This window comes from Salvia miltiorrhiza, chromosome 1 (assembly GCF_028751815.1).
Source record: "Salvia miltiorrhiza cultivar Shanhuang (shh) chromosome 1, IMPLAD_Smil_shh, whole genome shotgun sequence".
NCBI classification, from domain to species: domain Eukaryota; kingdom Viridiplantae; phylum Streptophyta; class Magnoliopsida; order Lamiales; family Lamiaceae; genus Salvia; species Salvia miltiorrhiza.
Window position 1 is genome coordinate 73,311,952 of NC_080387.1, and position 118,724 is coordinate 73,430,675.

The 118,724-nt window shown below is 34.9% G+C and overlaps 20 protein-coding genes and 1 long non-coding RNA gene across 26 annotated transcripts; 12 read left to right on the forward strand and 9 right to left on the reverse strand.

Annotated features, from left to right (window-relative positions):
- The first annotated feature begins 3,586 nt into the window (after nucleotides 1-3,586).
- Nucleotides 3,587-4,327, forward strand: LOC131006036 (uncharacterized). Its single transcript, XM_057933196.1, has 2 exons — nucleotides 3,587-3,918; nucleotides 4,010-4,327. The coding sequence occupies exons 1-2, from the start codon at nucleotides 3,826-3,828 to the stop codon at nucleotides 4,106-4,108; spliced, it is 192 nt and encodes a 63-aa protein (XP_057789179.1). The 5' UTR covers nucleotides 3,587-3,825; the 3' UTR covers nucleotides 4,109-4,327.
- Nucleotides 4,328-10,760: 6,433 nt separating this feature from the next.
- On the forward strand, nucleotides 10,761-11,580 carry LOC131006008 (zinc finger protein ZAT12-like). The gene has a single exon (XM_057933160.1). The coding sequence runs from the start codon at nucleotides 10,892-10,894 to the stop codon at nucleotides 11,381-11,383; it is 492 nt and encodes a 163-aa protein (XP_057789143.1). The 5' UTR covers nucleotides 10,761-10,891; the 3' UTR covers nucleotides 11,384-11,580.
- A 1,847-nt stretch (nucleotides 11,581-13,427) lies between these two features.
- On the forward strand, nucleotides 13,428-17,487 carry LOC131005953 (succinate--CoA ligase [ADP-forming] subunit alpha-2, mitochondrial). The gene is made up of 7 exons (XM_057933078.1): nucleotides 13,428-13,824; nucleotides 14,593-14,802; nucleotides 15,026-15,196; nucleotides 15,426-15,549; nucleotides 16,176-16,237; nucleotides 16,549-16,630; nucleotides 17,082-17,487. Exons 1-7 carry the CDS (start codon nucleotides 13,618-13,620, stop codon nucleotides 17,216-17,218), a joined length of 993 nt encoding a protein of 330 aa, XP_057789061.1. The 5' UTR covers nucleotides 13,428-13,617; the 3' UTR covers nucleotides 17,219-17,487.
- Nucleotides 17,488-19,626: 2,139 nt separating this feature from the next.
- On the forward strand, nucleotides 19,627-22,585 carry LOC131005880 (heat shock cognate 70 kDa protein 2-like). Its single transcript, XM_057932990.1, has 2 exons — nucleotides 19,627-20,155; nucleotides 20,739-22,585. Exons 1-2 carry the CDS (start codon nucleotides 19,942-19,944, stop codon nucleotides 22,478-22,480), a joined length of 1,956 nt encoding a protein of 651 aa, XP_057788973.1. The 5' UTR covers nucleotides 19,627-19,941; the 3' UTR covers nucleotides 22,481-22,585.
- Nucleotides 22,586-25,548: 2,963 nt separating this feature from the next.
- On the forward strand, nucleotides 25,549-26,905 carry LOC131005981 (uncharacterized). The gene has a single exon (XM_057933122.1). The coding sequence runs from the start codon at nucleotides 25,849-25,851 to the stop codon at nucleotides 26,638-26,640; it is 792 nt and encodes a 263-aa protein (XP_057789105.1). The 5' UTR covers nucleotides 25,549-25,848; the 3' UTR covers nucleotides 26,641-26,905.
- Nucleotides 26,906-29,699: 2,794 nt separating this feature from the next.
- Nucleotides 29,700-33,609, reverse strand: LOC131005940 (geranylgeranyl transferase type-1 subunit beta). 2 transcript variants are annotated; one of them, XM_057933063.1, is made up of 11 exons: nucleotides 33,210-33,609; nucleotides 32,244-32,319; nucleotides 32,099-32,157; nucleotides 31,851-31,990; nucleotides 31,479-31,534; nucleotides 31,320-31,396; nucleotides 31,191-31,236; nucleotides 30,887-31,011; nucleotides 30,598-30,668; nucleotides 30,420-30,507; nucleotides 29,700-30,101 (listed from the first exon to the last, which is right to left on the reverse strand). In XM_057933063.1, the coding sequence occupies exons 1-11, from the start codon at nucleotides 33,393-33,395 to the stop codon at nucleotides 29,952-29,954; spliced, it is 1,074 nt and encodes a 357-aa protein (XP_057789046.1). In that variant the 5' UTR covers nucleotides 33,396-33,609; the 3' UTR covers nucleotides 29,700-29,951. The 2 variants fall into 2 exon arrangements, with proteins under 2 accessions (XP_057789046.1, XP_057789047.1); XM_057933064.1 differs by having other exon boundaries at nucleotides 31,320-31,393; nucleotides 33,210-33,513.
- Nucleotides 33,610-34,730: 1,121 nt separating this feature from the next.
- LOC131005961 (uncharacterized) lies at nucleotides 34,731-39,144 on the reverse strand. Its single transcript, XM_057933091.1, has 9 exons — nucleotides 38,948-39,144; nucleotides 38,798-38,859; nucleotides 38,592-38,682; nucleotides 37,489-37,575; nucleotides 36,782-36,835; nucleotides 36,235-36,419; nucleotides 35,912-35,994; nucleotides 35,656-35,756; nucleotides 34,731-35,229 (listed from the first exon to the last, which is right to left on the reverse strand). The coding sequence occupies exons 1-9, from the start codon at nucleotides 38,996-38,998 to the stop codon at nucleotides 35,017-35,019; spliced, it is 927 nt and encodes a 308-aa protein (XP_057789074.1). The 5' UTR covers nucleotides 38,999-39,144; the 3' UTR covers nucleotides 34,731-35,016.
- A 4,950-nt stretch (nucleotides 39,145-44,094) lies between these two features.
- On the reverse strand, nucleotides 44,095-47,246 carry LOC131006001 (probable ubiquitin-like-specific protease 2B). The gene is made up of 10 exons (XM_057933153.1): nucleotides 46,826-47,246; nucleotides 46,634-46,724; nucleotides 46,486-46,555; nucleotides 45,059-45,244; nucleotides 44,893-44,948; nucleotides 44,725-44,824; nucleotides 44,524-44,623; nucleotides 44,336-44,431; nucleotides 44,228-44,250; nucleotides 44,095-44,153 (listed from the first exon to the last, which is right to left on the reverse strand). The coding sequence occupies exons 4-10, from the start codon at nucleotides 45,196-45,198 to the stop codon at nucleotides 44,129-44,131; spliced, it is 540 nt and encodes a 179-aa protein (XP_057789136.1). The 5' UTR covers nucleotides 45,199-45,244; nucleotides 46,486-46,555; nucleotides 46,634-46,724; nucleotides 46,826-47,246; the 3' UTR covers nucleotides 44,095-44,128.
- Nucleotides 47,247-54,266: 7,020 nt separating this feature from the next.
- On the forward strand, nucleotides 54,267-56,137 carry LOC131006006 (CASP-like protein PIMP1). Its single transcript, XM_057933158.1, has 3 exons — nucleotides 54,267-54,581; nucleotides 55,007-55,139; nucleotides 55,844-56,137. The coding sequence occupies exons 1-3, from the start codon at nucleotides 54,424-54,426 to the stop codon at nucleotides 56,039-56,041; spliced, it is 489 nt and encodes a 162-aa protein (XP_057789141.1). The 5' UTR covers nucleotides 54,267-54,423; the 3' UTR covers nucleotides 56,042-56,137.
- A 395-nt stretch (nucleotides 56,138-56,532) lies between these two features.
- LOC131006043 (uncharacterized) lies at nucleotides 56,533-57,503 on the reverse strand. Its single transcript, XR_009095396.1, has 2 exons — nucleotides 57,299-57,503; nucleotides 56,533-57,139 (listed from the first exon to the last, which is right to left on the reverse strand). It is a non-coding gene; the product is annotated as an uncharacterized LOC131006043 (long non-coding RNA).
- Nucleotides 57,504-62,398: 4,895 nt separating this feature from the next.
- Nucleotides 62,399-64,371, forward strand: LOC131006003 (CASP-like protein PIMP1). Its single transcript, XM_057933155.1, has 3 exons — nucleotides 62,399-62,699; nucleotides 63,231-63,363; nucleotides 63,974-64,371. The coding sequence occupies exons 1-3, from the start codon at nucleotides 62,530-62,532 to the stop codon at nucleotides 64,169-64,171; spliced, it is 501 nt and encodes a 166-aa protein (XP_057789138.1). The 5' UTR covers nucleotides 62,399-62,529; the 3' UTR covers nucleotides 64,172-64,371.
- A 1,313-nt stretch (nucleotides 64,372-65,684) lies between these two features.
- On the forward strand, nucleotides 65,685-69,502 carry LOC131005962 (very-long-chain enoyl-CoA reductase). 2 transcript variants are annotated; one of them, XM_057933093.1, is made up of 5 exons: nucleotides 65,685-65,810; nucleotides 65,935-66,042; nucleotides 66,394-66,433; nucleotides 67,837-68,582; nucleotides 69,034-69,502. In XM_057933093.1, exons 2-5 carry the CDS (start codon nucleotides 65,974-65,976, stop codon nucleotides 69,100-69,102), a joined length of 924 nt encoding a protein of 307 aa, XP_057789076.1. In that variant the 5' UTR covers nucleotides 65,685-65,810; nucleotides 65,935-65,973; the 3' UTR covers nucleotides 69,103-69,502. The 2 variants fall into 2 exon arrangements, with proteins under 2 accessions (XP_057789076.1, XP_057789075.1); XM_057933092.1 differs by having other exon boundaries at nucleotides 65,714-66,042.
- A 1,377-nt stretch (nucleotides 69,503-70,879) lies between these two features.
- Nucleotides 70,880-73,618, forward strand: LOC131005937 (actin-like). 2 transcript variants are annotated; one of them, XM_057933058.1, is made up of 5 exons: nucleotides 70,880-70,952; nucleotides 71,927-72,004; nucleotides 72,102-72,495; nucleotides 72,602-73,215; nucleotides 73,300-73,618. In XM_057933058.1, exons 2-5 carry the CDS (start codon nucleotides 71,945-71,947, stop codon nucleotides 73,363-73,365), a joined length of 1,134 nt encoding a protein of 377 aa, XP_057789041.1. In that variant the 5' UTR covers nucleotides 70,880-70,952; nucleotides 71,927-71,944; the 3' UTR covers nucleotides 73,366-73,618. The 2 variants fall into 2 exon arrangements, with proteins under 2 accessions (XP_057789041.1, XP_057789042.1); XM_057933059.1 differs by having other exon boundaries at nucleotides 70,889-70,952; nucleotides 71,933-72,004.
- A 2,923-nt stretch (nucleotides 73,619-76,541) lies between these two features.
- LOC131012892 (dirigent protein 11-like) lies at nucleotides 76,542-77,150 on the forward strand. The gene has a single exon (XM_057940876.1). The coding sequence runs from the start codon at nucleotides 76,542-76,544 to the stop codon at nucleotides 77,148-77,150; it is 609 nt and encodes a 202-aa protein (XP_057796859.1).
- Nucleotides 77,151-78,017: 867 nt separating this feature from the next.
- LOC131005978 (ENTH domain-containing protein C794.11c-like) lies at nucleotides 78,018-80,874 on the reverse strand. Its single transcript, XM_057933119.1, has 4 exons — nucleotides 80,550-80,874; nucleotides 80,332-80,454; nucleotides 79,393-79,554; nucleotides 78,018-78,592 (listed from the first exon to the last, which is right to left on the reverse strand). The coding sequence occupies exons 1-4, from the start codon at nucleotides 80,651-80,653 to the stop codon at nucleotides 78,187-78,189; spliced, it is 795 nt and encodes a 264-aa protein (XP_057789102.1). The 5' UTR covers nucleotides 80,654-80,874; the 3' UTR covers nucleotides 78,018-78,186.
- A 1,049-nt stretch (nucleotides 80,875-81,923) lies between these two features.
- Nucleotides 81,924-85,891, reverse strand: LOC131005950 (uncharacterized). Of its 2 annotated transcripts, XR_009095369.1 has the most exons (11): nucleotides 85,436-85,891; nucleotides 85,305-85,356; nucleotides 84,981-85,087; nucleotides 84,318-84,363; nucleotides 83,899-84,033; nucleotides 83,699-83,788; nucleotides 83,285-83,416; nucleotides 83,104-83,187; nucleotides 82,712-82,776; nucleotides 82,089-82,433; nucleotides 81,924-82,039 (listed from the first exon to the last, which is right to left on the reverse strand). XR_009095369.1 is itself a non-coding variant. In XM_057933075.1 (10 exons), exons 1-10 carry the CDS (start codon nucleotides 85,546-85,548, stop codon nucleotides 82,247-82,249), a joined length of 1,011 nt encoding a protein of 336 aa, XP_057789058.1. In that variant the 5' UTR covers nucleotides 85,549-85,891; the 3' UTR covers nucleotides 81,924-82,246. The 2 variants fall into 2 exon arrangements, 1 of the variants encoding a protein (XP_057789058.1); XM_057933075.1 differs by having other exon boundaries at nucleotides 81,924-82,433.
- A 913-nt stretch (nucleotides 85,892-86,804) lies between these two features.
- Nucleotides 86,805-87,116, reverse strand: LOC131012903 (glycine-rich protein DOT1-like). The gene has a single exon (XM_057940883.1). The coding sequence runs from the start codon at nucleotides 87,114-87,116 to the stop codon at nucleotides 86,805-86,807; it is 312 nt and encodes a 103-aa protein (XP_057796866.1).
- Nucleotides 87,117-91,826: 4,710 nt separating this feature from the next.
- Nucleotides 91,827-94,898, forward strand: LOC131006002 (ubiquitin-conjugating enzyme E2 7). The gene is made up of 6 exons (XM_057933154.1): nucleotides 91,827-92,107; nucleotides 92,230-92,332; nucleotides 93,024-93,121; nucleotides 93,216-93,316; nucleotides 94,309-94,386; nucleotides 94,509-94,898. The coding sequence occupies exons 1-6, from the start codon at nucleotides 92,059-92,061 to the stop codon at nucleotides 94,584-94,586; spliced, it is 507 nt and encodes a 168-aa protein (XP_057789137.1). The 5' UTR covers nucleotides 91,827-92,058; the 3' UTR covers nucleotides 94,587-94,898.
- Nucleotides 94,899-97,171: 2,273 nt separating this feature from the next.
- On the forward strand, nucleotides 97,172-97,752 carry LOC131006031 (uncharacterized). Its single transcript, XM_057933190.1, has one exon. It carries the CDS (start codon nucleotides 97,271-97,273, stop codon nucleotides 97,583-97,585), a length of 315 nt encoding a protein of 104 aa, XP_057789173.1. The 5' UTR covers nucleotides 97,172-97,270; the 3' UTR covers nucleotides 97,586-97,752.
- A 3,547-nt stretch (nucleotides 97,753-101,299) lies between these two features.
- On the reverse strand, nucleotides 101,300-104,971 carry LOC131005886 (ankyrin repeat-containing protein ITN1). 2 transcript variants are annotated; one of them, XM_057932997.1, is made up of 4 exons: nucleotides 104,716-104,971; nucleotides 103,588-104,085; nucleotides 102,899-103,308; nucleotides 101,300-102,564 (listed from the first exon to the last, which is right to left on the reverse strand). In XM_057932997.1, the coding sequence occupies exons 1-4, from the start codon at nucleotides 104,735-104,737 to the stop codon at nucleotides 101,737-101,739; spliced, it is 1,758 nt and encodes a 585-aa protein (XP_057788980.1). In that variant the 5' UTR covers nucleotides 104,738-104,971; the 3' UTR covers nucleotides 101,300-101,736. The 2 variants fall into 2 exon arrangements, with proteins under 2 accessions (XP_057788980.1, XP_057788981.1); XM_057932998.1 differs by lacking the exon at nucleotides 104,716-104,971 and adding an exon at nucleotides 104,435-104,659.
- Nucleotides 104,972-107,735: 2,764 nt separating this feature from the next.
- Nucleotides 107,736-110,084, reverse strand: LOC131005883 (exocyst complex component EXO70H1-like). Its single transcript, XM_057932994.1, has one exon. The coding sequence runs from the start codon at nucleotides 109,787-109,789 to the stop codon at nucleotides 107,906-107,908; it is 1,884 nt and encodes a 627-aa protein (XP_057788977.1). The 5' UTR covers nucleotides 109,790-110,084; the 3' UTR covers nucleotides 107,736-107,905.
- Nucleotides 110,085-118,724: the final 8,640 nt, after the last annotated feature.

Genomic DNA, 118,724 nt, shown 5'->3' on the forward strand with positions numbered 1-118,724 from the left:
TTCAGTTCAGTTCGATTCATTTACACTTTGTATCAATATAAAAAAATTAAAGAATGTATGTGTTGACTTAGTAGTAGAGTGATAAACATTAAGGTCGAAAATTTCAAGTTCGAGCCCACCGTCATACAGTCTTACAAAAAATTATATATCCAACAAAAAATAAAATAAAATAAATAAAAGAAGGGGCAAGAGAGAGTGGGTGGGCTCAAGAGAAATGAATGATTAAAACCCTAAAAAGAGTAGTGGATGCAATAATGGTGTGTGATGGAGTTGCAAAAGCTGTAATTGAAAGGGGCCTTGCATTGGAGTTTATTTATGGTCTACAATCTTTCAATCTTGTACCAAATTTTGAAAAAAGTAGAAAACAGAAGATGAAGCTTATGACTTTTTTCGCCTTTATTTGTTTCGCTGCATTGGATTGAATCATGATATTGTGCCCACTTTTGTCTCCCAAACACATGAATCCTCCCACACCTCTTTATGCCACCTTTTATAAAAGGAAAATAATAATAATAAATAAAATCAACAAATCATGGAATTTATAAAATTTATAATGAGCTCTCCACCACCATATGCTCATGAAAAAATAAGCTCTTCTTGTGGTGATAGAGTGATTAATATATACAAAGAAAATTGTTAATGAAGCCTAATTCAAGCGGTAAAGTTGAGGCGCCTAAACACTCTTATTTGTGAGAGGTCTTGGGTCCAATTCCGCCTGCGTACGGTATAGTTTTCCCACCTTTGTATTGGTAGGTTCGAGTAGTTTCCTTTGTGAGAGGGCGGTGCATGCACTTTTCTCGCCTTTGTGTGAATAGTTTCGGGTAGTTTTTTTTTGTGAGAGGTATTGAGTTCAATCTTGTCCACCTTTATGTGGATAGTTTCGGATAATTCCCCATTTTTGTTAGTGATTCCGCCTACGTGAAGAAAATTAAATTCAAATTAATTGTATCATTCAATCTTTAAAATTTATCTTATAAAAAATGATAGTTCAACAATTGCTATTAATTAAAGTGACAGCTCTTGTGAGTATACCTTAGACACTTCATTGATTGAATGCAACAGATTTTCCATTAAACTATACTCTCTCAAACCTGCACTCTCATTTGAAATATCTCAAAATTATAGTATTAAGATATTTCAAATGGGACGGAGGAAGTATTTCTTAATATGTCAATTTATCATGTACGACGAGAGAGAGAATTTATTTAGTTTTGAGAAAATAACAATAGTTAATTATATTTAATATATTAATCATTTTTTTAATAAATTATACAAATAAATATCATTGAGTTGTAATACAGTGGCAAAGTCGACTCGGGGGTTCAACTTTTTTTTTTTCAATAAAATTATTAATTAAATTAAAAATAAACAATAATCATTAACACAATTATAATATCAATTAAATTATAAAAAGTAGCATTCAAACTGACTTTCAAGTTAATACAAAACAACTTCGAAAAATTAAGACGGGTAAAACTTTGCAAGACGAAATAACTTTCAATATCAAATTCAAAAAATATTGAATCCCTACTATGCAACCATGACATATTGACATACATAAATTAATTGTGTGTTCAATTCATCAAAACGTCGATTCAATTCTAAAACATGCATGTCAATCACAGTATAAAATAGCTCGACTTATATATTCGTAAAATTACAAAAATACCCTTCCTTTTTTTGAAAATTTTAGGGAAGTCTAGTGACCCCCCTCAGTCCACCCTAGCTCACCCACTATATATTTATATATATTATATCGATTGGGCCATAAAGTATAATTGAAGATGCCCTGTATAAGGAATTTTTATTTTTATGGAAATGTATAAGGAATATTTTTAAGCTTTAACTGTATCATGTACTGAAATTCAGCAAGCATAGCACGTTGAGGAATAGTTGATGGTGCAGACGAGGAATTCCCAATAAGTGATAATATGCTTTTATTTTTTGAGAATTGGAAGTTACAAAATTTTGTATATATTTTGTTTAAGCCAAAACATTGTGCCAATTATTACGTAACAGCATCCACAACAAATCTCTCAAAATTTTACTCGTAAAAATACTCTTAAAGTCTTCCCTACACACAGCAGCTCTCCTATTTTTCATTATATATTTTATAAATTTAGGATTAGTTTTAAGGGGGTGTAAATTTTTTTGTGGGTCCAATTTAATATAGGTGATCTGCTGAATGATCATTTTATCTCACTTTTTATTATTTTAGCTCAAATTTAAAGTTATGATTATTTTTGAGAAATCTACTGTGGATGCTCTAAGCTGCTAATAACTAGTGTTAATGTTCACATGGAAAGGAGTTTACATGAGATCTCTTGTTTTTAATTTGAAATGAAAGCTTAGAAGCATAATATAAAATTAACATAATCAAAGGTATGGGAAGCAATCTTTCAATGGCTCGGTGTTAGCATGGCGCAGCCATATGACGTGCCCTCGCACTTCCAGTTCTTTACTAGTTTGAGTGGCCGGAAAAGAAATAAGAAGCTCTTGATGGTTCTTTGGTGTTGTACTACTTGGCTTATTTGGAAAATGCGGAATGCGAGTAGATTTGAGAACAAAAGATGGGAGAGTGCAAACTTGTTTGGAGAAATCAAAGCTAGAGTGTGGAGTTGGGGTAGAATTTTTGGTTTTGTTAATGATGGAGTTGGGTTTCATAGGTGGATGTCGAATGATGAATCCCCGATGATTTTGTAATCTTCTTGGTACTACTGGTGCCTTTTCGTTCTATAATATTTACTTTCCTTATCAAAAAAAAAACATAATCGATTGTGAGCACGAGTCAATGTGTCCGTTGCTGATTTAACAGTGCCACATGAGCAGAAGAACCTACTATTCAATCACTAGATATGTGTACAACTCAAATTATTATTGATACATACTAATTTTTAAAAAATAACACACGATCGCAGAAACAAAAAGAATATATAATAATTAATTATTTAATTGAGGTTTTGTCAAATAAAATCACGAATTATTTTAAAAATGTAATTTTAACGTGACTTTTAAAGTTTGGCGAATTAAATCACCGCCTTGTGAATTTTTGCAATTCTGTCCCCTCTAATTTTTTTTCCGCTCGTCGGAATGCTGAATTGAAGGTTATGTGGATTAGTAAAGACGAGATCATTTTTGTGAGTCCTAAACAACGCCGTTTCGTACAATTTCAATTAATTTTTTTTCTCAAATTATAAAGGGATTGTATCCTGTATCTGCATCCTGATCTTCAATATTTAACAATTTTATTGCAAACAATATTGTAACATGAATATAATGTGGCAAATCAATCCACGTAAATTCCAACTCAATAATTCAATTATCGAACAAATTAGGGAGACGTAATTACAAAAATTATAAAAGAGATGATTTAATTCGTTACATTTCAAAAATCATGTTGTTAAAATTATAATTTTGAAATAGTCGAAATTTTATTTTCTTGATTTGGGGGAGTTGGGGAGGCGGAGCAGTGAAGTTTCAACTCGAAACTTCACTGTTCACGTACAGGAGGTCGCACCGTTTGGTGTCCCCTTGGGGGAGAATAGTCCAAATTTTATTAAAATCATACTATTGACAATTGTAATGCAATTTGCCTTTTAATTACACCTTTTTAAGTAATGGTTGTTTTAGGCCTTTAGGATTTTGAAGGGACCCAAGCCCAAAAATTCCCCCATTTTACGAATATGAGGAAATCCCTAATTTTATTTGGGCTTCATTATCCATATCAATTTACGCATCATTTCCTTCAAATCGATTATGGCAGCTAGCAGTAGTAGCACCAGCTGATTCAGCCGATTCCCGGCGAAGAATTAAAGGAATTTGACGATGGAAACGAGAAAATTCGAAGCTCGGAAGCTGCTCAAGGACAGGAGGTTCTGGGTCGCCTCTTTCATCATTGCGTGGGCCGCTGCTCTCCAGGTTCTCCACCGCAGCAAATTCGGAAGAAAATGCGTGCAAAATGCTCCGATTATTCGATTTGATTTGTAATTTGTGCATATTTATTTCGCAGGGGCACATGATGTGGCTGCAGCGGCAAGATTCGTTCAAGCAGAAGTTTGGGGACCTCAATCCGGAATCTGATAACGAGAAGGCCGCCGATAAACAGTAATTTAATTTTTCCGTGAGTTCTTCGACTAATTGGACTGCGGTTGAGTTCGATTAGCTCGATCGTTGTGATTATTTTATATGTTTCGAATGCTAATTTGGAAGTTAATGATGATGATGTAGGAAATTTCTAGTTTGATTTTGGGTCGACTTGCTGAAACTATCTAGGCACAGTTGCAGATTTTGGAATAATTGTTGGAAATAATAATGATTTTAGCACGAAGTTATGCTTTTCATTATACCTTAGTTTAGTGAAGATTTCAATTAATATTGTGTATTAGTTATCTGAGTGAGTGATGCCTTTTGGTGGGATAGGGGTAGTTCAGCATAGGCCATTTTCATAATCACAAGGAATATAATACAATTGTGTTATAGAAGTTTGAGGTTTAGTTGCAGTTTTTAGTGATTTGATCAAGTTCATGGATGGAAGGATTTAGCTGGAGGATATTGCTCTACTTAGGAAATGTGAGAGTTCTTGTTCGTCTCATTCTGGAAAAATATTGTAAATGAGCAATGGAACCTAGGTATTGGAACAAGAAATTCTTCGGAATTCAGTCTCGGGTTAACTTTTGTTGATTATCCAAGTATAGTTTGGATGTCGAACTTGAGCTTTCCTATTCAAGGACAGCCATACCATTTCCTTTTAATTTCAGATTGAACACTACTCTTCTGAAGTATTTTGCAGCCCTGTAGTGAGTCAAGTATAGAAATCTAAAGTGTGTCATAAAACTCTGCAACCAACACTTAAGGCTTACCAGTTTTTAAACACATTTTCAGGGCACAAATGTCGAACTAAAAGTGGAAAAAACAATCTGAAATTGTTAGGTCCTTGTTAAAATATTTATGATCTATTCTCTTAGATTTGATTTTGGATGATGCACCCTGGAACTTTTGGTTTTTGTGATTAGCTTGATAAACTTATAAGACAATCTATCTTGATAAAAGTTCTTTTAAAACTCTAATTCTATGCATGGATGTTATTGGATTTCGATTCAAACAGGAATTAGCTTGTCAATAGATGAGCTGAGGGAATGTGGATGAGTGGTCATGTAGATGCTATATAGTACTCCCTTCGTCCACCAATTTACGACCCCTTTTTTTATTCGTCCAAAACTTGACCCGGTTCTATTTTTGGTAAGTACTCTTTATTTACCAATATTGTCATTCTTGACCCACCACTCAGTCAAATTAATTAATTCAAAACTACAATAAAGGTGGGACCTTTATTCTACTCGCAAGTCATAACACACTCAACTAATTTCTTAAAACTTGTTCTATTATGAAATGAGTCGAGAATTGGTGGACGGAGGAAGTATATACCTGATGCATTAGATATGTTTTCCATCACCTATCTCAATATGACTGTGGAAATATGAATCAAAGAAGTTGTAGTTAGATATGAAGGGAAACCTATGATAAGTAATGGTATTTGTACACAATTTATACTTCATATCTCCTTTCCTTCCATATTTGTTTGTACAGCCTAAAGGTATGTGTGTACAAACTTGTGGGATTGTCCTCCTTCTAACCCCCACCCTCTCTCAAAACATTTTAATATTTTTCTCTTAATAAAAAACTTTATAAATTTCCAAGTGTTGCTTCCTTTCATAGCACTTTGAATGAATGCTTGAATGATGATCTGATCGTTTTTCAGCCGAGTCAGGAATGCCAATATAATGTATAAAGCCATTTTGTTTCTCCAGGTGATCAAAACATGATTTGTGAGGTATGACCTTCTCAGTAGCTAGTCCGAGAGGATGATCAGTCCCATTGGAAAAATTTCCACAAGTGGTTAGTCTATGATAGAGACTTAAGTATTGAGTTGTAGCTTAGGTTCTATCAGTTGAATATATAATATAAAAAAATTATTAGACTTTTTTTATAGATTTTTTATCTACACATAAGCTCCCAAACATCACCGTTTCATCTAATAGTTTAGATTTTAATCTGATGTAAAATCTAACGTTTGAGAGCCGATGTGGAAATAAAGAAAATGATGTACTCCCGTCCGTATTCCTTTTTAGACCGTCCAACGAAAGTTGTTATGTTTCCTTATACGGCAAAAGTTTTTTTCTTTATTTACTTTTTCACTTTTTCACATGCCACATTTAATACACCACACTTAATACACTATAAATACTACTTTCTTAAATTTCGTGCCCAAAAAAAATTACTCATGTTTCACGGAATCACGGGACGAAGGGAGTAATTTTTTTAATTAGTCAGCTTCCTGCGAGCCACGCCACCCTTCAGTTGGCAGGAATTTCGACTTGGGATATAAACTGAACAAGATAGATAAGTTCATACTGTATTTGTAATTTTTGAAAATTTGAGCTAAAAAATTAAACATGAGATCAAACTTTGGACTATTTTTTTAATAATAACTCTAAATCCATTTGGAAAATTATCTATGTGGCAAGTAAAATAGTGAAGTTGCCATTGTAGCTTACACGCACCGAGTGACGACAACACACACACGAAGGCTTACTAGTCAAATGGAGTTCAAGAAAAACAGCTAAGTAATGTGTGTGTGTGTGTGTGTGTTTGTGTTGTGTATATGTATAAGCTTCTGTTTTTTTACTCGGTCACATTCTTGTGTTCATACCATACAAAAATTTTGGTCAATTTTCCATAAAAGCAAAGCCATGATTTCCGTGTGAACGTGAGCCCAATTTGAAACTTTGTTTTGGTTCTAGACTCTTATTTTTGACAAAATTTAATGATTAAAAAGTAGTAAAACTGATTGTTTCTGTATTACTAGGAAGCCTCTGCTTCAAATAAATAGATTCCTTGCAGAATTGAATATTAATATACTCCTATTTAGTGATCTTAGAAGTTAAAATTGGTTCGGTTTAGATGAATATTTGAGAATATATATTAATGATATGCTGCTTATCTTACGTGAGCATCGTTTACGTTTAATCTATGTTAGCATTATCCTTTTTTCTTCGATATGTTTATTTTACACCATTAATTTTCATGCAATTTGTAAATTTTTATGATAAACTTAATTGGGATAACGTGGTGAAACATAGTCAAAACGATCTCGTGAAACATCTTATCCACTTTACCAATAATCTTATCAAAGTTAGTTGCAAAATAATTTGAAAGCAAGTTTTGTTTAAAGAAGATTGCAATTAAAAAGTCTTGTTATAACTACAAAATATATCAAGATCCAAACTTTCTAGGCAATTGAACATTAAATATAAATATATAATCCCATTTAGTGATCTTAGAAATTAAAATTGGTTCCGTTTAATTGAATATTTGAGAATATATATAATGATATGCTTATTATTTTCCGTGAGCACCTTTTAAGAACATCGTTCACGTTTAATCTATGTTAGCATTAGGGGTGGAAAATCGGGTAGCGGGTATCGGGTATACCCTCACCCGTCCCGATACCCGCGCGGGTATCGGGTACCCGATACCCGCAAAATTCGGGTGGAGGGTCGGGTGCGGGTATCGGATCCTCAAAAATCGCGGGTAGAGGGTACCCGCGGGTATACCCGCGGGTACCCGCATACCCGCAATAAATATTTAAAAAATAAAATTAAATAATTTTATTTAAATATTAGGAATTAAACCAATAAATATTAGAAATTAAACCAATAATATTATGAATTAAACCAATAAATATTAGGAATTTTATTTAATAATATTAGGAATTAAACCAATTAGGAATTAAACCAATAAATATTATGAATTAAACCAATAATATTAGGAATTAAACCAATAATATTAGGAATTTTATTTAATAATATTAGGAATTAAACCAATAAATATTAGGAATTAAACCAATTTTATTTAATAATATTAGGAATTAAACCAATTTACCAAAATTTAAAAATAAAATTAAAAATAGAAAGGATATATATATATTTTTTTTTTTGAAATGCGGGACAAAATACCCTCTCGCGGGACGAAATACCCTATCGCGGGACGAAATACCCTCCAGCGGGACAAAAAACCCGCAAAATTACAATTAAAAAAAAAATTGCGGGACTGTGAGGGTACCCTCATACCCGCAGCGGGTATCCGCTGCGGGTATTCGGGTACCCGCATCGGGGAAGAGGGTCGGGTGAGGGTGTCGTTTTCGGTAGTTTTCGTCCCGCGGGTACCCGCATTTTGCGGGTAGGGTACCCGCGGATACCCGATTTTCCACCCCTAGTTAGCATTATTCTTTTTTGTTTGATACTTTTATTTGATTCTAATATCTTATAAATTGTTGTTTACACCATTAATTTTTACCAATTACATTAAATCAAAGCTCGACTTTTTTCCCCCTTTAACTTCAAAAAAATAAATAAAAATAATTGATCGAGCTTTGATTTTCATGCAATTTATAATTTTTTTTGTTCAACTTCAAGCCCGGGATAACGTGGTGAACATAGTCAAAACCAGGGACGGATCCAGGGGGGGCTAGAGCCCCCTCCCAAATTTTGAGTTTTTTTTTTTTAATATATATAGATATATGTTTATACCTATTATAAAATAATTTTGTTTTATAAAAGAGTATTTGGTTATTATATTCTCTCATATATATACTTAATTTAAGGATAATTCCGTTATTTAAAACTATATAATCTATGAAATATTGTTTGTTATTATTACTATTATACTTGTCTTTTAATAAAAAATGCCTAATATGTATGAAATGCTAAAAAAAAATTATAATGTATTGAAACTAATTTATAATATATAGAAAATATATAATCTATGAACATGTTGTTTGTTATTATTATTATTATGCTTGTCTTTTAATAAAAAATGTCTTAAATATACGGAATGTCCAAAAAAAGTTTTGTGATATATTGAAATTATATAATATATGAAAATATTGTTCGTTATTATTAGTATTATGCTCGTATTTTAATAAAAAAAAATACCTTAAATATACAAAATGCCCAAAAAAAAATTCCCGGGGGCTACCGCCCCCGAACCCCCGTACAGTTTCAACCCCCCGAAATTAATTCCTGGCTCCGTCCCTGGTCAAAACGATGCCGTGAAACATCTTAGCCACTTCACCAATAATCTTATCAAAGTTAGTTATAACAAAATTTTAAAAAACAACTTTTGTTTTTTAAAAAACTGCAATTAAAAAGTCTTGTTATAACTATAAAATATATCAAGACCCACACTTTCTAGGCAATTGCCCCTTTTTCATTTGCATCTAGTAGTTTTGCAATACTTGCATTTGAAGTTTATCTGCTTTGACTTTGGTTATTATAGTTGTGTGAACAAAAAGATTAATGCTTCTAGATGAAACGTGTAGACGTAGGTTTCTTGCTCTTCTACTAATCAAGTATGCAGTTTCCTCCGTTGACAAAATCTAAAATATATTATTATTCTCTAATATAAAATCAATATTCAACTACATGTAATTATACAATCGGGTAGCTCACACATTTAATTATCAATTGGAAAATTCTAGAAATATTGAAGAATCATAGTATTGTTATTATTAGTAGTATTATTTAATCACAACTCACAACGACTTCAATACTACTAGTCCGATTAGCTAACTCATGCTTGCGTGCTCAATGACGTTTCATCCGTACGCATTTACACTGCACAAATAATTATTTGTTTTTTAAAACTATTTTTTATGCAAAAAATTATATATATACTTCCTGCGTCTCGTCTCATTCTAATAGACTAACTTCTTTAGGCACAGAAATTAAGAAACTAGTCCATACTAACTAAATACATTTTTTTACTCAAAATGGAAAACGAGTATAATCTAATAGGACATCCCAAAAAGGAAAACGAGTCTATTAGAGTGAAATGGATGCAGTATATTTTATCAATATAACATTATTTGTATATTAGAATTAGAGTGGAGATGAGAGAACATGGTAGTGTTTATATCAAAACAATAGCACTTAAATTCCTATTTTGAACAAAATAATAATAATAATAATAATAATAATAATAATAATAATAATAATAATAATAATAATAATAATAATAATAATAATAAATCTGAGTTAACTAAAAATAAATTTGGAACATTAATGATTTTTTTATAATTTGCTGTTGTCATAAAACAAATATTATTAATGCAGTGTATATATATAAACATGAGCATAAAAACAGCACTAATGTAAATATGAATACCGGAAGAACATCGCGAGAAAGAAACAATCTCACCCTCTACATTTTAACTCTCAATTCGACTCCCATAAAATATATAAATAAAAACTCCTATATTAAGTAAAACCCTAAACATCTAAAAGAAAACAAAATAACTTGACCAACGAGACAAATCAATAATTAAAGATATACTTAATATATTATACGATTCTATTTTCATCAAAATTGGTCGAAGGAGTACATTTATTTTTTTCAAAGAAAATGAAAGTATTATTTTAGTAGTAAGAATTATTATAGCGAGTCCATGCTCAATATATGTATAATAATATACTATAACTAATATCATGTCTGTGACTAAGAAAAATTAAGTAAAAATAATTAAACTATAGTCCGGAGTGACGGAAAATTAAATTTGAGGTACGGCACATTTATTTGACTTACTTTTCCATCAAGAAAAAATTTCGTTGATTTCTTCCATGCGAAATGTCAATATCTATATCTAAGTCTTACTCTACAACTAACAAAGAAAACTATTAATTATTCTTATATATACACACACATCAAAATAATTTCATCATATTATTCATTCAACTCTCATTCTCAACATTACTCTCGAATCCAAAATCCTCTCCCAAGTCCCATCATTTAATTAATTAATTTTTCCACAAGTTATAATTATTATCGTGGAATTATGATGAAGAGGAGTCGAGACGGCGAGGCCGACGACATCTCCGTCATGGCCAACTGCTTGATGCTTTTATCCACTGCCGTCGCTGGCACTGGTGCCAGCGACGGCAGAGGAGATTCGTCGCGAATCTTCACATGCAAGACGTGCAACAGGCAGTTCCCGTCGTTCCAAGCGCTCGGGGGCCACCGCGCCAGCCACAAGAAGCCGCGACTGGGCGGCGGCGGAGAGCCGCCGTCGCCGTCGCCGCCGAAGCCGAAGACCCACGAGTGCTCCATTTGCGGGCAGGAGTTCCCGTTGGGTCAAGCCCTCGGAGGCCACATGAGGAGGCACAGAACGGCCATGGTTGATCAGAGCCACCGCGCGCCGCCGCCGTCGCCGCCGTTGTCCCTTTTTCCGGTGGTGAAGAAGCCGAACAACAGGAGGGTCTTCTCCCTCGATCTCAACTTGACTCCGTTAGAGAATCAGTATTTTTTTATTGCTTCTTCGTATGTATAATTACATCTTTCATTTAATTTTTTTGGTCATCTTTTTTTTATTAATTAGATCTTGGATTTGATTTTTTTTTGGTAATCTTTTTTTATTTTACGGAGATAGAACTAGAACACCTTCATTCTTTCCACTTTGATGGTTCATTTCTTATTAGTGATGTATAGGATTTTATTTGAAATTCATCAAATATTGTTTCTATTTAACTTCTGATTGTTTCTCTTTTTTTAAGAGCTGGTTTGAAATATGCATGATGAAAATTAAATTGCGATGTTATTATTATTATTATTATTATTATTATTATTATTATTGAAGTTCATGTCAAAAATAAAAATGGCAAATTTGCATATTCAGAAGGATTTGATTTACACATATTGAATGTAGACCAATTACTTTTTGTTTGACCAAAGCTATGCAAGTGGTTATTTTTGCTATTTATCTCCATAAACTAAATTAACAATTGACTTATATATTTAGAAAGAGAGTTTTCTCTCAACAAGTAATATTCATACGTAGGTTTGACAAAATAAGCATGGATTAATAGTGACAGATAATAAATTGGGTTCCCATATTCAAATATCTATATGACTATATATCCAACGTGAAAGTCAAAGAATGCATAATTGGGATGTACGAATGAATGCTTCCTCTAAGTAAAATTTTAACTTTTTTCACCCCAATCAGTGACGGATCTAAGAATTTAATTATGATCGAACGAAATTTTATTGAAATTTATGACCGGATGAATTTATGTATATATATTTTTTAAAATAACATAAATATATATGTAATTGAAAAAAATTGACAGGGCGGCGGCGAGGATGCATGGCCTCTAGAAACGTACAAATTATGTAAATTCTTTTTTGAAACGTACAAATTATGTTCAAATAAATGAATACAAAATTAATTATGCGTAAATACACAAAATATATTAAATTTTTGATTTTTAATAAAATATATTTTTTTTGATGAACTAATACATAAATTTAAAATTTTTAAAATTCGGTTGACTTAAAATTTCGATCATTTGACATTTTTATGCAAGTTGGCTATGATGAAAAAGAAGAAAAAAAAAGTGAAAATGTTTAACATTCATGTAATAAAAATTTGGCGTCCAAATATGATTAAATATAATCATAATTTTAGTTCAGGTCAAATTTTAAAAAAATAAAATTGATGTATTAATTTTTAAAATGATTAATTGCCTATAAATACACGGATTTTAATTTTTAACTGGATCTAATTTTTTGTCGAAAAATATATAAATTTTTATTTTTTTTGAATTTTGGCCTAACTCCAAAAGTTTGTTGATCAATAACTTGATTGTCTAAAATCTGATGTCAATTCAAAGGTACCGTTGGAAACATCTTGACAACATCTCTATAATGATACCCATATTGTTAGGTTTTAGTCAAGGAAAATGATCGAAAAAGGAGAAAATATTGAGTTTCATGGCATCAACTTTTACGCCATAATTTGACCATTTACGGTGATCAAAACCCAACAATATAAGTATAAATAGGAAGATAACGTAAAGAACTTTTCAACCGTACCTTCAAATTGCCCATCGAAATTTAACAATCAAGTTAGCAGCCAATGAACTTAATTTGAGCTCGAGTTAATTTTCAAAAAAATAAAAGTTCATATATACTCCATCGTCCGTCCACAAAAAAAATAGTCCTAAAAATGAACGTCACCAATTTTAATAAAAACAGTTGAGTGTATTGTGGATGAATAAGAGGTCCAACTTAAAAATTAGTATTAATAATGATAATTAATTGTATTATACGTTGAGAAAGAGATCCACCATGTGATAACAAGTTTTTAAAAATAAAAATGGACTAATTTTTATAGACGTTCCAAAATAATAACAATGAACTATTTTTATGAACGAAGAAAATATATTTATTGACTAAAAAAATAAATTTAAATATAATTCGTGTATTTATAGATACTTCATCTTTTTTAAAAGGAAATACTAATCCAATAAATAAAATCAAAATTTATTAATCAACTTATTTGTTGCTACTTTGATAATCGGTAGCTTTGTCACATTATTAGCTCTCTCACTCTAAAATATCAAAAATACCCCTTCAATAAATAAAAAAATAAAAAAACCAAGAAAAAGAGAAGCCATTTGTGAAGGAAGAGAGCGTATATTATTTCTCCCTCCATCGCCAACTTTTCTTCCATTTCTGCAAAAACCTAAAATCGCATCTGCGCAAACGCAGTCAACCAAATCCATGGCGCGTCAAGCCACCAGGCTGATTGCCAGCTTGCAATCGCGGCTGCTCCGCCCTAATCAGCTCCACCAGCTCCGCAATTTCGGATCGCCGCCGCCGCCGCCCGCCGTCTTCGTCGATAAGAACACCCGCGTCATTTGCCAGGGCATCACCGGGAAGAATGGCACTTTCCACACCGAGCAGGCCATTGAATACGGCACCAAGATGGTATAATTTCAGCTCTCCGTTCGCTCTTGAGTTTATGTACTGCTTATTAGTTATTGAGTGAAATTGATTTTATAGCTTTTTTCGCGCTTTCATTTAATGCTTTCGGATTGTTGGATCATTGGATTTGCTCTGTTTCGGAAGGGGGAATGTGATTTCGGTGGGGTTTAGGTTTTATGAGAAATGCATAATGTTTGACTTTGAAATACTGTGATGCATTTGGGAGCTTAGGTTACTTTTTATCCCAAGCAAGTGTTATTTTCTATATAGACAGTAGAGGTGAAATTGAGTATGTTTGAAGTGCTTAGTATTCTGGAATTCTGTTTTTCATTTGAGAAGATTTTTTTTTTTTGTGCAGTATAAGGCGCAGAATACGACTATTGCGAACTTCAAGTTATGAAATGGTGTTTGCTTGATCCGTGTGGAAAATATACTTTATTCGGGGTCACATATTGATTAGATTTGTACAATTACGACTTTCGCTGAATGAAGGACTAGGGAGCATTTTTTAAGTTCGTCATCTGCTGAAGAACATTAGTTTACTTGTTAGTCCTTTTCTTATTCAAATAACAAGGTCAAGGTTATTGCCCTAGTATATTAGTGTTTAGAATGCAAATGTTTGACTTAGACTTTGCCCTAGTATGATGAGTTGTTGGCTTTGCTTGCTGATTTGATGTGTGTGGAAAATTTTGTGAACTCTGCGTGTGTGTGTGTGTGAGTGTTTTAATTATAACATATATCATTATTTATCAATTATGTCTGCATGAATAGGTTGGAGGAGTTACCCCTAAAAAAGGTGGAACTGAGCACTTAGGACTCCCTGTCTTTAACAGTGTAGCAGAAGCAAAAGCTGAAACAAAGGCTAATGCATCTGTTATATATGTTCCTCCTCCATTTGCTGCAAAAGCCATCATGGAGGCAATGGAGGCTGAGCTAGATTTGGTTGTATGTATCACAGAGGGAATACCCCAACATGACATGGTACTACGTTTATTTAGCTTCATCTGTAAATTGAGCGATCAACCTCTCCCAATTGATGCAGTTTCCTTGTTCGGATCTTTTAAGACATTGCACAAGTTAAATAAATACTTTAGGTTTCATATATTTCATGATTAAGTCTTAGTATATATGATCATAGACCTTCACATCTGCTTAAAGTTTTATTAATATTCTCGTTCTTCAAGATTTCTGTTTCAAATTGCAGGTTCGTGTGAAAGCTGCTCTTAATCAGCAGTCACGAACTCGGCTCATTGGTCCAAATTGTCCTGGCATTATTAAGCCTGGGGAGTGCAAAATTGGAATTATGCCTGGATACATCCACAAACCAGGACGCATTGGAATTGTCTCTCGATCTGGCACATTGACTTATGAAGCGGTAAGAGTCAATTTTCATTAGACTTCATCTTGTTGAGATTAAAAGCATCCCATCTAATTATCATTTACTAGCTCTGTTTCATGTTTACCTTAAAATCTTATGCTGTAGATTTAGCTGATAGGTTTCTCCACTGAATAAGATGATAATTTATTAGATTATTATAGTTTGCCAGTTATACGAATATCCCTATTATCTGTGGATGACTTTGTCACATGTGTGTGTATTTTAGGTCTTCCAAACATCTGCAGTTGGTCTTGGGCAGTCAACATGTGTGGGAATTGGTGGAGATCCTTTCAATGGGACAAATTTTGTTGATTGCATGGAAAAGTTTCTTGTGGATCCACAGACAGAAGGTAAAATTTGTCAAACAGTGTTATTCTTATTTTCTACCTCAGTCTCTTAGGATGAAGATATATTTTCTTAATTCATTTTACTGATTCAAGGGGGGTTTTATTAAACCAAAATTACTTGTATTACATATTCAGCTTCTAGTAGTAGTAGTACACTAGTACTAGGATCTCTGTATCTTCCCCTTATCTTGATGGAGTTGGAACTTGGAATGAAGATGCACAGAGGATGTTTATTTATCATATACATTGCTGTGATATGGAATAACTTCCACTTTCCATTAACCATTTGATTGTGATATGTGCTCAGGAGAGACCAGAATCAATATGGGAGCTTTAAACTGTGGATGTTTTGAGACTTCATTAATTGAATCAACTTAGCAGGAGTTATTGTATAATAACCAAAACAATTATTATAATCTGCAAAGACTCATAACCAAATGAGGATTGGGGGAGTAAACTCCTTTTATTTGCAGGGGTTAACAGCTTTAGATTAAATTGCATAGGTGTTATTGAAATATTTGTAACTATTGAAGTAAAATCTTAAATAGATTGGAGATTGAGTTTAAATTTCTATTTGTCTGTACATGCTTAAAGGAGGTTTCTTAATACATTTTCTTTTCGCATTTTAGGTATCGTTCTTATTGGTGAGATAGGTGGCACAGCAGAGGAGGATGCAGCAGCTCTTATAAAGGTAAATACCATCCTTAAGAGTTTCAAGACTCATGAACCTTGACTGGATGTTTTCTCTAAATAATGGATCAATTTCTTATGCAATATGACAAGTGGCTTGATCAAAATCTGGGATCCTCATCCACCTCCGTTGATTCATAGTCCATGAATATAGTCCTGTACTGCGTTACTAACATGCTTTATGATCGTACTTGAAATGAATGTTGAGGGAGTTCATGACTATTTTTTCACTTGTTTCCTTTTCTTCATGTACTTGGACCTTTCTATTTGCATGACTTGAAATATCTAATCTTTTCTGTTTTAATGTGACAGGCGAGTGGGACTCAGAAGCCAATTGTTGCTTTTATTGCCGGCCTCACTGCTCCACCTGGGCGAAGAATGGGCCACGCAGGAGGTACTTTTCTCTGTAAATTCCAATGGTTATATTATTGTTCCATGTCTTCTGTAGTTATCTCATCTTGTTCCAAACTGATTCAGCAGACGTCAATAGAATCTTCTTGGACTATTCCTACAAGTTAAGTGTAGAACGGCTTGAGTATTGAGCTTTAATCCGATCCTCCACACTTGGACCTCGATATCTTTCTGGCCAACAAATACTCATGATATTTCTTCTAGTTTTCCCCAACCATTTTTATAAGCATACACATAGCAATCTGACCTAGTAAGTCAAGGAGCCTTGGAAGAATCGTTGTACGAGCTCAGTTTCAGATCTATCTAGCAATAGCCGAATCCTTTTGTTTTGAATCCCACCATAAGTTTCACCATAATCCTTGCACGATCCAGTTCTTATATTTGTCTCAGTTGTCTTTCACCACGTGTCATTGACGGAGTTGTTGAATTTGCAGCTATCGTATCAGGCGGGAAGGGTACGGCACAGGACAAAATTAAGACCCTACGGGAAGCTGGGGTCACTGTGGTCGAGTCGCCTGCAAAGATAGGCACTGCAATGCTCGAGGTCTTCAAACAGAGGGGTCTCGTCTGAGAGCCCGATGAGGAATTTTTGTCGCGTTTTTTCCTCTTGCTGAGCTCGAGCATTAGCATTTTCTTCTGCTGCTTAAGCCTTCGCCATACCTTGTAATAACGAACACATTGGATTTCTGCAGTGGGATTGTAAAGACCCAAGCTGCTGAAAAGAGTATATGGGCTGACACTGTTCATACAACTGCTTATTATAAAAGGGAGGTTTGAAATTTTTTCACTGACCTTGAATCTTGGAATGATAATAGCTTTAATTTATTCTGGGTTTTATCATTGTTTTTTTTTATGTTCACGTTCTTAATTTCGTCAATAATTAAGGTGTACTTGTGACTCTCGTTCAAAGATCAGATTATTTTTTGTAATATTTTGAAGGTTGGATTATTTTTGCAACTCGATTCAAAGGTTGTGCTATAAATTATAATCAATTCATTTAAGGAGGCGTTATGGTTTGGTGGATGAGATAGATAAAATTGATCAGATTAAAAGAGTGATTAAATAATCACCTTACTTTAGGATGATAAACAATCACTTATTTGGGTGATTTTAGATGCGAGTCGAGCCCTATCGTACATATCAAATATTTAATTTATATGAATTATTTTATGAATCATATCTAATTATTTAAATCAAACACCTCCTACAAAATTATAAGTCAAGTTGAAGAGAAAAAAAGAATGTAATACCGTGGGAAAGCCGGGGCCGAACACGACTTTTTAAATAACATGACAAGATTATTTAACAATCTTACCTTATACAGTGTGCCAAACACACTAGCAAAAAAAAAAAAAATAGCCTTCTTTACTACAGAGTGTGAAATAATACTATATTTAATTGGGATTCTTATTAACTTATTAAATATAAATATCATACTCCATCGTATTTGATAAAATATATTAAAAAAGAATTGAAATATGTAATTTATTAATTAATTGGATATATAATCCATCGTTTAGTTAAGAAAAAGTTAGTAATATACTAATATTTGTCATCTTAATCTGTGTGTTACGTATGAGAATGGTACCAAATTAAATAAAAAAGGGTTAAGTACCAAATCCAACCCCAACGTTGGGGCCCTTATCGCAAATAGAACCCTATACTCAGGGTAAGCGCTGTTTACTACCTCAACGTGGCTAATTTTAAACAAATCCACCCCCGCGTTTTGACGGCCCCAAACGCCGTCTGTGAATTTTTATTTTTTTTTATTTTAATGCAGGTGGGCCCCATTTCAACGGTTTAGGCCGTCACCATCGTCGTCGCCTCCCCCCCGCCGCCGCCGGTGGTTGACGAGAGGCTGTCGCTGCTCCGGGAGGAGGCTCTGCGGCCCTTCCGCGGCCGCGATTGGTGGGAAAGATCGGATGTGATTGCGTATCGCAGAAATCCTCTCAAGAAATCTTCTTCTTCTTCTTCTTCTCCGGCGACCTCCGATTCCGGATTCAAAATCTCAGACGCCACCGACCGGAATCCGTCGAAGAAAGATTACGACGTCTACCGCAGAAATCCGTTGAAGAAATCTGCATTCGCCGCCGCTTCTCCGCCGAGCTTCTTCGATTCAGGTGAGGGACAAACATCAGCTGCACACCATAGAAACCCTCATCTCTTGGAGAAATCTGCATTTGCTTCTGCCAAAAAATCATCAAACCCTACCAAAAAATCATCAAACCCTACCGGCGGCGGCGGCGGCGCTGCTAAATCTGCAGGCGGCGGCGACAAGAACGAGAAGGAAAAGGAAAAGGAAAAAGAAAAGGAAAAAGAAAAAGAAAAAGAAAAAAAAAATTCACAGACGGCGTTTGGGGCCGTCAAAACGCGGGGGTGGATTTGTTCAAAATTAGCCACGTTGAGGTAGTAAACAGCGCTTACCCTGAGTATAGGGTTCTATTTGCGATAAGGGCCCCAACGTTGGGGTTGGATTTGGTACTTAACCCAATAAAAAATATGAATAACAAATAATGAACTAGTATTAATTTATAAATGACTTTAATTTGTAAAACAAATACTCCCTCCGTCCACTAATTCAAGGCATTCTTTCCTTTTTGGGACGTCCACCAACTCAAGATCTATCCATTTTTAGTAAGTTTTTATTTATATTTAATTGGTGGGTCCCAAAACAATACACTTTTTCTCCACTCAACTAATAAACAATATATTAATTGTGGGTCCCTTTCTCCACTCAACTAATAAAAATACACTTTTTCTTAAAACCCGTGTTTTGCTACTTAGGTCCTGAATTAGTGGACGGAGGGAGTACTATTTATAATTTATATACTCTATCCAATACATATACACAAAAATAATCATTCAAACACATTTAAAATAAATATACTATAAAACTTAAATTCATATCAAAATTTTATCTAATCATCCAATAAATCAAAATTTAAAATTCGAACAAACTTTTATCGAGCCAACGTGACAAATAAAAGGGTCTAGAAGAGCAAAGGCTTATAGGAGAAGTTTTGAGAGAGAAAAGAAATCGCTGGAACTAACCAGAACACAACATACGTCGCCCAGCTTCTCTGTATATGCATACACGCGCCAACATACAAGAACTCTCTAGACTACTTTCATCTGCACTATTTATACACCCTTCCTCCTACACTACCACCATAATTCAATCCGTGAAGTTTCACAGAGCTTAAAATTCATCTACATCAAACAAATTTCAAATTCGAGATAGAGAGAGTTTCTGTTTGTCGATTGACTAGCTGCTGCAGCTGCTGCTGTTAGAATATGGCTGGAAAAGGCGAAGGACCGGCGATCGGAATCGATTTAGGAACGACCTACTCGTGCGTGGGGGTGTGGCAGCACGACCGCGTCGAGATCATCGCCAATGATCAGGGGAACCGCACCACGCCGTCGTACGTGGCTTTCACCGACACCGAGCGCCTCATCGGCGATGCAGCGAAGAATCAGGTCGCCATGAACCCTACCAACACTGTTTTCGGTGAGTTTTTTTTTTATGTATTTCTGTTTTTGCGTGTGTGTGTGATGATTTTGCTATGCTAGCATGTGTTTTTGGTTGGTGTTTTACTTGGATTTTGGAATTTGAATTTAGCGATTCGTAGTTGTTTGCATCTTACATTTGGGGAGGATTTTTGTAGCAATTAGTTAGTAAGGAGATGGAAACTGCTAATATTTCAGCTAATTTAGTCATTGCTAGCATGCTGTTTTGCTTCGATAATTTGGATTTTAAAATTTCAATTTAGCGATTCGTAGCTGTTTGCATCTTCGTTGTAGAAGGAATTTTTAGTAATTACTTCGGAAGAAGATTGAAAGTGCTATGATTTTGGCTAATTTAGTCAGTGAAAACTTGAATTGGCTGTTCTGTTTGGTGCTAATTCCCTTCCACCTAGCTAGTAAGGTCTCAAATGAACTCTAGCATCAAATTCTGAAACACAGCGTGTTGAAATAATTTTATGATTTATACAATTTGGGGAAAACAGTAGTTCTTCGATGTATGATGTATCTATGATTTTATTATGGCGCGAAACAAATTTTTGCTCAAATAAATTTCCCCTGCGATGCAGATGCGAAACGGTTGATCGGTAGAAGATTCAGCGATCCTTCCGTCCAGAGCGACATGAAGCTATGGCCGTTCAAGGTCATTCCCGGCCCGGCCGACAAGCCGATGATCATCGTCAACTACAAGGGCGAAGAGAAGCAGTTCGCCGCCGAGGAGATCTCCTCCATGGTCCTCATCAAGATGAGGGAGATAGCGGAGGCGTACCTCGGCGCCTCCATCAAGAACGCCGTCGTGACGGTGCCTGCCTACTTCAACGACTCCCAGCGCCAAGCCACCAAGGACGCCGGCGTCATTGCCGGCCTCAACGTCATGCGCATCATCAACGAGCCGACCGCGGCCGCCATCGCCTACGGGCTCGACAAGAAGGCGAGCTCCGCAGGGGAGAAGAACGTGCTCATTTTCGACCTTGGCGGCGGCACCTTCGACGTCTCCCTCCTCACGATCGAGGAGGGCATCTTCGAGGTCAAGGCGACTGCCGGCGACACCCATCTCGGCGGCGAGGATTTCGATAACAGGATGGTGAATCACTTCGTGCAGGAGTTCAAGAGGAAGCACAAGAAGGATATTGGTAACAATCCGAGGGCTCTGAGGAGGCTGCGCACCGCCTGCGAGCGGGCGAAGAGGACGCTGTCGTCGACGGCGCAGACGACGATCGAGATCGATTCGCTTTACGAGGGCGTCGATTTCTACTCCACCATAACTCGAGCTAGGTTCGAGGAGCTATGCATGGACATGTTTAGGAAGTGTATGGAGCCGGTGGAGAAGTGCTTGAGGGATGCTAAGATGGATAAGAGCAGCGTCGACGACGTCGTCTTAGTCGGCGGCTCGACGAGGATTCCGAAGGTGCAGCAGCTGCTGCAGGATTTCTTCAACGGGAAGGAGCTCTGCAAGAGCATCAACCCCGACGAGGCCGTGGCGTATGGCGCCGCGGTGCAGGCGGCGATCCTGAGCGGGGAAGGGAACCAGAAGGTGCAGGACCTTCTCCTCCTCGACGTGACGCCGCTCTCGTTGGGGCTCGAGACGGCCGGAGGCGTGATGACGGTCCTCATTCCGAGGAACACGACGATCCCGACGAAGAAGGAGCAGATTTTCTCGACATACTCGGACAACCAGCCCGGCGTCCTGATTCAAGTATACGAGGGAGAACGAACCAGAACAAGAGACAACAACTTGCTCGGGAAATTCGAGCTCTCCGGGATCCCCCCGGCGCCCCGGGGCGTGCCTCAGATCAGCGTTTGCTTCGACATCGACGCAAACGGGATCTTGAACGTGTCGGCCGAGGACAAGACGACGGGGCAGAAGAACAAGATCACGATCACGAACGACAAGGGGCGGCTGTCGAAGGAGGAGATCGAGAAGATGGTGGAGGAGGCGGAGCGGTACAAGGCGGAGGACGAGGAGCACAAGAGGAAGGTGGAGGCGAAGAACGCGCTCGAGAACTACGCGTACAACATGAGGAACACGATCAAGGATGAGAAGATCGCGGCGAAGCTGGCGGCGGAGGACAAGAAGAAGATAGAGGAGGCCATCGAAGCCGCTATTCAATGGCTGGAGGGGAACCAGCTCGCGGAGACGGATGAGTTTGAGGATAAGATGAAGGAGCTGGAGAACCTCTGCAACCCCATCATCGCCAAGATGTACGGCGCCGGCGGCGCTGCCGATGGCATGGATCAAGATGCGCCGGCTGCTGGCGGTGGCGGTGGCAGCAGCGGCGGTGCTGGCCCCAAGATTGAGGAAGTGGATTAAGCTTTTGACCATGCGTGTGTTGGTGTTTTTGTGGAGTGTTGGTAGCGACATCGAAACTTTCGAAACTAAGTAGTAGTATTTCTAGTATTTCTATTTTCCTGTTTACATTTTTCTGTTTTTGTATGTTATAATAATGTAATATTTCACCTCCGAAAAAAATGAATACTTTTATTTTCCGGTTATATGTTTTCTAGAATTCAGTTTTCTGAAGCAGGGTCTGTCGTTGCTTTGCTATCAAAGGAGAATAGATGGAAGAATAATTTTGTTGATTTATAAAAAATAAAGAAGTTCAATTTTAGTTTTATAATTAAAATGAAACAAGCACTCAAATCTGAGAGACACTAACCTGAAAAATACAGACTTTTTCAGACGCACTGTACACACATAAAGGGCTTTCAGTAATGGACTCAAAGCCCTAAGAAAAATGAAGTATTTTGTGGCCCATATATATCAATAGTATAACAATAAATTTTAGGCCTGCTGGGTGCTCTCACTTAATACTCTTTCTATACTTTAGCCTTATAAAAAATGAATAATTAAATTTAGATATTGTGTTAGACGAGGACTTTTTTTTTTTTTTTTGAAGGAAACAGAACTTTCATAAAGATAGATCAGAGTTTACAATCTTAAGAAGCCACGGAGGGTAATCCGACTTCCAACAAACAAAGCTTTTAACCTCTAAAGCAAAGGCTGCGAGCGCATGCGCAGCTCTATTAGCGCTCCTACGAGCATGACAAAAGTCACACCATAATTGCGAGCGTGTTGAAAAACCTCCCACAGATCATCGCACAAAGAATCAGCCCCCGACCCAGATTCTTGTAGGACATGAATAGCAAGGATCGAGTCCGAGAACACCACCACCGGGCCATAGTCGTTTTCCAAACAGAAACCAATAGCCACCATCATTGCATGTAGTTCTCCCATCAACACCGTGGCTGTAAAGCCTAGGGGACTGCATACAGCTGCCACGGGCCGGCCCTCGTCGTCCCTCAGAATAAACCCAGCCCCAATAGCTCGCCCATCGTCGTGGAAGGCAACGTCCACATCGAGGCGGAAGAGACCTCTGCGTAGGACGCTTGAATTCGAAATCTTTGGATCAAGGCATTAACTATTCTATGCTCACTTTTAACATATTTATTGGCCCAAATTCAATAACTGTAGGAGGAGAAATATTACACATCACCGTTACTTATGTGCCATAATTGTTCAAAATAACTCCTTTTCTCTATTCAAAATTTCAAACAAGAAAATAGCTCGTACATCATATACTGGTATCAGACTATCTTCACCAGTGATATTTTTCTCTATTAGTGACATTCACATAACTTAACATTCATCTTATTTCTAATCCCATTAATATATATATATATATATATATATATATATATATATATATAGGGGTGGGCTACTGTGAGAACACATCTTAAAATAAGAAATAAAAGCAATTTTTAATGTATGAATTTTATGTAGAACATGTATGAATTCGCTGTATAAAGGTATGAATTTTGAAAAATAAATTTTTGCTACCTTTGAAATTCGAACTCAGGACCATAAATCCATCCAACAGGATTACGAATCAACCGTAGATCTTGATGATCTATGGGCTGAAAATTATTCTTATTTTATATCTTAAGAAATGCTCTTATTTTAGCTCTTTCATATATATATATATATATATATATATATATATATATATATTAAGTGCCCCCTAATGAAAGGGTGCAACATGATCATGCCTTTCTCTTTTCTTTTTTTGATAAATTAACAATATTAAATAAATAAATTAAAGTGCCACGCCACAGGGGACTCGAACCCAAGACGGGCCATAGGCATTAACCTCTTACCGCTTGGCCAACACACGCACACAATCATGCCCCTCTCTCTCTCTTTTTATAATATTAAATAAAAAAAATTAAATGACCGCATTATAGGGGACTCAAACCCAAGACCTTTGACCTTAAACATTAATCCCTTACCGCTTGGTCAACACGCACACACAATCATGCCCTTCTCTTGACATTGAGGCTGCTAGCCAACCAATGTCATCATTTATATGGCTTTTATGTTTATTTTTTAATTTACAAGTTTTGTCTTATATGGGTGACACTCATACGAGTGTTACTAATGGGAATAGTCTCATATCACTATATATAATGACGTAATCACACGCACTATGTATATTAGTCTCAAATAAACCACAACACTATCCAAGATTCCTCGAAAATATTTGGGTATATCAACTTTATTATTTGAGCTATATCTCACATTACATGTATTAGTTAGTTAGCAATAATTAAAAATAACCCCGTGTCTAGGCACGCCTTCAAGATTTCATAATTATTGGGCTTATTACACATTAATCATCACTATTTAAGATTCTCTATTGTAAATTTATGTGATATTATTACGGCCTAAATTAGTCAACAGTAAAAAAAATCGACACTACCAAGAAAAGTGAAAAAGGGTAAAAAGAGCAAACAAGTGAGTTGAAAGAAATATTTGTTGTTGATTGCTAGCATGCATGTGAGCATCTCTCGAACTCTGCGAACTATTCCAACCATAACCATTACACCAAATCCACTTGCGTTTTTCAACATTTCACTATTTATTTCACACTTTTGTTATGGTGTTTCTTTTTTTTTTTTTTGTCCTTTCTTTTATAAATATGTTTAGCTTCGGACAAATATAATGCACGAGTTTTGCATTGAACAAATCATGTATCCTTCCGTGCACTAAAAAAAATATTGAGGATGAACACAAACTTTAATAAAATTATTATAGATAGAATAAAAATACGATTTGTATGAATAATGTTAGTACAAAAAAATGGAATAAAAATATATTACTTAGTTAAAATATAGAATAAAAGTATAATTTATCGTTAAATATAGGAAAATATAAAACTCATGATCTAATAAATGTCTTATTTTAGAATTCTATATAAATATGACGTCAAACTCTCATTAATCATTAAATTCTTGTCTCTTGCATAAGCTCTTTACTTACTCGATTTTCCTTATAACAATTAAAGGTTAAAATAACAAATTTATCCACTTTTTTAATATTCAATTTATAATCGAACACTTATTTGAAAACAAAGGAAATCTCATGCATGAGATAATCCGCATTTCACATACATCATCAATGAATCTCGACTTCCTTTTCCCATCATTTTACAGGCTATCATAATCTCCAAAACACAAAAACAAACTTTTCTTCTTCCCATTTTGCCCCTCAAAACTTCACTCTAAAAAAAAACAACAAAAAAAACCATTTCCTTCCCTAGTAAACAACAAATGAAAGCATTCAATCCCACATGACATAGCCATCTCCAAACACAACAATCAATTCAACAAAAAAAAAAAAAAATGAAATCCATAAGCGGATTAGGCCTTGGATTATGCGTCGTCTTCGGCAGCCTCCTCCTAGCCCTAATTGCAGAGCTCTACTACCTCCTATGGTGGAAGAAGAAGAAGATCATCACCACCACCGCCGCCGCCACCACCATCAACGAAGCTCAAATCCAAATCCCACGAAAAAGATCGAATTTTTCATACATTCTCCACTTCTGCCAAAGACCCTCTTCCTCCTCGCTGAGATCCGCCGCTCACGAGCTCTGCAACTCCCCAACTCTAGTCCACGAGCCCCAATCCTCAAATTCGAGCAGCAAAGATCTCTGGCTGCGGAAGCCATTTGCAGAAGAAAACATGGGAAATTTCCCGAGATTCCTCTTCACGATCACGGAGGAAACGAGGGAGGATTTGGAATCCGAAGATGGGGTTTTCAAGAAGGCGAGCAGAAGCAATTTGAGCGATTTGCTGCAGATTTTGGAGACGCCGTTTCTGACGCCGATGGCGTCGCCGCCGTACTTCACGCCGCCGCTGACGCCGTCGTTTTGCGAGGGGGAGAGCCCCTTCTGGGAGTGCGCGGAGTTCCGGCGGCGGGCCAGCCCGCCGCCGGCGTTCAAGTTCTTGAGGGACGCGGAGGAGAAGATGGCGATGAGAGAGAGAGGTGATGAGAGGGAAAGTGAGGGAAATGGGCAGTTTATTACATTGGTGATTGATGAGAAGGATGAAGGGAGAGATGGGATTGGGATCAAGAATTGTAGTTTGGAAGAAGATGAGTGTTTTTCTTCATCAAGATTTTCATCACAGAGGTAGTGGTTTTTTTTTTTTTTTTTGAATGTAAAATTATTTAATTTTTTTTTAATCAATTTTTTTGTTTCTCACTTCCCACCTCCTTGGCTTGAGTTCTTGCCTGTTTTGGTTATGAATGTTGAATAGAGATTAATCTTTTTTTTTTTTTAATGTAATGTTGGTGTGCTAATTTTTGGTTCTACTTCTTTTGGGAAACATGTGGAACTTAGATGGATTTTTGAAGAATATTGTAATGTACATTTATGTTAATAATTTTGCAGTTAGTTCACTTTGGTGTCTTGTACGGCGTTTTTGTTCGACCTATAAATCGAGCGTTCGAGTTATTAGGGGTTAATGCATGAATATATTTTTATAATAATATTTTTTAAAGTATATAAATATAGTTATCTAATTTCTATAAATTAGAACTTAAGAGTATATATATTGTAGAATAAAACACGAAAGGTATGATAAATTATTCTAAGTGAGAGGATAGGATATTAATAAGATAGATAAGTAAAAGAAAGTTACCTTTGATCTTACATTAGTAAAAAATAGCCCTCGTTAATTCTTATGGGTTTTAATGTCAAAAATCGATTCGAAATCATAGCATTTCTTGGGCCCATATTAGTAAATTGTGAGTAAAGACATCATAAAAATCGATACAAGTTGCTTGCACTTTATTTATTAAAGAGTTACATTTTTAGGGTGTGTTTGATATAAAAATGAGATAAAGGGTGATAAATAAAACTTAGATAAATAATACCTAGATAAATAATACCAGGGGGAGGAGATATTAAATTTCTTAGTGAAACAGTAGATTTGTTGTTATTTGTTGCGGGCCTTCTCACAATTGCGGGCTTCTCTTGTAATTGAAATATTGCATCAAACATAATATTAGGTGAGTTAAATAAGTAATATAGGGCTTATGGCCCCTATCAAACATGCCCTTTATAGTTTTAAATTCAAATCACATAGTGGACATAGTTTTTCCATACATGAATTACAATTTCTTTATAAATTAAATATATATTTGATAAGCCTTGTAAACCTAAATAGTTAAACAATTTAGAATTATCTATACGTTTAATACTCCAAATTATTGATTAAGAGGGCTCGAGATAGAATCAAGGCTCTATCTTATTTCACTATTTAAAAAAAAAAAAAAAAGCAATTTCACCTCGTTCCTAAAATAATTAAACTTAACGATAAAGTAACTATTTATTAACTATTCATCGTATTACTTATCTTATTTTTGTTACATTAATATCAAACAAGTACTAGGTATAAAGTTCATAGTTTTATCTAAAATCATGTTTTCATTGTAACCCAACCTTTATCAAAGTAATCTTGAAGATTTTAGTTTAAAATAATGGCATTAAATTATTAAAGTTATAGTGGGAGAGAGAGAAGTAGTGATATGTTTGGCCTTTTCAAAAAGAACAAAACGCAAACTTTATCCCGTGAAACACAGTCTCGTGCGTGCTAACCAAAAGTAAAGTGCCTAACCTCAATAATCATTTCTTCACCTTTTTTTCCACATTTCCTTCCATTTTTTTCATTTAAAACATTATGTCCCATCATTAATTTTTATGTCAAATGTTTGGTTTTATAAAGTTAAATCTCACCTATATAAAAATCTCAATCAAGTGTGTTGGTATTCTTATCGGTTGTTTTAATTCGTTATTGTGCATATATCTAATACTTCCTCCGTCCCACGAATTTTGACACATTTGAATTCGATACGGGAATTAAGAAATTGTAGATTAGTGTTTTAAGTGTGTAGTTAATAAAATATAAAAATGATAAAGTAAGAGAAAGAGTAATAAAAGTGATAAAGTAGGAGAGAGAATGTAATAATTATTACCCAAAATGGAAACATGTCAAGATTCGTGGGACGACCTAAAAAGGAAAACGTGTCAAGATTCGTGGGACGGATGGAGTATTCACTATGTTCATCTTTTCTTGTTTATCAAATCCATATTATTTGGACACATTTTAATTTGTTTGGCACTAATATAAACATGATGTCGATATGATAAAAACATGATACTGAGTACTCGAAATGTGTTGAATTTACAAAACTTGATTAAAAAAAAAATACTTTATCCGTCCACAAAAAATAGTCAATTTTTGTTATTTTGGAACATTCACATAAATTAATCCAGTTCTATTTTTAAAAACTTTCTATCATATGATGTGTCATACTACTTTTAAGTGAAATCCTTTCTTCACCCACAATACGCTAATTATTTTTATTAAAATTTCTCTTTATAGGACTATTTTTTGTGGACAGACAGAGTATATTGTGAGAACTGTGAAAATTCTTGCAGTGGACAATAAAGTAACTAAACTAAACTCTACACTCAATAAATATAAAAAATTACTTATAAATTCAATGCAATTTATAAGTTTAGTGCAAAGGTTATTATAATTCTAACAATAAAAAGTTTTTATTTGGACCCTTTCATATGTATATATATTGGATTGGAGAAAAGTGGAGTTGGAACTTTTATCATCAACTTGTTATATGCAACTCCTTTGAGAATTGAGATGCAATAGTTACATACAAGTCAAAGGAATATCCAAATAAAAATGAAATTTTAATGATTGATATAGTATAAATAAGACAATCGCTTTCGAAAGAATAATTTATTTGAAGAAATATATATATATATATATATATATATATATGCCTTTACTTTTACAGGCATGCAAGAAAAGAATCAACCAGGTGTGATGAAATATACCTCAGCTGTCTACACTCTAGAAAAGGTCAATATTGCCTTCACAAAGATAATCAGTATATAAAAAAGAAGAAAAAAAAACAAGAATTATGTATCTTATACTTTGCTTCAATTGAAACATAGTAATAATATCACAACCTTTTACTCCCTCCGTCCCACTGTAAGTGAGACTCTTTCTATTTTGGGTGTCCCACCATAAGTGAGACTCTTTCCCTTTTTGGTAAAAGTTTTACTCTTTAAACACCTTTTCACTTTTTCACCTACACACAAAATACACTTTTCTTAATTTCCGTGCCCAAAAAAAAGGTCTCACTTACCTTGGGACGGAGGGAGTAATTTATAATAAAATTAACACCCCAATTTTTCTGGGCATCACAAATTTGAGATGCCGAGCGTAATACCTTTTTGGCTAAGCTTATAAGTTACTTAAAACAACAACGCGTGAGCGTATAAACCAAACAAAGGAAAAAGAAACACGAGACCTGGGTAATTTTCTTGCAGAAAGACGTAGTTGTGGTGTTGTTGGTGCTGGTCGCGATATTCTTCTTGACCCGGTCTGATCTTGTGCCACAGCAGCCGGTGTAGCACTCAAAGTCCGAGTGCAGCAATAACCGTTACACCCAGTTCAACGCATATAGGGTTGAGACCGGGTTCTTTCAACATGCTAAATGCGCAAAATCCATAATAGGAGTGGTAGAGATCTGGCAACAAACGCGGGAATTTACTGAAACCACCATACTGGCACAAGAGAGGATCCATGGTCAAGATATTACTTCCGGATATAAATAATATTTTTCATACAAATGAGAAACTACATGAAGAAAAAAACCAGAGAACCCGAGAGGAGATCAATATTCAAGAAATAAACATGTTTGATCAATATACTATTTTTGCATGTAGTTATCTATTTGGAGTTTCTTGGTTTTGAAAAATATGAAAGCCGAGTTATGGGAAACAGTGGAAATAGAGGTCATGCATTTCAAATTTTCAATGTTAATTAAATCTTACTTAACATAATATTTAACTATGAGACACCAAAGGAGAGGAGAAAAGCACCTTAGATTGACAAGTCAACAAAAATCCACGCAACGCTTCCTCGTTTATGAATTTATCAGCTTGTAGAATCCTTAGAACTCCTCCAACCCTAAAGAATTAGATGCTACTTGGGTTACAAATATAAGAAATGAAAAGGAATTAAAGGAAAAACACACACACAAGGATTTTTCAAACGCACCAAAAGGCATAACACGTATCAGTTGGCTTGTTCGCTCTTCCTCGGAAGCCACCATCTTCTAGTGCCTGCTTCTGTAAAAAAAAGAAAAAAACATTCTTCAAGTTCAGTTTTTTCTATTGCTTCTTTGAACAGGACAACTACTCTAGGATTAGGTTTTTCATCTTCAAAGACTATAAATACAAAAACACCCAATAAGCAACTAGTTATGACTTAATCGGAACTCAATACAGGACCATAATTCCAGGTACTTCATTGATTAATGTTTTCTAGAATTAAATAGAACATAAACCTGCAAACTCCAATCCAGAAGTAACGGCACATTGATGACATTAGATGATGCTTTTTTAGATAGCAAGTCTTCTTCTATGAACCCCATCAGTTTAAGAGATGCAACAGCACAGTAAGTGGCACCACCTGTGACACTAAATCAATTCAAATCCATAAGTGTAATAAATATCTGCAAGAAGCGACCAACCATGAACTAATGCAAACAACGCTTGAAGACTTGGTAGGTTCATCGAGTTAATAATCTCTGAAAGCAACCAACCCATAGAAAACAAACTAGGAGATTGAAGACTTTCATATCCACTCACCATGAGATTCTGCACCTGGAATCAATCCAAACCCTCCGTCATATGACTGCAGGAGAAGTCAATAGACAAGTTCTTGAATATAATATTGATGATATCAGATGAACCAAGTTAAGAAGTAAGGCAGACTACCTGACAATTTCTAATAAATTCCTTAGCCTTTTCACAATCCATGCCGGTCCAGTTCTTCAACATTGAACAAATGGCCGCTGAAGACATCAAAAACTACATAGTTGAATCATCATTCAGAAGAAAATGAAACTCGGGTATTCTTTGAAAGAATTTTCTTACCTGCGCAGAACACAAAGCGGAGATCTGTTTCTCCTCCAGTATGAATGGGCATAAAACTGGGATGTATGAAACATGATATATTACGTATTGGATTCAGCACCTTAACAGGTTAAACTAATATACAATACATAAACGCTAAGCAATGACTAGAAAAGAAAATGATGAAATAACTCATTTAATTGCTCAGGCCAGTGAGTGCCAAAAATGGTTCAACAATTAAGTGTAACTTTCTCGCTTTAACAAAACTAGAAAAAGGCACCTTTTTTTCTTTTCTTTCCCAATCATGCCAAGCAAAGGTATGATATAACAAATAAAATGAGACACTAATTGCAATAGAGTTATAACAAGGGCAAAGGATGAAGTAAATAGTACCATCCATTAGGCTGTTGAAGAGTTCTCATTGATTTCAATAACAATTCAGAGTTTATAAGACATAAATCATAGCCAACGGTCTTTAGTATCGCCAGCGCACAATATGTGCTTGCTAGGTGACTGCCGTTCAGTTGTGCAGCCTGCAAAGACGTATTTAAACAAACAAATCAAATTCTGCAACAAGAAATAAGATAAAAACACGACCTTTAGCTTTTCTTGCCTAAATATGGGATAGACAATTTCCATACCCCATTATTATTTGATTGAAACTGGGAGCTTCTGGAACCATGGAATCCATAAAACTGGCCTGTGAAGATACAGATTTTCATGTAAATATATCACTGTTGTAGCATTAATTGTGTTCTAAAATGAAGATTTCAGTGAATACCTTACCATTTTCAAATGTTTTGTCATTCTTTGGATGAGCTTGAAGCGATAAAACCCAATTAACTACTGCATCTTTGTCAATCTAACAGAAATATAGAAGAAACTGTCAAAAAAATATATCTTCTCAGAATGGTAACTGTCAACTACAACCACAAGCAGAAACTGATGCATCCACATGAACCGACACTCACGGGAACAATGTTGAAGGCTGAAACTTTTTATTATGCTATCGAAACCCCATGAATCGCACTCTATCCTACAGATGTTTGTATTTTAATAATGAAAGGGTAATCATACTATAACTAATAGCAAAACTGAATGACAATTACAATCCAAAATTGAGCTTCCAGCCAAAAACATGTATCTAAAACCTCAGCTTGGCTGATCGAAAACCCGCTCAAAACCCTGTCTATCCATTTATAAAACCTCAACAGCCTTGAATGCAACAATAAATGTATCAATGCGTGGCTGAGGGATAAAAAAACTTCAGGACTTTTTTATCCGAAGTTCAAATCAATTTGAGCTTAATTTTTTTATGGTAGATAACACATACAAAAACACCATATCACTAAGAACGTAGATTTTCAAATTTTACACATGCCATGTTTTATCTAATTTTTACCTGAGGAATGCCTGTTTATCCACAATTACTAATAACAATTTATGTAACTAAGTGTAACAGAACATCCAAAATATCTAATGCTATTTCCCAAAACAGCAAAAGAGAGTATCTACACCCACCAATTCAATCAGAGATCCGCAATCAAGTTAATTCAACAACAAAAAAAACTAAACTTGAGCTGAATTAAGTAAACAACACAACAAGTCCACAAAATCAATCCCTGCATCTACGAACATGAACCACTTCACGGCACACATGACAACACTGATTCGAGCATTCTCGTCAAATAAAAACTTCCTATTCCACAAAAGACTAGGCGGAATTAGAGGAATTGGGGAAAGAGGAGATACCCGATCGAGAGCGCCGAAGATGTCGAGGCCGGAGATGATGAAGTAGGCGAGTGTGAGGCGGTTGATCTCTTGCCCTTGATAGGGCGCAGGCAGCAGCTGATACATCATCTCCAAATAGAGTATATGCCGATCCTTCTCGAAGATCAACGATTCTGAATCGGAATCCCAGAATTCTGGATCCTCCATAGTTGAATTCTCGATGTTTCCGCCGCAAATCTGCAAGTTTTATGAGAATTCGGAATTCGGAAGAGCTAAAGAAACAAATTCGGAAGAGTTGGAGTGTGAATTTTGAGCGAAGAATATAAGTTTATTGTTGAGAATATTTACATTCTGCGAAGAATCTCTCAAAGAATCTATGGAGAAAGAAAAAAGTAAAGTACTGATTTGAGGAATACAGTCCTATTATATGGGGACAATTATATTTATATGTTATCCAAAAATCTTGGGTTTTTTTTGTAATTAAAGCTATTTTTGTCACCTTAATTTTATACTATTAAGAAAAAGAAATGTGAAATAATTTATCTCCTTTTCGATTGAGAAATCTGTAATTATTTTATTTATTTAAATTTATTTAAATTGGTAGAGAAATCTTTAATTCTTTCATTTTTCGTTCATTTTTGTTACCGTAAATAGTAAAACCACGAGGTATAATTAGATTAAAAACCAATTTTATGGATTCTATGTCATATTCAACATATAAACTCCATGTGAAGATAGAAAAAAATACTCCATCCGTCCCACTTCAATTGGCACACTTGTCTTTTTTGTTTGTCCCACTTCAATTGGCACTTTCCAAAAATAGCATGTGGTCCCTACCTTCTCTACACACATTAAACAAATGGCCCCCACCCACTTTACACACTCAACCATTTATTCTTAATCTCCGTGCCCAAAGTAAAAGTGCCAATTGAAGTGGGACGGAGGGAGTATATATTATCAAGTTTTAAAATTTTAGTTTAGTCGTTAAATTTGCATTACATTTTAAGTTGTTTAAACATTATTTGGTCCAAATGGAATTCCTAAACCGTATTATATCATTAAAGACAGAGAGTATTATAAACTCATACACATTATTGCACTAAAAAAATTCATCAATTTTTTTTTAGATAAATTAATAGTATTAAACAAAGAAATTTAAAGACCGCGTCACAGGAGACTCTAACCCAAGACCTCTGGTCTTAGACATTTTACCTCTTACTGCTTGGCCAACACACGTACACAATTCATCAATTTTTTTAAAAAAATTATTATTACTCAAAGAAATGAAAAACGCACTCACACTCTAACCCTTTAAGTGACTCAAACCTCCAATTTATTAGTTAGAAGAGAAGCGTCTTACCAACATATTGCGCTCTTATCGTCACAAAAATTCAACAATATTGAAAGTTGAAGAACCTAATCAAGAAAGATACTATTCCTATGTGCAAGTATACATCATGAATGCTTGCCGCAACTCACGAAATTTGCTCCTTTTGTGACTTACAATATAATGACTATCATTGAATATATTGCAATCAACACATTTTTCTTTGTGACCACAATAATTCACAAGTTTTCTTTACTCTTCAGTTCTTCCTTTCGAAATTCATCACTGTATTAAAATGTTCAGAAAGAACTGGTGCAAATTCAACAGATAGACAAATATACACATCTCACCTCTCAAGAAGTTGTTGATGCAACCGGTTGAATAAGCTCGTCGGGCCCCCATCTTCACCGGTGGGACGAACAAAATCATGATTCATGACTCCTTTTGCTTCTACTTTCATTCTAGATCAAAAATCATATTAGCATTCGCATGCTTGTATGCTCATATACCAGCGACGCTTGAGATTTTCTTCAGGGCTTCCTCTTCCATTTCAAGCAGCCGTTGACAGAATGTCTCAGCATCAGATGCCGCATCTTTGAATGCGAATCTCAACTCCTTCCACTGATATTCACGAGACCCGTCATCCCTCACAGAACCAATAACCTTGGCGAGCACATCGATACCCTTCATATCTACTGATAGAATAAAAGCGTCCTTCATGAAAATCAAAAGTCAGCATATTTGTGTATTAAGAGGAGAGGTGGAGCTGCATATTGTAACAGAGATTTGTTTGAATAAAACTTCCATAATTCCAGAGAAAATAAACACATGGGTGTAACTTTTCTAGCTTAGTAGCCATCAAGTTCTGATAATGCTTTACATGAACATCCAAAATTCTTGATCTAGCTATCATTTTTAGCATAAAATCTCATGTTTCACAATGCAACATGGTTGTTGTACTAAAGCAGAATTCCAGATTAAGAACAGAAGCTGTTATTCTCGTCATCTTTTATTTCTTTAGTTTATTTAGTTATTTAGATTTAAATAAATAGATGGATCATGCTTTTGTGTTAGTTCCAAGAAGCATGTGAACAATTAAATTACATCATCAGTATCCAAAGTAGGTAATTAAAGTCTTACCTTCGCATTTTCATTTAGGAAAGTGATGCAGAAAAGAATAAGAGCTCGACGCCTTGTCTCACTTCGATTAATTCCATCAATGAGGCTCATCGAAAATTGAGCTAGACAACAAAGATGCAAGATGCTATAGTCACATGAGGTAGATTATCAAAAAAGCTGACATTTTTGAAATAAGATGAGCACAACAATCATCTCCATAGAATATAGGATAAAAGCTTCCTTCATAGAATATACTGATAAGCACCTATGGTCTTACCTAAACAATCTGCCTTCGACTTTTCAATATCTTCAAGACTTACTTCATGAACTTTCGCATTGGTGTCAACATACATGCACGACCTGCAATTGAAAGGGCTGTCATCACCAGCTGAAAATAGGACAGATATATTGGCTTGATGACACAGCTCTCAGCAATCATAAATAGTTCATGCATAATTGAATAACACTAACATTCTCAAACTTGAGGCAAATATGTTGCATCCTTGTTTAAGTCAGATTCCAATATACAAATAGTTCTTTTTGATCCACACAATGCCATTCTGGAATAGAAGTTAGAAGGAATTTTCTGAAGATTTTTACCTTACGTTGAACTTGTACAGATTGTATTGTGTATCACCTTGGAATAATTCCTGGAGATTTGCAATTCGGGAAGTAGAACCAAGATGAGATGAGTTCAATATTTCAGAAACTGAATAGCTTAACTCCTCAACAGCCTTCTGGTCTGCTAACAGGATTTTCTTAAGGTATTCAGCTGCTAACTTAGCCTGTAACATAGTAAGAAAGAACAAAAGGATTCACACCTTCTTTTCATGAGCCAGCAAGAAAACGTTTTTTACACATAAGTAGCTTCGTCGTACTTGAACAGTCAAGCCATAAAATGAATATTCTGATGCGTAAAACCTAACCATTATCAGATTGCATATTGTACAAAGCCTGCTGAAACAAATAGTACTTGGCTGATAAATAAGCTCTGTTGCTCAAATGAAGCATTAATTCAATGGAAACTACATATTAGGCGAGAATTTCCAGTCAACCGTCAAACAATATTAGATCTCAACATCACGAAGAAAAAATCCGGTTAAAAGCATTAGCAATAATAACTTGTGATATTTGGACTACTTCATACCTTTTCCTCTTCAACGAGGACAGCATCACCAATTAGAGCAACCCGAGCTGGAAGCTGCATGAAATAAAGCAATAAATATCTTAGGATTGTTCCGATGCAAAAATACCCAGAGTGCAGGCTTTGCAATTGCAAGAAGGCCAACTTATACCAAATACATTATAGGGTAAATCATGTTTTGTGTCCCCAACTTTCAGAGTTATCCAAAAAATGTCCCCAACTTCCGTTTTCTATTAAAAAGCCTCCAACTCTTTTAGCATTTTCCAAAGAATGTCTCAAGTACAAAATGATGAGTCACCTCTGAGGATTCTTAGAATTCTTAGGTGAAAACTTTTTTTTCAACCTCACCCAATAAAACAACGTCGTTCCACTTCCACCTAAGAATCCAGCGAGGTGAATCGTCATTCTATCACCGAATTTTGTATAGCGGGACACATTGAACTTGGGGGTTTTAGAATAGAAAGTGAAAGTTGGGGGGACATTTTCTGGAATTCGCTGAAAGTTGGGGACACAAAACATGACTAACCATATATTATACAGAAAGACCTATGAACAAGTTAACATTTCCTTCATATTTATTTTTTCTTGGTTTCAGCAAGCAGATTGAATGGCAGATGGATGAACCAAGCAGATTACAAATGCCAAGCACACAGCTGAAGGAGAATAAGGAGCAAATGCCATCTGAAACTTAAAAAGGTTACCAAATTCACCTTTTTAATTGATTTCAGTATGCTCGCAAGTGGCCCTGGAAAGGGGCTACTCACAGCAAACGAGCCACGTTCATCAATAATAGTATTCTGTAAGAGAAAAGAATTGATGAGAAAGGAAAGAACACCAACAGAGCAACTGACTTGGCTGTATTACTATCATAAGCAACTTTATATATGCTAGAAGAAATAACACTTGGATAGATAATGGTAATCTATTCTGTCGACGCATATATTATCAAGTTAGGTTTCTATGTCAAGATAACAGAAATAAAACCCTTAAACTCTACAATGACACTGCAGCCAATATTCAGTACTATTCTTTCATTGGAAAATCACGTGTAATCTGTCATTCGCTTACACAAAATTTAGTATATCATTCAAGATAGAACATATAAATGGCAAACTACTTTGTGTTAAAACTGACAAGATTTGTTGGTAAAAATCTCCATATAATTGCCAATTTTCAAGCATGTAATGATCATTTTCTTTTCTGATATTGGTAGAGGAAATGAAACATTATACTACTCCCTCTGTCCCACTTCACTTGGCCTAGTTACTTTTGATATGGTTATTTAGGAGAATAAGATTGTAATGTGGCTCAATTTAATCTAGTTAAAGTGATTACCCAAAAAGAAATACAAAACAAGTACTAAATAACGATCTTTGTGCTAAGTGAATGCATCAAAAACAAAGCCATCTTAGGAAAGTTCGCCATCACCCATGACTCACAACACCAACACATTCAGAGGGCATTTACTTTTTATAATTGACAAATTGAGGAGATACATGATTGGGTGTTTATATCTTCATTACTAGGATTCGCCAATCCCACTCCACAGTCCACAGGGATATGAATCAAGCAAAATTAGCTCAAATAATTGATAGAATACATGATTGAGTATTTATATTTTCATTACTAGGATTCTCCAATCCCACTGGAATATGAAACAAGCAAAATTAGCTCAAATAATATAAATTATAAAGTGCCTTGAGATATCCCAAAGTTCGAATCCATCTTAATGAACAATGGACTAACCTACACTACTTTTATCTATCTAAGTTAATCGTCAAAAGTAAATGCCCAATCAGAGAAGAAATGTTACCACATTATGCAGCTCCTTCTCAGGCACCCAAATATACGGCCTTCCTTTCCTCACAAAATACTTCACTCTTGAAGTGTAAATCTCCTCCTTGCTAAATACCACAACAAATAAGCATCAGAGAACCAAAATAACCCACCAAGGAGAATTTATATGTATCATATATGTATATATACATCAGCTAGTTGTGAATTTGGTACTATGCATACCTATCGTGGGAATCGGCTTTGACGGTATTGAGCTTACCCTGCCAATTGGAAGCCAATACAGTCTACCACAAAAAGGTGATACATGAATAACAGTCTGAAAATCAAAAGCACTAATTAATGGAGCATGAATTAGCATATAAGATTACAAACCTTGCATTTCTCAGCGACAGTTAAAACCGATGATTTCCCCCGTTTTAACATGATTTCGTTCCTTCAAACGCTCTGTTAATCTGCGGCCGTCGGAGGTGGCGAGAGAGGAGAGGAATTGGAGAGAGAGAGAGAGAGGGGGAGGTTTAAAGCGGGTTTTAGAATCATGTGAAAAGGGTCGGGTCGGGTCATCATTTCATTGCCCATGATGGCAAATCTGAAGGTATGGGTGGGAAGATAGGGTTCGGGTATAGGGTATCCGAATACCCGACCCGAAAAAATCGGGTATCGGGTACTTTATACCCGAAAAATTAGGGACCGGGTTCGGGATCGAGTATTTAGGGTGGGGAAAAATCGGGTATCGGGTCCGATCAGGTATACCCAAAATACCCGATTTTTATTAAATATATATTAAATTATTTAATTAAATTTTAATTCCTTAATTTCAATTTTCAAATCAAAGGAGTGAACTACTAAACTGTAACCCTACCTACAAAATTTTCAATTTTCAATTTTGATGTGATGTTATATACTCCCTCCGTCCCGGCCAAGACGCTACATTTACCTTTGGGCACGGGATTTAAGGAGTTGTAGATTAATGTTTTAAGTGTGTAATAATAAAGTGATAAAGTAAGAAAGAGAAGGTAATAAAGTAAGAAAGATAAGGTAATAAAGTGATAAAGTATGAGAGAGAAAGTGATAAAGTAAGAAAGAGAAGGTAATAAAGTGATAAAGTAGGAGAGAGAATGTAATAAAGAAATACTTAATTTGTGTTAATTAAGTGTTTAAAATTCCTTATTTTTGCCAAATATAGAAATGTAGCATCTTCGTTGGGACGGCCCAAAAAGGAATATGTAGCATCTTGGGCGGGACGGAGGGAGTATTATTTATTAATATAGATTTTCGAATTTTTTAAAAAAAAAATCGAGTATTTTCGGGTATTAGGGTACCCTAATACCCGATTAAGGAAAACCGGGTACGCTAATACCCGAAATACCCGATTTTACACAGTTTGACCTGAAACATGTAATTTTGACCGGGTAATTAGGGTACCCTAATACCCGACCGGAGTCGGGTATTAGAGTACCCAATTTTTTTTCGGGTTCGGGATCAGGTATCGATTTCTCGTCTTAATCGGGATCGGGTACCCGATTTTTTCGAGTAGGGTACCCGATCCCGACCCGATTCCCAGCCCTATCTGAAGGTATAATTGGAAAGCTATTGACGTTATCTTTCTAATGATACTTTGGTAACCGGAAGAGATTGAAAAAAAGAAAAAATATAGAGTTTCGTGACCTCAACTTCCTGCCATTTTTTTTACCACTTGTGTGACGTGTTTTCTGACTCCAACCGTGTGTTCTTGAAAGTGTTCTTCTGAAAAACACGTCTTGTGGAGATGTACCGAAAAGTGTTTTTCAGGATACATTTGATCCTAAAACAAAGAAACATGAGGTGACGAGACTTCTCTCTTTTTTGCATTAGCCTTTTGTCTTTAATAAGATAGGCATTAGTATGTTTTCGGTGATGGAGTGAGTAAAATTTTTCTCTCCTTACTTAAAAAATCTTAATATTGCTCCACCAGTGTTGAGCTCAGATCCTTTCACAAACCGATTTATAAGGGAAATTTTTTCCTCTTTTTTTTTTTCCGGTGGGCCTCAGCCCATTTGCTGAAAAACACTTTTCAGTGCTTAAAGAAAACACATATGCTCGATTCGTGTTTTTTATTGGAAAACACATTTTGGAAAACATATCATATTACTCAAAAACATATCACGAGGAAAGCGTTTTGTATTCTGAAAAACACTTTTCGGTACATCTCCACAAGACGTGTTTTTCAGGAGAACACTTACAAGAAAACACGGTTGGATTCAGAAAACACGTCACACAGAACAGTTTACAAACAAACCCTTATTATATGATGCCCTAATATCCAGCCACAATGCTCCACAAAATATCACAAGCAGTGTAATTACAATACTCCACAAAATATCACAAAAATATTCAATTCCTCTATCACTTCATTTTTTCCACATAATGTGTGTTTTGAGATATGTTCCCAGACCCAAAAAACTATTCCAGGGAGATGTGTTCCAAGTCACTGAAAAACGTTTTTGCATTTTTGATGTGTTCCTAGACCCAAAAAAGCATTTCGCGAAAATGTGTTATCAATCACAGTTGGAATACACATCGAGAGGGGATTGTATGTCAGAAAACACAAATACTACAGAGTTTTTTAACCACTAAAACACAACTAATAAATCATTTTCAATTATATACTGTTTTTCTTAGTCTCTTGTTTCCTGATGCTAGCACTAATGACTGATTATTTCTCACATCCTGAGCCAGCCTCTGATATTTCTGTTTCTTGGTCTTGGGCTGTGAATCTGCTTCACTTGGTGAATCCATTTCAGCAACACTGTTAGACCGTGCTTCAGTTTCACCCTTCGGCTGTACTTCTATTTCAGCAACCCTACTTTCAAACAGCTCCTCTTCTCCATGAACTAATGCCTGAAAAAGGTAAAAATTATCAATAGCACGGAAGCATAATTAACAATTAATAAGAAAAAATACTGAAAACGTTTTTGCATTTTTGATGTGTTCCTAGACCCAAAAATACTGAAAAACGTTTTTGCATTTCGTTTAGTTTGTAAAGTAAACGAGTGTTATTTAATTAGTTTGACTAATGGACTAAAGTACTTGCTATATTTGGGTCGTTTATTACACTAGTTAAACACTGATGTTTAAACGGTGTAATAAACGACCCAAATATTTCTTTTAGTTTGTTAACAACTCGATCATATTATACACACTTTAACTAAGTATTGAAAAAGTTAAATGTTGTCAAGCCACAAATACAAATATTGTTTGTTCATACCAACCACTCATGTTCTCAGCCTCTTCTTTGTGTGTCTTTGTGCCATCCGCATGTTTTTGTTTATTTGTATCATCTCTTGTTGGCTCATCTCTACTACGCTTCAGAGTCTCCAGATTCTCATCTATAGAATGACTTGTGTTCTGTTGGGGTGACCCAAGAGAGACACAACTAATCAGAAAAAGAAAAAAGAAAAAAAAGGGATGTGAGAGATTGACTTACCGGCCTTTGTCAGTCCGGCCTTCAAGATTCTCATCCATGCAATTGCTTGTGTTCTGCTCAAGAGAGACACTACTCAAAAAAAGAAGAAGAGGAAAAAACAGGGGATGTGAGAGATTTACTTACAGCTGCATTCGATGATGTGAGAGATTAGGAGCCTTTCTTTGCCATCGAAATTTGACATCCCTTTATAGCTGAAGCAAGAAGTAGTTCCCAACTATCTTCACCTACCCCAAGATGTTCTCTCCCCATCTGAATAACACTGTCAACATCGGATATGCCATGCATTTCCACAACCGATTTCAAGCTAAATTTGAGAAAATCAGCTGCAATATCTTCAAGCATGCGGTTGGCAAGGCGCTCATGCACAATCTTTGAGACAAGGAAATTTTCAAAGCTCTTAAACTATGTCTCTCTTGAATTACATTCACTGTCTTGTTGGCAATTAAGTATCTGTATATGCATATGTTCCAAAATGATCAACTAGTAAACATGTATGCATCACTAGTAATATTGAAGGAAGTAATGATTATACTTACTTTATCAGAACCCACTCGTGTAATAAACTTTGCCCAGTCAACTTCGTTGTGCACAGAATACAATCCATGGTATTTGAAAATCGGGGGATCACCAATCATGGTGATCCCCCGATTTTCAAATACCATGGATTTTCAAATACCATGCCCAGGATGTTACTAAATACTATCCCTGTTTATTTATTCTGAATTTCAATGACTCGTAAAATAATTGAAGAAGCAAATATCTCAAGGCAAAAGTTTAGTCTTGATGATTGCATTTTGGATTGTTTGATCTGATAAGGGTTCTGTTTTGACAGATTAATTTGGTTTTTATGTAATAATAATAATTAAATATGTTAGTTTCAAGTCATCCTCAGTTTGGTTTTGAGGATTAGGCTTGAAAGATATATTAATCTAACCTAATCAAGCATATGCTTCATGTGTTTTTCTCTGAAAAAAAAAGCATATTCTTCTTCAATGATTTAACTTGTGTGATGATGGAACAATGATATAGGGTCCGAGAGAGAGGATTTAGAGATTGAAGAAGAATAATGTAAAAGAAGAAAAAAGAAAAAGTAAGAAATGGAGAATGAAAATTAAAAAGAAAAGAAATTGATGAATTAAAAATGAAAAATAAAATTGGAAAATCAATTTTTAACGGTGTTGGATTTTCTGTTAGACGAAGGGTGAATTTGCATCACTTATAGTTATGTTAGGGTGTTAACAGCACTTAACGTTTCCTTAAGGGTGTCTACGTTAGGGATGTATTTGCCACTTTTTCGAAAAATAAATTATAGAAATGACCCTCGTTGATTTTAAGCATTTGGAAAACTTCGGTGTCTTTTTAATAATAATAAGCAGGTGAGAAGCCTCTCTCGCTGATCAACAGCTTTTTTTTTTTTTTTTCCTTAAAATTATTAAAAACTCCTTGGGGAATCGTGGCCCGCGCATTGCACGGGAAGCATTTTAAGTAAAAATAACAGTGATAATGTAACAATTATAAATTTTATTTTATTACTCCCTCCGTCTCGTCAATGGTGTCTTGTATTCCTTTTTGTGACGTCTCACTACTCTTGTCATATTTCCTTATTTGGAAATAATTAGGAGATAATTATAGTCCAATTAATTTGTTAATCAACTCATTTTACACCATAAGTTAGTTACGGATAAAAAAGTTAAAACAAAACATGAATGAAGAACTATCGGTCAGAAAAAAGTTCAAAACAAATAGTTGTTCCAGTTCTTGACATAGAGAACTATCGTTCATTTCTTCTCCTTCTTCGTGTCATAATCTGCAGGTGTGAATTTCTTATTGTGCACACATCCTTTTGACCTAGGAGGCAGCTCTCGACGTGGCCGATCCGTCATCCAGTTAGGCAGCCTTCGACGTGGTCTGTCAGGGAGTTCAAGATCACAGTTAGGCAGCTCTCGACATGGGCTGTCCTGGGCTTCAAGAGTGACACTTAGGCTGGAGAAACTCGCCTGCAAAATTGGAGTCTGTTCTAAATCAGGTGAGTGAAATGGCTTTGTGAATATCACCAAAATCAGTTATCATATACCTTAGTCTGGACATTTTCATCTGCAGGTTGGGTTTCCTTCACTGCATCATCATGGAGTTGATAAGTGTTCTAATATCATCATGTTTCTTGAGAGAAACATCAGAAAGAAACAAACCAATTCTGATCAAGCTGTTCCATCTGAAAAGAAAATTAGAGATATCAGTGCATCAACAAATCCAGCTCTTGATATGAAGAAAAAGTACAAAACATAATAACAACTTACAAAGTCAGTTGTCCTGTTTGAAGTCAGCTCAAGAAATTGTTCTACATAGTGAAGCAGGAAAACGCCACAATCGTACGAGTTCTCCTGCATTGGTAGCTGAAACACGGTATATACAGAAAAGAAACAAAATTGAGAAGCTTAAAGATGGTGAGTAAAAGAACGGATGAAATTAATGGGAGTAAGAGAACCTCAAGGGAAGAAAACTTCAATGATAGAAAATTATTTTCAATCCTTTCATTCTCTTGCTCATTCACTCCTTCTTTAACCTTCCAATGATCAAATAAGTACCTACCATTTCAAGATAAGTAAGAGTCAAGAACAGGAATTCTCAAATGCTCTGGTGAGTATCAAAATATCTTCTAGCAACAAGAAAAAATTTGCCAATTTACCTTCTAATTGTTTCTTCAATCCTTGCGTCTGCGTGTCTTCCTTTAATGGAGTCAAAGTGTAGAATACATGGCACTTCCGTTGACCCATCCATATTTTTTTCTACACAAGGATTTTTGTAGCTTATAAAAAAACAATACAAAATTGTAGAAGATGATAAGAGATCATACCGCCTAAAAGGGCCACTTGTCCAGGATAGCAGATGATAATCAAACTCCAATGTTCACTAGTAGAACAAGAAAAATAAAATTCAGAAGTAACCAACTCAAGAACTTGTAACTTGTATATATATATATATATATATACACATATCTAAAAGCTCCACACATGTATTACCTCATGCATAAAGGAATCAGCACATAATCTTTTTGAAAAAGATTCACATCATTTGTCCATGAATGTACAAACTCAAAATCAACTGCTCCAAAGCTGTTTTTATTATTGAGAATCTTCTGAAAGAAAAAAGGACTGAACATGTGGAACCTGTGCTCATCCTTCGGTATAGTATTATTTATAAGATATCTGTCATTAAACCACACGCTTTATATTACTATCAAAAGTCACATTTTTCTTAGAATAGAAAAAAATTATCAAAGTAATTGTTCTTGATTTTTCGAAAGAAAAAAACAAACTATAATCCATAAAAATGTAATAAAATCCAGCCACAATACTCCACTATAAATTTTAAGATCGATATCTATTTTATTGTCAATAATTATAGTTTGTACCGAAAATAAAATAAAAAAACAAAAAACAAAGTATAAGACAAGTTGTTAGATTAGCTACACTATAAGAGCATCAACAACCATGCACTCAGTCCAGCAATGGTATTGCACCCGCCCGAACTCAATAGATTTTAATATTTTTTTTAATTACGGAAATGGGGCGCGTGTAGCACACCCATCCCCTTCGCTCCACCTTCGCAGCAGGAGCATTCCATCGCTCCACCTCCATTGCACCCGGGTGCGGCATCGGTTGCGGGTGCGATAGATCGGGATCGATCCCGGCTTCACACCCGCCGATGTTGATGCTCTAAAGAAAGTGAAATAAAACTAAAGCGACGCTCTTTTTTGTAATATTCTCAATCAAAGTTTAATTCAGATTGTCGTTACATTAAAATTGCTCATAATCGTGACAACATATGGCTGATCGGACTGCTATTTATCAATAAAATCTAAACCTCTATTCAATAATTTTATTTATCTTATTTCAAGAACTGTTATAGCTATTTTTTTTGGTGCAATAGGAATCCACTTTTGTTTTCTACTTCAGAAGTTTTCTGACATTATAAAATTCTCAAATCTTTAGCCCCAGGGTTGCATAGATCTAGCCCCTCCTAAGATAAATTAACATAAACTATCTAGACCCGGTGCTGCATACATCTAGCCCCAGTGCTGCATGGTATTTGAATCACCAAGCTTAATCCATTCTACTCTAGAATTCGTGTGTGATTTTCCCTTTTCGGCAGTTTTAATTTGATGGGGTTTAGCTGTTTAATATATTGCTTGTTGACTCAGTGTGTGTGTGTGTGTGTTCTTGTTGATGTGGTTTGGATAATGATGTGTGTTCTTATTTGAAACAAAAATTGTGCTTATATTTGGGTCCAACATCTGATGGGCTAGAATTGGAAGTATTTGAGCTTGTAAAGTGGGAGTAAATTGTTGTGAAGTAGAATAAAATAAAAAAGATTGGCCCCCTCAAATTTTGTCCAAATTTGCTAGGTAATTTACATTAATAGTATTTGAAAAGATTATGTTACATACCAGATTCACATTCCCGTATCGTGTGGCACTAATCTTGATAGCAGCCAGCATGCAAACACCACAGCTATTACTGCAACAGGTACATAATATTAGTACTTTCAACCTAAAATCACATCACATCTAAATTATATCTAATAAAGAGTATTACCCGTCAGTTTGCTCCATCATCTCTATAGGTTCACGATTCCATTTTAGAGTATCTATAGGATGGTCTGTGGACCCCGGCAAGCTCTTGAAAACTGTGTTCATTGACCAAGAGCAGATTGCTTAAAGAAAGGCTACAAATATTTCAAATGCAAATATTGATGCTATAAGAATTATATGAAAGCATTGCACATACCAGCTCTGTCAATCTTTGTTCATGTACTGATAATGCATTCTTTGTACTCAATGAATCAATCACGAGGATCTCCCTCGTGTTCACTGAGTACGCAGCACACCACCAGCGATTTTGTTCAAGGACTGGGACAAAGATTACACTAATTTTCACACAATGCATTTCCCTGATATGTTTGGTATACTTTGAAAAATCGGAGTATCCTTGCGCAGCACGACACTGCAACAAAAACCAATCAGGCATAGCAGTTTTTCCAAACCGCAAATGTTGGGTCAAGCATGGCTCGGTATCCTTGTTTTTTGTCAAAACAACTCTTCCATACATTCGTGTAGAGATATGCTGCCACACGGACATACTAGGCAAATAAAATAACATCAAAATTCAACTATTTACCGAAACAAAAACAAAACTAAGATTAGCAAATATATATCACATTCAATTAGTATAATAGATTACCTGGTCGTTCTCCAAGGAATCACCCTCGTCCTCTTGGGGTGTTTGAATACTCTCACTCTACAAAAGAAAATAAAATATAAAGAACCGTAAAATATGAATGTGAAAATGGTGCAAACACTTTAGCATCTTTCGCTAAAACCTTAACTGAAAACCCAAAATTTAGATTACGTGGTCAGCGGGAACATCCCTCTCCTCCTCTGATTTTGGCAGAAAATCTGTCACCATCTTTTTGTCCCAGTCTTTGAGCACCTCCTTATAAATGTCCTCAAAATTCTGAGCAAATTTTCCGCTGTTTTTTTTGGAAGGCAGTGGACGTTGCACCCATGTAAGGTTTTCCAGCTGTACTTCTTGGAGCTCTAGAAACTGGTCCGGTGTGCACTGCGGCTTGTGATAGACCAGATTTTCCATGGAATGAGCTTGGATTCAGGCCGACATGCCGGTTATGTGAATGGGAATAAACATGCCCGAACTTCATTAGACTCACACAGTCTCAAATCCACATTCTTATCACTCTCGAAAAAGATGCCAAGCATAGCAAAACCAAAGCCTACAAGATTCAAAAGGCAACAACAATTAATAGCAATATTCATTTACGCATTTCCTCGAACAGTAGAGTGCAAAAGAAAACTGCTGTCAGTAACGCTAAAAAATTTGTTGTAAATTTCATAAAACTGAAATCTATTGAGGGAATATCACTGTTGAGACTCGAAAAATGAGAGAAATTACCCTTTTTTTGTTGTTTGAATGAGGGATATTCTCCTGCATTGGTAGCTGAAACACGGTATATACAGAAAAGAAACAAAATTGAGAAGCTTAAAGATGGCGAGTAAAAGAACCGATGAAATTAATGGGAGTAAGAGAACCTCAAGGGAAGAAAAACTTCAATGATAGAAAATTATTTTCAATCCTTTCCTTCTCTTGCTCATTCACTCCTTCTTTAACCTTCCAATGATCAAATAAGTACCTACCATTTCAAGATAAGTAAGAGTCAACAACAGGAATTCTAAATGCTCTGGTGAGTATCAAAATATCTTCTAGCAACAAGAAAAAATTTGCCAATTTACCTTCTAATTGTTTCTTCAATCCCTGCGTCTGCGTGTGTTCCTTTAATGGAGTCAAAGTGCAGAATACATGGCACTTTCGTTGACCCATCCATATTTTTTTCTACACAAGGATTTTTGTAGCTTATAAAAAAACAACACAAAATTGTAAAAGATGATAAGAGATCATACCGCCTAAAAGGGCCACTTGTCCACGATAGCAGATGATAATCAAACTCCAATGTTCACTAGTAGAACAAGAAAAATAAAATTCAGAAGTAACCAACTCAAGAACTTGTAACTTGTATATATATATATACACATATCTAAAAGCTCCACACATGTATTACCTCATGCATAAAGGAATCGGCACATAATATTTTTGAAAGAGATTCACATCCTTTGTCCATGAATGTACAGACTCAAAATCAACTGCTCCTAAGCTGTTTTTATTTTTGAGAATCTTTTGAAAGAAAAAAGGACTGAACATGTGGAACCTGTGCTCATCCTTCGGTATAGTATTATTTATAAGATATCTGTCATTAAACCACACGCTTTATATTACTACTAAAGCTGCAAGAGCAAACTACTTGGAAAATATATGAAACTACTTTAACAACTCTAACTTACCTCATATAAAATTCAATGATGACATCGTTGATATGAGCTCTGGCGTCTAAGGTCTCCAGGTCCGTTCTTTTGATGATGATTGGAAAATTATCCCCCGAGTATATAAAGTTATTGAAAGCCCTTTCACTCCTACTTTATCCCAAATATATAACTTCTTCTTCTTCACTGTCTAGATAGTATTGGAGTTCCCTGCAAATTGAAAAGATTCCAATCACAAGTTAAGATAGGTATTGAAACATCAAAAATAAAAATAAAAATAAAAAATAACTCATCAAACCTGGGCAGTTTCACAATCAAGTTTTTTTCTTTTTCCTTCCAGATCTCAATTTGTGTCTTGTGCCTTTCAAGCCAGTTCTGCTTTTCACTATTCGTCCTACTCTTCACTTTGAGCTTTGGCAATTTTTCAATGTGCTTCAAGTCAGTCTCAACAAGCCCAAACTTCTTGTAGCACAAATGAGGACAATGATTCACCATCTCATTGAAGAAATGGAGAACTGTGTGCGCAAATGCTGCCCACGCTTGGGGGACCAAATTGGGAGGCACGTAGTCCATCCATCTTTCGTAAGGAGACCAAACGATCTAGCAAGAAGAATGTAAAAGAATTTCAATAATCATTTTAGTAAATCTGAACGGATATAGAAAATAATATTGCAAAAGGATTATATATTTTTGGGGGTATCTGAAGCCATGCAAAGTCAGATTCTTGCAGAAACAGGTATGAGTAAAGGTGAACTCCCTTTCAAATACTTAGGAGTGCCTCTGTCTACAAAGAAACTCTCTGTATTACAATGCCAGCCTTTACTCAAGAAAATACTTGCTAGAATTGAATGTTGGTCGGCAAAACTTCTTACTTATGCTGGGAGGTTACGGTTGATAAAGTCTGTGATACTGGGAGTCCAAACATACTGGTGTCACGTGTTTCTAATTCCTAAGAAAGGTTATGCAGATGATAGAAAGTGCTTGTCGATCCTTTTATGGACAGGTGCAGCTAGCATAACAAAGAAGGCACTAGTTGCTTGGGATAAAATGTGTTTGCCCGAACAAGCTGGAGGGTGGAATATCATCAGCATTCAAGAATGGAACAAGGCAGCCCTATGCAAACATCTATGGAGTGTAGCTCAGAAAAAAAGACAAGTTGTGGATCAAATGATACATGCCTACTATATCAAGGATCAGGATCTCACTACCATGAACAAGATATGGATTGAGCGGAATGTGAGAAGGTTTCAAGACAAACAACAATTAGCTTTGCAGGTGGTTAGGAGATGCAAAATCATTGTAGCTATCTGTTGTAATAAAGATGCTAAATTAGCCAGTCTGTTGGCTGATTAGCCCAGCTTTGTTATTATTGTTTTTTAGTTTGTAAACTCCATCGGTTCACTTGGTAATAAATCCTATTTTACCAAAAAAAAAAAATTACAGAAGGATATAGAAAAAAGAAGTATTCACTACGATGTAGAGACAAAATAACCAACAAATGTCATCTAAGATAAACAAAATTTCAGATCATTTTTTTTTCCTTTAAGTCCAAATCATGAATCTGGCCAAAATAGTGAATTTTCAATAACAACAGACCTACTCATGATAAATGCAGAAATGTATAAGCTAAACCACACACACAGTGAAGTAAAACCAGATATCCAAGCTAAAAACTTCAGCTTATTGATTATTACATTAATCAATCTTTTTATAAAGAAATATGAAAAAGTTCTAAAGTGTTTATCTTAAAAGGTTATAAAATTAGATAGCTAATGCAAATATTAAGCACGCTTTCTATTCTAAAGAAAAGAAAATACATACAGGATTCGTCTCCAAGGCTTGCTTCACTACATCTTTGCCCACCACATTGAAGTTATCTTTGCTGCACCTACCCAAAATCTGTGAGTAGTAAGCCCCTAGTGGAAATTTTCTGGGTTGTTCAAGCTTCCATCTGGGGTATATAACCTCCATCATACTCGGCATATATTCCAAAACAAAAGTCTACAAATAAAATTATTAGTAAAATTAAACGTGCACAACTCCTTGTCCATCATTCATAGGAGTGATCATGCAATACACCATGTATACTAAACAACTAATTTTCTTCTGTCTAGATCATCATCTATCCCCTAGCAATTTCTCTCAGTGTAGACAGCCTGACTCTATGGCTTTTAATGTCTTGCTCGGGGATAGCTAACTACCTACTGAAGACATCAAGGTCTCTATCACTTTTACATATTACTGCTTTGCCATAAATCGGGAGACCAGTATAAAACATCCTCTAGTGTAATTCCCATCTCCACTCTGCCAAATTTAAAACAATTTTCTACTACGTTATAGTGGCGAAGCAAGAGGTCCATCCCGTGTCTGAGGTTATCCGCATAAGGCACCTTTAGGAGTGTAAACAGAGAAGCTGCATGTGTGTCCTCTCCTAGTGCAATCTTAAAAGCATCATCCAGGGAGTTATATATATTAAGTTAAGGATTCTCTGTTTTTGTAGCATCACCAAAATTGATTTTTGTGAACTCACGCCGCCGGTCTGGTTGGAAAGGACTCAACTATTTCTACGAGTCATTTCACGACACGTGTCTATTAGTTTTGATTTGTGGTTGCAGAAGACTAGGAAGTTAGAAATAAGTTGAGTACTTGGAGCAAACATCAAGCTTTATTTTTCATTAAACATTAAATATCTACTTGATGAATTTTACACTAAAATTCCTGATTCTTTCAATAGAGATCAAGTATTTAGCTTCCTACTCTAGCATCAAATACATAAATTATGTACGAAACATAATTGAAATGATTATTTGGGAAATATACGTCGAAAAATGAGGTTCCTCGAGGAAGTTCAAACTCCTCCACCGCCCAGAAGTTGAACAAAATTATTCGACCCCGAATCTAATTCGTATTTATGCACCACAAGAGCTGCTGGTGCTGACTAGGGCCTAATTACTAATTTGTGATCATTGGTGACTGCAGCATGTGTGTATCAAATCAATTTTTGTTCCTACTTTGATCAATTTAATCTAGCTTTGTAGCCTATTTTCTCTCTTCTTTTTTTGCTGATGGTTTGTTGCAGCCATCCACTTCTATATCGATTAACCTTAAGGCTCGTTTGACAACCATCTAGCTACTCTATAGGACTGAAATAGCAATAAACTATATGAATATGATCCATTCAGGAGCTATAATTCATCATGACCAAGAAATTTCGTTTGATTCAAGTAACTATCATAAGCACCCAATGAATTTTAACTATTATAAATAAAACTCACCATAAAAGTGCTACATGCTCAAGACGACGTGGTGAATGAGAGGAAAGGTAGCACATGGAATGAGCTTGGATTCAGGCCGACATGCCGGTTTTGTGAATGGGAATAAAGATGCCCGAACTTCATTAGACTCACACAGTCTCAAATCCACATTCTTATCACTCTCGAAAAAGATGCCAAGCATAGCAAAACCAAAGCCTACAAGATTCAAAAGGCAACAACAATTAATAGCAATATTCATTTACGCATTTCCTCGAACAGATAGAGTGCAAAAGAAAACTGCTGTCAGTAACGCTCAAAAATTTGTTGTAAATTTCATAAAACTGAAATCTATTGAGGGAATATCACTGTTGAGACTCGAAAAATGAGAGAAATTACCCGTTATTTGTTGTTTGAATGCGGATCTCACATTCGAGACAAGCTTTTATAGAATACATAATTCATTAGAGAGATGAAAATCACACAAAAAAATCGACCCAACACCATATTAATGGTGTTTCATAATAACCGTTAGTAATAAATAAAAATTAAAGTTTTTATTATTAAAATTATTAATTATTAAAGTGATAGTTATTAAATAGAAGGGCAATTATTCTATATAAAAGTAACCGTACACCCAATAAAAGTGACAATTTGTTTATTTTTATCTTATGAATTCTTTTTTACTAATAATTTCGTATTAAGATTTTCATAATTTAGTTACTATTTTTAAGGAAAGTTACTTTATGAAATTTGGTAGTGTGTTTCTAAATTTCCAATTAGTAGAATATAGTTTTTTTTGTATCTTATGAGAATACTTCAATAATATATTTTCAAGTTAAAAACTTTCTACATTGGTTCAAATATTACTTTAATTAGCAAAACTATTTTAATAAATAAATTAATATTTTTTGTAATCAATTGATCAAATTGAGATCAATTTTTTTAATAATTTATTTTTCCCTAAAGAAAATTGAATTAAGTCCAAACATGTGGTTCATATATATTTTGATCTTCTTTACTACATGTTTCCGAAATTTGAGGGTCATTTTATATGAGATGAATATTCTTTTTCTTTTTTTTTTGATAAATTACATAAGTAAATAAAAAAATTTAAAGATTGCCCGACGGAGAACTCGAACCCAGGACCTCGGGTCTTGGGCATTAACCTCCTACCGCTAGATCAACACATGCATAGTGAGAATTTTTCCATCCAAGTGTGTGGTTGCACAAGAAGAATTCTATTTATTTATTTTATACAAATTTTTTAGGATGTAGTTAATAGGACATGGAACGACGTCGTGTTTCAGCTGAAAGTCAGCCTTCTATGTTCCTCCTATAGTCCTATTCTACATTGAAATCGACCTTTTTCTAATTAACTAGTTTTTTTGTTCTTTAATTTTATTTTCGCCGTTGACATTTATAGTCATCTTTTACCACTTAATAATCGAGAGTTCTTAATTAAAACTTATTATAAAATAGAGAATAAAAATGATTTCATATACACCTTGACTATTTTGATAATTATTAAGCTTTTCACATAATTTTTGTAATAAGTAGTCTCTTGTCTTATTATACATATATCACTAGCAATGAATTATATCACTAATTATCTTATTATAATATATGAATGGTTCGCACAGTGCAGATATATAGCCGCACGTGCGATTTTGTGTTGAAAAATGTTTTGTGACTAATTAATTTTTAAATTCTTTATGAGATGTTGGTAGCTTAATATACTTTTTCATGTCTAATTTGAAATTAGAAATTTCGGTCCGCACCGTGAAATTAGAAATTTTGATCTGCAACGTGCGAACGTCCGAATGGAAGATCTCCTCTCTTTTTAATATATTTATTAAATTGAGTTAACGCAACTCTAGCTTCCATACATTTGACTAGATTAATTTCCCAGAAGGTAGCCAAATTTATTAAAGCACTAGAAATCGAATTCACACACATATTTATAGTGGACTTTGACAAAATCTAAAAGTAAACGGTTGCGATAGAGTTATGAGACAAAATAACAAAATAATATTCCTAGTTTGCATACTCTATATGTCTAGATTAGAACAATGTCACTCTCCAATCATCGTGGCAAATACTAACTAAATAAACTCTATAAATAGATATCATCTCTTAGTACTACTCTACACCTAAATCTTTTGGTATATATTCTAAGTTTGTGTGATCCTTACCACAAACACACACACACACACATACACATATTTGATCCGTCGTCGACGAGATGGCTCCACCACCATCGACGACAGTCTCACCGGCTACAACATTGATCGTACGAGTGGTTACTCTTGTTTGCTTGCTCATATCTGTTATCGTTATTGCCACCAATAATCCTGAAGTAGATGGAGGCAAGATGAAGTTCAACGATTTCTACGCTTATCGGTAAGCGCGCTTAAAAAATCATAAATAAAATTATTTGCTTCACTGTGCACTTCAAACTTTCCTCTCAATTCGACTGCCATGTCAGCAATGATTTGTGGGTCAAAATTCGTCGGGTGCAAAATCAAAAAGAATATAAAGTTCCGGTGTTTATAAGAAAAATTTTAAAGTTGGAGTGCAAAACTAGAAAATAGAAAAAGTTTGAGTATTTATAGGCCAATATCCCTTAAATAATCGGTCACAATACTCTCGCCGGAAAATATATGGTTCTTGCTCAATTTAATAGTTCGAAATTGAATGAAAGCATGCTTTCTCATTTTGTTAAATATAGTGATGTTGTATAAAACTCAACTTGATAAAATGATTTATATAATTTTTTTAAAGAATATTATGTCGTAATAGTTTATTTTTGACATTGGTGCATGCAGCTACATGTTGGCAACAGGGGTTGTTGGAATTGCTTATACATTCCTTCAAATTGCATTCACAATTTACTTTGTGAGCACTGGAAATAGGCTAGGTGGCAATGGTTTGATGTTCCTTGACTTTTTTGGAGACAAGGTAATATATATACACATTTTTTATATTTTTAGCACTTATTTGGTATTCATGTTTGAAAATGAACTGATTAATAAAAGCAAGATAAGTAAGAATAATAATAAATAATTAATGTACTGTTAAGATTAATCATCTCAGGGATGATGTGAGTTTATTTTTTAAAGAGGAATAGCTAGTGAAATAAAAGATGGTACATTCACTTAGGAAACTTTATATTACTATATTTTGATACTTTTTTAAGAATTTGAAAAATTATTTATAAAGAATTTAAAATCTTGAAAATTATTTGCGTACCACACATGCATGATTAATGTTTAGATCGAGAGTTCAAGTCACCTAGATGAGCTAATGTGCGTGTCGTGTGTAGCTCTAAAAAATAAAATACTAGAAATTACGTGTTTGGAGATGATACTTCTGGTGGGCATAGGTTTTAATAAAATTGGTGATAATTTTTTTGTTGTGGAGAAAGGGTGGGTCCCACTATTTTATGAGATGTGTAATTGAAATTGAATTTGATGTTGCTCTTATGTAAATAACAAATATTTGTAAGCATAAAAGTTAAGGAAAAGATGTGAGACTATGTTCTAAAAAAGAAAATGTCATACCTTTGATAGACGCCAAAAACAGCAAAAGTGTCATACTTTTTGTGGACGAAAAGAGTATTATTTTTTATGATTAATATTATTTACATTTTTTTTGTGATGCAGGCGTTGTCGTACTTGTTGGCCACCGGCGCTGCTGCCGGGTTCGGACTGACGGTGGATTTGAACCGTATAGGATTTGAATCGGACGTTAAAGATTTTCTTAATAAAGCGAATGCAGCAGCCAGCCTACTCTTTTTTGGCTTCATATTCTCAGTGGTCTCATCTATATTTTCTTCCTTCTCTCTTCCAAAGAGTTCATAGATTTTAGTATTTGATTTTGTTATTGTTTGTGAATTTTGAAAAGTGGAGAGTTGGAGTTGGGCCAAGATCAATTATCTCTAAGCTACAAGACTCATGTGTTGTTGTTGTTTATATTATTTTTAATTTGCAATTAAATGTATTTTGCTTTCTAGTAAATTTGAATATGTTGGATAAATTGTTATATAATAATATTCCAGCTATACATATTTAACCAACAACAAAAAAATAAAAAATTACTCCATCCGTCCCAACGAATTTGAATTTTATAGTTGGTCTTGGATTCTATAGTTTAAGATATTGACTAAAGAAAAACGGTTTTGTTTGAGTGATAATTTTTATATAATTAAAAATATGTTTGGTCTGCAAAATTATATAGCGCTAAATCACCTCTTCCACAGAAGCCTATCATATATCACAATTTTTGTTCAAAAATGGTTAACACAATTAAGCAAGCCAATTAGAAACACAGCAAGACATAAAGCAACACACTATTAAACATGAACATGGGCTCGTGTAATCATTCATTCATTAGACTCACACAGTTACAAACTCAGAAGATAATAAACTTATGAGTGTTATCTAAAAACTATTATTCGAAAGATCTAAAAACAAATATATCGACAACAATCTTATGAGTGTTATCTAAAAACTAAAATTCAAAATATCTAAAAATAAATCTAACATAAGGCGTACAAAGCATCAGTATTACATATGTTTCTGGAATAATTACATAACAACCTACTAGGTAAGTAAGGTTCTATTTACGATCCCTGAGTCGGGGCCTGTTGATGTGGCAGGTATGTGGGTCCTCTTCCGGATCCTCCTCTGGGTCCTCTTCCGTATCCTCTTCCGGGACTCACCCCTATAACAAACTTATGAGTGTTATGAGTGTTCGGCTTATCCAGATGTGAAATACCCTTGTCGATCATCTGTAAGCATAGACATTGGGTTACAATCAACTTCCTTCTAATCGACAAAGGAACTCACGTCCCGCCTTACTCTCTACCACCGTCGGAATCGAACTTCATTAGACTCACACAGTCTCGGATCCAGTCTCACCACTCTCGAAGAAGACGCCCTGTGTAGCAAAACCAAAGCCTGCAAAAATTCAAAAGGCAACAACAATTAATAACAATATCCATAGACGCAATTCCTCGAACACATAGAGTGCAAAAAAGAAAACTGATTCATCTCAGCAGTAGCGCTCAAAAAATTGTTATAAATCACAGTGGAAAATCGAGAAATTAGAGAAATTACCCATTTTTTGAGACCATGGAGCTGCAAATCCGCTTCTACGAAACAGATCTATTGTTTGCTACTACTGTAATAGATTGGAAATGCTGTATTTGCTAGGGTTTGGGTATCTGTTTGAATGCGGCTCTCACATTCAAGACAAGGTATTTATAGGTAACGAAATAATTAGGGAGACAAAAATCACACAAAACTCATGCATGTCGGGTTCGGCCCAAATTGGGCCCGTACACCTACTGAAAATCTAATGTGACCAAGCACTCGATTCATGACGTGTCATATAATGCAGGAATTGTTATGAATAAAAATAATTATAATTATAATAAGAATAAAGAATTTATACTATTGTATTAAGAGCTCGTTTGCTACGTGATATATGAGATAATAAGTGTGATATATTTGACTGTGATATTTATTAATTTATTAGATATTGATATTATGTCTGCTAAAATATATAAAAAAGATTTTACGCTATTGCACAATTCAAAAGATATGGATAAGAATAACGGACCATTATTTTGTAAATGAATTTGAGTTTTGAAGCAAACAACATATTAGGGTATTATTATAGATATATATCTCGCACTTATCATGCATAGCAAACGAGCCCCTCAAAAGTTTATCTAAAAGAAGACGACACAAATTTTAATAAAAAATGGTAAAAAAAATATTTAATGATGAGGTCGTGTACAAAAAATAGCATTTAAAGAATTATAATTGTAAAGTTAATTGGGAGGTCATGTACAAAAATAGAAAATGAGGAGATTGATTCAAACTTTTTAAAGACACCCCAAAAAGAAAACTGAGGCAAAAATTTTGGGGACGGAGTTAAAGATTTATTTGTAAACTAGTACTATTATTTATTTTTTCTTTATCTTCTAATTTTTCTTTGTTTTATTTATGTCTAAAATTATGAAATTTTACTAATCATAAAATATTTAATATGCATATCAAATTAAAAATCACAATAAGAGCTTTAATTTGATATATTTATATAAATATATGATTTAAAAATGTAAATTTTATATTTATTTAAATATTGATTTTTTTTATAAAAAAAATCTCTATCGATCGTCTCTTATATTTTTGAAATAAATCTATTTTTTTATTTTTTTCATGATATAAATTTTTTTATTATTCAGCTTAAATATGTTGAATTTAAATTAATTTTTATTATATTTATAAATATGATAATTGAGTTTGTATCAATTTTAAATAATTATAAAAATATAAAAACATTTTCCGTGCATTGCACACATGTGCAAATACTAATTTTATTATTAAAAGTAACAATAGTAAACGTGTAGTTCTCATAAAAAAATGACAATTACTATGCATAAAAGTAATCGTGATTCCAACATTTTTTATGATTAGAAGTGACTAGTGAGAATCATTTTTAACAGGGGCGTTAACTTTGAATGATTAGTTTTGATGGATAGTGGATTTGAAATTTTGAGATATCCCAAGGCTCTTGTTATTTTTATCATTTAAACTAAGTTTTGCTTGATTCTTATCTCATCAAAAGAGTGGAATTGGAGTAATCTTATTATTGAGGATAAAAATACTCAATTATCTATTTTATTAATCATATAAAATAAACGCCCTTTAAAAAGTAAATAGTATTATTGATAAATAAAAAACAATAAGTTTTACCAACAAAATTAAATAAGTTGGGTTGGGGTCGGATGTTGGATCGGGTCTGGATCCAAATCGATATATTACCGCTAGCATTTTATTAAAACGACGACGTAACATGCATGCACCTTCACAAAAAAAATATTAAAAAAAATTGAGACTACTATATAGAATTGAAGAGTGCAACTTGTAATTAAAAAAGATTAACACTCTAAGGGGGGTGTATTCGTTGTGGAGTTTAATAGATTTCTATGGATTTTAAAAGTCTGGGTGTATTCGTTCCAGACTTTTAAAAGTCTGCAGAAATCTAGGTGTATTCGTTCAAGACTTTTAAAAGTCCATATAAATCTGGGTGTATTCGTTTCAAACTTTTTAAAATCCATACAAATCTAGGTGTATTCGTTATTCCATTGACTTCAAATCCGGAATGACTTTCATGGATTTCATCCAAAAAATACACACGACGAAATCCGGCCAAGAACCACGAGAATTGAAATCCATGGAGTTTTGAGCGAGCGCCGAGTTCCAGCAGCCGCAGCCAAGAAGCCAGCGACCGCTGGAACTCAGCCTCCGTTGAGATTGAGTATAACAGACATGAAGACACCTCTTCGAATGCCGAAGAAACAGTTCTACTAAAGGATAAATCCGATGTTATTTTCCCCTTCTTCTTTTCCTTTTTTTGGAACTTCCCTCGCAGAGTTTTTTAGCTGCTGAAGGATCAAACCAAATTGTCAAATATCACAAAAATAGACAACTGTACATTGGACTATTTTACATTTTGTACAACAAAATTGGAATTGATCAAGAAAAGTCAGCTGTCAGAGTTGAATCTCGATACACCAGCGCACCAAACAGATTCTTCCAAGAATTTGACCCTTCGCTCCTGAAATTGATGCTAGAGGCTTGACCACCCTCAGAAAGTGAGTTGGGACTAAACAAGATTTTCTTCTATACTAGTTGAGATCCCGACTTTTCGTGGATATCAAGTTCCAGTATTCCATAACCGAGCTGATTTAGACAAACTGTGGACTGCAAGTCATTGAGGCAATGCATTGAGCAATAAGATTTAAAGCCAGGAAAAGTAACGCTATACAAACACCCACGTGGATACATATACAATCTCCTCGAGCAAGATTGCACCAAATGTACACATATTTGCATAGGCAAGGCTACAGGTGGCAAAAAACCAGTCGCATGTACTTCTTGGTATGAGCCATGTTGGAAAGAGAGGATGAGTGTTATACCTGAAGAAAATAGTAGAGATCTCTAGTGCACCGTCTGTACTGCTTGTGTCCGATCAAACTGACTAAAGTGGTTGGAGCACCATCTGCCAGGAGGAAGGGAATGAATCACTTTCCACCGCTTCGTGGTATTCCCATGCAAATGATAGACTCACCAGAGCATGCCATTGAGATTCAGTGGGAGAATGCAAATAGTTCTATATCATTGGACCTCATGATGACACCTTTGAATTACTTTCCACCGCTTCGTTTTGCGTAGGTCATACCTTGTTCTGCCACATCCATTTTGCTTTTTTAAGAATGTCCCTGCCATCTCATGGTAATACAATTGAGCGCATGCGATCTGGTGAGAAGTCGCTGGAACCCAGCGGTCGCTGGGTTTCCAGCGGTGCTGGGACTCCGCGGGCGTTGGTTTCATGGAATTCAATTCCAAAATTATCCCGTAAAGTCTTCGAAAATCCGTGAAAATCGGGGTGAAATCCAACTACGAATTCTTTGAAAGTCCTCTGGAATCTATGTGAATTCCATGGAATTTAAATTCCATGGACTTTTTAAAGTCTGTGGAAATCCACGACGAATACACCCACCTAAGTTTAATTTTTTCAGATTTTTCCCCTAATTTAAAATTGAGATTATAGCCAAAAAATACACGAACTTTGATAAAAGTTGCAATTTTCACCTGAACTTTCAAATTAGCCAAAATATACCTGAACTTATATTTTTTGTTATAAATTTCACCTGAACTTGCAATGATTGAACTCCGTCGAGGTGAAATTTACAACAAAAAATATAAGTTCAGGTATATTTTGGCCAATTTGAAAGTTCGGGTGAAAATTGCAACTTTTATCAAAGTTCGTGTATTTTTTTGCTATAATCCCTTTAAAACTCCCCCTATATTATTGTTATTTTTTTTTTAAATGATACTACAATCAACACAAGATGCTCATAAGTCATAACTCAAACATAATGCATTTAATGAACTTCACGATTCAACAATTCAATATGAAATTGAAAATGAATTGTAATAGTTTTAAATTAGTCTATTTTATTTCAAATTTCAAGGGAATGTTAGCAAAAAAAATAAATTATTTTCTAGTGGATTAATATTTTAATTGTGAGTGAAAGCTTTATTTTCATATTGAACTATGAGGTTTTAAATTTAGGGAAAGTTTAAATTAGGGAAAAATCAAAAAAAATTAAATTTGATGTACTCCCTCCGTCCCACCATTTTAGTCCCCTCCCACTTTTCACACATATTAAGAAAATGCATTTAATTTTTATATTTTTATCTTTTATACCCTTATTTATTATTTTCACACATCCTTTTCACATTTAAGTGAAGCATTAAATAAGGTTAATTTAGTCAAAATAATATTTTTATATAGTATTAATTAGTAAAGTGGACTATCTTTTTGGGACATCTCAAAATGGAATAAGGGACTAAAATGGTGGGACGGATGGAGTATTTTATTTTAAAATTTAAAGGTTATGTGCAAAATCAGAATTCGTTCAAACTATGTATATTTTACGGATTTTCCCTTTATAGTAACCCTATACACACACACACTATTGACAGCCGATTACAGTTTGCATGGAATTAGTACATTACCTCAAATCACAAATCCCTCCATCAATTTGGGGTCAAATGCATGCAAAGTCAAATTAACACATTATTAAATAAATTCCACTCCTCAATTATATAATTAACATACAAATCAACCACGACCAAGTCAGATATGCATGATTAATACATATTACTCATTGACTTGCCAAGTCCACGAGGCTGAAGTCAACCATAAATACTTGTAATTCCACCCCAAAAATGAGCAATTATTCATATATAAATCAAGTTCATAATAAAACCAAAACTCCACTTTAATCACTTTGACATTATCGTAAAGGTTTGATCTTTATTCCACTGAACACACTTTATATCATTTTATTAAATTAAACTCGAGTTATTCTAAAAAAATAATAAAATTGAGGGACGAAGAGTATAACATAAACTAGATTACACCGATGATAATAGAACTATATATCTAGTATAATTAAGATTTAAAAAAACCGATCACCTATATAAATCGGGACATACCAATATTCCAAATCAATATATTATTGCTAATATTTTATTTAAAACGACGTCGTAATATGCATGCACCTTCACAATAAAAATATTAAAAAAAAATTGAGACTACTATATAGAATTGAAGATTGCAACTTGTAATTATATGAAATATTCTCACGATTGATAGCTGGCCATGATCATCATACACATATCTCAAATGTATAAATAACCCCAAAACCTAGCTTCAATTTCACAGCATTAGAGAAAAAACAAATTGATCTCTAACTAGAGAAAAAATGGCTCCGCCGCCGTCCTACGCCGTGTCTCCGCTCGTGTCGCTCATCGTGAGGATTTTAACCTTCATATGCCTCTTGATATCGCTCATCCTCCTCGCCACCGCCACCGGCACGGCTTCGACCACCTACGGGGACGTCGAAGTCAGATTCAAAGATTTCATATCATACCGGTATTTAAGTATTCTTTTTATGGACGAATGAAGTATTATTTTTCTATATATATAATTATGAAATGTGGCATTAATTGAAGAATAAGATAATTTTATTTTCAAATATAGCACTTTTTCGATAAGTGTGGAATCTGAGAGTAACTAATTATAAATGTCTGAAAAAATTAGAAGAAGGGAGGAGTGAAAGATGGTACACTAATTTGAAGTAAATGAGCATGCACCAAATATATATATATATATATATATGTATAGTCAAATTTATTTTTAAAATATAAATTAAGAATTATTTTCATCTTTTGATGGTGAAAATCGGTTATGAATTCATTATTTTGCTAAATGAATTTGTGGTATTGGGTTCGAATTATATGATAGGCGAGCATTTCATTTTCTTGAATTCATCATTTTTACAGCTAATTTATAGTATTTGTAATTTTAATTAATGTTAAAGTGGCTATGTGTAAATAAATTCAGATATTATCTCTCTCTTTTTTTGTAATTTTAGTTTAAATTAAATATTTTAAATTTTGGCAGATATCTATGTGCCGCAGTGGTGATGGGATTAGTGTACACAGCCGTGCAAATGGGCTTCACTGTATACCAAATGACAACTGGAAATCGATTTGGAGGAGATGGTCTTGTTTATATTGATTTCTATGGTGACAAGGTAAAGTAAATAAGTATTCCTTTTAATTTGTTTATTTTAGTATGATATATACAGATTAATTATATTATGTCTGTGTAAATTAATATTAATAAATAAGGATAATTTACACTTAAATGTACAAATACGAACTTTCACCTAATTTTCAAATACACGAATTTTCAATTAACGGTTCACACGGTTCTCTATATATTGAAATGGTGTAGACATCCAACTATATTGTTTAGTATCGAGACGGTTAAGTCATGTAGACATTTTAAGTGTCCGCCTCAGCGTTAATTTTGAGGGCAATTGATAGTTCTTTAAATAATCAAAATAATTGGAAGTTCGTATATTTAGAAGCGGAACTTTTAGTTTATGTGCAAAATCAGAATTTGATGAAATTCAGAAACTTGCGTGAAATTGGCATACGAGGGAAAATTCATTACACATGTACATATAAATCTGGATCCAAATTCATATTTATTGGCATTTGTAATTTTATTGATTTTGGTTATGTTTGAATTCAGATATTGACCCGTCTACGAATTTAATTAAAACTCATGAAACAGTCTGACACAAAACTCTCGTAATCGTTATAATATCGATTCACTAAGTGTAGCTTGAATTGCAGGCGGCATCGTACATTCTTGCCACGGGCGGGGCGGCGAGCATCGGAATGGCCGTGGACTTGAAGGACTTAGGAGAGGTGTTGGGCATCGGCAATTTTATGAGCGTCGCCAACGCCGCCGCCAGCCTTTGCTTGCTCGCATTCCTTTGCTCCGCCGTGTCGTCAGTTTTTTCGTCGCTTGCTCTTCCCAAAAGAGTCTAATTTTTTAGTGTTTTTTTCTATTTAATATTGATTGCATTTTGTTAAGTTTAATTTGGTTGGTATGTGTTGGAGCTTTGCTTAATTCATTCTTATTGTATGGTTAATTTCTTGTAAGTATTGTACGATTAAGCTCGATTGTGTTTATCTAGTTTTATTTTTTCTTCTTCCTTTTAATGATAGTGCATGGTCCTTTTCTTTTTGACTCATCATATCACAAAATTGATTAATATATATCACAAAGAGTTAATCCAACTAATATAAACTAGATAAAAAAATTCAAGCAATAGAGATATAATTTTGCATCGGTTGACCTTATACCCATCATCCTATTCATGATTTTTTTTTAATGTGCCTTTAAATTCGTCAAATTGATGAATATTTATATGTAAAGAGCTTCTGAATTTAACTTTTAGAGCTTGTTGTAAAGAACTTGAATTATGCCCTCCAAAAAAAAATCAGTGATTAATAGTACTTTTAAGAAATTTAATTCGAATAATGGGCCATTTTAATTGCTAGACAATGGGCTAATGTATTGTATATGAGCTGGGCTTTACTTTGTTTTCAATTGGTTTTGTTGTAATACTAGCTAAAGCCCATATCAAGAATGAGGAGGTTTAGCATTACTCTTTGGAGAATTAAGTTATGATCACCGATTAATCAGTGGTAATTAAAGAATTTATTGGGCACTTGCTCCTCAAGTCCTTTAACATTATAATTATAATAATAAAATTACATCATTTTCCACATCAAATATTTGATCAATTTCACCATATCTCTTCAACATAAGAGCAATTTTAACGGGGCTCGCGAAGCTGGCGAGCGCCCGGCTCGCGCTAGCGCCAAGCTATTGCTGCGCCCCCGTGCACACTCGGGGCGCAATTCTACACCGGGCTCGGATGAGGAGAGAGAATGGTGCGTGCTATGCATTACCCAATATAAATTTAGCGAAAAGTAAAAAAAAAAGTTTGAAAAATTGGGAACGACCTTCTCGACTGCAAAATTTGGCTCAACATTTCTAATCTGAATGTTATTTTAATTTTAGTTTGGCCCAATATTTTATTTTTATTTTATGATATTTTAATTTGAATTAATGTAAACTTTTATTTTTATTTAATGTAATATAATTTTTAATTAAAATACTGTTAAATTTAATGAATAGCTGAAAACGTATTAAAATAAAAATAAAATGAAAAAGAAAATTTAAGAGCCCCATTGCAGGAGAAAATCCCAAATAATTTTTTTTCGAAAAATGTCGTCGGGGGAAATCGCGAATGATTTTTCAATTCATGTATTCTCACTCATAATTTAAAAATTATGAGAAAAATCAAAATATGTGAAAGTATATGGATTTTCTTGCAATTAACCCTATTTATATTTCAAATCTTTGGATTCTTTTTGCATTTTTAGATTTTTTTGGTTCAAATCAGATTTAATTATCTTCTTCTTTTTTTAAAAATAAAATAAAATTGGACTTTTGTATAGTTCAGTTTAGTAGAGATTCATTAATAAAAGGAAACGAGAAATAAAATGTTTCCTTAAATACACATTTATTAGAATATGACATCCTATTAAACATAATTAAATGTGAGATTAAGAGAGAAACCGTTTATTGCGACGGTGGTTTATCTGTGCAGCACAGGTTGCTCATCTACCCCAACTACAACCCAACCGTATTAATTGCCATAGCTCACTCTCATCATTCATCAATCAACTTTTTCGCCTAAATTTCACTCCATAAATCCTTCCCCAATTCTCATTTTCAGGTAGATCTTCAATTGGAGCTACCAGCTGCGACAAAAACGATGAAGGTTTCCGTCGTCACTCGCAGCGGCCGCGAACTTGTCAAGGGAGGCCTTGAGCTCAGTGATTCCGTACGTTTTGATCGATTGGATTCTGCTCTTTCATTTCTGGATTTGAAGTGCTGAGCTTCGAATTTTCATGCGCTACTGTTTATTTTGAATTTGAGTTCCTGGATGTTACGCCTAGTGAATTACTGTGTTGGTAGTAGATTTGGGCGGATATACTTGGGTATATGTAATGACACAGTGTATAATGCAACTGGCGTAGTTCATGTAGCTGAAGTGTTGATAGAACCAATTTTTGTTTGTTTGTGTTTTATTTTGGTAGTAGATTTGGGCTTGAGTTTGTGAATTTGTGATTTTATGACTGTTATGAGTTGTCATGTTGGTGTGATTTGGGATCTGATTTGGTGTTTTGTGCAGGCTACTGTGGCTGATCTGCAGGAGGCCATTCACAAGAGGAGTAAGTTGTTTTGGATTTCTGTATTGCTCTTTGTTTTGATTCGTTATGTGGATTGAATCTTGTCTACTTCGGGTTCTTGCTTCCAATTTACGAGGATACAGTTTATCGGGATGGAACTGGGGACCGTGTGAATTTGTTTGTTGCTTGTGATTTATTCATTGTGGAGGTTTGTGAGAAACAGAGTCCCCAAACTTACAAATTAGGTTTTTCCTTTCATAATTTGAAGGTTTCAATGTGACGGGGAACCTCCAAACTGTGTTGGCTCTAGTGTTAATAGAAGAAAACGTTTACAGATTAGGATGTGAACAATGTTGACCTTGAGTATCAAGAAAATGAACATGATCTTTAGAATATTACTTTGTCAAAGCTTGTGCACTGCCAGGAGTTTTTTAGACTTATGTATAATGGATAGACAAATTCACAATAATCTTGTTGAGTTGTGGGATGTGATGGGGAACGGAGTGTATTTCGGTGATCCATAAAATTGTGAATTACTACGTTGAAACATAATTAATTTCAATTTCTTTCTTGAATAACTCTTTTGGTCTCCAGAAATCTGTCTGGTAGTCCTTTTTCTTGGTTCCACCTTAAATTTTGGATCTGCTCGTGTTCCAAATTAATTCACACACTTGTGGAAGGGAGGAAAATAGGAAAGATTGCTGCCTGTTGGTTATTGATGTGCTTGGATTGTCACATGACTCACATCATTAAATTTATGAAGTTTAACCTTAAACTTTGTGAAATATGTTTTGGCCTGAGGTTTAACTTTCTGAGAGAGTTAAATCTGAGAATGCGTTTGCTCTGAATTTCCATGGAAATTCTGGATTTGACTCACAGTTCATTTAATTACAAGAAGTTTGATCCCCATGCATGTTACATGTCCTTAATGAGAATTCACAGATTTAGATTAAATTGTTCGGACTTTTTGATTTTTTTTCATATATATATTTTTTCGTGTAAGGTACTAGTATTATTTATTCTCAAAGTGATGCAGACTAGTTAGTTGGAAAAAAATAGAGAACTGACAGTGTAACCAGTAAATGACTCGAAACATGTACATGCTAAAGTTTTTAGTTGGGTGTCAGCCAGTTTCATATGTTGACCACAGAATAGTGTTGGTAATATATGTATGCAAATTTTCTGCTCATGTGCAATTTTGCATGCTGTCACTATCACTCCATAACCGCTTTACTTTTTGTGTTTTTCTTCCGTTTAAGTTAGATAACAATTAGATATATCAGGACATACAATATTCTGATAATGTAGAGCTCCCGCCCATTGATTATGCTTCAAGTGGTAGTCTCATATTTTTGGCATCTATCATGGTTAATATTCACTTGTTTACTAATTTTCCATTTATCCCTACAATATGGTGATTACTTTTCCTTATATTCTGCCTACAGCAAAAAAATACTACCCGTCAAGACAGCGGTTGACCCTCCCCCTCCCATCTGGGTCGAAGGAGAGGCCCACCGTCCTTAACTATAAGAAGAGCCTGAAGGAGTATACCGAGGGGAATGAATTAACTGTCGTTTTCAAGGATCTCGGCACGCAAGTCAATTATAGCACTCTTTTCTTCTGGGAGTACTTGGGTCCTCTGGTTCTCTATCCAATCTTTTATTACTTCCCCGTATACAAGATCTTCGGCTACAAAGAGGAGCGCGTCATTCATCCGGTTCAGACATATGCCATGTATTACTGGTGCTTCCACTACTTCAAACGTATTATGGAGACCTTCTTCGTGCATCGTTTCAGCCATGCAACCTCACCTCTCTCGAATGTCTTCCGGAACTGTGCTTATTACTGGACTTTCGGTGCTTGGATCGCGTATTACGTCAACCACCCGCTTTACACGCCCGTGAGTGAGCTCCAGATGAAAATTGGCTTTGCTTTTGGGTTGCTTTGCCAGATTTCCAACTTCTATTGCCACATTTTATTGAGAAATCTTCGCAAATCTGATGGTGGTGGCTACCAAATCCCGCGTGGATTCCTATTCAACATTGTGACTTGTGCAAACTATACAACTGAGATCTATCAGTGGCTAGGCTTCAATATTGCGACACAAACTGTAGCAGGTTCTGTTTTCATGGTGGTAGCAGCTGCCATAATGACAAACTGGGCCCTTGCCAAGCACCGCCGTCTAAAGAAGGTGATGTTTCTTCACTTTTGCTTTTAGAATGTTTTGCCTCCTTTTATGACTTAAATTCACCCATCTCTATTCTCTACTTCTAGTGTGGTTAGTTTGACACCATGAAAGACACTTAGATATCCTGCATAGTCTTTGCTTTCATGTCATTGTCCAATACGAAAACCAAGCAGACCAGCCCAAGAAGCCTGAATTCTTTTTGAGTTATAACTTTATTCGCCCTAAACCTCCAGCCCAACTGTTTCGAGCTGGATTGACATCCTTAATAACTGCAATGGTGAATTATATTGAATCCCCCCCCCCCCCAAAAAAAAAAGATTCTTATTCCCGTTTGCCCCTCAATTTAGCTCCACCTCCCATCAGCCGTTGTCATACACAACAAACACTTTAATTTTTTAAGATTTGTTGCTCTCATCACGATTCTGATTTGTGCGTATGGTGTCATATCTTGCAGCTGTTTGACGGGAAAGATGGCCGACCTAAATATCCCCGGAGATGGGTGATACTGCCCCCCTTCCTGTAGAAGCAAGAGCTCATCAGGTTTTCTTCTCTATCTCTAGTGAAACGATCTACACTGCTGCCGGTTGAAACTAGTCAATTCTTGTCGAGACTCATTGAGTTTATATCAGTGGATTCGAGCTTAGGTCGTTTTTGTTTCTTCTGATGTAGTGGCTACGGATTCGTTATTCTCCATTTCTGCTAGCTTGTGCCCCCTTTACTCCTTAAAAATGCAAAGAAAAAAACAATAATCTTGATCTCTTTCTTTATGGTGTTGTCAACTTCTTTGCCCCTTTGAATTGGATTATGTTAACACTTCTTGTTAGATTCACTGTCTAAACAGGTGCCGATGCTTTTCTTTTCTCTTCCATTGTATTTTGTATTCAAAAAATTTAGTGAAAAATTATTGGTTTGACATCGCTTCAGACAATCTCGTAGAAAAATAATAAAGTGTATTTTATATGTTGAAGTAGTATCATTGTGAAATCGATTTCACCGTGAAATCGGTTTTACAGTAGTTTTTGTGTAAATTGAAAATGTAAGTTAAGCTCGGTGCACATATACCAAATATATCATCATAATGACCAATCTGTCACATTAAAGATTTTTGTTGGAAAAAGAAATGGCAGAAAGTGAGCTTTACTATTATCAATGGGGACAAAATTAAAACCTATTATTAATTTAGAAGATAAGAGTATTCATGTTATCGGCATGTGCAACAAGAGAAGTCACAAAACAACATTTCTCACTTTTCAAATTTTTATTTAATTAGTAATAAGACTGGATTTATTATTTCATCAATAATTAGGTGGATGATTAATCAAATGAATTGCACTTTAGGGTGCTGGAGGGAGACTAATTAGTAATAAGACTGGATTTATTATTTCATCAACAATATATATCGTTTTTTGTTTATCAACCCATAAACTTATTTTTTCAAGATAACTTCAATGACTCCATCAAAGATTTATGTATTTCAATGGGCATTTACTTTGAAAGATTAGCATTGATAGATAAAAATAGTAAGATTAATCTCTTATTTATTTTGATGAATTAAAAATTTGGGATATTCTTTGCTTGATTCATATCTCATTCAAGAGGCGTTTATTTTACATGATTGATAAGATACATGGTTGAGTATTTTAATTCTCAAGAGTTGGATTTCTCCAATCTCATCATTTCAATGAGTAATCAAACAAAACTAGTTTAAATGATAAAAATAATCAAGGGCATTGGAATATCCCAAAATTTTAATCCATCAAAATAACAAGGGATTAATCTTACTATTTTTATATATCAATGTTAATCCTCCAAAATAAACACATCGTGGAAATATGAGATTGGAGAAGTCATACAATAGAAATAATCAATTATGCAAAGTAAATGCTTCTAAATCAATTAATCATAGATAAAAAAAAATATAAATATCGTGTGTGACGATAGACTCGAATATGAGACTTTTAACTTTAAATGTTAATCACTTTACATACACGTCCCACAATTTATTGATTAAAAATGATGCGTCTTACCAATCGAGATGCGCCGATCTTTGTCGTCTAAATAAAAACATGTGAATCGCCTTGGATTATGTAGCATATAAAATACAAAAAATATTAAATAAGTAAATAGAAAAGGAAGAAAATAGTAAAAGCGAAAAGAGGGCATGGGGTGTGGAGGTGAGCAGCACAGTTTCAAAATCTGCGTGGGCCCACAACGTGTCACCCTCCACCGTACATCCAGACTGTTTCGATCCAACGGTCCAGATTTCCCCATTCCCTTCATATAACCCCCTCTCCTTCCTTCTCCCTCTTCCAAGACGGCTCCATCGTCTCTCTCACTCACTCTACAACACCTCCTGCGTTGCGTTTCCGGAAGGTACATTTCGATTTCAACGCGGATTTCATTTCGATCGCATCGTCTCGTCTCCTGCATTTCGTCGCCGTGATCATTTTTGTATTTTTCACCTTTTGGTGCGCGCCAATTTCTGTTTGATGTTTATCGCGTCGCTTTTGGTTTGTCTCTGCTGATAACTTGAGCTTAGACGCGTAGTGTTTTTTCATGTTTCGCGATGAATGTGTTCTTCGTTTAGCGGAATTATGGATTAGGATTCGTGCGTGATCACGTAATGTGAGTGTGTGACAGTGTGAGTGTTTTTCGATGTATCGGATCTGCATGTTTGGAGAATGTTGATTCGGACTTCGTAGCTGGTTTTTGTGAATGTTTTGTTTTGTCTATATCGATTTTTATGAAATGCATTAAATCCGTATTATGATTGAGGATGTTTTTAGGTTAGCATGATCTACAGGCGTTGAATTTAGTAATCATTGATAGTTGGAATTTATTCGTGAATGGATGATACAAATCTCCATTTCGTGTTCTTTGTTGCTTCAATTCTCATATGTGCAGGAGTCGATTTACATGATAATGTGAATAATCTATGAACGAGTGAAGGTTTTTAGCTGGAAATGATCTAAAAAGTGCATGCTAATAGCTTTCATTCCACAAAAAACACATTTATGGCGTTGCTAGCTCGGTTCCCTTTGGCATGCTGTTCATTTGTGAGGGTAGATGAGGTTTCAACTGCCAAAGTAAATTTTTGTTTTAGTTATTAATGGCCAAAGCAAACCAATGTCCTTCATTACTTTCTTTTTTTATCATTGTTACATTAATGACTTGCTGCTCATAATTTTGGAAAGTTAGAAGAGTTGTTGGTCCCCTGATTTGATGTTGGTTCTGCATTTATAGAGGAAATATCAGTTGAAAACAGGATCCGGGAATAATTTTTAGATCAGATTAAAGCATTATAAGATTTATAAAATTACTTGTGCTAATTGAAGCTCTGTTTCTAGTATTAGAACTAGTGTAACATGGCAGAAGCAGATGACATTCAGCCACTCGTCTGCGACAATGGAACTGGAATGGTTAAGGTATATTTGCAAATTCATTGTTCATAAATTTGTTATCTGCAGTCTGCTTTCTGGCCTTAATTTGATCTGGCTTCTTAAAAACTTTTGTGTGGCTTAGGCTGGATTTGCCGGGGATGATGCCCCGCGAGCTGTGTTTCCCAGCATTGTTGGTCGGCCCCGTCACACCGGTGTGATGGTGGGCATGGGCCAAAAAGATGCATATGTTGGTGATGAAGCTCAGTCGAAGAGAGGTATCTTGACTCTAAAGTACCCCATTGAACATGGTATCGTCAACAACTGGGACGATATGGAGAAGATCTGGCATCACACGTTCTATAACGAGCTACGTGTTGCACCTGAGGAGCACCCTGTGCTCCTCACTGAGGCTCCACTCAACCCCAAGGCTAACAGGGAGAAGATGACTCAGATTATGTTCGAGACATTCAACGCTCCTGCTATGTATGTCGCCATTCAAGCCGTCCTGTCCCTGTATGCCAGTGGTCGTACTACCGGTGAGCATTTCTTGTATATAGTATACACTAATCAGAATGCAACTTAAAATGATATCTTATTGATTTAAATGTTTGATAACATCATTCTATTATCTTTCTTGTGAAGGTATTGTGCTGGATTCCGGTGATGGTGTCAGCCACACTGTCCCCATCTATGAAGGGTACTCACTACCCCACGCCATCCTTCGTCTCGACTTGGCTGGGCGCGACCTTACTGACTACCTGATGAAGATTCTCACCGAGCGTGGTTACTCTTTCACCACCTCAGCAGAGCGAGAAATTGTGAGGGACATGAAGGAGAAGCTTTCCTACATCGCCCTCGACTACGAGCAGGAGCTCGAGACTGGAAAGACCAGCTCTGCCGTGGAGAAGAGCTACGAGTTGCCTGACGGGCAGGTGATCACCATTGGCAACGAGCGTTTCAGGTGCCCCGAGGTCCTCTTCCAGCCCTCGATGATAGGTATGGAAGCTGCTGGCGTCCACGAGACCACCTACAACTCCATCATGAAGTGCGACGTGGATATCAGGAAGGACCTCTACGGCAACATCGTGCTCAGCGGTGGCACCACCATGTTCACAGGCATTGCAGACAGAATGAGCAAGGAAATCACCGCCCTCGCCCCGAGCAGCATGAAGATCAAGGTCGTCGCGCCTCCTGAGAGGAAATACAGTGTCTGGATCGGAGGCTCCATCTTGGCATCCCTCAGCACTTTCCAACAGGTTAAGCTCATCTTCAACAACTATCTTCTAACATCACCAAGACATAAACGAAACTTTCTTGACTTATTTTTCGTGTCGTTGCAGATGTGGATTGCAAAGGCTGAATATGATGAGTCTGGTCCATCTATTGTGCATAGGAAGTGCTTCTAAACACTCGGATGCATCAGTTTTTTCCCCCCCACCGCGGCCGGAAGTGCAGGTCGCCGCGTTCTAGTTGTAGCTTTGTTTCTCTATATTTTGCTGGTTCTGATTTTGAGTCGATGAGCTTGAGAGGCTAGGAGTTTATTTTCTTGATATGTTCTTATTATTCTCAATTTTCATTTGATAAGAAGTTCCTGGATATAGTTTCCTTGTACTTCAATTCTTTCCTTATATTGAATTACATTACATCTTCCTAATACAACACTCATCTCTCTCTCTCTCACACACTCTCTTTATATATATGTGTGTGTGTGTGTGTTTATACAGAAGATAGAAGTGAGACTCTGGTGTGATGTTCCTTGTCCCAAAATGGATGATCTTCTTCAATGGGATGTGAGCAGCCTTTTGTATTACTATCATTTCCATGCGTTAGAAGGTGTTCCAGAAGAATCAGAGCTTTGTAGGAAGCCCTCCAATTCCATTGAAAATAAGTTTATAGTTCACTATAAAGCTGTGTAATTAATTGGTTATCGAGTTTTGGATAATCCATTAATCGAACCGAAATTCTCGGGTTCGGATATCCAATAATCGAAATTTTTGGTTATTGGATCGGTTTTAGTTATTACTTTTTAAAAAAATTCGGGTATCGGTTAACCCGATAATCGATTCGGGTTAATCGAATAACCGAAAATTATTAATTAAAAAATCGATTTTTAGATAAAATAAAATTATGTTATATTTAATTTACAAGGATGAGCTTTAGTTTAATTAGCTTTGTGTATTTTCTAGAGACCAGGGTTTAAATCCTCTAACTAGCAAATTGTTGTGAGTTTTAATTTTTTAAATAGATATTCCGATACCCAAATAACCGATATCCATACTTTTTTTCTAAGTTCTGATTTGATCCTTTTAATTTACAGATAACAACTAACAAGTGAAAGAAAAGACCAAGCAATAACAAATTATTTTTACACAATTACTCTTGTGCAACTGGTTGCACCATGCAAAATGACATCTGAACATTTCCGAATGACACTACTTCAACATACAAATGATACTTGAAGTAGTGTCATTCAGAAACCAGTTGCACGGTGCAACCGATTGGACGGGAGAATGCCTCTTATTTTTAATTGCCAAAATATTCACATATTTGAGCGAATTGTGATTTTGGATACAATTTTTATTTTCTTAAATAATAACTCGATTTTTGTCGTAGGAAGATAGATAAGGCGAACGAATTTTTTCTCATTTACTGGGAAAATAACGTGACAAGCAATGGGAAAGTACAGAACCGATCACCTACCCACCGTGAGCATGCATAACGTGCCCACTATGATGTGGCAATTGTAATTATAGTAAGATAATTTTAATTAGAGTAAGATTTATTAGTTATCTTTCCTAATTAAAATTGCCACATCAATGGTGTGTATTGTATTATATAATATCATCATGAATTATTATGTTTAAGGAAAGACATGAATCCATCTGATTCATGATATAGATGGAGTTGTCATGAATTAATCCAAAACTTTAAGGTATCGTTAATTAATTATGTTAAAGGAAAGAAAAGGACCCATATGATTCATGATAAAGCTTAATGATATTCTTTTTCTTTATAAGGTGACCTACTAATCCAAATCCTTAAATTTCCAACCCCCCAAAAAAAAAAAAACTCAAAATCCAGAAGATTGAAAAAAAAAAAAAAACTTTAGTAGAACGAGCTCGTTTCAAAAGCAAGCTAAAATATACTTTCCCACATAACCGATCACCTACCCATCGTGGGCATGCATAACGTGCCCACTATGATGTGGCAATTGTAATTATAGTAAGATAATTTTAATTAGAGTAAGATTTATTAGTTATATTTCCTAATTAAAATTGCCACATCAATGGTGGGCACGTTATGCTTGCCCACGGTGGGTAGGTGATCGGTTCTGTACACTAGAACCGATCACCTACCCACCGTGGACATGCATAACGTGCCCACTATGATGTGGCAATTGTAATTATAGTAAGATAATTTTAATTAGAGTAAGATTTATTAGTTATCTTTCCTAATTAAAATTGCCACATCAATGGTGGGCACGTTATGCTTGCCCACGGTGGGTACAGAACCGATCACCTACACACCGTGGGCATGCATAACGTGCCCACTATGATGTGGCAATTGTAATTATAGTAAGATAATTTTAATTAGAGTAAGATTTATTAGTTATCTTTCCTAATTAAAATTGCCACATCAATGGTGGGCACGTTATGCTTGCCCACGGTGGGTAGGTGATCGGTTCTGCACACCAGAACCGATCACCTACCCACCGTGGGCATGCATAACGTGTCCACTATGATGTGACAATTGTAATTATAGTAAGATAATTTTAATTAGAGTAAGATTTATTAGTTATCTTTCCTAATTAAAATTGCCACATCAATGCTGGGCACGTTATGCTTGCCCACGGTGGGTAGGTGATCGGTTCTGTACACCAGAACCGATCACCTACCCACCGTGGGCATGCATAACGTGCCCACTATGATGTGGCAATTGTAATTATAGTAAGATAATTTTAATTAGAGTAAGATTTATTAGTTATCTTTCCTAATTAAAATTGCCACATCAATGGTGGGCACGTTATGCTTGCCCACGGTGGGTAGGTGATCGGTTCTGCACACCAGAACCGATCACCTACCCACCGTGGGCATGCATAACGTGTCCACTATGATGTGGCAATTGTAATTATAGTAAGATAATTTTAATTAGAGTAAGATTTATTAGTTATCTTTCCTAATTAAAATTGCCACATCAATGGTGGGCACGTTATGCTTGCCGACGGTGGGTAGGTGATCGGTTCTGCACACCAGAACCGATCACCTACCCACCGTGGGCATGCATAACGTGCCCACTATGATGTGTCAATTGTAATTATAGTAAGATAATTTTAATTAGAGTAAGATTTATTAGTTATCTTTCCTAATTAAAATTGCCACATCATAGTGGACACGTTATGCATGCCCACGGTGGGTAGGTGATCGGTTCTGATTATTGAAGTGTATTTCATAAACACGAAGAGCAGCAGCTAGGTGTCAGCAGTAGTAGTTAGTCAGTTAGAGTTAGTTTCAACTGACTTGTTCAAGAAACTTCTTCTTTGTTGTATAAATAGTTAGCTGCTATTACGATTGCAAAAAAAAAAATGGCAAAACAACCCATTATTGTGCTTATTCTAACAATCTCATGTTTGCTGGTGTCCACGTTAGACGTGTATGCTAGAAAGCAAGTTCCCTCCCATGTCGGGGAGGAAGCAGCATCCTTCCTCCGCGACGTCTGTGGAGGAAGAGAAAAGGTTATGCAAATCCATGTATACGTCCAAGACCTCCGGATCGGGCACGAGAATGCCACCGTGGTGGAGGTGGCGAAAGCCGCCGGTGTGACCGACAACTCTCCGTACGCCTTCGGGAGCGTCCACGTCGTGGACGACCTGATGACGGAGGGGCCGAGCATAAACTCCCGGAAGCTCGGGCGCGTCCAAGGGCTCACCACTAGCGCCGACCTCTCGACGTTCGGCATCGCCATGAACATCAACATATACTTCACGGATGGGCCGTACGCCGGCAGCTCGCTCAGCATCCTCGGCCGGAACCAGGTGATGGACGAGCGGCGGGAGCTGTCGGTGGTCGGCGGCACCGGCATCTTCCGATACGCTCGTGGCTACCTAATCCAGACCTCCTATTCAACGGATGACGCGGCTCAGTACGCGGTGTTGGAATACAACATCTACACCACCTACGATGCTCAAATGTGAGGGAAGCAAATCGACTTTGATCGATTCGTCTGATAAATGCAAGCATCACACCTATGTTGAATTCAATAAATGTTTGTACGTGTGCTTCATCTTCTTCTGGGTGAATTCAATAAATGTTTTGCAGTTAACTAATGGAATAATTCGATGCACTGCAAATCAATTTGTCATTTAAGTCCTGAGACAAGAGGTGGTCTTGGGTACACCCAATGTACCGTACAACTGGGTTGTATCTTCACTTAGATTTTGACTCGTCATCTAATTTAAACCCATACCCTGACCCAAATCATATAAATAACATTATTTTGAATACGGGTCGACCCGATTGTACCCAAGATTTTGTGAAGAGACAAATACATATATGCCTATTATAATATGAGGTGGTTTCATGTACACTCGGGTTGTACCCGATCGGCCGGATCCTTATCCAGTTAAACTATCTTGATCCATTCTTTTTTTAAATGACACTAAGAGGGTGTTTGGCTAAGCTTATTTTAAAGAGCTTCTAAGCTCTTGGAGCTTATAAGATGTAATTTTTAAAAGCTTATAAGCTGTTAAAGTGTTTGGATAATTGAACTTATAGGCTAAAGAGAGAGATTTTTTTTAGAGAGGGAGAATCGAAGAAAAATGAACTTGAATGATATATAATGAAAATAATAAATTATAATTGAAAAATATTTGTAAAAAGATTATTGTATATGAGATTATAAAAAAATAAGTTGGGGTAGATTATAAATGAACTCATGAAACTTATTTTTGGAGCTTATAAGCTGTTTAGAAACTTATTTTACCAAACACTTTGAAGGAGCTTATAAGCTATTTTGAGGAGCTTATAAGCTCAGCCAAACACCATCTAAGACTAACACGAAATGACACAAACACGATCTTGGAATGATACTAACACTGTTTTACAAATAAAGTTCATGTATATAGTTTGCTTGTACTTCAATTCTTTCCTTACATTGAATTACATCTTCCTAATACAACACTCATCTCTCTCTCCCACTCTCTCTGTATATACGTGTGTGTGTGTGTGTGTTTATACAGAAGATAGAAGTGAGACTCTGGTCTGATGCTCCTTGTCCCAAAATGGATGATCTTCTTCAATGGGATGTGAGCAGCCTTTTATATTACTATCATTTTCAGCCATCATGTTGGTTGCTAATAACTTGGTGTATTCATCTGATCCCAGCAAGTTAGCCTTCGCTGCAGCATCACGATGACGATGGCCGCCGAGGAAGAGGGACTTTGATCGGAAAACGGGGTGGTGATCGTTGTCGCCGTCGTCGTTGCCGGAGCTCTGAGTGTGGTTGAAACTCCCGAAGCCTTTGATTCCAACCGTTAGTTTCCTTGCTCTTGCTCTCTCTTCTTTCAGATATGATCTGTCTTGGAGAAGATCCACTACTCTTTCTGATTTGTTCTTCACACTCAATCCCCAGTTGAACCTGCGTTTTTATACACCATTAATACCTTTTATAATCTCAACTTCTTTTCCTGTTTCTTGATCTTGATTTTTGAGGGGCACGTAGTTTTGTAGAGGTGCAAAATCTTGAATTCCAATACTAGCCATTCTCATATTTTACAGATGAATATAGCAATGGAGAGGAAAAATAGATAAAAATAGTCATGTTTTTGGTTTAAAGCACAATTTTCAGAGTTCGAGAGTTTTTTAGGATAGTAACTTAGGTTGATTTGGAAATTAGGGCAAAAATTTTCGGACTTGTAAAAATAGGACACTAATTTTTTTTAAGAGTAAAATAGGACACTAATTAATAATTGTTGCACCCGTATCACATTTCTCGGCCGAGAAAATGTCCTATTTTTACGATGCTTATTAATTAGTGTCCTATTTTACTCTAAAAAAAAATTAGTCTTCTATTTTTACAAGTCCAAAAGTTTTTGTCATAATTTTCAAATCAACATAAGTTACTGTTCTAAAAAATTCTCTGACTCGACAATTCATGATAAAATTGGAGATTCACAATCAAGAATATGTTTGGTAGTGAATGGTTGTTATAATTTTTTTTTAATCTTTGTGATTATTTGAACCTTCAATTATTCAAACCCTCTTAGAGGGAAAATGTCTTACCAATTGAACTCTTGATTGTGAATTGACTTATTTATGGAGCCATTCACAATTAATTTTATCATTAATAAAAATGGTTATTTTTTAATATCTTATGAATAGAGAAGTGCAATATTGAGATGGAAAGAATAGAGAAGTAAAGGGGGGAAAGAGTAGTACCCTTTGTCATCTATGAAGTGAAAAGTAGCCATATCTCTAATGGTATCTTCATCGCTTTCAAATTCCTCTGCTATTCTTTGTGGGCCATGCGTGAGAAGATGTTCCAGAAGAATCAGAGCTTTGTAGGAAGCCCTCCAATTCCATGTTTCGAACTTCGACAACCTGAATCAAAATACAAATATTTAAAATAAAATAAAATAATAACATTAATATAGATTAAATGTGAATGGTGCTCGTATAAGATGTTCATAATAAGATATATAGTAATATTTCTATTAAGTATATTTTAATTCTTTTTAATTTCTTAAGTTAAAATGTTTTACTAAATCTTAATACAATTATTATATACTAGTATTAATCTTATTAAAAAATAACATTAAAGTAGCTAAAAAAATTGAAAGACGTGATAATCTAGATTGATGATTTCAATAATTCAATCACTAAATTGATAGTATTCTTTTTCCGAAATTCCAAGCCGGTCGGGATAATAAATATAGCTATTCCTAATTTATTCTACGGATCCGTTTTTATCACGTGTAAATTTATCATGAGAAAATAAAATTTAAAAAAACTTCTCATATATAAGTCCTCTTTCTTACTTCAATTTTTATAGAAGATAATTTCACAATTTTTCATTCTTATTTTTTATTTTAAGGATGAATAATATTATTACACAAAAAATAGAGGGATAATATATATTATCCTCTTGAAGTGGAAAGGATTCAAATCACAATTCTCTTTTATAGAAAATAAGATAAATTATTTTTATCTATCTTTTTCTCATAATAGATTTACAATCACGGAGAACACACCCTACATGAAAAAGATCGTACAAAAATACAAGTTGATATGAAAAAACATGCAGAAATACGAACATACATACATACATACATATTTTTTAATATGGCAATTATTTTTCTAGAAATGAAAAAAAGAAACCTGTGGTGCAAGATATGAACAATTCGTTCATAATCATCAACTTCGAAGGCAGCACGAGCTATGAGTCTCATGGCATGAACATCTGCTGCCAATGAATCTCCATTTGTCACATCTTCTGTCAATCTTCATATATTCATTCAACACACAAATTAATCAAAATTAAACAAACCCATATATATGTTTTTAAACTTGGAAATAAATGAAAGAATAGAGCTCACAATTGTGCAGGTGTCACATCAGTTAGAACCAATCTTGCTCTCTTGATCTTCTCTCTCAAGAAAAATGAAGCTTGTCTCTTGAAATCTTCCATCAAAGACCCCATTTTTGTCAAATGTTTGTGGTTTTCAATGTTTTTGCATTAATGGGCTATTTATATATATGAGTGTATCCATATTTACACACACAAAAAAATCATAGAAATGTGAGGAAAAATAGTCTAGATGAGGTAGGCAATATAACCACTCCATTATAGCACAATGAGAATTCAACCACTCTATAAAGTGGATTTGCATGTGTATTGGAGAAGATAAGATGACTTCAAAAATGTCTTCTTTAATCAAGATTTGACTATGGGATTAACAGAAAACTGGCAAATTCCATTAGCTTGTCAATATTTAATCTATTTTATTTGTATCTTAGTGCTTGTTTTACTGTTGATGTGTGGTTTAATCCCTAATGAGGATAGAAAATTTTAAATTGTATGATGCAATGTTTGACCATTTTTCTAGAATTCATCTTTGATGTTAGGTCTAAGTTTTGACTCTTCGTGTTTTTGTCCTAAATTTATAGTTGGCATTTCTGCAATTGTTCTTGAGAAACTGTAGTAGCAATGGTTGTTTATAGGGTCAATTGAGAAATTATTTGTGAGGTCTTGCCTCTAATTTGAATATTTATTAGAATATTTATTAGAGAGATAGATAATTGCGTATTAATATCAAACATGGACAAGATAATGCTACAAATTCGATTTAAACTTTGAATTGTTGCAATTAAGACACAACTTCACAATTTGCAACAAATTAGACTCTTATATTTTTCAGGGTTATTAGCATGTAAATACACCAATTTTGAAGGTAATTTAGTTTTGCACATGAACTTTAAAAGGAGTAAAAAAAATATAGTATAAACTTTAATGTTATAGCAATTTTACCACAATTAAAGTTTCGCTCAAATTAAAGCCGACGTATCAATTTTCGCTCAAAATGAATTTGTGGTAAAACTACAACATTAAAATTCATGTATTTTTTGACTCATTTTAGATTTCATGTGCAAAACCAGACTATTCCCAAAATTGATATATTTGGACATTAATAACCCTATTTTTAACAGTCGTACAAAGTTAAAACTCAATTAATTTATTGTCTTCCCGTATTGTCAATTTTTTCATCGAACGTCCGAGTTTCAATTCGATTTATCGGAAACGCTCTAACTCGACCGCACCGACTCACAACTCAATTACCCAATATTACCCAATCATGTCAAAAACAAGTTGAATAAAAGTTACATTTCTTTTCTTCTTCTTTTTTTTCTTGGAGAGAAAATTACATTCTTGAGTCATACATTATACTAACATATAGAGAAGAATCTGATCATTTTCCTGCATACTCTACGACCTCTATTTCATCAACTTGAGTTGAGTAATCAAATCCACAATTGAAGCTAATACAGATGTATGAAAATCCTTACAAAAATCTTTGAGCTGAATGATCTGATGAGTCAGATAAGCAATGGATGCTGAGTAACAGCAGATCTATTACACAATATTACAGCTTTGCCACATTGTATGTCAGAATCTCAGCTGCATCAATTAGTATGTGTTTACCTTAACACGTCGTATCAAATCCGGTTCTCCGTCTCAGAACAATGCATCGAGGTCTAGATTATGCTGCGACCTAACCCGGCTCGTGGTGAAGCTTCATGAATGAATTTTCCACATGCCAGTTCTATAACCAACAGACATGAGTCCTAGCTCCCACAACATATTTGGGATGCTAAACAAGTTGACCTTTGATCCGGGAATTTCGCACCAGCTTACGGAGATTTCAATCATGGGGATGTGGAACACTTTGCACAAGTACACTAATTCAACGTCGAAGCACCACCTGCATCAAGATTGGAGATTCATTCAGCGAGGGAACACAAATGACTAAACCCGAGAAAGAGCAAGAAACGAACTTTTCAGAGAAGGTAGATGAAAGAAACGAGTAGATTTAGTGAAAAGAATTGGCCAGTTGATTCTTAAGAACTGAAATGAGCTATACTAGCACGCTAAGTTATTGTTCCAACAAGAAAGTGCTGTCTTGCGACCAATATATATGACAAGGATACAACAGAAGCAGTAACAAAAGCACAATTAGTCAAAGATGGTTTATTGAGTCACCTTTTCAAGCGGATATTGGTGAATAGTTTTCGGGCAGCAGCTCTTGTGAACATCTTAAAACCACACTGAAACATAAAGAGGAGCAAGGAGAAGAAAAATAAGAAAAGTAGTACAAAAAATTTAGTTTACAATTACAGAGAACAACTAAATGAATTTAAGAATGAACTAATAAAGTACTCAAAAATAGAGAACAACTATTCATAACATTAACATCAAAAGAATCAATACGATGACAAATGAAGATCTGACAACCAGATATCATGTTCTGCGGTTCGATGATTGGATGAAGAGAGGAATGCGCGTTTATCTCTCAAAAAATACCATGCACATAAGAAAATAATACCACAAGCAAGACTCTAAGGAGAATAATAGAGTTCTCAAGTCTGCATTACCTGTGTGTCTCTAATTCCAGGACCAGCAGCCAACAGAACTACCAAATGGAATCCCTTCATCAAGAAATTACGGTACCATTTCCTCTGAGAAATTAGACAAACATGAACGCAGATTAGACAACATATAAATCAAGACAAACTCAAAGTAACTCACACAAGTGAACATGCAACATTACTCAACTGATGCTAGAGCCTTCTCCTCAAGATGAGCACGTGACCCAAAAGCAGCAATAGGGACATCGGAGATCCTTAAAGTCGCATCGCTAGAAGTAGAGTCTCCATACTTTTGTTCCTTAGCAGCAACTGCATGAATCTGACAAGGGAGTTGTCCGCTAAGACATACAACTATGTACGATTTTGTTTAGTTTTATTTTCAGAATGAGTTGCATAAGGAAAACATAAGGATGATAGTATTCCTTTGGATCTCGATTACTTGGAACAAAGTTGGCTTTTCAGGAGACTATGTTCGGTCTTGATAAAATGGGACATTTCAGGTAGAGGTCATCTATGTGTTCTTTAATGGTGGCAAGAGTGAGGGTTATATGAATGACATAAAGCAGATAAAGCACCTCCGGATAATAAAAATTTGACTAACCTGGTTTTCAAGTTTCTCAAGGTCACTCACTTTGGTGGCACCATCAGCATCAAGCATTAGAAGTAGTTCACCTCGTGAGTGAAGCATACCCTGTTTAGCCATGCTTCCCAAAGCAAAAAGATTCAGTGTTTTGTTTGTAGTAGAAGACCTAAGATCATAACATCAATGTTTTGCTGAACTAATTATTCAGAATGACTCACTTTCCTTATGGCTTCTCCCTTTCCATGGTTCCGCCCAAGAAGAACTACCCTGACATTTTCCACAGTGTATCTCTTCACAAAGTCAAATGCTACTCTTTTTGTACCATCAGCACTTCCATCATCAACAATAATCACCTATTCCAATTTGGATCATAACAAATACGCAGTTTACTAATCAGCAAATCGTAATGTAACATCCTTTTGCATACAGGCATATTATGATGAGATTGAAAAGCTAAAAAAGCAAAGGAAACCTAAACAATATTACATTAATATATCCTCCAAAGAAAAAAAAATTAGTCATTGTATTGATCAACAATCAACACCAAATTTGAAAAAGTCAAGTACCAAACTATAGGCTTTGGTATCTAATTTGATAAGCACTCAACTTGAAATCTATAACAGTGTTTATTAAGTACCTCATATGAAAACGACTTGTCCTTCGCTGCGCGATCTTCAAGATAACTACAGTTATCGATTCGATTATTAGAAAACGATTTGAAGATATGCTGAGAATTTTCAGTGAGGTAGCAAAACATCGTAGACAAATTACTTATTTACTTACATAGATTCCTAAGAAAAGATCATAATGAGATTCCGAATACCTATTCTGGGTGTTTCTCTGTGTGCATAATTATCTATTATACAACTACACAGGATTTAACACTAGCCAAGACGTAACTATGATGTAACACAAACCCCATCCTCTTAAGAAAACTCCAAGTCAAACCAAAGGAGCATACTTCCTGAATAGATTGTAATCAATTTTCCTTTCAGAGATATGTTCCAATGGGAGTAATATTATGAGTTAAAGAGCTACATCACGAGAGCTACTATAATGCAGAACCACTTCCCATGGACCAGATCATCTTGTGTTTCATAAAGAAGTTATGAATTAAAAGTACAATATGTAGTCGAGCACAGAATGGATTTTTTTTCTACTATATTAATACGAACACTGCCACCAAAGTTGTTGTCTATGTCCGATTAAAATTTGATTCAAATAAATAAACATCCAGATCATATCATCAATGCATACAAATTCAGAAAAGCAAATGATTAGCTTAGATAATTTAGATTACTTCAAGGTTTCATCAAGAGCCCCTGGAAGTCTGTGCTCTTCGTTGTATGCTGGAATTATCAAAGATATGTACTTTTCAGCAGGATCGACGATATGGGGACAAGGAACCTAGTTCAGAACAGAAACTCAATCAACAAATGCACGCATGTAAGCTGCAGGAAGTAAAAAAAAGTTCAAACCACTTCAAAATTTTCCCCAAGCTTCAAATCATTTAAACACAAAACTACAACACAAAAACCCTGAATTGTGCAGCATGGGAGCGCAGATCAGAGTGAATAATATCATATCGCACTATCTGCAACAAAACTGAATCGTGAACTCGTACCGATTTCAAAGAATTCGGATCCTCGAAAACTGGCGGCGCCTCTACGTGACAGCTAAAAGAGAAAAAAGTTAAAATTGCAACAAGAAGAAATTTTGAGATAATTTCAAACCAATTGAGAGTCTGAATCGTACTTGTGACTGTGCTTTCTTCTGAACGAGGCGAAAACGATGGCCGCCAACAATCCAAACGCCAAAACTGATGCCACGATCGCTAGGGATTCAAACAACGCCCAAATGAATCCCATTTCTCTCCGGAATCAGAAATTCAAAAAAACCCTATTGGCTCTTCAAAATCCTATAATATTTCCCAATAAATCAGGAATTCTTCCAAAATCCTAGAATTTTTTTCCAATAAATCAGGAATTCAACTCGATTATAGTAATCAATCGATCTGCCAGTTTAGCTAATTTAGCTAATGGCTAAGTCAAGGCTCGCGCCTAGGGTTTGAAAGATATACTCCCAATTCTGAATTGTTTAATTACATAATTTGGATTGCCTTCGTTGAAATTGAGCAAGTGAACTTTGAAGAAATGTTTGTATCAGTTTACTTTTTTCTTCAACTACTTAACAACTTGTTGGTTAATTACTCCCTCCGTCCCACAAATCTTAACACGTTTGGTTTCGCCACAAAAATTAAAAAATTATAAATTAGTGTTTTAAGTGTGTAATTAATAAAGTGATAAAGTAGGAGAGAAGATAATACTTATTACCTTATTTAGAAATGTGTCAAGATTCGTGTAACCGTCCAAAAAGAAAAAACGTGTCAAGATTCATAGGAGGAGGAAGTACTTAGTTTGTCAATTTACATCGAAAGCAATAAATCAATTCGAATAAATCGAGAAAAAGAAAATGAATTAGAGCCTGGCGATCTTGATTTTTTTAAAATGGTATAAGTGATTATTTAAGTGAAATGTTCTTTATTCAAAGATTTTATTTCACTAAAATTTTATTTTAAAAATATATATATATTCCACATAAAAAAAACATTATATATACCTCATTTTCGACATTAAACATTCATTTTCAATGACCAATACATTAATTAAATTAAAGGTATTACACATTATTTATGTATTGGTGCACTCTAACTAAACTTATATCTGTACCTCATGTTATTCCTATTTTTACAAAATTGATCATATTGTCTCATTTATATATCTTATAATATAGTTTTGTGGTAATATATACCTCTTTCTGTTTTTTGTATGTTTTCAACTAACAAGTTATTGTGTGTGTTGGCCACACGATAGAGTAATTAATACTCCCTCCGTCCCAATAATCTTGTCCCACTTTTCTTTTTGGGTTGTCCCAATAATCTTGTCTCATTTCCTTTTTAGGTAAATTTTAAGGCTAATTAACTCTCACTTAAACATGATTCTAATTAAACTTACCCCCTCTAAATTACATCTACTCGTCTCTCTCTCTCTCTACCGTCTCCCTCATTCTCCCTCTCTAAATTCACTCCACCATTTCCCCTCTGTAAATCCACCGGCGCCGCCGCTCACTTCCCCTCTGTTCCACCGGTAGCGCCTCCCTCTTCCCTCTCTGTTCCGCCACCGCCGCCTCCGCCTCCGCCTCCCACCTTCCCCATCTGTAAATCTGCTGCCCTCTTCCCCCTCTGTAACTCAACAGTCACCGCCGCTCCCTTCCCCTCTGTTTCGCCGGCGCTGCCTCCCTCTTCCCCCTCTGTAACGCCGCCGCCGCCGCCGTCTCCCCCCTTCCCCCTCTGTAAATCCGTCGAGCACAGATCTAAACTCCCCCTTCTCTTGCCTCTCTCTCTTCTCCACCCTCCATACTCGCGTCGCCCTCCCATCTCCCCCGCCCTCTCGCCAGCGCCACTCACCTCTGCCCCCTGACACCACTTCCCTCCCTCCCCCCTTTCACTCCTCTGAACCAGCCGCCATCAGCTTCCCTTCGACGAAGCAGCAGCGGCGGGCTGCCGTCTCCACCTCTCTCTCCGCCTCCGAACCCTAAATCCCCAAATCCAAATGCCACCCCTTCGATTCCGGCGATTGTACAGCCATAGGGCTGCCGCCGCGGTGCCTTCTCCCGGTTAGTGAAGACGATGGAAAATTTGTTGGAAGAAATTTAGCTTTTTATGTTTAGATATTTGTTGAAGAAATTTGGTTTTTCTGTTCTTGGCTTTTCCAGATTTTGTTCTTTGTCAATGAAGATGATGAAAAATTTGTTCTTGGTTTTGTGTTCTTGGTTAGCAAAGACGAAAATTTGTTCTTGGTTTTGTGTTATTGTGTTCTTGGTTCACTGTTCTGGATGGAGAGAGGCGGCGATGAGGCTGGGGGCTGTGCCGACGCCGGCCGGGGAAGGAGGCGGCGCAAGTGTGGCTCCGCCTACTGTTGCCGTCGCCGGGGAGATGAGGAAGAAACAAGAATAATTTTAAGCTATATTTAATTTCTTCTTAAACATGTGGGACCTTCTAGTTGACAACACTAATTTCACGCTTCTTAATCTTTGTGCCCAAAAGAAACGGGACAACATTATTGGGACAGAGGGAGTATTAGGTTAAAACCTTAAATTTGAATTTACTATGTGTGACACGATCTTTAAATTTGTGTTCGTTTCGATAAAAGTGAAATCGTGGATTAGGGTTTGAGAGTCAATTAGGGGACAAGTCGTGCGACACGAATTGGGATTTGGAAATTCAAAACTCAAAAATTGAACAATCAAAATAAACAATAAAATAATTAAAATATTTTTGAAAAATAAGGAGCCGCAGGCCGTGAAAGTTGGGCCCATATATTTAGCCCAAGCAGTTTTTTAGCGGGCCAGCCTGTATCGTAGGCAGAATAATTATTATTTTTTTATCGAAGCAGAATAATTATTTTAAATTATTATATAATTTATAAGTGTTTGGCTAAGCTTATTTTAAAGAGCTTATAAGCTCTAACAGCTTATAAGATATTTCAAGATTTTATAAATTATAATTTCTTAAAAGATTATAAGTTATCAAAGTGTTTGAATAATTGAGTTTATAAGCTAAAGAGATGACTTGAATGATTTATCAAAGTGTTTGAATAATTGAGTTTTTTATTGGAGAGAGAAAATCGAAAAGAAATGACTTGAATGATTTATGATGAAAATAATAAATTATAGTTGAAAAACATTTGAAAAATGATTGTTGCATATAAGATTATGATGAGGAGTGATATGTGCAGAGTAGGGAAATGATGTAAATTAGAGGGATCGGCTCCACTAGCGGAATGAGTATGGCAGAGGAAGCGCACTCGTCAGAGGAATCATCCTCGCCAGAGAGATCTCACTCTCCAGAGGCATCTCATCTACCAGAAGAATCACCTTCACCAGAGAAGTCAGCTTTCGCCAGAGAAAAGGTCTTCAACAGCGGAATCGCCTGAAACGCGGGAGATTCTCCGCGTGAAGGCGAAATTACCGTCATGTCCCTCGATCACGCCAAGTGCATGCCCTAGCATTGATTTTACTATTTTACCCTCCTATGTAATCTATAAATAGGCCCTGAGTTAGTGCATTGTATTTATGCTATCTCTTATTTTTTGAATACAACAGCTACTTTTCTCTCGTTCTAAGCTTTCCGATTGTTTACTTTGCCTTCTCCGATCATACGCACTAGGTATAGTCTATATTTATCGCTTTCTAGATTAGGTGTTGGTTTCTTGAAACACCAGATTATAAAAAAAATAATAAGTTGGTGTAGATGAACTTATTTTTGGGGAGCTTATAAGTTGTTTAAGAGCTTATTTTGTCAAATACTTTGAATGAGCTTATAAGCTCATAAACAACTTATAAGCTCAGCCAAACACCCTCTAAGTTGTATTAAATGCTCATTTTTTAAAATTGTATTAAATGCTCATTACAATTTCGAATGTATTATATTTTCACATAAGATGAGTTAAATTACAATGTTAAAATTGGGTTTATATTTAATATTTATATGCTCCCAATAATCACAAGTCATGTGATCATTATGGAGTGTAAAATTGTGTGCGGGTAATTTTTAAATTTTTGTGCGGGTAGTGTTCCCAACTTTTTGTTGGTAGTGGTTCCACCTACGTGCAATTGTTTTCTCACCTTTTATGTGGTGTAGAGGTTTGTCGTGCGGATTGTTTATTTAATTATATATTAGACATCTCTTTATAATTTTTTTATTAAAAAAAAATAGATAAAAATGTTTAATAAACAATCGACCACTAGTTCGTTATTGGCTACGAATAAAATCAAATATAATTGAATTGAAAATTGCCAACCCATCAACTCCAAGTTGCACCAAAGCTTTGCCACTACTTGTTCTTCACATAGTGGTGACCACCTCAACGATAATAGTTCGATTTAATCGTCTTCAAAATTAGTTGTATCTCAAATATATTGCAGGAGGTATTGTAATCATCATGTTTATTAATAAGAATAATTTCATAATATATATATTGATCGATTCAATTTAGGCAGACTCGTATTTAACCTCATAACAATATCACGTGAAAGTAGTCCTAATTTTCTTCAAGTGCGAAAAAAAAAGATGATGAGGGTTGTATTTTTTAATTTTTGATTTCCATATTTGAAAAATACAATTTAATTAGGATTAATTTTAAAAATCTCTTGTGATGTAGTCATATTGGGTCTCTCATTGAGTCATTTCTCAATGTCTTTCCATATGATAAAATTAATTTTAATAATATTGGGCTAATCAAATCTTAAATTATTTCGATTCAATTTTATGTCGACTAACCGAACACATCTAGGGATGACAATCGGGTACAACGGGTACGTATAGTGACTATCCATATCCATACCCACGAACTAAATGGATAGTGGTTTTTACCCACGAAACTATCCATGGATATCAAATGGTATCCAAACTCGCTATCCGTCGGGTATCCACAAACCCGCTATTCGCCGGATACCCACTATCCGCCGGATACCCGCCACCTACTATCCGCCGGATACTCACGAAACAAAATTTAAATATAAATTTACAACAAATTTAATAGAAAAAAAAAAAATCAACATAAATAACATAGTTCAAATCCATATGTTGAAATCCACAAAGAACAATGTTTAAATTCAAATTCATCAACTAAAATATAAAATCCAACAAAATTCTATAATTGCTCAACAAAATTCAAATTTAAATTAGACTATTAGAATTTGGGCCTTAGTTCAGTTTCTGTTTGGGCCTATTTTAAGATATAATATGCTAGCTCATAATCTCAAAATATATATTCAAAGCCCATATTTTATGGAATTTTTTGTGGATATTTGACGGGTAATTCACGGATAATTGACGGATATTTTTCGCTGGTAAACGGGTTTCGCGGGTATGGATAGTAAGTATCCAAACCCATACACACAAACTAAATAAATAGATATCAAATGGTATCCAAACCCACCCTAATAGGTTCGGGTTTTCGCGGATATCCGTTACCCGCGGGTAGATTGTCATTCCTAAACACATCATAGAAAATGTTGATTTATGTTAGATACTTGTGTTATTTAATTTTCGAATATTTATCATTTTAACATGTCGGTATAAAAAAGTAAAAAAACTGAGAAAATGAACCATACAAAGCAACTGGATTTTTTATTTTATTTTTTTGAGTCAAAGCAACTGGATTGATTTGTGGGTCAAAATCACAATTTTTTTATTTGAATAAATCTGGATTAGGAGTCAATGTAATCAACTGGGTAAATAAAATAAAAGTAAAACACCATATTCTCGTATTTCGAGATACGTTACATGAAGCTAGATATACATGCTTGGTATTCATAAATAATATACGCATATATAATAATTTATAATCAATGATTGAATAAACAAATAATTTAAGATCTCTTGACAATGATCTCGAATTTGAGATATTTATCCTATATTAAAAAGTTAAGATTTTATTTTTACTTCTTTTTTTAAATATTAATATGCATATCAAATTAAAGATCATAGTTTTAATTCGAGACTAAAATATAAAAAAATATATATATTTGAATATCTATTTTTCAATTCTTTTTTATTTTTATTTTTAACTTTCTTTTGCCTTTTAATTATAATATCAATTTTTTTATTACTGTGAATTATTCTTTATCTTTTTATTTTTCAATATTCAACTAAAATATATTTAATTAAATTTAATTTTTTATTATATTTATAAATATGATAATTAAATTAATATTAATTTTATACAAATATAAAAACATTTCAAGATACAAATACTAATTTAAACTTAAATATTAATCACATCACATCACATTATCATTAAATTAAGGTTGAATTAACTATACAAGAGAGAGAAAATAGCCAATTAGTAAGACTTCAATAATTGATGGTCTAATTGAATAATACAAAAACGTATTTTTTCACTCGAAAGCCAATACATGCCCATCAATATTCGTCATATGATTTGGATAAGAAAAAATCTAATTAAAACTTAAAAAAAAAAAAATCGAATCGCAGCTGCGAGTCATATTATATTATTATTCATAAAACATTAAAAAAAATCTATCACACTTAACTAATAATAGAAAAATAAAATAAAAAATTAAACCCAATTGGCCGACGCGATTTTTACATATTTTGCGAAAAAAGGTAAAAGAGAGAGGAAAAAGCGCCGACTAATAATAGCACTTTAAACACCCGCTGCCTCGTGTGTATATATATATGTGTGTATACATAAATATACGTATTTATAATTTTTCTGCAGCCCTTCTCCCCCAATTTCCCTTCTTCCCCATTTCAATTTTCAATTTTTCTTTTTAATTTTTTCTAATTCTCGATGGCTTCACCCTCTCAAGCTAGCCTCCTCCTTCAGAAACAGCTGAAAGGTAATTCTTCCGATGATAATGATATTGCGTTCGCGATTTTCTGTCGGTGAATGGGTTTTATCTTTTTCTAGGGTTTGGGTTAAATCTTGTGGGTTTTAATGATCTATGCTTTTCACGCGCAGATCTGTGCAAAAACCCCGTGGACGGATTTTCCGCCGGATTATTGGACGAGACCAATCTGTTTGAATGGAGTGTTACGATTATTGGGCCTCCCGATACCCTGTAGTGAGTATCTCGCCTTGCTATATGTTGGCAACCTTGTGAAATTGTGTTTTAGTGATTGGATTAGGGTTAATTCGATTGCATCTTGTAGATTATAATTTGTTCTTTTGTTGTTTGTCTGGCTTGATTGATTACTTTTGTGGTTATCTTGTTGTGATTGCTGGCTCTGTCCTGAACTCGAATGATCTTCTATGTTGTTCGAGTGTTGGTTGCGTTGAAAATAGGGTTGTGTGGCATCATAAGCTCTGATTGTGGATTACATTATATAAATTCAGCACTTAGCATGAGCAGCTGGATATGGTCCAGTGGAGTTCAGTTAAACCATCTCGTGTTGTTATCTAAAACAAAATTCGTAGATTCTGATTACATGGCTTCAGGTTTATGGTAAATGTGGCCTGTGGGCGCGTCTCACTTGCCTATGGAAATACATAATCGCCAAATGTTCCAGATGATGAGTCTGTGAGATTAATTCTTAAACAACTATCTGTGAGAATGGTCTATTTTGGTTTAAGATACTATATCTATTAGTATAGTGAGAATTTCCTTCTGTTGCTTCCATTTAATTTGTGTTGCCGTGCGTTTTTAGTTTTACAATGCCTGACAGATGGAAACTTTTAACTTTGGTTTGAGTTTGATTCTTAACTTTTAACTTTGGTTTGAGTTTGATTCTTATGGTTTTAAAATCATGGTGCAGTGAGGGAGGTTTCTTCAATGCTATAATGAGCTTCCCATCAGATTACCCGAACAGTCCTCCAACAGTAAGATTTACCTCAGAAGTCTGGCATCCCAATGGTTTGTACTCATGCTAATATGTGATGCTTTGCTAGCTTGGTAGGTTCTGTTGCAACCTTTTCATTTCTTGATTTTGGAATAATGTGAGTTGCAGTTTACGCTGACGGAAAGGTTTGCATTTCCATTCTTCATCCTCCTGGCGATGATCCGAACGGCTATGAGCTTGCTAGTGAGCGATGGTCACCTGTCCACACGGTATGGTTCACCAATAAGCTTGATTTCTCATATTTTATGTCATAAGTAGTGATTTTGGTTTAAACATCTTGTCTGAAAAAACATTTGTGTTCACTGATGGTACTCTATTAAGTATTAATGCCTTAAACTTATAGATATCATTTCTCTCACTTTAGCCATAAACAAATGCAAAACTTGGGAAATTAGGTATCCAGTGAGTTTTTTCTGAAGTTTCTGTAACTGAGCTTCTAATAACTTGCTATTCTGGTATCATCCTTTTGGATTCAACTTGGTAAATGAATGGAATTGTTTTGGGCCTTTTGGCAGGCAGATATCTATGATTTTTTAGTTCTATCAGTATCATTAATAATATTTGAAAATTGATAGTAATCAGTTTGAAGAAGGGAATAATTGAAAGTATTGCTGTGGCTGTGATATTGCATCTTTAAAACCCTAACTTCTACCAATTTAGCTTCAAGTCATAATTTTGAATGCAATATATTGATTTTGAAGTATTCTGTTTATTTGTTTGATATGAGCTACTTTAATGTCCAAGGATAGTTAATGCCGAGCTGTTGTCATTATTGTGCAAGTTTCTAATGAAATCAATGGACTCACAACAATGGGTTTCAGCAGGCCAGTTCTGACCAATTAATTTGTTAATCCTTTAGCTTGTTGACTAGACCTTTTGAAGCATGTCTTGTGAATTTACAGATCAGAGCTGTCCTTTGGGAGTTCTGAAGCATGCCATCTGTAATTACTGGTTTGTCAATTAGTTGGATCTCAATGTAGGTTTTGTCCCTTCAAAGAGAACATTATGTTCACTTGGAATCTTAATGAGGTTCTGGAGTTATTTTCATGTCTGTATGTCTGCACGTGCAAGTGTCTAATGCTTTCTCGAATCTGTCATAAATTGCAATTGGTATAAAGTATTACCCTGTGTCACTACTATCTCTACTGTTCATGCAAATCCTATGTAAAACATAAATTTATCCTAGGGTTTTATTTTTCAGGTGGAGAGCATAGTTCTTAGCATCATATCAATGCTTTCAAGCCCTAATGACGAGTCTCCTGCTAACGTTGAAGCTGCTGTAAGTGAAGATGCATTAGATTTTGTTCATTTCTTAGTTATTCAATTTGATCTTAATCAGTTTGAAGGTGTCGTTTAGTTGATATTGTGTACCAATATCTGTCTTTGGGTTAATTACTGCAGAAGGAATGGAGAGAACGGAGGGATGATTTCAAGAAGAAAGTTAGTCGTTGCGTAAGACGATCTCAAGAAATGCTTTAAGCGAAAATCCCAAATGCTGCTTCATGCTACTTCCTGAAACAAAACAAAAAATTGAAAAAAATGGTGTCAACTGAAGAATGGGGATTCCTTTCTTTCACCGACTTGTGCAAACCATTCGATTTCATTACGACCATACGCTATCATCTCTTAATGGCTTTTTGTGTTTTGGCCTATTCGATTCAAGTTTGTTCAAGTAGAACCCATTCACAGTTGCACATGGAATTCTATGGGAAATGTTTTTGACTTCTGGCGGTCATCCAGTATTGGCTGGTCGTAAGACTCTGTAATTATCGACGGCTACTTTTCTCTGCATCCTTTTGGTTTGTTGCTGCATAGTGTGTAAATTGCATCATTCAACATTTTACGTTTTCTTTATTGTGTTGTGTTCTCTGCAAGACACTTAGGCTTTTCTAAGAGCATTGTTTTTCTCTGCATGAATTTTAGTTTCTTTGGCTTGGGACATTACTACCCTTAGGCCTTAGGGCAGCATGTGCTCGTTCCCGGAGAATTGGGCTGAGAATTTCTAGGGCTCTTGTGTGCTCGTCTTCGCTCACATGGTTGCCTGAGAATCCTCGTGGAAAAGTGGCTTGTCAAAGAATGAAAGAATCCTGCATTCTTTGAGGGGTGGATTTTGGTCTAATTCTATTTGATCATATATACAAATAGATTTGAGTTTTTTCGTTTTCAATTTTCAGTTGATTTATAAAGGCGTATGTTAAATTATTGTTTGGGTGTTGAGTAATGTAGGATTCATGATTGGTTATATAAGTTTTGAAAACAGTTACCTAGTAATTGAATTGAGAATTTTTAGTGGGAACAATGTACCTCTTCCGTTCCATCTCAATTGCCCTAGTTTTTTTCAGCACGGTTATTAAGGATTGTGAGATTGTGAGATTGTAAGATTGTAAAGTAAAGTAAATTAAAAGTATGTGGGCTCATATTTATTGTAGTGCAAATTTATGATTAAAAAAAGAAACAGGCCAAGTTGGGTGGAACAGTCCTAAAAGACTAGGTCAAGTGAAATGGGACGGAGGGAGTATAAGACATGATTTTCATTTTTGTATCGAATGTGCGGCTGCGAATGAGGGACATAAAACGGATGTCGGGGATCAAGAACGCGTTCTGGAGAACGCCGTAAAAACTCAGCGTGTTGCTAACTTTGTCGCTCAGGATCGATCAAAGGATATTGGGCAACAAGTCGAGAAATGTGGAAGTCCTCTTAAGCTTTCCGTCGAACAGGTGGGACGCAAGAGTACCAATGGTGATGAATTTTTTTACTTGAGGGAGTTGGGGAAGGGGAGTAGTGGGGGTTTGAACTCGGAACTTCACTGTTCACACAGAGAAGGTCGCACCAATGATGATGAACGATGATAGCATAAATGATAGAAGCATAAAAAAAATAAATCAGGTTAGAAATAAAACCAATGGTATGGTTTTACAAAGAAACCCGGTTTGGTCATTTGGAGCAGAAAACCGATGTACTGTTCATTTATTTCGGGTGACGTGTTCGAATCTGGATTAAAGTCCTCGCATAAAATTTTCCCTTTTATATATTCCCTCTCTCTCTCTCTCTAAATCACCTATATATTCACTCACCTATATCCAGCCATGAGATTGAACTAAACTACTAGCATGGGGCAAATTTACATATTCTAGATTAATTGCACCAAATGTAGTGGAACCCACCACTTACGAAATTAAAAATAAAAATAAAAAAGAAAATAAATAAATAATTAAGAAACGATACCAGACGGCTAGTTGGAGGAGGATTTAATTGCACCAAATTTGAAACATCGAGGACTTGATTGATTCAATGCCGAGTATAGGGTGTTAAACGTCATAGATGTGTCTATATCAGGGGTGTAATTGCTACTTAAACAACACTAGTACGCCCATCCGTGCAATGCACGGCGAAATCGAAATTAATTGATATTTTAAATAAATAAATATAAATATTAAATAGAATTAAAATATAAATAAATGTAAAATATGATTTTAAAATAAATTATCAATTACTCAATAAAATTTTGAATTTAAAAAAGTAATTTTCAATTATGTATAAAGTGTAATGATAATTATAATTGTTAAATAATTTTAAATAATTTAATAATAAAAATTAATATACACATTATTATTATAGAATATTCCACATAACATAAATAAAAAAGTTGTAAAATTTTAACAAAAATGAAGAAAATAAAATGTTTTAAAATTTTAATAACTTATTCGGTTAAATTCATTTTTGATGATTTTTATACCATATTAAAGATCTTGTTACGAATATAAACTTAAGATGCATATTGAATATTTCTTTATATATTAAATTTTACGATATTTAGAAAATAATTAAAATTATAAAAAATGGTGAAAAAATTGATGGGAGAAGAGATATAAAAAATAAAGGGAGAAAACTTCTCTTTTATATATTATATAGATTATACCGAATTACAATCATTTTAACATTAATAAAATGATTTCCCTCTCGTCCCACAAACACAACATACCCCCCCCCCCCCCCCCCCTCTCTCTCTCCTATACAATAAAAGAAAAGCATTTAAGGAATCCTCTCATCCCACAAACACAAAACATACAGATCCCTCCCTCCCTCCCTCCCTCCCTCCCTCTCTCTCTCTCTCTCTAAATCACCTATAAATTCACTCATATGCTGTACCTAAACTACTAGCATGGGCCAAATTTACATATTCCGAAGCGAGATGGGCTACAGAGAGTTGGAGAAGAGGCAGCTCTTCTTGAGAAGTTACCAGTTTTCAAGAAAGCAGAGCGTCTCTCACAGAATCAAGACATCCTTCTTCAGAGTGAAAAAGGCCATTTCTCTTCGCTTCAAATCCGCCACCAAGCTCAGGAAGACTCTCTGGTTCAAGCTCAGAAATGGGCTCTTCTTCACCACTAGGAGAAGAAGGTCTTTTCTTCGCCTCCATAGCTATAACTACAACTATTGCCTCTCGCGCCAATCTTCTTGTTTCTCAGGATTCAAGTAATTATTTACTTGTTCAATTATCACATGCTACTTTTATTTCATTCATATCTGTTAAGGATGTTTAGTTTCTCAGATATATATGTATGGTTGTAAAGATTAACATGTTCCCATGTTTTTTTTTCTTTTTTTGGGTATTGGATGGTAAATACTTGAATTTTTTTCGTTTTTTTGATTTTGCACCTCAACTTTAACGTCTGTCTATAAATACTTGAACTTTGTATTCTTTCTGATTTTGTACCTGATGAATGTTTACCCTCAAATCGTTGCTGACATGGTATCGGAATTAGGAGTGAAGTTTGAAGTGTATAATGATGCAAATAAGTTTGTTTGTCGATGTGAGATGTAGAACATGTAATTATGAGGTTTGGGATGTTAATCCGACTGTCATGTCAGCAACGATTTCAGGGTAAAAATTCGTTAGTTGTAAAATCAGAAAGAATACTAAATTTAAATATTTATAAATAAATCTTAAAATTGAAGTGCAAAGTCAGAAATAGGAAAATTTCGAGTATTTACGAATCAATACTTTTGTTTTTGGTTGGGGGAATGAGGAAAATGTAACTTGGGAAATTGAGTAGGGTGAAAATGGGCCTAGAAAATATGTTAGTTTTTTATTATTGTTGGGGAAGAAATGGGGAAGTTTTTATTTATTGCTTGGAGGCTGTAATAATTAATTTTGTGGTTCAGTCATAAGCATTAATTTAAGTGGTTATTACCGTTGGTTGAATTCACATTGTGAATAATGAATGAATGATGTAATGAATTATTTTCCATGAAGTAGATATCAATGGCTGCCAACAAATAAATTGATGGAGAGCAAAAGCGTGTAATAATAATGACAATTTATGGAACATGGTAACAATCTATTTTATCAAATTGGATAGTTTTGACTTTTGAAATAATATAATTTGAAGATATAACAGTAAAAAAAAAAAGTTTCATTAAATATCTTTAGATCGTACAATTCCTTCCGTTGTACTCAAGATCTTAATTATTTATAAGTTTGACCATATGAAACATTATAATACTCCCTCTGTTTTTTATTAAGTGTCCACAGCCGTCAAAATACACATACCAATAAAATAAAATATTTATATTTATAATCTTAGTAATTATCATAATAAATGCATATATACAACTAATTATTATATTCATACAAGTATTAAATAAAGATAAAATAGGAAAAATATCATAAATATATTATCAAATTTTAAAATGTGACACTTATTAAAAAAAATTAAAAAATTATTTAAATGGGACACTTATAAAAAACGAAGTGAATATTATTTTAATATTCATACACAGAATGCATTAAAGTTTTTTTGAAAAAAGTCATTTTTGGGTGAGAAGAAAAGTAGGGGGAGGAACATAGGGATTCATGCCTAATTTCATCTTTGCATAGGTTTTCGCAAAAAGTCCAACCTGAAAAATGTGAAATTCAAGTAAAGGAATGCGTGCTCTAAAAGTAGTTGGAAACGTGAGTCAATTAATTTTTTATTTCACACCAAGCCATTGAATTAATTAATTAGAGTGGCGGCCACATTTTCCCACGAGAAATTCTGTGTATTCAACTGCTCTATCTTTTCTAAATATTATTCCTATTGTCTTAGTTAAGTATGACTCTCTACCTTTGTGTGCACGGGAATGTAAATGAGTCGAGTCGAGTCGAGCTGAATACCAACAAACTTGAACTTAGCTCGTTTAAATATTCGAATGTTCGAGCTTGATTTGAACTTTTATTTTGCTGTTCGAGCTCGACTTGTGATCCACTTATCGTGCTTGAGCTCGATTCGCGTGATGATAATGTCGAATTCGAATTTAATCTTGAGCTCGGCTGGTTAGATGTTCGCATACGTGATTTTCGAGCTCGAATTCGTTAAAAATTTGGAGAAAACTTCTTAAGTAATATGTTACTCGAGCTCAAGTTCGTCTCGTTTAAAAGTTTGTGAACATGCTCTTAAACATGTTCGCGAGTAATTGAATTTGAACATGTTCGCGAGCTTAGCGAGCCGAGTGCTGTCAGGCTTGAGCTCGAAATCAAGCTCCACATCGGCTCGTTTATTATTGAATTGAGCTTCGAACAAGTTTTTCTCTAACAGAATCTCAAATAGTTTGCGAATAGCTCTGTTCATTTACAGTTCTATGATTGTGAACATTTATTAAGAAGAAAAATAATTAAATAATAAAAGTGATAAAAAATAATTGAACCCATATCTTTTTATGAGAACGAAGGGAGCATAATATAATCGATCGTAATCTAATTAAATTGAAAAGATTTGATTTATTTCCTAATAACCGTTGGACTTTATAGCGAGGGATTAACTGGTATTAATCCTATATTGCATTACATTTGCATTGATTACAGAATAATAGTATAAATTAAATCAATCCTAAACCCTAAACCCTGTACTTAAATTATGGCCAACTTCTACCTAAAATTATTATACAAAAATGTGGTGTTAATTTAATTTTATTTTTTCAAAATTATATGTACTTTACAAGAATAAATACATAATCATTTTTCACATTTACACTGTAGATTCGCCTAGATCTAAAAATTCCGGATGATTATGACCAAATTTTCTGTTTTTGTTACATTGATAAATATCAAATTTTGTATATACATAATCAGGGTTATATTCCATGGAGAAATAAATGTTTTTGTGAAATTTAGAATCGTTGAATAGATCAATAATTTTGATGAATAAACATTTTTGTTTGAGGTTCGAATCTTGAAATGACGAGATTTTCAACATTAAAATTATTGACTCATTCGTCAAAATTATTGATCTATGCAACATTTCGCAATTTGCAAAATATATATAGAAAAGAATAAATTCATAATAAATATGGAACTTATAATTTAACAGGGAGTATTAGTTATGTAAATTATTATCTTTAAGCATTTTATGTTCCTTATTACAAGTCATCTGCATTGCTTCTCAAAAATCTCAATCATAACAAATATTGTCTATTTTGTTGACTTCTAGCTTGCATCATTATCATGATTTACAAAGATAAAGAGGAGCCAAGTGACGTTTAAGGTTTACTTTTGCTTAAAGATATGTTTTTGTACTCAATTTTATTTAATAAAAATAAGAAAAACTTATACTTTCATTTACTCTGATTCTTTATTAAACATGAGCTCAATAAATATCTCTCTAAGGAAAAGTACCAGATAAATAGTACTCCCCCGTCCCGACTTTTAGTATCCAACTTTCTTTTTTTGGTCATCCCACATTTTAGTATCAATTTCTATTTTTAGTAAAAGTAGATGAGACTCTTGCTCCAGTTTAATTATTTTAACACTCACATAAAAGGTAGGAACCTTATTCCACTCACAACACACTCAACCACTTTATTAAAATGGGTTAAGTATCAAATTGCCCCCTATCGATGACGTCCCTATGGCTTTTAGCCCCCTAAAATCAGGGGGAGAGTTGCCTCCGTCGAAAGGCTGGGAGTAAATTGGTGCCAAAAAGCCACGTTAAGGTAATGCGCAGCTCTCCCCCCTGACTTTAGGGGGCTAAAAGTCATAGGGACGCTATCGATAGGGGGCAATCTGATACTTAACCCTATTAAAATTCGTGATACTCTCAAATGGATATTAAAAGTTGGGACGAATGGAGTATTATTTGGTTTAATTTTCAGGCCTGCATATCACCATCATCATCTTATAAGAAAAGCAACTAAAAAGCAACAACAACAACAAAAAGGCTCAAGAATTACAATCTGGGCTTGTTAAGAGGCAATTTTGATACATTAGATTGAATTCATCTGCCCAAAAGCAGTAACAGAATTATATATCTAATCAGTTTCAGACATGTGAGATAGCAATTTCAGTAACCCGTCTTAAAAATTCCTGGTGTCTGATCTACAGAATCTCCACCAGTCATGCAATCGGCAAAGAAATCGCGCTTCCACGACGTTTCTTTGCTTCTACGAAGCCCTCTAACGAACCGACGAGACTACATACATAGCACCATCAGCAACTAAGAAAAGTTAAACATACCTTATGTCCAGAAATTTAGGGATGATTGCAGTTGTAGTGGAAAGCCACAAGATGTTCAAGAACACGACGCGATTCCTGCAGTCGTGTTCTTGAACTCCGTCGTTTGAAGTGATTCCTGTGCTGCAAGCGAATTCGACGCCTCAGAGTGCATAAATCCTGTCAATGTCAGAATTAGAGAACTCAGAGTGATGCCATGAGTTTGAGCCGCTCCGAGCGTGTTTCTCCCTCTTCCTCATCGACCTCATCCTCTTCGACCTCACCACGTAGTAAGTCATGGTCCCGAGAACCCCGGCCATTATGACCCCTCCGACACACGTGACTAGTATCGCAGCCCACTGATGCTTACGCCCGACCACGATGTAAGAGGAAGCCATGAACGCCACGGAGGTGCAGACGGAGGCCAACCACATCAGTTTGTTGATGACCTCCACCACGCGTCTCTCGGCTTTCGTCTCCCCTCTAACCAGCGTAATCTGAACTACGACAACGGCTAGGGACGTGAAGAGGGCGATCGCGTTGAAGATGAAGAATATTTTGAAGGAGACGCTACTGACTACCACAGCCATTCCGTGGTTGTCGTCTCCGCCGGGCACGGTGAAGATGGCCGCGAAGGCGACGGTTGCGAAGAGGACGGCGACGACGGTCACCGAGTTGGTGGCGTTGTTGATGCCTTCTCGGTGGAGTTTCCTCAGCTCTTTGGCGATGCCGTGGACGTTCTTGTTCGTTCTCTTTGTCTGTTCGAGCTGGATGTGGACGTCGTTTTTGATTTGAGTCACGGTTTTCCGCAGCTCGTCTCTTGGTTGATTCAATTCATTAGCTCTAACGGCACCATAATGACAAAGGCACTCCTTAATCTCCGATGACTCTTCGGATAGCGGAAGCTCCTCCGCAATGTCAAGAGATGTCTTTCCGTCTCGGTTGAGTGCGTTCACGTTTGTGTCGGGCAGGCGTAATAACAAATTAACAATCTGCAAGTGACAAAATATCACCAAAACTTAAAGTCTTTCAGAAGTTGTCTTGACGACTATAACGTGCGAAAAAAAATTTAAGGTCTGAATGATCGAAGAACTGGTAATTATAGCATTGGCATCACCGGCTCGTAAAAGATCTAAAAACTACTTCAAAATAGAAACAATTAGAAAAGAAACGGAAAAACAGAACGAACACCATTTAACTAGCAAGCAACAAACATCTTCAAGCCCTAAAGATGGACTAATGGTGAAATTTCACGATTTTCATCTTCGAGCAGGAATATATTGTATTCAAATTGATGTCAGCATAATATATTGTGAAAGGTAATACCTTTGCTCGCTTTTTCCTCGTTGCTATGTGTAAAGCAGTGTTACCAAACTTGTCTGGAAGCATAACTATAGCTGCATCAGCATCTAGGAGGTGTTTAACAACCTCCACGTTAACCCCTTTGACGGCCATATGCAGTGCCGTCTGCCCCTTCTTGTCCGGCCTCCTAGCTAACTGTGGATCTTTGTCAAGCAACGCCTTGACAATGTCCGCATGCCCTTGCCTAGCAGCCAAGTGCAACGCATTCTTTCCATTTGATCTAGCAATTTCTAGCAAGCTGCAGTCCTTCGACAGGAGTTCATCGACTACAGCACCATGGCCTCTAGTAGCCGCAGTTATAAGAGGAGTTGCATTTGACGGACCAATTGTTTTACTCAGCCCCGGGTCATGATCCAACAGCACTTGCACAATTGCTACAAAATTGAACCAACATTTGTGTCAGGCACAGCACCATATACATGTATATAAATTGTGGATAAATGAAAAATCTGTTAGCCGTCTTCCAAAAACTGTTTCATTCACATGTACATAGCATTCTTTATGAGCTTAAACAATTATCCAAGAATCATATGTAGCTTCGGCACTTAACATAATTAGAGGTAATCGAATGCGAGTAATCAAATTTAACATTGACTATAAAAAAGATGGGTTCTTGATGAGATAGAATAATTGATCCAAAATTAGATAATCACCATGGTGTCCTTGACTTGCAGCTATATGCAGAGGATCGAACAATGACCTATTCTTCTTCGCGAGTGTGTCCTTGTTTGCATATTTGATCAGCTCTTTAACCACATCAAGATGCCCTTTCTCCGCTGCAGTAAACAACGCCGTCTCTCCCAACTCGTTGCCCTCGCTCACGAGTGATGCCCTGATCTCCGCAACCTCCTGGTCAAATTCCGAACCACTCAAACTCCCCACCATTTGAGAATTAATATCTTCAAGTATTTGCTTCACAGCTGCAAGATCGCCCCTTTGAGCTGCCAAATGCAGCTCCGTATCATTGTGGCGGCCGGTCACCTGCTTCACGTACTTCTTTCTCCCAGCTTGGTCGATCCGCTTCCCTGAATTCGATAGAACAAGAGCCGGGGCTGTAGACGAGGATGGCGATGGCGCAGGCGATGGCTCCGCCAACGGATTGTGGCTTTGCTTAGGGCTAACCAACTCCTTCTCTAAATCTCCATCAGCAGCTGCAAAGATCCAGTTTACTCATTAGAACACTATCAATTATATTCTCCCACATATCACAAAAAATTCACAAATTCTTATACATCTCAGTATTCAGCACAACAATTTATTGGGGGAAAAAAAAAAAACTTTTCCAACCCCTCTAAAACAAGAGTAATCATCCAAAAACCAAAATTAAGCATATCAATTACATATTTTCCGAATTTTCCTTATTTACAACTTCCCCCAAATTCAAGCTCGGAAAATGGAACCCCCACCACACACACACACACACACACACACACACACAATCCCTTAAAACAGATACAGTGATACACTGCAAAATTCAAGCAATTACGCGTTTCCACACACCTGCAGTTGAGTAGCAGAAAGAAACCCTCAATTTTCCCCCAAATGTTCAAGCTTGAAGCCAAATAAATCACCGATATAATCAGTGATTAATTATCATATCTTTTGATCAAATTTAAGTTCCTAAACAACTTCACCCCGTTGCCACGAGATTGAATTAACAAATCTTGATGCAAGTTGCAAGCATAGAATGGTTTCTTCAAGAAGATACAGAGAAATAACCAAATTCAAGATGGGGAAAAGCAAAAGCAAAAGCAAAAGCAAAAACAGTGGCAGCAGCAAACCGTCTTTGACGTGCGAAGACATGATCGTTGTAAGTCAAGCCAGAGATGACCGAGAGGCTGAGAAATTTGTGAGGAAATTTAGTGAAGGTTGCAAATTTGGAAGAGTAAAGTGGGTGATGAGGAAGAAAGGTGGAAAAGGTGGGAGCTAAACGACAGTAGTCAGGAAAGTGTTGGGAAGCCGCTCCCAATGAGAGAGAGAGAGAGAGAGTGTGTGTGTGTGTGTGTGTTTTCTTATTTTTTATAGCCATTTGTTGTTCAATTTTATTTTATTTTATTTTTATTACATGGAATGTTATGTTTGGATTTGTTGGGTTGTCCGATTTATGAAATTGGGATCAAAATCAATAATTGACATTTAATTTGATAAAAAAAAATAATTACCATTTGCAAAGATACAATTATTTATTGATAGTTAATTTTAAAAAATAAATCACCATTTGCAAAAATACAATATATATACTTGATACATGTCAATCAATAGAAGGGTGTTGTATGAATATTAAGATTAAAATGTATTGAATGTGCTTATTTTGCTATAAATTAAAAAAAAATGATGTTATAGTTGTACCTTGTAACAATTTATAATATAAAGTATGTCGAAAATTAGAATAGGATCAAAGTTCATCAATTTAATAGTCGTTGGTATATTGCTATAAGATTTAATCTTATGATTTTTTGTAACAAGAATATCCACTCCAATAATTTTGATATCTAAAACAATAAATATTGATGTATTTACTTTTCCATTTTTGTAAAGGTATTATTCTACTTCCTCCGTCCTTATGAAAAGTATCGATCTATACGTAAATGACATATATTTTAATAAAGTAGTTGAATGTGTTGTGAGTGGAGTAAAAGTCCCATTTTATTGTGCGTGGAAAATTTATCAAAAATAAATTTGATATATATTTTATGAAGACGAACAAAAATAGTAAATTAGTACATTTTATGAAGACAGAGAGAATATTATTTATAGTTTATTGAGTTCGATTTGATGAGTATAACTTCTTTTTCTTTTTTCTTTTTTTCTAATGGGGGTGTAAAGTTGGTTTTCTCGACATGGAGAAAAATATTACTAATATCCTTAGCCATCAAAGTATAATATATTTTTAAAAACTCAATATTATTTTTGGATTATTCTGGGGGATGGGTGACCTGGGTGGTCAATGGGTTGACCCATTTTTGTATTTTTTATATTTATTTTTGGTTAGACATCCAAAATTAAATATTGATATAACAATTGGTAAAAATGGGAGTTAGGTAAAACCACAACGTGTTACTTGTTCATGAAATAATGTAAGGAAAGATCAAGGAATAGTGAAATCATACAAGTTGATAAAGTAGTTTTTTTAGGAGATAGGTTCATAAAGTAATTTTATTAAAAGTTGAAAGCAACGTAAAGCTTTTTTGTTGACCCTGGTCGAATAGTAGTTTCTTCAAAATCTCAAACGATATTATTAGTTAATATCATGAACTAGTATTAATTTTTATTTTTATTTTGTTATCTTAATATAATCAATTATGCAACTCTCACGCAGGCGGGACTTCAACGCCGCACAACGATGAAAAACTATACTGCACATAGGCGAGAATACAACATCACCTCAAGGTGGAAAAACATTATTACATGCGGGCGGAATTGAATCCAACATCTCTCACCAAAAAAAGTCTTTGGATGCCTCAGTTTTGGCACTAGTGCAAGGCCTCATTGGCATGAACTAGGATTAATTAACTCATATTTTTCCCTCTACAAACAATCAAAATTCCCTTTACATGTTTTCACCATTTTTTTACACCGACAAATTTTAACATAAACTACTTCTTGTTTGAGTGTGTTGGTCCAATGACGGAGCGTTTAATATCTAAGATCAAAGATTTTGAGTTCGCATTCATTCTTTAAATTTATATATATATATATAAAGAATATAATATGTTTTCTTGCATAGATGTAACAGGCATTGGAAATATGAGTGTTTTCAACATTTAAGAAAGTAGGCCCATAGCCCAAGACATATTGGGTGGTATGTGGACCAGCCCATTTTGTATGAGCAGAGGTCAAAATTAGACAACTAGATTTGCTGGAAACGATGTTGAAATATTACATAGTATCACTAATCATAACTTCTACTAGTCCTAGGAATTAATAGCAATCCAATAATGTTGTCTCATGTCATCATTAAAATGTAGGTTAGTTACTCTTGGAAAAAAATTAATTTCATAATAATTAACGCATGATTAAATAGTGTGCTTATACCTACTAACCAATATGCAATATTTAAGAAATTATTATATTTTGGCTGATTAATTATTTTAGTGGATTAAGGTCCAAAATATGATCACCTTTTTTGTTTAGTCGTTTTTTTCTTTTTTGAGCGAATTGTTTAGTCTTTTCTGTTATTTTTTACTTTTTTTTTTTCTGCCAACTTCTAAACTATTTCTTCCGTCCCTCAAATATCTTTCTAAGAGAGGTGACATAAGTTTTAACAAAAAATAATTATATATTTGATAAATGAAGAACAAGTTTCATAAAAAATAAAGATTGCAAAAGTAATTTTTAATAAAATTATTTTCAGAAATATGTTAAGAACGTGTTTTGGAGACAGACCAAAATGGAAATAAAAGAAAATACATAAAGAACGGGGGATACAACAAGTCAACAAGTAAGAGCACAAATTATTTATCTTGATCATCTGAAAATTTAATTTAATACATTTTTTAAACAATAACATATTTTACAATAAAAATTAACTTAATTGATAAGATGTATTTCCACTTAGATCAGTCAATTAGAGGTTCAATTTTTATTATAAACTCTCAAAAGGATAACACAATTACCAAATAATAGTCCATTAGGAACCACACAATGTGATGCTCTATGCTTATGCATTTGCATCAATCATATACTCCCTCCGTTCCAGTGCGTATTCTTTTTTAGGCTGTCTCATCGAAAATGGTGCATTTATTTTTTTGGTAATAATTTTACACTATAAACAATGTGACCTCACACACATTTACACACCTTTACACTATAATCTTATTCACCTTAAATTTCGTGCCCAAAAGAAGTGCACCACTTTCGGTGGAACGGAGAGAATAGTTATTTTGTGTATATTTTTTTTTTCATATATAAGTAAATACATGAAAATTCCTTTCATCAAAGAACATGAAAAAATCGAGCTGCCTGACTGGATCAAAAACACCTCGCTAACTTGTTTTGCGACGACGGCAATGGCGACGCCGGCGGCGACGACTCCTCCGAGATCTCAACAGTCGTGTGGAACAAATCCGACAGATAATTCCCCAAATTGTCCGGCGAAAACCTCACCAGAACCTCCAGATTCCGTTCCTCGCTCAGAATCGCAGCGTAGCAGCTCTCGTAGAACCGCCGGTACGCCGGCACCACCTTCCGCGCGATCGACACCTTGATCTCGTCGCGCAGCTTCGGATCCGGCACGGTCCACGCGCTCTGCTTCCTGCACGCCGCCTGGAAGGCGGCGGTGAATCTCCTGAAATGCTCCTTGATCGCGGCGGGGGAGGACTCCGCCTCCGGCGCCGCCGGCAGAGCCGCCATCACCTTCGCCCAGGCGACCGACTCGTAGTTCGCGGCGTAGAGCTTCACCTTCTTCTGCAGATTCGACAGCCAGTCCTCGCCGAGGAGGAATCGCAGGGCGGTGGCGCCGACTCTGTCGACGACGAATTGGAGGTTGTTGGCGAGGAAGAGGTAGGATAATCCTACGTCTTTGTAGATCTCGGCTTTGCTGTCGAGTTTGCAGAGGAGGACGAGGATGATCCAGGCGAGTCGGCTCGCTACTCCGGCATTGGGGCTAGGGCTCGCGCTGTCGAAATAGGATTCAGGAAAAGGCGAGCGACCACCGTCGGCGACGCCGTCCTCGGCCAGAATTTCCGAGAGCGTTCCGGCGCTCTCCGCTAGCAAAACGACGTAGTCCATCACTTTGTAGGTCAGCGGATGGATCCCGCCGGCGGGGAGAGGCGCTTTGGACGGGTGATTTTTCTGAATCGACGAGACGAAATCGGCGAGAGTCGCTTGAGCCGACTCGCTGAGCTTCTGGATTGAGGCGAGCGCCTGCGATTTGATCGGCGAGAGCGATTCGTACGCGAAAATCGACTCGATTTCCGGCCAGAGATCGGAGACGGTCTCGAACAGATTCATGAGGAGGAAAATCTTCTCCGGCGATCGCTTGCTCTTCGCGACGAGCTCGGGGAATCGGAGCAGATTCATCGCCGCCTCCGTCGTCGTATGCGCGATACACGTTTGATTCATCGTCTCCGAGACAGCAAAAACACGATCACACAGCAATTTCTCGCCGCGGAAGATCGATTTAACCGCGATCTTCGCCGCCTGAATCCACTTCTCCACATCGCGCTGCAGAGATTTATGATCCAATCGCATAATCCGAGATTGATCGTAGCTTCTGATACCGAGGCGATAAATCTCCTCATCAACGATCGATTTCCGCGTGACTCTGTAGATCTTCCCACACTCTTTGCTATATCCAGAGCTGATCATGCTCTCAGCGATCATCTTCAAATCCGCCATAGCAGCTTCCCCATCCTCATTCTCCTCCTCCTCCGAGTTGCTGAACGACAGCGACCGCCGCGAGCGGCGGGAGGAGCCGTCGGAGACCGATTCAGGGCTCAAGCAATCCCTATTTGCCGAGAGAATGTAGTAGAACTCCTTCTCGAGGCGCAGCATGGCGGCTTTCATGAGATTGTTGGCCGCCGCGAGCTGAGCGGAGTAGGAGCGCTGGGCGATGAGGAAATGCATCGCCCTGCGCAGCTCCTCCACCCGCGCGATGAACTCCTCGGCTTCGCCTCGGTCTTCGTGGAAGATGGAGGTGAATTTGCCGGTGGTGGTGGCGGTGGTGGGGTTCCATTTGGCCATGAGGAGCCTCGCGTTTGCGACGGTCTCCTCCATGATCGAGTCGGAGAAAGTGTGCTGAGGTCTAGTGATAGAGTGGTTAATGTTTGAGCGGTCGGGGATTTTGGAGAGGGTGAGGAGAGCGGCCATTGCTTTGTGGGGTGAAATTTGAGTTGCGATTTCATGGATCGCCATTGCTTGAAGCGATGAAGGATTTGGAGATGGGATTTGGTGAAGATTTGAGATGTTTTAGTAGAGAGTGATTGAGTTTAGTGGGTTAATATAGCAGTTAAAGAGGAGAAGTTTCTATATTTGGTGGAGTTGACATTTGACTGACTGGAGCTGGATGCTGGAATTCTCCAACCTCATGGGGTAATGTAAGTCGTAGTTTTTGTATTTTTCCAAAAAATAAATAAAAAGAAAATAATTAAAATTTAATTAAACCATAGTAATAAGGAAGTAGAAAAAAATGTCCAAGAAGGATTGTTTATCCAATGCACTCCACTGACTAACTCATCTAGCATTTTTTTTCCGATAATTATCCAATTAATTATTCCCGGAAGTTTCTTCGACAAATTCTTAAAATTATCCTCCTTCAATTCACGAAAAAACAAAAATCTTATTTATTCTTTTTTCTATTTTTGACGGAAAATAGTACTATTCTTTTTCCCTCTGTCCCGCAAAGTTTGAGCAGTATTCTTTTTCGAATTATCCTACGAAGCTTCAACACTTTTCTTATAGTATAACATTTTTTTCCTTTATTCATATTTTCACTTTTTCACCGATCACATAAAATACTAACTCCTTAAAATTCGTGCCGAAAATAAATTGCTCAAGTCTTGCGGGACGGAAAGAGTATCATAGATTTAACTATTAATTATATTTATATTTTATTTTTAATTAGTAATGTATCTTTATTTTTATTTTTTTTTGTACTAACAATTAATCATACAAATTATACTTTTATTTTACTTACAATAATTTTAACAAATATTACTAAAACACGCATTCACTTTTAAACAAGATTATTTTTCATGAATAAAAGAAGTATATTGTTCAAAATTATGATTAAAAAAATAAAATATCAAAAACTGCCATAACGTTGAGTCAGCGGTCGTTGAATGACTGACTAAGGGTTTATGGAATTTTCTGGAATCCATCTAAAATCTACTCCCTCCGTCCCGCGAGTCTTGACACGTTTGGGTTCGACACGAGAATTAAGGAGTTGTAGATTAGTGTTTTAAGTGTGTAATTAATAAAGTATAAAATTGATAAAGTAGGAGAGAGAATGTAATAAAAGTGATAAAGTAGGAGAGATGATATAATAAAGGTGATAAAGTAGGAGAGAGAAGGTAATAATTATTACCAAAAAAGAAAACGTGTCAAGATTCGTGGGACGGCCCAAAAAGGAAAACGTGTCAAGATTCGTGGGACGGAGGGAGTACTATTTTGATTTTCTCAATTTCAAGGAAACCACATCATATTCTGCCACGACATTTGCATATATGGAGAAATAAGACTGCTCGAAAGCTACGTTTAATTAAGGTTAATTATATAAAAATTACATAACTTTCAAAAAATTCTTATTTTAAACAATAATTTTAAATGAAATTACTCAGTATTATTTAATTACTTAATTAAATCTAAGTGTACATCAATTTGGAATTAGTATCATTACTATACGTTATATTAAAAGTACTTTATTTCGTTTTTAGTTATAAATATTCAAATATTCATTGGAAATAAATATATTGTGAACAACCCCTTATAAATATATATACATAAAAACAATACCATATTAAATAATTTTCCACTAAAATACAGTTATTTATTTCTTCGTCAATAATACCCGCGTGTCTAGCTTGTATATTCATCGTATACTAAAACATTATAACTATAATTTATACGATAAGCATCTTTGACATTATTTCATGCACACATGCTTAGTATTTACTTAATGTTTTTTGTTCAAAGTCTTTCTTTTATCCAATCGATGTTGATATGATTTATCTAATTTTTTTTAATATATACATCAATGTACATATCAACAGGGCTAGTGGGGGCATTGGCCTCATTAGAATTTACAAAAAATTAATGGTGTGTCAATGAGGTCTTGCTCTACTGACAAAGTTGAGGCATTCAAAAACTTTTTTTAATGAAAGGTATTGGGTTAAATCTCGCCAGCGTGTGGTGATGTTTTCCCACTATAATTAATTCAATTTCATTAGTAAAAACTTTGGGTCCGTTACTTCATATGTGATATCGTTTCCACATTGTGGACGACGCGAGTTTTAAGAAAAGTGGTGGATAGTAGTGAATATGTAGTGAGTAGTGTTTGGGACTCACTATTGTTGTGAGTGAAAGTTTGTGGACCCTACTTCTATAAATGAAAGTGGAAACGATATCGCGAACGGATCGAAATGACAAATGTGGAAACAATATCGCGGACGGAGGGAGTACAAAATAGAAGAGTAGTATTGTTTTATTAAAGGTCAATATAATTTTTTAGATCAAAGTTTCTCCATTTTTTTGGAAATAGATCACACCTTCAAATTTTAATATTGACATAATAACACCCAATATTTTAATTTTATTTTCAAATCTAAATTGAGCTCAATTTTCCACAATTGGATGGTGACGTGGAATTTATCATCTAAACTACGTCGTTATTTATATTTATTAAATTTACAATTATTTATATAATAATTTAATTAATATTTAATTTTTTATACATAAAAAATAAAATAAAAAAACATTTTTCGTGAATTGTACAAATATAAATGGTAGTTAATAATACGAAGACTCTCGATGACATTGTATAGTTATATAGCTACAGTATCTTTGACAAGCCAACCTTTCTTATATACGTATTGATAGTATTTATTTTCTATGTTTTGGTTCTATATAATTCTATTTATTATTCTTTTCATATTGACGAAAAAGAGGGGTAACAAACGACAAATAAAAGTCATAGATTATATGTTTTTAATATATTAATTATAACATATATTTATATTATTTTGTTACACCTATCAGATCGTGCATGGCTTTGAGTCTATGACGTCAAAAAAATAAAATAAAAATCATAATCAACTTGATTTTATCTTTGATGAATCAACACACGTACAAGGGGTTGTAATCAAATCTAATCTGACTTAAATATAGTCATTCTCAAATTTGGTTTATTATTGAATTTGAAGTTTTGAACCTTATAAGCTATATACCCAATATTTCAATTTCAACTCTCGCGATCTTAATCGAATTCAAATAATTTTTTTGAATTTAGATTTATATTTAAAATATTAATTATTTTTATAACAAATAGAATTAATTAGAGACCTACGACAATTATTATTAATTATTAATTATAGTATATAAATTGAAATCGTACTTATTAATAATTTTATATTTTCTAACTAAACCACTTAACGAGCTCATCCACGGCGTATCAAGCCGAACCAAGCCGAACACTAATATATTCAAGTTTGATTTATTCAATTGATGAGCTTCAATATACAAGCTTGAACGAGCTTTCGTCGAAATTGAGCTTGAAATAGCTCACGAGTAATTTGGTTTGTTTACAACCCAACACGTATATTAAAAAAAAAATTTAAATAAGCAACAATTTCTTTATAATCCTGTTTAAACAAAACGCTATCATTATCATATGAAGCCATATCCTTAACTATATTTTATATATATTATAGGGTCACATTCTACAGAAACAGAGCTTATACAAGAACACCAGAAACATCGAACATACATTGAACATGGCAGTAAATATTGTTGAACATACAAATAATTTAGTGAACTTTTGATGGCTGAGGGATTCGAACCCTGTTCATGTTCAACACAATTCCGCGTTGAACGTTGAACGAACGAACGCTGACAGTTAGATTAAACAAGATCAACGGCTAAGATTAAGGCTCTATACTCCGCCTATATTTGCATTTCTATTGAACTCATATATATATTTTTTCATATATCAAGGGCCTATAAATTTGTTTGTACACTTGACTAAAAAAAAAATTGTTTGTACTCGGAGCATTAAATTTGATTTGAATATCCATAATTTTCAACTAGATATACTATACCTATTAGTGGCCCGGTGTCTATACATTTGTGATTTTGAAATATGATTCATTACTTATCACATACTATATATTTGACTTCAAAAACTGCTGACTATATAAATGAGAGGTTGAGCGAGTTTAATAAAATAGAAGGATACTTGTAGATATCGAGTGATTTGATTCGTGAAGAGAAATTCATTACTTATCAAATATTATTATTATTATTATTATTATTATTATTATTATTATTATTATTATTATTATTATTATTATTATTATTATTATTATTATTTATCTTGAAGTCTCTGATAAAATTTTGCTTTTCATATGGCAAGAAGACATTATTTTGATAACCAAACTCGTTTTATGTATTTCTTATATATTGATATTACCTCAAAAGAAAGAGAGATTATTTTAATCGAGATCAATATGAACCGACGAAGCACATCTCAATTGATCGTATCATTTTAAGATAATTTAAATTTTGATGTAGCAACTTTAAGAAACTAAGAAGTGTTAGATTTTTCTCATATATATATTACTATTTTGTCATATTAATGTAGTTTGTTAGTAGTTGTTATCACTATGTATTGAAAATTATTAATTAGTTGCAGGATATTTCAAAGACTGGGACAAATTTATGTTTCTCTTATCTAAGTTGAATCAGAAAATAAGGGGTTAAAATTATTGGACATCAAGCGGTGCGAACACCTGTCTACGAACAGTGAAGTCTAGGGTTCAAACCCCACCGCTCCCCCTCCTCTAAAGTAAAAAAAAAAAAAAAAATCATTGAAAATAACACATGCTTATCATATATACTTCATGAATTTTCTTTAGTACACTTATCCTTCTATCCTAGAAAGCGAAAATTTTAATTTTTTGAGGGATAGAAAAGATAAAATAAAAAATTATTTTTAAATACGAACCATAAATTCATAGTTCGTATTTTAAAATGGTTGTACGATGCAAACGTACGTATAGTGCATACCGATCACATACTTTAATAGGATACTTATAAATATTTTATTAGAATGTTCTAATATAATACTCACAAGTGTCATATTAGAGTATGTGAGTGGTCCGTACCGTGAGAACATCACGCATGAGAGACAATTGATTTGGATATCAGTATGTGTGTGCTGACTTGACAATGAAATAGTTAATACCTAAAATCAAATATCTCAGTTTCGAATTCACCGTAATTACTGTATTTAATTGTTATTTTTCTAAAAATATTAAAAAAATACTAACGATCACAAACCGATCACATTGGAAGCCAAGAAGTATCAAGGGATCGGGCCAGACCGGCCCAAACTCTATTGGGCCTTTAAAATAATGGTTCAACCAAACCCAAATATAGATTTTAGTGTATTTTCTTGAGTTGGGCCGAACCGGACCGAGCTCATTTTCCTCTTCTACAATAAATTTATCTCTTGATTGAGAATTATAGCTCAAAAAATATTGTGTTGTCTAATTTGATATCAAGTAAAATCAATTTTAACTTGAGATTGAGTGATATTCATATACTATTTAATAGGTGATGAATAGTCTCAAATCTGCGTAGTCGAACACTAGCTAGATCGCCTAAAAATCTCAATATTGGGCCGTTCGAAACTAACTTTATATTAGAAATTTAGAATCTTAATTTTCTCCTATTGTGATTTTAGCCCACTATAAATTAATAATTTTGATAAACTAAAAATCCCAATATTGGGCCGTTCAAATCCAACTTTATATTAGAATCTTTTTTCTCCAATTGTGATTTTAGCCCACTGTAAATTAATAATTTTGATAAACTAAAAATCCCAATATTGGGCCGTTCAAATCCAACTTTATATTAGAATCTTTTTTCTCCAATTGTGATTTTAGCCCACTGTAAATTAATAATTTTGATAAACTAAAAATCCCAATATTGGGCCGTTCAAATCCAACTTTATATTAGAATCTTTTTTCTCCAATTGTGATTTTAGCCCACTGTAAATTAATAATTTTGATAAACTAAAAATCCCAATATTGGGCCGTTCAAATCCAACTTTATATTAGAATCTTTTTTCTCCAATTGTGATTTTAGCCCACTGTAAATTAATAATTTTGATAAACTAAAAATCCCAATATTGGGCCGTTCAAATCCAACTTTATATTAGAATCTTTTTTCTCCAATTGTGATTTTAGCCCACTGTAAATTAATAATTTTGATAAACTAAAAATCCCAATATTGGGCCGTTCAAATCCAACTTTATATTAGAATCTTATTTTTCTCCTATTGTGATTTTAACCCACTATAAATTAATAATTTTGATAAACTAAAAATCCCAATATTGGGCCGTTCAAATCCAACTTTATATTAGAATCTTTTTTCTCCAATTGTGATTTTAGCCCACTGTAAATTAATAATTTTGATAAACTAAAAATCCCAATATTGGGCCGTTCAAATCCAACTTTATATTAGAATCTTAATTTTCTCCTATTGTGATTTTAGCCCACTATAAATTAATAATTTTGATAAACTAAAAATCCCAATATTGGGCCGTTCAAATCCAACTTTATATTAGAATCTTTTTTTCTCCAATTGTGATTTTAGCCCACTGTAAATTAATAATTTTGATAAACTAAAAATCCCAATATTGGGCCGTTCAAATCCAACTTTATATTAGAATCTTAATTTTCTCCTATTGTGATTTTAGCCCACTATAAATTAATAATTTTGATAAACTAAAAATCCCAATATTGGGCCGTTCAAATCCAACTTTATATTAGAATCTTTTTTCTCCAATTGTGATTTTAGCCCACTGTAAATTAATAATTTTGATAAACTAAAAATCCCAATATTGGGCCGTTCAAATCCAACTTTATATTAGAATCTTATTTTTCTCCTATTGTGATTTTAGCCCACTATAAATTAATAATTTTGATAAACTAAAAATCCCAATATTGGGCCGTTCAAATCCAACTTTATATTAGAATCTTTTTTCTCCAATTGTGATTTTAGCCCATTGTAAATTAATAATTTTGATAAATTAATAAAACAATAAAATTTAAAATGTCTTTATATAAATCTATGATTCTCATCAATACATCTTTTTTATTCTGTATCACACAGACGAGATGAGATACATAACACAAAAGATTTAGACTTTTTTAATATGTTTTATCAGATATAATATTGAAATCTAATAAATTAAGATTCGTTTGCTATGCATGATAAAAGTGTGATAGATACATAGAGCACCATAATATATTAGTCCTTTATAAATTAATTTTTCGTGAAAACTTGAAGAGATATTATTATTATTATTATTATTGGAAAAATGGCATGTAAGTACACAAACTTTGCTCAAAGTCCATATTTGACATGAAGTTAGGATTTTACAATTAAAAACACCAATTTTATATGTTGTTCAATTTTGACGCCAATTTAATTTCCGATGGTCTGAAATAATGACGTGAAATTAGGATTTCATTTCATTTCGTTTTGATATTTGTCCAACGAACTAAAAGGTGCGCGCCGGCAAGCCACATAGGAGCTACGTCCTTTTAAAATTTGGAGAAAATGAAATCGGCGTAAAAATTGAACAACTTACAAAGTTGATGTATTTAATTGTAAAATCCTAACTTCACGTCAAATATGGATTTTGAGCAAAGTTTATATATTTACATACAATTTTCCCTTATTATTATTACTATTATTATTATTATTATTATTATTATTATTATTATGGTGGTAAAAGCCAGGATGCTCAGAAAGTGTTTGATAAAATGTCCGAGTTAAATTTGAGTTTGTATGTTGCTGAAAATGAAGTAGAGAAACCGAGCAGCTCATATCATCGATTATCACCACCGGGGAAGGAAAACACTGTTGGAAATGGCGGCGGTCGAGACAGATCCACTCTCAGATGCTTCGTGCTGGCCTCCGTTCTCCGCTAACAAGCTCATTCAGTACTCCGCTCTCTCCCAATTCTCCAGCTAACGAGGTGTTCGACCAAATTCCCCAACCAAATATTTATACTTGGATCTCTCTTCCCCTTATACGTCTCTCCAACTTTTATATAGGGTCCGTTCACTTTGACGGAAAATGAGAGAAAAATTATATTTTCATAATTTTCCATCATTTTTCACATGTTTATTATGATAGAATATTTTCTCTGATCAAGTTGGAATATTTTTCTCCAATTCATTTTACTTTTTTTTTCTCAATTGTTGGATAATAGTATTATCATTGTCACATATTTATTACTCCCTCCGTCCATTACAAATGTTCTAATTTCTATAATGGGATGTCATATTACAAATGCATCATTCCATTTTTAGCAATATATTTTTTTTCTCTCTCTCTATACCTAATATTTAAATAATTTCCATCAATTCACTTTATCTACATTCTACACATTTTTTAATCTCCGTACCCAAAAATAATGGGACGGAGGGAGTATATGATAGAAGATTTTCTCTGATCAAGTTGGAATATTTTTCTCGGGCAGTTCATTTTCGCTCATTTTTTTTTCTCAATTGTTGGATAATAGTATTATCTTTGGGCAGTGATGTGAAAATATTTTTCAATATTTTCTTATATTTTCATCTCTAGTAAACATAATTAAAAATGAAAAAAAAATGGAGTATATTTTATCATCTTATTTAATCTATCATTTTCTAATGAAAATTTTACAATCAAAATAAATGCAGTCACAATGTTGTCGCTTGAATTTCGACGCTATTGCTTGAGGATCTAGTTTGTAACTTGCGTTCGTGCTGTGGAATTTTAGGCTGGTAACTTTTTTCATAAATGAAATTTTGTAATGTAATTCATATTTTTCATAAAATCAAATAAGATTTTTTTTAAAGAATAAATAAGATTCTTTTGAAATACAAATAAAACCTTTTATTCATAAATGATACTACTTTTTTTCAACGTAAATCAGACTTTAATATGGTGTTCACATTGAAATGATAAAAAAACCATTTATTTCCTTAATCTCTCTCTTTCACGCGTGTGAATGCTCATGGGAAATACGACAAATATTATCTTTTTCTTCTTCCTTTCTTTCAATTTTTTAAGGATA

Coding starts and splice junctions, on each gene's coding strand:
- LOC131005978 (XM_057933119.1), bottom strand. CDS start 80,653: ATGGGGTCTTTGATGGAAGATTTCAAGAGACAAGCTTCATTTTTCTTG. Junction 79,555..80,331: donor GTTCATATCTTGCACCACAG/GTTTCTTTTTTT, acceptor ATTTTGATTCAG/GTTGTCGAAGTTCGAAACAT. Junction 78,593..79,392: donor CACTTCATAGATGACAAAGG/GTACTACTCTTT, acceptor ATAAAAACGCAG/GTTCAACTGGGGATTGAGTG.
- LOC131005883 (XM_057932994.1), bottom strand. CDS start 109,789: ATGGCGATCCATGAAATCGCAACTCAAATTTCACCCCACAAAGCAATG.
- LOC131005937 (XM_057933058.1), top strand. CDS start 71,945: ATGGCAGAAGCAGATGACATTCAGCCACTCGTCTGCGACAATGGAACT. Junction 72,005..72,101: donor ATGGAACTGGAATGGTTAAG/GTATATTTGCAA, acceptor TGTGTGGCTTAG/GCTGGATTTGCCGGGGATGA. Junction 72,496..72,601: donor TGCCAGTGGTCGTACTACCG/GTGAGCATTTCT, acceptor TTTCTTGTGAAG/GTATTGTGCTGGATTCCGGT.
- LOC131006036 (XM_057933196.1), top strand. CDS start 3,826: ATGGAAACGAGAAAATTCGAAGCTCGGAAGCTGCTCAAGGACAGGAGG. Junction 3,919..4,009: donor CGTGGGCCGCTGCTCTCCAG/GTTCTCCACCGC, acceptor TTTATTTCGCAG/GGGCACATGATGTGGCTGCA.
- LOC131006006 (XM_057933158.1), top strand. CDS start 54,424: ATGGCTCCACCACCATCGACGACAGTCTCACCGGCTACAACATTGATC. Junction 54,582..55,006: donor AACGATTTCTACGCTTATCG/GTAAGCGCGCTT, acceptor TGGTGCATGCAG/CTACATGTTGGCAACAGGGG. Junction 55,140..55,843: donor TTGACTTTTTTGGAGACAAG/GTAATATATATA, acceptor TTTGTGATGCAG/GCGTTGTCGTACTTGTTGGC.
- LOC131006003 (XM_057933155.1), top strand. CDS start 62,530: ATGGCTCCGCCGCCGTCCTACGCCGTGTCTCCGCTCGTGTCGCTCATC. Junction 62,700..63,230: donor AAAGATTTCATATCATACCG/GTATTTAAGTAT, acceptor AAATTTTGGCAG/ATATCTATGTGCCGCAGTGG. Junction 63,364..63,973: donor TTGATTTCTATGGTGACAAG/GTAAAGTAAATA, acceptor CTTGAATTGCAG/GCGGCATCGTACATTCTTGC.
- LOC131005962 (XM_057933093.1), top strand. CDS start 65,974: ATGAAGGTTTCCGTCGTCACTCGCAGCGGCCGCGAACTTGTCAAGGGA. Junction 66,434..67,836: donor GGAGGCCATTCACAAGAGGA/GTAAGTTGTTTT, acceptor TTCTGCCTACAG/CAAAAAAATACTACCCGTCA. Junction 68,583..69,033: donor AGCACCGCCGTCTAAAGAAG/GTGATGTTTCTT, acceptor CATATCTTGCAG/CTGTTTGACGGGAAAGATGG.
- LOC131005886 (XM_057932997.1), bottom strand. CDS start 104,737: ATGTCTTCGCACGTCAAAGACG. Junction 103,309..103,587: donor TGCAAGTCAAGGACACCATG/GTGATTATCTAA, acceptor TCAATTTTGTAG/CAATTGTGCAAGTGCTGTTG. Junction 102,565..102,898: donor CGAGGAAAAAGCGAGCAAAG/GTATTACCTTTC, acceptor TGTCACTTGCAG/ATTGTTAATTTGTTATTACG.
- LOC131005953 (XM_057933078.1), top strand. CDS start 13,618: ATGGCGCGTCAAGCCACCAGGCTGATTGCCAGCTTGCAATCGCGGCTG. Junction 15,550..16,175: donor TGTGGATCCACAGACAGAAG/GTAAAATTTGTC, acceptor TTCGCATTTTAG/GTATCGTTCTTATTGGTGAG. Junction 16,238..16,548: donor ATGCAGCAGCTCTTATAAAG/GTAAATACCATC, acceptor TTAATGTGACAG/GCGAGTGGGACTCAGAAGCC.
- LOC131005961 (XM_057933091.1), bottom strand. CDS start 38,998: ATGTTAAAACGGGGGAAATCATCGGTTTTAACTGTCGCTGAGAAATGC. Junction 37,576..38,591: donor AGAAGGAGCTGCATAATGTG/GTAACATTTCTT, acceptor TTTCTCTTACAG/AATACTATTATTGATGAACG. Junction 35,757..35,911: donor GTCGAAGGCAGATTGTTTAG/GTAAGACCATAG, acceptor TTTGTTGTCTAG/CTCAATTTTCGATGAGCCTC.
- LOC131012903 (XM_057940883.1), bottom strand. CDS start 87,116: ATGGGAGGGCGACGCGAGTATGGAGGGTGGAGAAGAGAGAGAGGCAAG.
- LOC131005880 (XM_057932990.1), top strand. CDS start 19,942: ATGGCTGGAAAAGGCGAAGGACCGGCGATCGGAATCGATTTAGGAACG. Junction 20,156..20,738: donor CCCTACCAACACTGTTTTCG/GTGAGTTTTTTT, acceptor CCTGCGATGCAG/ATGCGAAACGGTTGATCGGT.
- LOC131006008 (XM_057933160.1), top strand. CDS start 10,892: ATGATGAAGAGGAGTCGAGACGGCGAGGCCGACGACATCTCCGTCATG.
- LOC131012892 (XM_057940876.1), top strand. CDS start 76,542: ATGGCAAAACAACCCATTATTGTGCTTATTCTAACAATCTCATGTTTG.
- LOC131005981 (XM_057933122.1), top strand. CDS start 25,849: ATGAAATCCATAAGCGGATTAGGCCTTGGATTATGCGTCGTCTTCGGC.
- LOC131005940 (XM_057933063.1), bottom strand. CDS start 33,395: ATGGAGGATCCAGAATTCTGGGATTCCGATTCAGAATCGTTGATCTTC. Junction 31,237..31,319: donor AATTTATTAGAAATTGTCAG/GTAGTCTGCCTT, acceptor CTTCTCCTGCAG/TCATATGACGGAGGGTTTGG. Junction 30,669..30,886: donor TTCTGGATTGGAGTTTGCAG/GTTTATGTTCTA, acceptor TTTTTTTTACAG/AAGCAGGCACTAGAAGATGG.
- LOC131005950 (XM_057933075.1), bottom strand. CDS start 85,548: ATGGGATTCATTTGGGCGTTGTTTGAATCCCTAGCGATCGTGGCATCA. Junction 85,357..85,435: donor AGAAGAAAGCACAGTCACAA/GTACGATTCAGA, acceptor TTTCTCTTTTAG/CTGTCACGTAGAGGCGCCGC. Junction 83,188..83,284: donor AGGAGAAGGCTCTAGCATCA/GTTGAGTAATGT, acceptor CTAATTTCTCAG/AGGAAATGGTACCGTAATTT.
- LOC131006002 (XM_057933154.1), top strand. CDS start 92,059: ATGGCTTCACCCTCTCAAGCTAGCCTCCTCCTTCAGAAACAGCTGAAA. Junction 92,108..92,229: donor CCTTCAGAAACAGCTGAAAG/GTAATTCTTCCG, acceptor TTTCACGCGCAG/ATCTGTGCAAAAACCCCGTG. Junction 94,387..94,508: donor CTGCTAACGTTGAAGCTGCT/GTAAGTGAAGAT, acceptor TAATTACTGCAG/AAGGAATGGAGAGAACGGAG.
- LOC131006031 (XM_057933190.1), top strand. CDS start 97,271: ATGGGCCAAATTTACATATTCCGAAGCGAGATGGGCTACAGAGAGTTG.
- LOC131006001 (XM_057933153.1), bottom strand. CDS start 45,198: ATGTTCAGTCCTTTTTTCTTTCAGAAGATTCTCAATAATAAAAACAGC. Junction 44,949..45,058: donor CTGATTCCTTTATGCATGAG/GTAATACATGTG, acceptor TTGTTCTACTAG/TGAACATTGGAGTTTGATTA. Junction 44,624..44,724: donor ATTGAAGAAACAATTAGAAG/GTAAATTGGCAA, acceptor TTGAAATGGTAG/GTACTTATTTGATCATTGGA.